The 110,811-nt window shown below is 41.5% G+C and overlaps 1 protein-coding gene and 1 long non-coding RNA gene across 2 annotated transcripts; one reads left to right on the top strand and one right to left on the bottom strand.

Moving 5' to 3' along the window:
* Positions 1-25,741: 25,741 nt before the first annotated feature.
* ST6GALNAC2 (ST6 N-acetylgalactosaminide alpha-2,6-sialyltransferase 2) lies at positions 25,742-57,981 on the top strand (the record flags this gene model as incomplete). Its single annotated transcript, XM_081319010.1, has 7 exons — positions 25,742-25,847; positions 52,006-52,171; positions 52,375-52,513; positions 53,001-53,104; positions 55,693-55,776; positions 56,277-56,376; positions 56,719-57,981. 7 exons carry the CDS (start codon positions 25,742-25,744, stop codon positions 56,884-56,886), a joined length of 867 nt encoding a protein of 288 aa, XP_081175136.1. The 3' UTR covers positions 56,887-57,981.
* Positions 57,982-62,852: 4,871 nt separating this feature from the next.
* Positions 62,853-69,195, bottom strand: LOC308662329. Its single transcript, XR_014025166.1, has 4 exons — positions 69,172-69,195; positions 68,814-68,936; positions 66,801-66,909; positions 62,853-64,385 (listed from the first exon to the last, which is right to left on the bottom strand). It is a non-coding gene; the product is annotated as an uncharacterized lncRNA (long non-coding RNA).
* Between the last annotated feature and the right edge of the window lie 41,616 nt (positions 69,196-110,811).

Below are 110,811 nucleotides of genomic sequence, written 5' to 3'. Positions count from 1 at the left end.
GGCTGTGCCATCAGCAATTTAATTTCTGATTGAGGATAGAATGTTTAAGCTCAAATTTAAGATTCCACCCCTTAGGCACTATTAAGAACACCTCCAGACCACATCCTTGGCATGAGTTTGGAACCAACTTGATCTCTGTGCAATTGCACAGCAATTTTTGAAGAGTGGGGGATCTACTACAGTTTATTTGAAATAGTTCATTGGTGTTTTCTTTGTAATATGGTGGCTCTGCTGATCTTCTGTAATCAACAGCATTATCACCTAATAATCTGCAAATGCATGCAGAATCTCACATCTCCATTTATTTTATTTTATTTTATTATATTTGTATACCGCCCTTCTCCCGAAGGACTCAGGGCGGTGAACAGGGCATATATAAAAATACGGAATACAAAAATTAAAAAGGATTAAATAGTAGCCCAGCTAAAACAATCAATAATAATATAAAAATCCCCATTAAAACCCCAACACATCCCCCATCAGGCCAGGCCGGCTTGTTCAAATAGATGGGTCTTCAGACCGCGTCGGAAGGAGCGAAGGTCAGGTGCCATCCGGAGCTCGACCGGCAACTGATTCCATAAAGCCGGGGCGCCCACAGAGAAGGCCCTCCCCCTGGGGGCCACCAGCCGACATTCTCTGACCGGAGGCACCCTGAGGAGGCCCTCTCTGTGGGAACGCACAGGGCGGAGGGAAGTTGACGCCGGCAGCAGGTGATCCCCAAGGTACTCCGGACCCATGCCATGTAGGGCCTTAAAGACCATTACCAGAACCTTGAATCTCACCCGGAAGACAACTGGTAACCAATGCAGCTCGTGGAGCAAAGGTGTAACATGGGAGTACCGGGAGACTCCCAAGACAACTCTCGCGGCTGCATTCTGTACCAGCTGGAGCCTCCGAGTGGTCTTCAAGGGAAGCCCCATAAAAGTGTTTTGCACATCTCTCCTGTTTTCCCAGTTGGTGGGAACTCTTGGCTTCATTCTGCCTCTTGATCCTTGGATTTTAATCATTTAATTATTTATTGATTATATTTATACCCGTGATGTAGTGAATGTAGTGAGGAGATGTAGTAGAATGTAGTGAGGAGATGGATCCCCAAGAGAGAAGAGGTGCATTCCAGAGATGTAAGAGATAACCCAATCCATATATTATACATGAGAGTAAGAAGGTAATGGCAGTCCCTCTTTAATAGTTTACAGACTACATTGTAGATGCAGATTCTTTAGTCTGGGACAATTTTGTCCTCTGCCTCCTTCCACAGAGGTTCACCTCCCTGGCCTGCTGTTTACCTGTACAAGATATTCTTCCTCTCTACCAACTAAGAACGAAGCAACAATAGCTATTGCAAGTAGAGCATGCACCCATTGCAAAATGACTAATATGCCTTCAATTTCCTTGCAGATTGCAAACCGTTTATAAATGCACAAGGAAATATGGTTTTGCACCCATTTTCCACTCAAATCAACCTGGAATGGCATTTTGTTTTTGCAATCAACCAAATACACCCATGAATTAAAAACAGGGTTGGAAACGAGGACATAAGGGGAGGGGGGTGTTTGCTTGGGGAGGGGATTTTTCTTGCACCAAAACCGGTGACAGCTCCAACTGGAGCAAATTGTATGGTGTTCTTTGCACTCTCCTATTGATCAGCTGTATAAGGTACTGATTGATTCGTAGGGTGTTTAAGCATGTTGAAGGTTGGTAGAAGATTCCCTCAATTTCCCCGTTTAAAGTTAGGCCTTCCCTGTGTGGCCACCGTTTGCCGGTGGTTTCTAATGACTGCTCATTTGGGCAAGCCAAGCCAGCATTGCAGTATTGGTTCGTTCCCTAAATGACTGCCACTAACTAAGCAAACTATCAAAAGAAGTTCATCCACAGTCTTTTTTTCTCCCCCATCTCACTTTTATGCACTGTAGTAAAGAAGTTGGGTTAATTCACGGCGCAACTAGACGAGAGCCATCTTTTCCCTTCCGGATGCACCCTAGTCTTGTGTTTTGCACTGATCCGTGCAAAGTGTGGGTAAATTGTGACTCTAGAAAACCGCCCGGTTTATCTCCGTTAAATATGTTACTGTAGTCCTTTCCTTTCAAGGTCGACGTGAAAGCAGAGAAGGGACTTTGAAGGGAATGTATAGGAGCGTCGCCCCCCTCGCCATGCAAACAAGTCCGAACCAGTTAGTTACTCAGGCGCGGCGTTTCTTCTCCTCCCCACCCTCCGCCCCCCATTTTCTCGCTTTCTTAGCTACCAGCTGAAGGTGCATCAAGCAGCGAGCAACAGATGGAAAGGCCGGGAGAAACTAGGCGAGTCCAAAGTCTTTATTGCGGCGCGGCGTAACACCCGGGCTCCGGAAAACCTTTCTCGGCTGAGCTCCGTAACTTTTCCAAAGAGCGGGGAGGAGGAGGAGGAGGAGGAGGAAGAGGAAGGAGGAGATAAAGCCTCCGCTGTTTAAAGCGGGGAGGGGGAGGCGTCGCTGGAGAGTGGAGGTGACTTGATTTCTTCCGTAGTCAGAGTTAGGGTGCTCCAGCTTGCTAGACGAGTCCCCGCGGCGCAGGCGGCGCGTTTCTCCTCAGCGCGTCCTCCTTTCCTGAATGGGGTCTCCCCGGAGGAAGAGGCTCTGCCTTTTGTTCCTGATAGGATTAGTGCTCTCTGTCATTTTCCTCGGACACTACTACACGGCGGATTCTCCCCTCTGCGCCGGGACTGCGGCCAGGTAAGAAGACTTGGAGAGTCAAAAGGGAATGTTTCAAAATCAAAGGCTGAAAAAAGAAAAAGAAAAAACCACAACCAACCCACCTCTAACGCTGTTGGTGGATGGAATAGGAGACTTGCTCGGAAGCCAGGGCAGCCACCCTGTCTGATGAGTAAGATGAGTGATGGTGGGGAACAAGGTGTAATTCGGGGTTTGTTTTTTTGAAAACCCACAAATGCACAAGCGTGCCATTAAAGGAGCACTTTGCAACCCTATGCAGAACAAAGCGCTCAAGGCAGCCAGGAAGGCGGTCGGTATGGGACTACTACTTACGTTCTTCACCAGCTTCCAGTTTTCCAAAGGAAGATGTTAAAAGTTTCGAAGTAGTCAGACCCATAATTCAGAGGACCTATTTTGTGTTTTCCTTTTAAGCTTAAGGGTTTTGACGGTATTTGGCCTTCCCCTAAGCCTGCGTCCTGCAGATGTGTCTGGACTACAGCTCCCAGAATGCCCAGCCACCATGGCTAATAGCCCATAGTGGTGGGCAACTGTAATCCCAACATATTTGGGAGCAGCAGGTAAAGGAAAGTTGTGGTAAGTGTTAGAATTGTATGATCTCATATTTGTGGTCTAGCCCTGAGCAAAGTACTACATTCCATAATTTGTTTGCTTGTAATCAAGAATCTGTGTAGGTAGTTGCAAATGGGCTTAACACAATCCTTCACTTCAGTGTTGGGAAAAAGATGCAGAAATGTAATGGGATGTGGTTCATGATGTTTCAAAGAATAGGGTCAAGGAGAAGTTGCATAGTGTATATTATTATTGATTACTATAGACTGTGCTTTTTTGTTTTTTTTAAAAAGTGCCGGAACACTCACAGGTCATACAACCCACCTTGCCTACCCTGCAAGGTTTACCCTTGTAGTTTTTTAAAAAAAAACCTTCAATTTTTAGTGTATCTAAAAAACTAGGATTTTGTTCAAGGTAAGTTAATACTATTAATGTTACCATGCACTGTGTGGCTTTAAATTACAAGAAGGCATTTTATTAATCTTTTGGGACATTTACCACTAGCATACCCATTTAGTTTAATAAGTGGAAATGTCAACTTTCTATGTGGAGTGAAATTGGCCCAATTAAAAAAAAAGGTTGCTTGTAAAAGATTGAATTATTTTTAAGAAGTTGTCAAACAAGGTGGAAAAATTTACATTTGGAGTTTAATATGGATATTGACTTGAAACAAATTAAAGTTGAAACTTTGTCAGTGAACAGATTACTTTTAATTTACCTTTAAGTTAAACCCAGTTTAATAAATAGATCTGATTAAACCTCATACTGTAGGTCTACTTTTACATCTGACCAATACATAATATATGTTGTTATTAATAATACCTACAAATCACAAGACATTGGCTTTATTCTTATTCTTCCTCTCTGCAGTTTGAATATAAAGTATAAAAGACTAAAAAGAGATTTTCGTAGACCTCCCAGCCTTTGAACTACCCAAGGAACCGAAACAGCAAAGTTTCACTGTCGGGCAAGCTTCCATGCCAACCGCCTTTCGTTTCTCTCACTTTGCCTCTTTTTAACCTCACACCCCACCTTCTGTAAGGGAAGGCAAAAGGCTCGCTCACCCTCACATGAAAGATGGCCTCCATGTTTATGTGTCTCCCACCGCCACCTTCGGCTTCCACACCCAGGGCTTTTTTTTCTCAGAACGGCGTTCCGGCACCTATTTTTTTGATGGATTTTTTTTTCAACTTTTGCACAAGCTGTGCTGCTCCCTCTATTGGCTGCTTTTGAAAGCCAATAGGAATTGCTGCTGAGCGCACCAAAAGACCTGGGCGGCAAACGTTGCACATGCAAGTTGTCTGCAATGAAGGCCAGTTGGCAGGAACTTTGCACCCCTCCCTGCTACCCACCTAGGACCAGGAGTGGGAGGTGGGGAGCAGCACTCAATTCTGCCCTGCAGAAAAAGCAGAATCCATGTGCACTCCTGCCTCGTGCTCACCTGTGTCAGCCAGGCTCTCCATGCCGCACTGCAGCATGGAGAGCCTGGCACCGAAACACGGAAAAAAAAACCTGCCTCGTGCTCAACTCGTGTCAGCCAGGCTGACCACAAGTCAGAAGGAGAAAATGCAGTGGCAAAGACATCCCCTCCTCAAATAACTTTGTCAAGTCCACCCTGCCCTCTGTGAGACCCTTGGCCCAATGGGGAGGTGAGGTCTGGTGGACACAATTTCCCTCTCCACCTCTTTTTAACTCCTGAAAATACTGGAGGAGATGGGAGTGGCGACGCCATGGTGCTGTGGGAGCCATGGGGCCCGCTCTACATGGCGGGGTGGGCAGCGGGGCGGAGGCAGCGCTGGGGTGGGCGTGGGTGCGGAGGTGGTGCGCGTGGGGTGCGGCGGGCAGCTGACCTTCCACGGGGTGGGCCAGCTGTGGCCTATCCGGTGCTGGACCTGCGCCACCACTGCCTCACCCTGTGCGCCTACGTGGCTGCCCTGGAGCACCTGGTCCATGACGCCTGCCAATGCCTCCGACGCCCACCCCATGCAGCCCCACCGTGTAGAGCGGGCCCTGCGGCTCCCACAGCACCAGCCATTCTGGCTCTGGCCCTGGGGGGCAGCCCGCTGCCAACATCCCTCGTGCCCACGACCACAGCAGTGCCGCTGCCCCTGCCTCCTGCGCCCACCAAGATGAGAGTTCCGGCACCTTTTTTTTTTAGAAAAAAAGCACCGTCCACACCACATGGTCCGACCCAGTCAATCAAGCCATGCTCATGGCTCCTCCTAGAGGAGGCAGACAGCACCGGAGGGGATCCCACTCGCACCGTACCACCAACGGGGCATTTTCAAAAACGAGGATAGGAAGGGAAACAATAGGAAAAGAACGCAACTCTGGATTATCAGTTGAAAAAAAGATGCCGGAACTCTGACAAAAAAAGCCCAGACTTTAGACATTTTGGGAGTGTGGGGAGCTATTTTATTACCAAAGACAGCTTAAACATTTAGATCAGTGCTTCCCAAAACTTGGGTAAATTATCCAAAATTGGATAAAAGTGGTATGTTCTTTTGGGTAATGACGCACAACCCCATTAACCAATCACAACAGGGATATTTAAATAGCCTTAAAGTGTTTTACCTACATTGGATAAAAAGGGCTTTCTGATAAGCGGTTTTGGGTAATGAAGGAAAACATTCGGGAAAGACCCCTTTTCTCTTAAATTATTGTATTGTGTATTTTGTTATATGTGCCTAACTAGAGTTTGAACTTTTGGAATTTTAAAATGAATGAAATAGATGGTCCAGCATACAGTATTTGGAGATCACTTAGAAAAAATGGCCTGAATGGTCTGTGGAGGTTCCTTGTGGACAAGATAGTTGGTTTTGTTTAACTCTGTAAATGGCAGTGGCTATTTCTTTACCCATTCTCCATATCACACACACACACACAATACATTTTTATGAAATTAAGAAATGATTAAAATGTTACATCCACATGAAGATGTATGAACTAATCTTTCCTTATTTCCTGCAAAGGCAGCATTTGGGAGCAGTATCCAGTCTGATTCTAAACCACATTTCAAAGCAAGATATAATTCCGAAGAGCGTTATTTTTAAAAATGAAAAGTTCTTGCTTGCTCTGAGAGACAGACAGACAGACACTATATACTTAAAAGAATAAAACCACAAGTAAAACTTCGTTGAGCCTTTTATTTCCTAGATGTCAGAAAAGCTTTCTGTACCTTTTTGCTAGCTCCTGAAAATACATTCGGAGAGGGAAGAATATTCTCATTCTTACAAAATATGCCTACAGCATGACCTGTCTCAGATCCATCCTGGCTGTACTCCAGTTGTGCAATTGCTTATAACCTTGGTTTCAACTTATCTAATGGAGGGGAATAACTACAAAAACCACAACAGCACAAAATGGTCTGATCCTAGATAAAATTTCAAAACAGTATCTCTTGAGTGGGTTCCGAACGAAAAATACGTGAGCTGTATGGGAGAAAATCAGTTAATGTAGATTTATGTAGGCCTAAAGATAGGCTGGGAAACAACTATCTTTGAGAGCAATTAAACTTTCAGACTTTGTCATGCTTATCATCAGTCTTCCATTGGCCCAGATACTTGTCATAGAATAACAGAATTGGAAGGGACCTTGGAGGTCTTCTAGTCCAACCCCCTATTCAAGCAGGAGATTCTGTACTATTCCAGACAAATAGCTGTCCAATTTCTTTTTAAAAATCTCCAGTGATGTAGCACCTACAACTTCTGGAGGCAAGCCATTCCAGTGGTTAATTGTTCTCTCAGGAAATTTCTCCTTAGTTCTAGGTTGTATCTATCTCTCCTTGATAAATTTCCATCATAGAGTCTTTTGTCCTGAAGAGCACAGTTGTCCCCTTACTTGAATAAACTGTGGTTCAGGAGAAACTGAAATCATGTAGTGTTGTAATGTACTGTGGACCAGTACTGGGCTGCGGCATGCCAGCAACCGGTCCACACAAACAAGCAAAGCCCCATCCATGGGCTGCAGGCAGCACACAAAACCACGGCCCCTCTGGTCCGCAGAAAAACCTCTCTCCATGGAACTGGTCCCTGGTGCCCAAAAGGTTGGGGACTTCTGTTGTAAGGAACCCATTTATTTTAGCTATCTTGTAACAACATCCAGGTAGATCTTTGGCACACATCTTTTCTATGTTCTGATTCTAATGATAGCATCTGTAATTGTCAGATTTTCTGGGGTAGCAATCAAGACGTCATCAAATAATATGACCCTGGTTATCATAAATGTAACTTTTTATATTCTTGTATATGCTGATGGGTATGGATTACCGATTTTAATAAGAATGTAAAATGAAGTGCAGGACTTCAAAAGAATTTTGGAGATTTACTGGCTGTTCAGTTACATCTAGGAAAGATGTGTGTATTCTATCAAAAGCCAAAACCTTATTCCATTAATATTTTGATAATGTTTGTATATAGAATCTGCAGTATTGGGGAAAAATACTTTACAATCCTGTCTTTTAACTGTACTATAAGCTCCCTGTGAAACTGAAGGGAATGAAGAAACTGTTCCTTTATCCTGGTCATCATAGTTTAACAGAACCAAAAGGAATTCATGATTCTTTTTTCAATGTAAAATGAATTTTATATTTTAAAAGGTCATATAAGCTCACAATATATTGGAAGCTTTGGTTTACTCTTCTACCATTCCATTTTTTAAAAACTGCTAACTTTTAGTAATAAACAAACTATTGAGCAGATATAGGATTTCAAGGCTGTAGTGTATTGCATAATCTCTATCGAAAAGTTACAGAGAATCCTCGTCACATGTCTCAGAAGAGTGGTGAAGTCAGATACATTAGTACCGTATTTGTGAGCAACCTTGCTTTTATTAAGCTTAAAGCATGCTTTTTAAATGTAGGAAAATGAGAGAAAACGGTATTTTCCAGATCTCTGTTAGGATTTGCTGCGGGACTAATGCTTGTTTATTTTCTCCAGGAAAATGAAAGAGTTGAAGCTAAGAGCAAGACTGGCCCAATATCTAAAGTGGGAATATTACATATGAAATGCAGGTTGCTCAGGCGGGTTCTGTTATAGGGCTGAAATGGTGCTAAATATTCATGCTCATGTTTAATTTAGTTGTCTTCTCATTTTATTAGTGGTCATAGTAATTGTCATTTTTGGATTACAATCTTAATTCCACTAAAACAATTTGCAAAATAAGTCAGGCTGAATGATAGTGACTGGCTTAAACTCGCCGCTGACTTTCCCTATTTAAGTATGGACTTGGACCTGCCTCACCTTATTCCCAATCCTACATGGCACAGGGCCTGGATATATTTACCAGGTCCATCTGTCTCCAATTATCTCGCCCATCCTACAAGATCTGGCTGGGTTGGTGTGTTCCAGATTCATCAGTTTAACAGTGTCACCTAATGGGACTTATTTTAAATAAGCAGGTTAATAGATAAGCAGATGCTGACAGGGCAAGCCACTGTATATAAATAGGGAGCAAATCCCATACTTACTAGTACTGATAATGTTGCTTAGTTGAGTATTCAAATGTCTGCAAGGAAACAACCAAGCTCAGAGAGCACCAAGGACTCCATCTTTTAAGCCTTTCTTATAACTTCCTAGAGTTGTTTGGCGAGTGGCAACCATGTCATTTGAATTAATAATTAAAGTAATAAAAATAAATTACTCTCATCACCTCAGTTTCATATTTAAAAAAATGGATTGCTGGATAGGTCACAGTAAAAGAATATATTTGACTTCTGTTGGGTTATGTTATATTGAAGTTTAAGAGTTTATAGTGAAGTTAAGAATAGGGAGAAAAACAAAGTGAACTGTTTTCTGTTATTTTTTTAGTCTGAACTTTTAAACTGAAGAAACCATACAGATTTTGTTAGGTCTTTCAGAGCTTTCCTATTAAAGCCTTCTGACTTTTTTTTTTACCATAAACAATTCATGATGGATGAAGTAAATTTGGCTCAGAATTGCAGAATTGCCAGAGATCTGCTAAGAAGTGACTTATTAGTAATTCTTCACTTTGTTGACAAAAGACCTGTTTTTCATCTTAGTTCCAAAAAAAAGTGTTTTTTGTTGTACAACCCTAACCCTAACCCAGAAAAACAAGCACAAGGCGTGCCATTCCTTATCTAGTGCTTTTGTAGTCTCCCTGAGGTATTGCAGCCCTATCTTGGTCTCCCAGCTTCCATTTTCCGTTCCCTCAGGTCATCCCCATCTCTTTCTGCTTGCCTCACTGCCATTCTCAAAACCTTTCCTTATTAAGTAGCGATAATGAGATCTGCCTGTCCAGCTTTTCCTTTCTTTTTTGCATGTCTGAAAATGCTTCAGAACAAAGCCCTGCCTCCAGATGCCTACCATCTTTGCTTCCAAAATGGCCTTCTGATCCATCTGGGGAATAAAATAACCGGTGGCTAGATGCCAACCTTTCACTTTGAAGCATTCCTGCCACCATTCTTTAAAAGAAAGTGTGTATAATGCTTAATGAATTCACAAATTATGCTTAGTGGAAAAGGTGAAGGAGGTATATAGTTTTGTTTCCTTTGGCTCAACTGTCAGTAAAGACTGATAAGAGTGCTGGAGAAGTGAGGAAGACAACAAACTTAAACAAAAAGGTAATATTTCTGTTAAAGATAATACTTTTTTGACAGCAAGAATCAGAATTGTAAACATAATGCTTTTTCCAGTGAAAATGTAGGTCTATGAATGGTGGTCATTGAGAGAGAAGGAGGGAAAGGAGATGAAAGACTTTCAAGTTTTGGATTTAGAGTTGATGGGTTCATTGGCTGTAGAAGGACTGTAGACTGCGAGATGAAACAGCCAGTCCCTCCTAGATGAAATATGTTTTCTGAGGTGATGATCAGTAAACAGATTTCATCGGTTAAAGAGTTTTGACTGGCGGGGCCCAGGAAGAGGGATTTCTCTACCATTGGCTCTGTCCTCAGGTATATGAGGTAAGGCTGGTCCCCATCCCCTGGCATTTCAGATGATTTTGAAGCCTGGCTCTGCCAACTCGCATGGGGCTCACTGAGCTACTACATCCAAAACCCTGAGATGGTGCCTTGTTGACCCTATTCCTGACCTAACTTTTAAATTATTTTAGTCCCGTGCTTTATCTGGCTCTTTTATTGATGTATTGTATTTTTATGTAGTTTTTAGAGGTTTTTGTTTTTAATTGTATATACACTCTCCGAGGGAGATGAGCAGTAACTAAATTGGATAAACAATTAAATAAATATGTGAACTTTGGGCATCTGATCTGAGCCAGAAGAAGATGATGACATGGATGGGATCAGTTATCAAGGAGAACATATGAATATCTTTGTAATGAACTATGGATTATTGTCATGGACAGGTCAATATGGTAGACATTTGTCCATAAAACCATTAATGGTAAAACCTGGCTTCACAGAGATAACAGGTAGTCTTTAACTTAAGAATGGTTGCTTAGTGTCAGTTTGAAATTACAATAAACTTCCCCAGGAGTACTTTTGACCTGGTTCAGAAGTTCTGATGGCCATGTACTTCCCGGTCATGTGACCACATTTTGGGTACGTGGTCAACATTTATGATTGTTTGCAGCATCCCATGGGCATGTGATTGCTTTACAACAGGGCTTTTTAACCTTTTCACCCATTGTACCACTTTTAGGATATGGCAACATCCGAGTACTCCCAATCACCTAACAAGGTGTCAAAAACTTGATGACCAAAAAAAAAAAAGGAAAAAAGTGATGAAGTACAGCTAGTCCTTGACTTACAACAGTTTGCTTAGTGACTGTTTGAAATTACAGTGGCACTGAAAAAAGTGCCCCCCAAGCCACAGCCGAGCAAGACACCTGCCTGCCTGCCTGTCGGTGCTCTTCCTCCTGTCCGAGGTTTTCATTGTTGTGAGCATTTCTGTTGAGGATTGGCAGTGGGGGTGGGGTGGGAGGGTATTTGGTTTCAGCAGGGTTTGGTCACTTCACATGACCCTGGGACACTGTGACCATCATAAATATGAGTCAGTTGCTAAGCATCTGAATGTAAATCACAAGACCCTGGAGATGCTGCAACATTCCAGCTGATTGGTGCTTCTTCTGGGCTCAGAAGTGCCAGGATCAGTGCCGAGCTCCAGCTGCAGCCTGGTGCTGATCCTGGCGCTTCCACTGAGCCCTGACAGCCCTGCAACTCTAGCCATCTCTCGCTCAGGCTTGTGCGGTGCTGCGTTTCCCCTCCCCCGCTACCACTTTTCTAGGATGATCACGTACCACCCGCCAGGTGCCAATGCACCACTGGTTGAAAAGCCCTGCTTTACACCATTATTTTTTTTGCTGAAAACTGGCATTTACTTCCACAGACAGTTGATTTACTTAACGACCACAGTGTTTGCTTATTAATCATTGTAAAAAAAGTTTTAAAATCAGGTAGTCACTTGATTTACGACTTTCAACCCTAATGGGCAGGCTTTATTACAGTTGTAAATAGATGATTACCTGTATTGGCTAAGCACTTTGAGAGGACAGTAGCAGTTACCTGTCAGCATCCACATTACCCTGAACATTTTTTTCTGTGCTGAGGATATCCACAAGTCCTTAGTAGGAAGCAAGAGGAATACAGGATTTTGCTGAAGAAACATGGCAGGAACTACCTAACTAACTTGCAGACTTCATGTAGCGTTATCTGAACTAACTCACCATGTTGCAACTGTTCAGGAATGGGTTGTACTTCAAGTAACAAAGTGAGATCTGTCTGTGTCTCATTACTAGAGGCACATTTGGAACTCAGGGACACTTCCTGACCCTTTAAATATTAAATCAGGGATTTTTCTCAGCTACTATATTTTGTGGAGAATAATAGGCAATATCTCTAGCATATCATCTAGTTTGCAAATTTATTTCACGACCTTCATTTTATTATCTGGCATCACCAAAAATTAATTTCTACCTGCTTGTAGTGATACAGTCAGTTCTGAAGAAAAATGACAGTTATTTAGACTGAACTTTAAAGATGCAAAACTCTCTCTCTCTCTCTCTCTCTCTCTCTCTCTCTCTCTCTCTCTCTCTCTCTCTCTGTGTGTGTGTGTGTGTGTGTGTGTGTGTATACATATGCTAAGTGTATGAATGAGGTAGTTTGTTTTTGTTTCTATGTCTCATGGCTTCTTATGAAGAGAGCTTCCCCCAACCATTTTTAATAATTGAAGTGCACACTTTAGGGCTATGCTGACTCAGGAATTCTGGGAGTTGAAGTCCATGAGTCATAAAAGAGCCGAGGTTGCCTACCCCTGCTTTAGGGCAATCTTTTGATCTGAGGTACATAAGGTGCCTGGAGGGAATTCAAACTAAAATAGGGTAGTATTAAAACATCCACAAATATGCTTCTGATGTCTTGTGATGGAGACTAGAATATTTCTTAAAACTTTTATATGCCTTTGATGTGGCTTTGGTATTTCTTATCTTCTTATGAGTCATTTACATGTGTCTCTGAAACTTTGACAGCCAAAATGAAGAGTGTAAGAACTGTAGAATCCCCATTGCCCATGGTATCCGAGAACCTTTAGACTCTTGCAGCAAAATAATAAAAACCCTGTAGTGCTTAGAGCAGACATGTCAAACACAAGGCCCGGGGGCCAGATCCGGCCCGCGAAGTGGTTTCATGTGGCCCGCGAAGCCATCCTGGAAACAGTGAGGGAACGGCCCCCACTGCCTTGGCCCTGGCCCAGAGACCCTCCTTCTGCCAGAGACCCTCAGATCTGTCCCACTCCTGCCCAGGCCCCCATAGGCACCCTTGATGCCAACGATGTAGAGCTGGCCATGCCCACCCAGTAGGCCATACGCACTCTAGCCACGCCCACCCAGTAGGCCACGCCCACCCTGGCCATACCCACCCGGCCCCCTGAGGGCAACTGCAATGCTGATGCGGCCCTCAATGAAATTGAGTTTGACACCCCTGGCTTAGAGCAGGGGTCTTCAAACTTGGCCCTTTTATGACTTGTGGACTTCAACTCCCAGAATTCCTCAGCCAGGCACGTTGGCTGAGGAATTCTGGGAGTTGAAGTCCATAAGTTGTAAAAGGGCCAAGTTTGAAGACCCCTGGCTTAGAGAGTTAAAAAATTTTCATGGTGCTGTAACTTATACCAGCGTTCTTCATCCTGAGGTCCTAAGATAATTTGGACTACAAATTGCCCTTCACTGATCTTTCCTTCACATTCCAACATCTTTTCCACAGTCTAGATTACCCAAAATGTGGAGCAACCATTTTTGAAAATGGTCTTCCTCTAATCCAATCATTAGAATATGTAGATAGGTTCCACAGCCTAATTTAAATAGATCTCTTATTCTGTCACTATAAGAGGTGCATTTAAATTGGGAATGGAACGTTTGTCCCTAATCTGGGAATCACATGTCTACACTTTGTAATCTGGGAATCACATGTCTACACTTCCTAATGTGGGAACTTAATTCAATTAGGTAAAGGTAAAGGTTCCCCCGCACATGCGTGCTAGTCGTTTCCAACTCTAGGGGCCAGTGCTCATCTCCGTTTCAAAGCCGAAGAGCCAGCGCTTGTCCAAGAATGTCTCCGTGGTCATGTGGCCGGCATGACTAAACGCCAAATGTGCACGGAACGCTGTTACCTTCCCACCGTAGTGGTCCCTATTTTTCTACTTGCATTTTTACGTGCTTTCGAACTGCTAGGTTGCCAGAAGCTGGGACGAGTAACAGGCGCTCACTCTGTTACGCGGCACTCGGGATTCGACCCGCCATCTGATCGACCAGCTCAGCGTCCTAACCCACTGAGCCACCACGTCCCTTTAATTCAATTACTGCAAGCCAAACTGTTAGTTTTCAAATTGCTCTTTCTTCAAACCATATTTTATGCATTTTGATGATTATCAATTTCTCTCTCTGTATGTCATGCTGCATTTATATATTTCACCAGCAATTACTGAAGTTTCCACATTGGTTCTATTTGGCTATCATGCTTATCTGTTGGACAGCTTCAGCACATTGCAGAAGATTTGATTACATGCTGCATGGCAGAGATGAAGAGTTTTAATGTGCCCTGAAGTGCATCATTTCATGGCTCAAGTCCATCCCTCATAGTAGGTAGAGCTCAATCAACTTCATTCACTTACAGACCATTCAGGCTCACCTTGCAGTACATGTAGGCATGGGGCTCTTCTTTGAAGAATACAGAAAGAATCCAATCTGTGTTGGTCACCGGGACCAGGGGCTTTGTCTTCCAAGCTTTGGGACTCTTGCTGGAGCCCATCCCCAAGGAACCTCTCTCTAAGAGCCGTGGTGGCACAGTGGTTAGAATGCAGTATTGCAGGCTAACTCTGCATTCCACTGCCAAGAGTTCGATCCTGACCAGCTCAGGGTTGACTCAGACTTCCATCCTTCTGACATTGGTAAAATGAGGACCCAGATAGTTGGAGCAATACGCTGACTCTGTAAACCGCTTAGAGAGTGCTATAAAAGCACTGTGAAGCATTATATAGGTGTAAGTGCTATTGCTATAGTTCCCTAAAATGGGCAGACAATGGGAAGACAAAACCTCTGGTCCCAGTGACCGACTCAGATTGGATCCTGCAACATTATCCTGGGACATGTATATTTGCCTTCATTCATACAGAAGGAAATCCAGGAAGATGAAGTCATGGAGGAAGAGAGATGATATCTTTCTCCCCTGCTTGCATTATAAATAGTCCTTGACTTATCGCCACAGTTGAGACCAGAATATCTGTTACTAAGCAAGGCAGGCAATGGTTAAATGAGTGGTACCGCCACCGTTGTTAAGTGAATCACAGATTTGTTAAGCAAAACTTTCCCCATTGACTTTGCTTTTCAGAAGCTGGCTGGGAAGATTGCAAATGGTGATTGCATGACCCCCAGGACATAGCAATCATTGTAAATTAATGCTGGTTGCCAAGTGCCCAAATTTTGATCATGTGACTGTGGATGCTATAATAGCTGTACATGCAAAGTGCATTTACAAAGTGTAAATGCAAGGACTATTTCCAAGTCGATTTTTTTCACTGCCATTGTATCTTTGGCCACTAAACAAATGGATGTAAGTCCTGTAATACGTTTTCTCTGTGCTTACAGGAAGAAATAGCTATGTTCCCTGGAGCATACAAATAATCTAGTGAGGGAGAAAACCAAATCTTTCTATAGATTCCACTCTCAGGTTTTGGGAGTAGTAGTTTAAGATTTCTATCTTCAATGGAGCAGATGGGGGAGTAAGAGATTAACAGAATAATAAAATTGGAACCATGGAGGTCTTCTAGTCCAACCCTCTACTCAGGCAGGAAACTCTATATCATTTCAGACAAATGGTTGTCCAATCTCTTCTTAAAAACTTTCAATGTTGGAACATTCACAACTTAAGAAGGCAAGTCGTTCCACTGATTAATTGTTCTAACTGTCAGGAACTTTCTCCTTAGTTTTAGGTTGCTTGATTAGTTTCCAGTTGCTTTATGTCCTGCCCTTAGGTGTTTTGGAAAACAGGTTGAACCCATTTCTTTGTCTTCATGGGCTGGAAATTATTCATTCCTCAATAATTCTTGCCTGAGTGTTTTGGGTTTTATTTTACTGTCCTATTAAACTGATGTGATTTACAATACAAATGACTCTCTTTTTTTTGTGCCACACTGCAGAGGAAAAGCTTCCATATACTGGCTGAAAATCCAGATTACTTGGGGAGTACCATATTGTGAAATGCTGCCCTGCTATAATTAACTAATTAGCTTACCATTCTTCCCCATCCTCATTTTAAAAGCTGTTAAGCCTGTTTCTGTTCACAAAAAAATATGAAAATGTTGATAGATTTCAGATATACTATATATCACCAATCTTTTTATCCTTGGTCTGTACTTGCTGTGCGATTCTAAGAATGGTTGTGATGGAGCAAACCTAGTTAGGAACACTAACCTTCCATTTGCCCCAGACTCTGATCTCTCTTTACAATAAACATTGATCTAAGCATTTATATCCAAATTTAGCAGTTCATTCATAGAGTGATTTTTGCAAATGTGCTCATTAAAATCAGTCAGCAGCTTAAAGTAGAATGTATGTCTCATTAAATACTGTATTAATTCAAAGCATATATTTTTGGGAAAAACAACGTATGCACTCAAGAGATATGTCTAAGCCAAATTTTAACAGTATATAAGACATCAGTGGACATTTTTTCTTAATGGAAATTCTGCTAAAATCTTATATTTTAGTTCTCATTAGTTTTAAGTTCCCTCTAAAAGCATGGAAATGGTATGGAAGATGCTTGAGCAAGTCAAATTATTTTAAATTCTGTTTGCTAGCCTAAATAAATTTCTCAGACATTCCCTTCTGCAGTGATACTTTCTTCGCTTTTTTTCCCCTCCAGGAAAAAGAACTTGATCAACTCTGAGAATCATTGGCAACACATAATATCCAGAGGCTGTGCTCCAATTTGTATATTTCAACTAGTTGTAATTGCCATTCTTTCTACATTTTCATAAAAATGATGCATGCCATTGAAGCAGATGAAAATACTGCTGTGTTTCAAGAATATTTAACTTATTAAGTCCAAATATGAAATCCTTCTTGGATGTTATTGGTGACAAACCAGGGTTGTGTATACAGTACATTTTCTACAATGCCACATGTTGCTTTTATTCAATCTGGCGTTTGGGACCTAAATTCTTCAGATCCAAGCCACCATTGTTATTGGCCATACTTAAAACTATCTGGAAAATATTTGATATCAAATATTTAAATAATATACACCTTGTAATAACTACTGCAGACTAAACTTTCCATGACAATGAGTGAGAATACTGTGGGGTTCTTTATGTTCACAAGAAACAGGAACAAGGCAAATATACATCATGGAACAACCATTCTTTACTTTGGCTGGCTTTCTCTCTATCATGAAATAACCATAGCAAGAAGCTGGAGTGTCATTCATCACCTTTGAATAACTCGGCATGAAATATGTGCTTGGAGTAGCTAGTTCTCAAAAATAAGGTATTTTGGAAATAAGAGGAAATCCACAATTTTCTTTAATATTGATTGGGAGCCAACCAGAGTGGATTGCAAGATAGCAACTACCTATATACTTGAGTATAAGCCGACTCGAGTATAAGCCGAGACCCCTAATTTTCACCCCAAAAAACGGGAAAAAGTTATTGACTCGAGTATAAGCCGAGTATAAGTATAAGCTTGGCCCCTTCTTAGCAACATATCTATATTCTGTGCCACGACGAGCCGCTCGTTGACTCTGGCAGCATCCCGGAGCTGGCTCGGCCGCGGTTTGCAGGGTCCACTCATCAGGCTGCCAGGCTTCCTGGCAGCACATCCCGCAGGGAAGGTCTGCTAGGGAGGCGGCAGTCAAGCGTTGTTTCCCTCCTCGTGCGTGTGTGTGTGTGTGTGTGTGTGTGTGAGACCTGCGGGAACGGCTGGTAGAGGTGGCGGCAGTCCGGCGTTTCCCCCCCTCATGCATGCGTGCATGTGTCAGACCCGCGTGAATGGCTGGTAAGGAAGCGGCGTCCCCCCCCTCCTGTGTGTCGGGCCCACGGGGCTTGACACACAGAGAAACGCAAATGCCGGACTGCCGCCACCTTTACTAGCCATTCCTGCGGGTCTGACACACACACACACACACACACACGCACGAGGGGGAGAAACAACGCTGGACTGCCGCCACCTCTGCCAGCCCTGCAAGCCTCTGCCGCAGAGGCTTGCAGGGCTGGCAGAGGTGGCAGTCCAGCGTTGTTTCTCCCCCTCGTGCGTGTGTGTGTCAGACCCACGGGAATGGCTGGTAGGGAAGCGGCATTCCGGCATTCCCCCCCTTCCTGTGTGTCGGTGGCTGCAGGGCAAGCTGCAGGGCTGGCAGAGGTGGCAGTCCAGCGTTGTTTCTCCCCCTCGTGTGTGTGTGTGTGTGTGTCAGACCCGCAGGAATGGCTAGTAAAGGTGGCGGCAGTCTGGCATTTGCGTTTCTCTGTGTGTCAAGCCCCGTGGGCCCAACACACAGGAAGGGGGGGAATGCCGGAATGCCGCTTCCCTACCAGCCATTCCCGTGGGTCTGACACACACACGCACGCACGAGGGGGAGAAACAACGCTGGACTGCCGCCACCTCTGCCAGCCCTGCAAGCCTCTGCCGCCGCGGCAGAGGCTTGCAGGGCTGGCAGAGGTGGCGGCAGTCCAGCGTTGTTTCTCCCCCTCGTGCGTGTGTGTGTGTGTGTGTGTGTGTGTCAGACCCGCAGGAATGGCTAGTAAAGGTGGCGGCAGTCTGGATTTGCGTTTCTCTGTGTGTCAAGCCCCGTGGGCTCGACACACAGGAAGGGGGGGAATGCCGGAATGCCGCTTCCCTACCAGCCATTCCCGTGGGTCTGACACACACATGCACGCACGAGGGGGAGAAACAACGCTGGACTGCCGCCACCTCTACCAGCTCTGCAAGGCTCTGCCGCTCCCTTCTCTCAGCAGCCTGGCCCGAACGAAGGGACAGTTCTTTTTTTTGTTCACTGGAGTATAAGCCGAAGTGGATTTTTTCAGCCCAAAAAGTGGGCTGAAAAATTCGGCTTATACTCAAGTATATACGGTATATAAATATTTTAAATAAGCAAGCAAGCAAGTAACAGAAGGGCTAAGCAATATCTGGCCTCTCAGATGTTGAACTCCAAACTTCCAATAGGCCCAGGTTTTATGGGCACATATTACTGACCAATAGCTGCAGGTTACTTACCTAAAATCTAGAGAGTATTTTTGTGCTAATGCATAGAGTTGGAGTTTTGAAGGTATATTATATTTCAGTGGTGGCGAACCTTTTAGAGACCGAGTGCCCAAATTGCAACCCAAAACCCACTTATGCATCGCCAGGTGCCAGGTGGGCATGGCCCACGGAGTGGGCGTGGCTATGGTAGTCATGGCAGCATGGGTGAGCGTGGCCACCTCAATGTTGCTCTTGAGGAGGGATGCCTATGGGGGGTCGGGCAGGGTTGGAGATCCAGGGGTCTCTGGTGGGTGGGACAGTGAGCAGGAGGCTCGTCATCTTCTTTTGGCAATAAGCCAATCAGATCACAGTAGGATTCAATTATTGTTGTCATGTGTGGACGCTGAGAGGAGGACATTTGTCAGTGTGTTATGTGATCACTATCAAGTTGGTTGTGTTTTTTTGTGTTGTTTCATTGAGTTTGTAAAATGTAATAAAATTAAAGTAAAGGTGCAAACAGTTGACTGGTTGCCCAGAAAGCGATGTAAATACCGTAATAAAATAATATTATTAAGTGAACAAGGCTACAGTTATAAAGAAATCACAAGAAAAATTGGTGGAAACTTAACCAAAGGTGGCATTTCTACTGTACACTTTTCCCAAAAGGTTTCCACAATTTTGGCTGCTACTGTATGAGGGGGGAATTAAACAATGAAAGCACAGTATCTTGGATTTTACAGGTTGTTGGAAAAGTACTCGTTCATTTTACCAGATGCTGAAAATAACAGAAATCTGAAGCAGAATGCCTGTACTAGCAGATGCAACTGATATAAAATCTGGACGAAGAATGGTCAATAAAGCATTCTTGGTTGTCTATTTTATCTTTCCTAATAAGCTATAACCAAGTTCCTCACTTAACTTTGCAAAACCTGTGGGTCCCACGCCATTTCACATACCTGCAAGAAAGCAGCTGCAGTCCTAGTACTTTAACACAGGGCTTTTCCAGTCGCCTAGCAAAGTGTCAAAAACTTGATGACACCCCCCCCAAAAAAAGAAGGGAAAAAAGTGATAAAGTACAGTAGTCCTTGACTTACAACAGTGACTGTTTGAAGTTACAAAGGCACTGAATAAAGTGGATTATGACCCCAGCATTACAAGCTGTGGGGGTAGGGTGAGCACTGGGCCACAGAGCCCGGACGGCCAGCAGCGATGAGGGGAAGCCGGGCCGTCTCCTCGGCACCACCCGGTGGCTGTCCGGGGGTTCCTGGCATGACCCACAACGTGGTGAGTAGCTGCCTGCCATGGCAGGGGGAGGGAAGATTGTTGCCCCCAAGCCGCCGCACAGATTGCCATGCCACCGCTGTTCCCCCCCACCCGCTGCACGGATCTTCTTTTCCCTGCCGCCATTTCCCCCCCCGACACAAATCACTGCTACCGCCACCATTCCCCCTGCCGCACAGATCTCCTTTCCCCTGCCATTCCCCCCCCCACGAATCACTGTGCCACCGCCGCTGTTCCTCCCCACTGCACGGATCTCCTTACTGCCGCTACCATTTCTTTCCCCCGCACCGATCACCGTGCCACTGCTGCCATTTTCTCACACCCAGCCCCTGCACCGATCGCCCTGCCTTCCTTCCCGAGCTCAAATCCACAGCCACGGCGTGATTTTGCAGCACCCCAGCGGCCCAATCTGAGCTCCAGAGGCTTGGAAAGGGCCTCTGTGGCCCGGATTGGCCATGGGCCCCCCCCCGCAAAATCACTCTGCAGGCTTACCTGGACTCAACACTGGCAGCTGTCTCCACCATCCAGCTCTGATCTGCCCAGCTCTTGCACCTGCTCCGACTTAGAGTGCAGAGAGAGAAAGAGAACGCAGGCGCACATAGAGAGGCGGAGGGGAGGAGCCTGGCCCCGCCACCTTCCGGGGTGATGGCACGCATTCCCACATGGACGGTTCCGCGTGCCACCTGTGGCATGCGTGCCATAGGTTTGCTACCCCTGTTATAGTCTCTGAAGATGGCTGCCAGAGTGGGTGCAATTAATCTGAAAAAAAAATGCCCAATTTCCCAGACAGGAAACTGAAGTTGTTTCTGCAGCCACCACCATTATTATTTTATGATCAAGTTTAAGGGTGTGTGTTGAACTTCAAGATGATCTTGGAATTAAAGTAACCATGAGGCCAATGTTTTGTTTTGTGGTGTATTATGGTCCCATTTGATTTTTAACACATTCAAAATACATATTTACAACAATGAAGTGAAATAGGGCTGCCAGGCTTCAAAGAAGATAGTTATGGTCATTCATAGAAGCTCTGTTAGATTTCCATTGCTTGGAAATTCAGACTATATCATTGTTTATCAGATATCTCTAACAATCACTCCTCTGATTCTAATAATTTATCCAGTTTTGTATTGGTTATGTGAATTATATTAAGAATAGGCCTATTGCATTAATGTAGTATAAATAAACCCTTATATTATTCTAGCATTTTATTTATCTGGGGGGGGGGAATCTCATGTCTTTGAAGAGCTTTCAAGCAGGAGATAGAGACATACCCTTAACTTGAATTGGGAGACTCCATTGATTCCAAGTTTGGCAGATATTGATCGACCTGACCCCAGTGAATTTATTTAGTCCCCTTTATAAGTCCTCCAAGATTTTGGGACCATCACTGTATCTCATACTAATGAATTGCACAACTTAATTAAGGCTATTGTCCTTCTGCAATCAAATGCCATTCAGCTGCATTGGCCAGCATGTCTTTGAATTCCCAGGATCTGCAGAAATCCAGATGACTGCTAAATGGCAACAAGGGGATGGTTTTCCTATACGTCTTTGCTTTCTTCTAATTACGATCAGGATTTTTGCAGCCCAGATCTGTTAGTCATAGCTGTAGTTCAATATACTTGGTGAGTACCATAATGAAAAGCTTAATAGGAATAAATGAATTTTCAGCTCTGACAAAATTATCATAAAATTAAATGAATGCCAATGTTATAAAATGTGCCAGCATCTAGGAAAAGATTTATTATATCTTATATATAGAACAATGCATTTTTATAACTGTCTACTCTGTACCAGTTAGGTACTTCTGGATCTAAAATAGTATGATAAACTGTCTTGAAGGACAAAAACAGGCTGTTGCTACTTAGGGAGACAGCCAATTTTGGACAATTGCCAAGGTCATCTTGGCCTAGACATGTTTCTAATGGTCTATTTTATCCCTGTGAAAGTCATGGAAGCCTGTTTATCATCACAACACAAGCGCAGTGATGATGATTATTACTTTTTTTTACTTTTGGCTCATTACCTGTTTACTGTCAGCTTCAGTCTCTGAAATTAAAAAAAGAAAAAGAAAGGACTGAGTGACTGAAAGGAGATATAGGTCTAAGTTATAATTACCAGGGCTTTTTTTCTCATAGAACGCTCAGAATGGAGTTCCGGCACCTTTTTTGGATGGAACCTTGTAGGGTAGGCAAGGCAGGTTGTATGACATGTGTGAGTTCCGGCACCTTTTTCTTTTACAAAAAAACACTGATAAGTTAGTTAAAAATAAGGTTTATTGGTGGGAATGGGTGTATGTTTCACTTTTAGCATATTGACAATAATGCCACGGTCTCTGGGGATTGGGAAATGGCTACCCCCCTTTTTATTTTTAAAGGGACAGTGTTCAGCATTAGATATATAGACCCATTAATCTCTTGGACATAAGTATTTAGCTCTGTGCTAGATAACTAAGTTGGAATTTCCAGGATTGAATCAGGAAGATAGATTAGAAGAGAAGCAAGTTGGGATTAGAATTGATCAATCCACTACCATTGATTGGGGAATTGCATATGGGTAAAAACATTCCATGAAGCCCAGAATTTCATAGACTTTGTTGATTGTCAGTGACAACTGTAGATTTGATCTGAAGAGAGATCCTATGAGAAAAATTTACTTCTTCGTGTATGAAATATATAAAAATACAATTCTGATGTGACCCACAAAACCATCTACATAATCAGTTTTCAACATAGAAGAAAGCTAAATAGGTTAGTCTATTAGCTCTCTCACTTTTTCAGGTACTTTATTAGGCATCTTTAAAGATTTGGACTTTACAGACCCTCAGTTAGATGGGAAATGCCTGTCCACCCCATTGAGGTTAGGACCTCTCCCAGTATCTTCCACGCCTTAGAAACACCTTAAGGTCTCTTAATCAATATTGTGCCGCTACTCACCTTTGAATTAGTTATCGAAAGGCAAAAATGAATGGTCTTTGCTAAAAGACCAAGGATATGCAAATGCAGTATCGATGGTAATGTTATTGATCTGGTTAGATGTTTAAACCCCTAGGTGCAATATTTCATAGTGCAGGAAGCAAGAAAGCTCAAGCCAATTAAGTGACCTTGTTGGCCAAAGAGAAAGCAGCTGTTCTGCACTTTTTCCACTTGAAAGGAGTTGATTTTGTACCAGCAGCTATAAAGTTGTTTGTGACTAAATCACTAGCTCAAGTTTCTTTCGGGAGTCTAGCTACAGCAGTTTTCCTCTTTTGCCAACTTTAAGATAGTTCAATTTAAATTTCGTAGGGCTCCTTCAAAGTCCCAGATCTGTATCTGATGCAGTCCTTGCTTGAAGCTGAAGTGCTGAACCTGCCTGTCCAACATTAGCTGGCTGGTTAAATTTATATCAAATGCTGTCTACCTTTTAAGTATTTGGATTTTTAAATAATAATAATAATAATAATAAGGCTGTTTTCATAGCAGTATTTATTCAGACTTTGGGATATTGTGACTTTATAATTACTCCTTTCTTTCCCTCTATATGTCAACAGATTTAACAAGCCTAGGGCCTAGATTTATGTTATTCATTTCCTGACCCCAACAGTTGTCTTCAGTCCATTCTCTTCAAACCCATGATGACTAATTTTTGTACCACATTATTAATCCTGTGTTTATATAGTTACATTTGAAAATTGTATTGTTGGCTCTATATTATTACTAGCCAATGTTGTTGAAAATAAAGATTTGTTGGAAAAATACTGCAGTAAAAATAGTATTTTGTAAAGTCTAAGAAATTAAAATAGTGTGTCCATCCCTCCCCCCTCCCCCATTTGTCCTTCTTTCCAGTTGCTTATTTGGCAACCCTAAGTTGGTCTGCTTTTTTTTAGTATTTACTGGTAATAACTTGAGTGAAACTGCATGTGTGGTTGTTCTCCAGAGCTGCTCCTATGATTTTTGCAGAGCTCCCTCCTCCAAATTCAGAATTTGGGAGGACCAAACCCATTTGAGAATCAGCCTTTTGCCTGTTTTGAAGGGAGCCAGTGTAGTCTAATAGTTAGTTAGGATACCAAGCTAGAAATGGGGCCACTCATTGTCTCTGAGTCCTAGGAAGCAGGCTAGGACAAACAATTTCTTAAATCTTGTCAGGAAAACTACAGGGAGACAACGCTGACTTGAAAACCTATACATAGATACTAGAAAATCTTCGTAGGGGGCATGTTTTAATATACCGCCATTTACTTTCTTTATTTAATTGCCAATTACTTAACTATATTCAATAATAGATTTAATTATTCCCTTCTTAATGAACCCATTTCCCCTTGTGATTTTGGAATCCTTGAAATGGTTGGCTGTATTGTCTTAAGCTGTGATTTTTTTAAAAAAAATATACAGATAGAAACAGTGGCTTGATGTTGCCTTTTTGTCTCTTTCTGGATATTCATATGAGTTTTTTGCTTTATTTTCTCTCAGTTAAGCAGCCTGTTGTTATATACAAGATAGCCGGATTCTCTAGTAAACAAGCCAACTAAAAATTATTTTAGGTTCACCCATTATCTGCTAATAGGTCTCAAACCTCGTCCGGAGAGCAGGAGATTCAAGCAACCGAGACGAAAGCTGAGTTTCCAAAACGGTTTAATAAGCAAAAGCAAACGATCTTCAAACGGAACAAAGCCAGCGTTGGCTGCTACCCGCATCCAACGCTGTTAAATACACACTGCATGTATACACCCACGCCCCACCCAGCCGCACCCACTTCCGCCCATTCCCTACTTAGCTCCCGTTTCTCCCAACCACCTTCTTTTGCGACACGTCCCACCACCCGGCACCCTCCACCTCCCAGGTGAGTCCTCTCGCAAACGCCAGTCTCCACCCCCACCCCCGTCCCTGATCCCGCCACCTTCCCTCCTGTTGCGGACACACCTCTGCCCTGCTGTCCGGCCCCCCCTCAGAAGGCTGGCAAGCCCCCAGTCCGTTCTTGATGTAACCGAGCTTCGCTGCCGAGGGCCCCGCCCGCCAACGCCGCAAGGCCCGAATTACTATCCGACCTGGGCCCATGGTCCTGCGAGGCCACCATAGCCGGCAGGGCGAAACTGAGTCCAGGATCCTTGGAGGCCTCCGTAGCCGGCAGGGCGGGGCCGGGTTGCACAACGCGCGTGCGCGCAGTCGGGGCGTCAGCCGGCTCGGCGGCCGTGTGTGGAGGCCGTTGTCGCTGCCGCAGCTGTTGAGCACTTTCCCGACCCGAGCCGGCCCAAGCAGAAGAAGCTGGAGCGGAAAAGACCAGCGCTGGTGAGTGTCGCGCCCGTGGTGCCGCTGGGCGTCGAGCCCGCGGGGCGCGACATGCCGCCCCTCCTACCAGGGCCCCTCCTGCAGGGGAAGACACAAAAGGTAAGCAAACGTCCACCCTGTCCGCGGTGTTCCCCTGACCTCTCCTCGGCTTGCCAGGGTGCAACCGGTGAAATGCTCGCACCAACCGAGGAGCATGAACATCTGCATCCCCCACCCACGTCGCTTCCTCCACAGGATATCCCTTCCACTTGATGAGGTACTGGACGCCCCCCCTACGAACCCTGGAGTCATGGGTTCGCGTATGCCCTCAAACTGTGGCATACGCGACAGTGCGTCCGCCAGGAAGTTCTTCCCCCCCGGAACATATTTCAATGTGAAGCGGAACCGACGGAAGTACAGTGCCCACCGTACATGCTTGGGGGACAGCCGTCGGGGTGTCTGCAATGCCATCAGATTCTTATGATCCGTCCACACCTCAAACGGGTGGACAGCCCCCTCCAAATGATGTCGCCACAGTTCCAGTGCCCAGCGTACTGCAAAAGCCTCCTTCTCCCATATTGCCCAGGCACGTTCTGCAGGAGACAATTTGCACGTCTGATTTGTGTTTATCTCCTGGATAAATTTTTGCTGCTTTCTGAGGTTGTAATTACCATCTAAGTGATAATAGAGTGTATTCCAGAGCTAAAACCCTATTTAATATTCCCTCCAGCTGAGATCAACTTCTAGTGGGCTACATGGATATGTTTGTGTTCTTAGCAAAAGTATGAAGATGATTTGGCACTGCCTTTCTGTAGGATATTTTTAACTTCACAGCCTAGTTTATAGTCTTGATTCCTCCATTTTTTCATCCACCTTGCTTAAGTCTAAGGGAATCTACCAAATTTTAATGTATCCTTAACTTGAAATTATTCTTATTTTTTATATATTTATAGTCTAGGTCTGTGGAGATGGATTTCTTAAAATCCATTCTAATTCTTACAGTTTAAGGACCCGACTTATTGTCAGCGTTTGTGTGGTTAAGAGCTATACCAAGTTGTCTAGAAAACCTTTGTGATAGCCAGATGCAAATTGGTACATTATTGTACATAATTGTACATTAAGGAACAAATATATATATATATATTGGCATAGGCTTCTGCACTGAAGGCTTGAAATGCTAACTTAACCATATTTGAAATTTTATATGAAGACTCCATGCAGTTACCCAACTAGGTATGGCTTATTTTCTAAAGAACAGTATTTTTGATGGAAGTTTTTTGTATGAAAGGCAGCTGCCAGATCACTGAGGTCAAAGCACAAAAGCAGTTAACTAGGACATACAGGTTTATAAACTAGCTCAGTTGTGTTAGGATGTAGAAATTTTTCTCTTAGAACCTGTGGGAAGTTAGCTCCCCAGAGAAGGAAATATTAAAAGGGTGGAAAAATATATTTCCTCAAAAGAAGAGACAGAAAAGCATGCCCAGTTTTCTTAATAGCCCCAAGTCTCCCTCCCCCAAGCAGAAACCAGCTCTGTAGAAATGCAAATGTATACCATCCAGGAAGGTTGGAGGCCCCCAGCTAGAAGCTTAGGAAGACAAAGACTCCTAAAATCTACATACCCCACCCAAACTCTAAGACAGGACATAATACCAGACTCAGGTCAGAATACATGACACAGGAAATACAAAGCCTCAAACAGGAACAGGAAGCAACTCCAAACAAAAGGCTCCAGAGGGTATAAAAACCCATTCCCTACATGTGTTCACCCTCTTTCTTCCAGAGCCATCTTTCTGTCTGGCTGCCCTCTTCAATAAACTGCAACCTTCTTTCTAAAGCAGTCACCATGTTGTTTATTCCTGGCTTGGACTGAACCATGATGAAGACTTTTCCTTCAACAAACATTTACTGTTGGCTTCTGCTTATGGCACAAATACTTGCTAGCAACATTTTAAAAATTTTGTCACCATGATGTTGCTTCAGTTATTAAGCAACACAACCTTTGCGTTGCGTAGCTTAACTCAGCTTCGCTCAATATTTTTCAAACTTGGCAATTTCAAGATGTGTGGACTTCAACTCCCAGAATTCCCCAGCCAGCATGCCACATTTCAGAAACCCTGACTTAGCTGTACCATTGATAAAATGGTATTTTCCTCCTTAAACTGATAGCTGTTCTTTATGTTGAAGATCAAGACAGAGGACTGTTGGTGAATGGGATCATAGCAGTATTGACTATTTCAGGCTGATGCAGGGCATCTACCCCTATCTGGTTCCCAGTGAGCCTCATTTGCAAATGCCATGATTCTGATCTTGTCTCCCTAAAAGTTGGACACAGTAATATTGTGTTGGTTCTGTGCTGGAGTTGCACAATAATGCTTCATTGCTCAGCTGATGTTATACATGCTTTCACTATACAGTCAGTGGAATACTGCTTCCCTACTCAGCCTCCCAAATAGAGCAAGGAGGAATTGGGAATATGCAACAGAAAAAAGGAGAAAAATTCAAAGTATTCTTGTGGTTCGACTCCCTTTTGTGAGCAATTTCCCCCCCCCCCAATTTTAATTGTTGAATTACAACAGAAAGGTAGATGTTGATTCATTATTAGAAAAAGCTTTCCAACCATAAAAGTGGTGGAATCTTAATTCTTTTATTATTCCAATTAAACAAATATTGGACTGTGCGGAAATGGATAGACTTACATTGAGAATCAAAGGAAAAGAAGATACAGTATACTTTCAAACATGGAACTTATTTTATCAATGGTTGGAAAAGCGAGATAGAGAGTAAGACTTAACCTTTATGACTAGGCAAAAAATAACCCAGACAACACGTTGTTCAGTAAGCACAAATGAATTGTAATGATAGAAACTAATAAAAGTGATGGAATCAATCACTAGGGGAAATGGTGGCTTCTCCTTCATACTATATGTATTCCAATGGGGCTTTGGCCTGAGTTGTTTAATAGGGATTGCTGCACTGAACAGAGAGATGATCTCAGTGGCCCAGATAGGCTTTTCCAGCTTTATACAGGTAATCCTTGTTTAGTGACCACAATTGGGACCAGCAATTCAGTTGTTAAGCAAAGCGGATGTTAAGTGAAACTGCAGCTGTGCAGTTTATATAAGCTTACTTCAACTTTCCTTTGCTTAGCAGACTTGCAAAGGTCATAAATACAAGGATTGGTCATAAGGTTATTTTTTAATTGGCACCATTAAAACTGTGAACAATGGCTACTTGTAATTCCTTAGAATGGACTGCCTATCTACTCAATTTCAGCTGCAGCCACCTGGATTTGGTGGATTTTTCCAGACCAACATGACCTGTACTGTAGACGAAGGAGAACAGCAAAACTCAACGGCTCAGTTTGCTTATCACACGTAAACATATTACAAGGAGGGCACTGTTTGACTGGTAGAGGACAGGAAGGCCTGGAGGAACATTGTCCATAGGGTCGCGATGGGTCGGACACGACTTCGCAACTAACAACAACTGTTTGACGGTCAGAAAAGATGCAGTGGGGCCATGAATCAGCAAATGTCATGCTGGTGTACTTTTCTGCTGACTCAGGGATTGGTCAGTAGCTCTATAACTCACAAGTGGAGAAGAAGCTTTAAGGCACAAGCTGCTTCAAACCATGCATATTTTTGTTCAGGTCAGTGGGTAAATAAGAAATGCAAGATAGCTTTCCTTGTTTTCAAAGCCAATCCAAAAACATGAGATTTTATACTACGTGGAGACTGTTCAGATACGATAATGTAAATTCTTATTTTAGGTTCCCTGTAGTTTGGTTGCTCCTATTTGATCAAGCATCTATAATACTTTCATGTTGTTAATCTTTAAACAAGAATTTTTACACAGAGGATTAAATAATGTCAAAGATGCCAAGCTCTCCATTCAAGATAGACTACAAAAGAAGAGTTTGTTTTTGTTTTTGCAGAATTAAACCCACATTCAAGCCAAAGTAAATTCCACAAATAAAAGTTGGGAAAGCAGAAAACAAACCAACCAAAAATACCCATAAAGACTTGTCTGGGAATAAGAAGTAAAGACATTCTCCAAACAAACAAACTCATCTCCTGATGACTATGGATAGATCCGTGTGGTTCTCTTGGCAGCAATACTGAGATAGAAATCTGGATTATTATTTTTTTACTTCCCAGTCTACAACCCTACAATTGCCTAGTCTAGTGCTCACTATCCAAGTACTAATCAGGTCCCATCTGGTTTGTTTTTTGTGGGAGAATTTTGTTGGTTAGCTGCTGATATCTGCTATAGACTCTGGAGGGTTAACCCTATTGGAGAAAAAACTCCCGACTTAAATCTGATTAAACCTCTGCATAATTGCAGGGTTGGTATCATAGATGAAGCCAACTCTCACTGGTCAGTGTTTTGAAAGATGGAAGCTTCTATCTGCCTACCAAGTGGAATATTATTTTCATTATTCATTAATTTTATGATTCTGTAATAGTATAAAATATTTGTGGAAAAATATTTTAAAAATGCCCTTTTTATTATTAATATCCAATCTTTCAAGCACAATGATTTTACAGCTTTCATCTGGCAATACGTGAATGTCTATATGGATTGTAGACTTTGTTCCTGGCCCACTGATACCAGTAAGCTCTGATCAGGGGTATCAGCGAGGGTGGGGGTAATCAATGGAGACAAACTGGTGGGCATTCTTGGGGTTATCAAAGCCTCACCTCTTTGTATGATACGTGTGCAACACACATTCAAAAGGAGCAGGGCTTTGATCACTTGATTCTACCAATCACTTTGACACTGTTGTTTTTCTCTACTGATGCCCCTGACTCTGATGTCAGTAATCAGGGAATGGGCTATTGAATAATAAATTAAAATTGTTATTAGCAATCAAGTCTCACCAAAGCTGAAAAGGACTTGAATGCTAAAACACACTACTTCAAACTAATATTATAGAGCGAGAAATGCTGTGCAGCTGGACATAAGAATTCTGTTCACATGCATTGTGGTTTAATATTTCTGCTAAATGCAAAATCTCAGATTGAGAGAACCTGATTTGCTTCTCAAGTGTTGTGTTTGTGTGTCACAATAGTGCTGCCGCACAGAGTTATCAGCTTTGCCAGTTCTGTGTCTAAGGTCGGTGTTCTTCTCCTACAGGCAATCAGTGATGCCTGAACTGAGAATATTAATTATTTGGGTGCTGGAGAAGAGTGGGATAGCTTCAAGCACAGTTGCAAGCCTGTAACCAGTGGGGTGCAAGATTTCCTGAATCGGAATCAACATGTCCCCTTCATTTCTAGCCTTTTCAACATGACGAAGAGTGAAATGTTGGGCAAGGCTTTTCATTCTACAACTTCTAAGTAGTATCCCATATTAGTAGGTGATTGTGCAGGACAGAAAGCTTGGTTAACTCTTGTTTGATAGACATGGCTTGCAAATTTGACTTGGAGCTGATGGCATGACTTTTTGTGGTGACAGCGATAGACTCGATCACTGACATTCTATATCTCTCTTGTAAGTTAGCCTCCCACTGTAATTCTCCTAAGATAGGCTTTTAAAGAGATGGATTGACTTATCTTTTTACTCCACAGTATTGCTGTATAAACTGCTTCAGGAATGTGAGTTACTGTGTGGTAAGATGGGCAGCCAATAAGATGGATGGATGGATAGATAGATAGATAGATAGATAGATAGATAGATAGATAGATAAGATGGTTGATCCCTTCATTTCGCAGAAAACTGCCCTGTAGTCTGTTCACAAGGAGCAGCTGAAGTACTTGTGGGCAATCTTCTGTCCTCTCCATTTCTGGAGAAATTCAGAAATATGATTGTAGAAACTGGGTATGTCTAGCGAGTCTAACACAGAGAAGGACTACAGATAGTCCTCAACTTACGACCACAAATGAACCCAAATTTTCTGTTCCTAAGCAAGACAGTTGTTAAATGACTTTTATAACCTTTTTTGCCACAGTTGTTAAATGAATCACTGCAATTATTAAGTGAATCTGACTTCCCCCATTGTTTGTTGGAAGCCAGCTGGGAAGATTACAAATGGCGATCACATGACCCCGGGACAGTGCAATTGTCATAAATGCAAGACAATGGGCTAGCACCCGTATTTTGATCACATGCCCATGGGGATGCCGCAACAGTTATAAGTGTGAAAAACAGTCCTAAGTTACTTTTTCACTGCTGTTGTAACTTCAAATGGTCACTAAATGAATAGTTATAAGTTGAAAACTATCTGTAGGCCAGCAACAACAGTCAGTGGCCTCTTTCCAGCTCACCAATAGGATACTACAGTAAATGTTAATCAGTGAATGTCTCATCCCAAGCTGTTCAGTTTTTGGAGCTACAAAAATTCAATCCCTTTTTCCCTGCTTCATTTAGAAAGAAAATTAAATAGGTTAGCTGCACTTATATGTCCAAAATTTACTATGTGCATTTGAATAGAATAGAATAGAATAGAATAGAATAGAATAGAATAGAATAGAATAGAATAGAATAGAATAGAATAGAATAGAATAGAATAGAATAGAATAGAATAGAATGGGACCTTGGAGGTCTTCTAGTCCAGTCCCCTCCTCAAGCAGAAGAACCTATACTGTCTCAGACAGGTGAATGTCCAGTCTCTTCTTTAAAATCTCCAGTGATGGAGCGCCCATGATTTCTGGAGGCAAGCTGTTCCACTGGTTGATTGTCCTCACTGTCAGGAAGTTTCTCCTGAATTCCAGGTTGCTTCTCTCTTTGATGAGTTTCCAACCATGGTTACTCATCCTTCCCTCTGGTGCTTTGGCGAACAACCTGGCCCCCTCTGCCTTGTGGCAGCCCCTCAGATACTGGAATACTGCTCTCATGTCTCCCCTATTTCTTCTTTTCTTTAGACTAGCCAAAGCCAAGTCCTGTAGCCGTTTTTTGTATGTTTTAGTCTCCAGGCCTTTGATCACCTTAGTCTATGTTCACTTGTTATAAATGAGTGGCCATCAAGCTTCCATTCCTTTGTTACACTTAAAAGCTTCCTGGAAGTTGTGATGATGAACGAGAGCATGCTGGTAATTGTACAATTAAATGTTTTCCCCAGTGACAGTAATAGGGGTTGCATTTTTTTTTATAGTGGAGATAAGAGTCTAAATAAGGGAAGTGCAACCTTTTGGCTTGCCTGGGCCACATTGAGTGAAGAGGAATTGTCTTGGGCCACATATAAAATATATAGTTAATGTATATAAATCACATATTAATGTTAAAAGTTTACATTCTTGTGGGGTGCATTACTGGCTGTCCACGACCACATGTGGTGAGCCGTGGGTTGGACACACTTGATCTAAATAATGCCGACAGGCAGGATGCCAAATATTGCCAGGGAAAGGGAGAGACAGTCTAGGAGGGACTAAAATTCCCTCCATACAGAAGGAATTGTTCATACACACATCCCATATGTGAGGCAGTTTTGTGCTTTTTTGCTTTTAAAAGTAACTTGGGACTGTGCAATCATCCTGTCCCTGGCAAGAGAGAAGAGAGAATAAAAAGACCCCATGCAAAATTCACTTCACCTTTATATATTGAGGAACAGTTGAAAGGATCATCAAAGAATCAAGCATCCAAAATCAATCCTGGCTGCATTTTGAGATACTCAACAGAATGGTCCACACTTGCCTGGTTCTTTCCAAAGTAAAATTTTAGAAATTAATATGAAGGGAGACTTGTGAAGCTATCAAGCAACCTTTTCCCTCTACAGAGCCTTCTGCAGGAGGCTGCACCTGTTGGCGCTGAGGAAATGGGGTGGGGGAAGAGTTCTTGCCAATGGAAACCACAAAGGGTTCACAAATTCTGCAGAGCTGCATCGTTACAAATGGAAAGGTGTGTCCATCAGAGAGAGATGCTGTAAGGAAATTGTTGTGCAGAGGTCTCCTTGCGTTACCAAGGAGTTGCACAGACAAGGAAGAGTACTGAGAGCAGTAAGAGTTACACAGTAACCACAAGAATACACTGAGTTGTGAAAACAAAAAGTATTTTACTTTGAGGTGGTGTAAAAACAAAAATGCACGGTCAAAAATAAACAGTCCAGGTCATACACAATAGCAACAGTCCGAGGAGTATTCCAAATACAAAGTTTTCTTACCGGTCCAGAGGTCAATACACAGTTGTTCAGGTTTATCACAGTAGTAAACCAACAGTACAGCAAAACAGTAATAGAGAGAGCAGTGAATTCAGAGAGAGAGAAGCTACGTTCCTAGCTTCCTCTTATGGCCATGAGAACACTTACACACCCATCAGCCAATTAACATCTTAAAGTCACAACATCATAGTTTATATATTTTCAACCCAACTATGTAGGCTATCACCATATGCCTAACAGATGCTTTCAGCTGCACCATAGCTGAGCCAAAATTAATTAGCTTGGCTGCTGAAGAGAAATAGTAGCATGGAAACACAGCTCTGGAACAGAGGATTTGAAGAATTGCAAGAAGAGCTGGCATGGAAATGCCTTGCACTTTGTTTTGATCCCATCAATTCAATTCCCTCTTAGTCAAATCACTTCATAGACAGCATCAACAATCTTTAGGGAGCCACACTGAAGGTGAAATTGACAAAGTGTGGTAAATGCTAAGGAAATGTTTTTTTTAAGTCTAGTAAATAGGTTTTAGTATATTTTCATGGGCTACTAGCCACTTTCAGATTAATTGTTATTCTAAGTTATATTTGAACATAGTTTGGGGAAAGGAGATACAGAAACATCATTTGAGAAGAGCGTTGTAAAGTGTAAGGTCAGAAATGAATGCAGCCACATACTATTTTTCTAGAAATTTAAACAGTATGCTTATCCAATGTTTATTTTAATGTTACTGTCTCTAATCATTTAATCCATGCACTAGTTGCAAGAGGTGCAACTATTCTCCATTGTTCTTTGCTGTGTTGTTGTTGTTGTTGTTAGTTGCGAAGTCGTGTCCGACCCATCGCGACCCTATGGACAATGTTCCTCCAGGCCTTCCTGTCCTCTACCATCTTCTGGAGTCCATTTAAGCTCACGCCTACTGCTTCAGTGACTCCATCCAGCCACCTCATTCTCTGTCGTCCCCTTCTTCTATTGCCCTCAATCTTTCCCAGCATTAGGCTCTTCTCCAGTGAGTCCTTCCTTCTCATCAGGTGGCCAAAGTATTTGAGTTTTAGCTTCAGGATCTGGCCTTCTAAAGAGCAGTCAGGGTTGATCTCCTCTAGGACTGACCGGTTTGATCGCCTTGCAGTCCAAGGGACTCGCAGGAGTCTTCTCCAGCACCATAGTTCAAAGGCTTCAATTCTTTGGCGCTCAGCCTTTCTTATGGTCCAGATTTCACTGCCATACATTGCAACTGGGAAGACCATAGCCTTGACTATACGTACTTTTGTTGACAGGGTGATGTCTCTGCTTTTTAGTGTGCTGTCTAGATTTGCCATGGCTTTCCTCCCCAGGAGCACGTGTCTTTTAATTTCTTGGCTACAGTCCCCATCTGCAGTGATCTTGGAGCCCAGGAAAATAAAATCTGTCACTACCTCCATTTCTTCCCCATCTATTTGCCAGGAATTGAGAGGGCCAGATGCCATGATCTTGGTTTTCTTAATGTTTAGTTTCAACCCAAGTTTTGCACTCTCCTTCTTCACTCGCAACAAGAGGTTCTTTAGTTCCTCTTCACTTTCTGCCATTAGAGTGGTATCATCTGCATATCTTAGGTTGTTGATGTTTCTTCCGGCAATCTTAATTCCAACTTTTGATTCATCTAGCCCTGCCTTTCTCATGATGTGCTCTGCATATAAGTTAAATAGGCAAGGCGACAGTATACAGCCTTGCCGGACTCCTTTCCCAATTTTGAACCAATCAGTGGTTCCGTGTCCAGTTCTCACTGTTGCTTCTTGACCCGCATATAGGTTTCTCAAGAGACAAATAAGATGGTCTGGTACTCCCATCTCTTTAAGAACTTGCCACAGTTTGTTATGATCCACACAATCAAAGGCTTTAGCATAGTCAATGAAGCAGAAGTAGATGTTTTTCTGGAACTCCCTAGCTTTCTCCATGATCCAGCGTATGTTGGCAATTTGATCTCTAGTCCCTCTGCCTCTTCGAAATCCTGCCTGTACTTCTGGTAGTTCTCGATCCACATACTGCTGGAGTCTAGTTTGTAGGATTTTAAGCATAACTTTACTAGCATGAGAAATGAGTGCAATGGTGCGATAGTTTGAACATTCTTTGGCACTGCCTTTCTTTGGAATTGGAATGTAAACTGATCTTTTCCAATCCTGTGGCCACTGTTGAGTTTTCCAAATTTGCTGGCAAATTGAGTGTAGCACTTTTACTGCATCGTCTTTTAAGATTTTGAATAGCTCAGTTGGAATACTGTCACCTCCACTAGCTTTGTTGTTGCTCAGCTTTTCTAAGGCCCACTTCACTTCACATTCTAGGATGTCTGGCTCGAGGTCAGTGACCAACTCATTGTGATTATCAGGGATGTTAAGCTCATTCTTGTATAGTTCCTCTGTGTAATTTTGCCACCTCTTCTTAATCTCTTCTGCCTCTGTTAGGTCCCTGCCATTTTGGTCCGTTATCATGCCCATTTTTGCATGAAATGTTCCCTTCATCTCTCCAATTTTCTTGAAAAGATCTCTGGTCCTCCCTATTCTATTGTTTTCTTCTATTTCTTTGCATTGTTCATTTAAGAAGGCATTCTTATCTCTTCTAGCTATTCTTTGGAATTCTGCATTTAATTGGGCATATCTTTCTTTTTCTCCCTTGCCTTTCGCTTCCCTCCTTTCCTCAGCTATTTGCAAAGCTTCCTCAGACAGCCATTTTGCTTTCTTGCATTTCTTTTTCTTTGGGATGGTTTTGGTTGCTACCTGTTGTACAATGTTGCAAACCTCTGTCCATAGTTCTTCAGGCACTCTGTCTATCAGATCTAATTCCTTAAATCTATTTGTCACCTCTACTGTATATTGAACAGGGATATGATTTAATTCATACCTGACTGGCCTAGCGCTTTTCCCTACTTTCTTTAATTTAAGCCTAAACTTTGCAACAAGAAGCTCATGGTCTGAGCCACAGTCAGCTCCTGGTCTTGTTTTTACTGACTGTATAGAGCTTCTCCATCTTTGGCTGCAGAGCATATAGTCAATCTGATTTCTGTGTTGACCGTCTGGTGATGTCCATGTGTAAAGCCGTCTCTTGGGTTGTTGGAAAAGAGTGTTTGCTATGACCATCGTATTCTCTTGACAAAATTCTATCAGCCTGTGCCCTGCTTCATTTTGTACTCCAAGGCCAAACTTGCCTGTTATTCCAGTTATCTTTTGGTTATCAATCTCCCATGATGATAAGGACATCATTTTTGGGTGTTAGTTCTATAAGGTGCTGTAGGGCTTCATAGAACCGGTCAATTTCATCCTCTTCAGCACTGGTGGTTGGGGCATAGACTTGGACTACTGTGATATTGAATGGTTTGCCTTGGATTTGAACTGAGATCATTCTGTCATTTTGAGGGTTGTATCCCAGTATTGCTTTTCCTACTTTTTTATTGACTATGAAGGCTACTCCATTTCTTCTGAGGGATTCTTGCCCACAGTAGTATACCTGATGGTCATCTGAATTAAATTCACCCATTCCTGTCCATTTTAGTTCGCTGATACCTAAGATGTCGATGTTTAGTTTTGTCATCTCTTGTTTGACCACGTCCAGCTTTCCTTGATTCATGGATCTTACATTCCAGGTTCCTATGGAGAAAGAATCTTTACAGCATCGGACTTTCCTTTCACCACCAGACATATCCACAGCTGAGCGTCCTTTCGGCTTTGGCCCAGTCGCTTCATTCTTTCTGGCGCTACTAGTACTAGCCCTCTGCTCTTCCCCAGTAGCATATTGGACGCCTTCCGACCTGAGGGGCTCATCTTCCAGCGTCATATCATTTTGCCTTTTGGTACTGTCCATAGGGTTTTCATGGCAAAGATACTGGAGTGGTTTGCCATTTCCTTCTCCAGTGGATCACGTTTTGTCAGAACTCTCTGCTATGACCTTTCCATCTTGGGTGGCCCTGCATGGCATAGCTCATAGCTTCATTGAATTACGCAAGCCCCTTCGCCACGACAAGGCAGTAATCCATGAAGGGGCTTTGCTGTGTAGTAGCAACTAATATCATACAAGCCATTGTGTATTTATTTATTTACATTTCCCGCTTGCCTAATATTTTCCAGAACACAGCAACAAGAAACATGGGACCTAGAAGATACAGAAATATTGCAAGATGTAAGAAATCGTGACTTGATCAGAAGAGCCATCACGAAAAGGTTAGGCTTCTCATAGAAATGTGTTTTTCTTCTGATAAAATACCTTGGTGTTTCAAACATATTCCAAAATAGCAAGTGCCTGCAACTAACTGACTTTGTTAGCTAAAATCAGCATTGCATGTTAAATTTAATCCTTTTGTGACCTTCCTCCACAATTAACTGCTACTGTTCCTGTTGCCAAGAGCGACCCAGGTTTGTCCTTAGAAAATGGTGATCAACAATTGCTTCTGCTGGACTGAATATACAAAACATTTTATGGAGGCAAGGCATGTTTTCGGTGTCCCCTAGCTGACGTGATACAAATCTACAGTATTAGGCTAAATTATCCAATTGCATTTCATATTCATTCTCAAGAAAGCTGTGAATCTTTTTTTAAAGACTGAAGCCACTGACCAGTTTCCAATTTTAACTAAACAAACTAACAAACTAAAACTGGAGGGGGAGGGAAGCCAATTTTTAGGACCTAATCCAAAACATAAACCTCATGGCAATCAACCAACTGGTAAGAAAGAAGGGGAACAAAGCAGGAGAAGTAGGGATGCAAACACAGGGTCAGTCAAAAAGGACTTAGATGCCTATACACCAATGAACAGAATATGAGGAATAAATAGGGTGAATTAGCAATTCAGGTAAACGAGGACATATATGACATTGTTGCCATTAGCAAACAATGGAGGGGTGAAACCCATGTTTGGAACATACTGCTAGAACAGGGGTGTCAAACTCAATTTCATTGAGGGCCGCATCAGCATTGCGGTTGCCCTCGGGGCCAGGGTGGGCGTGGCCTACTGGGTGGGTGTGGCTAGAGTGCGTATGGCCTACTGGGTGGGATGGCCAGCTCTACATCGTTCGCATCAAGGGTGCCTATGGGGGCCTGGGCAGGAGTGGGACAGATCTGAGGGTCTCTGGCAGAAGGAGGGTCTCTGGGCCAGGGCCAAGGCAGTGGGGGCCGTTCCCTCACTGTTTCCAGGATGGCTTCGCGGGCCACATGAAACCACTTCGCGGGCCGGATCCGGCCCCTGGGCCTTGTGTTTGACATGTCTGTGCTAGAAGGATTTAAAATTGTTCAAAAGAAACAGACCTAATAAAAGAGGAGGTGAAATTGAATTAAATGTAAGAAATAACTACACCTCTACCAAAATGCCAAAAAACAAGGATGAAAACCTTGAATGCATTTGGGTTAATACAAAAGGAACGATATTGCCATAAGTGTGTAACACAAACCACCAAAAAAGATAAAATAGATGAAATTTTTGCTGATCAATCAGTTAGGTGTTCAGGATGCATACCACAATAATAAAGGGGGACTCTTAACTATCCTGACATCAACAGGGAGACAAATTCTGCACCAAGTGGGAGATCAAACAGATTCCTGATGAATCTAGTAGACAACTTTGCCACCCAAAAGGTAGAGGAGGGAAGTAGAGGGAGAGCTATACTGGACTTAATTCTTAAATAATTAAATGTTCTGGTCATTCACCTCAGTTTGAGATTACCACAGGTTTCATCTTCTCAAGCATAATGCAAGCAAATGCTGAATTTATTTGTCTACTTAAAAATTACCCATGGGCGGAGGGAGAGAAGGAACAAAATGTACCAGTGTGATGGATTTTCATATTGTCTGCCTATAGCCAATGCTTGTAACAGGGCTGAGAGTTAGTTCTAGTATTGCTATTTACATGCAGGTTTTTTTTAATTTGAACTGTAGCAAGTAGAAGTTCCTCAGAAAATGTTGTTGTGTCTGTGAATACGGAATCCATAGTTTTTGAGCAATGAAATGCAAATTTTACTCCTTGTTCTTGTTACTTTATTTTCAGGAGAAATTCAACCAAAGATGTGTCTAGCCCTAAGGAGAAGGTAACAAGCATATCATGCATATTAAATAGCTTATTTGTCAGTCTGTCATTTCAGTGATAATGCTCAAGTGACTATTTATGCATTAAGAACCCTTTTTTGGATTCTCTGCTATACCTCCTTTAGTAAGTATCTCCAGCACTTACTGAAGAAATGACGCACTTAGGTCCTCTCAGGCCCCTTGCATATAGGGCTGCATACAGATGTAATTGCACTTAAAAAAAAAACTTAAAATCTTTAGGACTTCAGTGAATCTTGATTTATTTAAATCTTATTGATTTCACTAAGTTAGTCACTAACCCAATTTAGTCACTAACCCAAGTCTGACTAAATTTGGATACAGTTCTTTCTTAATCACCTATAACAACTCTCCTATTCACAACATGCTTTAATATAGCTCATTTACGAACCTACTCTTCCACCCTATCTCTTGGGGAAAAAATCAAATAAGCAAGGATGGGTTACTCCCATTTCTGTATCTTATAGAGAATTAGAAGGGAAAAAATGACCTGGTATAGGAATGCACAAGGAAGAGAGCAATGATTAAAAGCGTATGAGAAAGTTCATTCATTGTATTATTTAACCAATTTGCAATTAAAATGAAATCAGATTAGGTGGTTTCTTTGTCCCAAGCCCCATGTAGTTTTTGAAGGATGGCTCCCTGATGGGGGATCAAATTTTTTGACCTCAAAGAAGAGACTTTCCAGCCTTTCGGTGGGTGCAGTAGGTCTTGAGCCTAGACCTTACATTTTTCCCACTGGTTCAGTCTTAGAAAATATTGTTTAGGAACAGACAGGTAAGTGACAGAATTTCTGTATGCTACCCTTCAAGACAAATCCTTCATAAGGTAGCTGTAGAAAGAAGGTTACCTTGATGAAGATATGCAAGATTATGTTATAGCCTATTTCAATAAAAATAATTTGAGCATTCTTCTAGAATTGATTTCTTGATCTAGCAGTGCTGATATCATTCTTGTCAGTCTGATTGTGGTGTACCACTTCCTCCTTATAGTACAGTCAAGGTGTTTGCCAGAGCAGCTTCTAAATGTAATCTACCTGCTGTGGACTTTAAAAAAGTGTTTAATTCTTATGATGGATCTTTTTATCAAGATTATGTTCCTCACTTTCCATAGTAGCTTATGAACATAAACTTTAAAAGATATTTAAGTGTGTACAAAATATTTCGTCTGGAAACCAAAACAACAGGAGCACGACATTTTTTAGCAAAGTGCAGATGGAATATTAAATGCTTTTCTCTGGGAGAGAATTTTAAAGCTATGAAATTAGTATTGAAAAGGCTTAAAGTCTTTTATACATGCTCTCACCCATCAACTTATTACCACCTCAAGCTTGCAGTGAGAAAGTGTATGTCACAAATCTACTACCCAGTGAGTTTTGTGGTTGAACAAGGATTTGAACACCAGGGTTTGTAGTCCCGGTTTGACATGCAATGATTATGGTTCTTACTGGTTGACATTTCAAGTCACCATTCCAGCCCATAATCAGTATTCTTTGGGTGTCTTACAAAGAAAGATTGAAAGCTGCATAACTGTTTATACTATCCCCACAAATGGCAATGTCCTCGTCCTCATATAGTGAACATAAGCCTTGGTTGAGATTCTGTGATCACAGAATTTAAATTTTATTTATGAAAAACATTTATATGGCTCCCCATCTTTCAGACAACTCTGGGTGGCTCCCAATAAAATCATTTTAAAAACTATAAAGGTAAAGGTAAAGGTTCCCCCGCATGTACGTGCTAGTCGTTTCCAACTCTAGGGGCCGGTGCTCATCTCCGTTTCAAAGCCAAAGAGCCAGCGCTTGTCCGAGGACGTCTCCATGGTCATGTGGCCTCCATGACTAGACGCCAAAGGCGCACGGAGCACTGTTACCTTCCCACCATAGTGGTCCCTATTTTTCTACTTGCATTTTTACGTGCTTTCGAACTGCTAGGTTGGCAGAAGCTGGGACGAGTAACAGGCGCTCACTCTGTTACGTGGCACTTGGGATTCGACCCGCCAAACTGCCGACCTTCTGATCGACAAGCTCAGCGTCCTAACCCACTGAGCCACCGCGTCCCTTTTAAAAAACTGTAAAACATACTAAATTAAAACATAAAACTTTAAAAAAACAGCAAAAATAGAAACCTGGCACCAATCCATGCAAACATATGTCTAATCTCTCAGTGCTTGGGGGAAAAGTGAAGTCTTTCAGACTTTATGAAAGGCTAGAAGGGTGGGGGCCTTCCAAACTTCAGGGGGCAAAATGTTTTATAGGGCAGGGGCTGCCATGAAAAAGTCATGTGTCCTAGCTCCCATTAATTGAAATATTTTGGGAAGGGAACCAAGAGTGTGCCCACCCAATCTGAGCTGATAGGATGGATCCCATAGGTAGTCTGGTTGTGGCTGCTTTTCATGCAGTTTGGCAGGGAGTAAAAGTTTCCCACTGGCTTTCTAAGAATGAAATAAACTCTTGTCTGTGTTTGTGTACTTTGCAATATATACATTGTTTTTATTCTTGTTTTAAGAAGATGATTTTTGGCAGAGAAGAAGCAAAGAAAATCATCAGGATTTGCTTATTGTCTCACATTGTCAAGTGCTGCTTATAGGAATATAGTATCAAAAGCCTCATTTAGAAGATGCTTATAGTCAGTCTGCTGATGGGTGTCCTGAGGATTGCTTTAGATAATCTCTGGGAGAGAGAGAGAGAGAGAGGGAGGGAGGGAGGGAGGGAGAGAGAGAGAGAGAGAGAGAGAGAGAGAGAGAGAGAGAGAGAGAGGGAGGGAGGGAGGGAGGGAGGGAGACAGAGAGAGAGGGAGGGAGGGAGGGAGACAGAGAGAGAGGGAGGGAGGGAGGGAGGGAGGGAGAGAGAGAGAGAGAGAGAGAGAGAGAGAGAGAGAGAGAGAGAGAGAGAGAGAGATGTTAAACATTCAAAGATACTTGCCCAGGTATTAAAAAGTGTTTGAAAATCAGATCTTGTATGATTTGCTTATGTTGCACTGAGAATGAGCAGAAGGGGAAGCTAATAAGATTCCTTCTGAAGGATGAATTCCTCATGAAAAAAGCACTAAAACTTTTGAATTCAGCATCCAAATCTTGTTTATTTGTTTTATTTGAGATGTGAATAGAGTAAATAGGATTTGTTTGGTTAAATTCAGTTAACAAATTTCTTGTCCAACATAAAATTGATTTTCAGCTTTGAGAGTTTAGGCAAAGTCTAGCACCAATTGTTCTATTATCTTTTTAGTTTCTTTTGCCCATTTTGTTTTTTTTTTCCTCCCTCAAAAAGTTTTGGGTTAAATTCCAACATGGTTAGGATGCTAGGACAATTTAATTATCTTCAGAGAACACCAAAGTGGCTAGGTAGGCCCTACTTTAAACACTATAATCTTTCCTTGCCAATAAGATAGCACCCTAATCATTATGACCACCCATTTTTGCATCTTTCCAATCTGCAATACTCTCTTTCAGTTGTAATGACCGAAACTTGTTTAGTTTTTTTAGTTTCCTTCCTAATGATCCTAAAGCCATCTTTTCAGTAAGTTACTCCATCATTCTTAAGGTCCTTTTCTTGATTAGTCACCGCAAACCCATTTACTGGTATTTATGAATATAGAGACTGCTCAGTGCAGCATTGTGAATCCTTTTTTAGCTATTTTCAGTTAACTGCATTTACCTTTTATCTCAGCTGTTTTGTGTCCATTCCCAGACCAGGAGACCTTGCTCATAGTTACTCAAGGCCCCAATCACTTCCCAGGTGAATTACTGCAGTGCACTCTACTTGAGGCTACTCTTGAGAAACACCCAGAATCACAGCTGGTTCAGAGTATGGTAGTGCACCCAGTTCTAGAGATTTCACATTTTGCATATATTACATCACATCTGTATGAGCTACCCAGGTTTCCCATTTCTTTCTGAGTGCAAGTGCAATTTAGGGTGCTATTTTAAACCTTTAAAGGTGATGAAACAAGATTATTTGTGAAACAACTTCCCACTGAGAATATCTGCCCATTTCACCAGATCAAATAGGTTATGCGCACTCCAGTTCCCTTCCTTTAAATGTTGTCATGTACAAGGGTCTACAAATTGTTCTGTTGTATTTCCTGCCAGTGGGACACCCTTCTCCCTGAGTTTCACTCTTCTCCTCGTAGAAGTCCTTGAAGAATTGGGTGTTCCTACAAGGACTGGGGCAGTATGTATCTTCCTACTGCTTAGTTTATTCAGGATTCCTGCATAAGAGAATTAGTCATGGAGATATTTATTTTTAATATACATAGTTTAATGAGACAATATTTTAAGGCAAGAGTTGATTTTCAGCTAGCTTTTTCTTAAGTTCTTTAACAATACTCTTCTCCATTTTACATGGATGAGATGCTTAATGACCTATATGGTTCCATTAACTGCTATCCCTTTTCAAAAATCAAAGTCACATTGGTTAATTCCCAGTTCTTGGGAATAAGTGGCAAGCTTGAAAAAGGTTTCCTGTTTTTTGCCAGTTAATTCAATAATTTCAAGATTGAAGGAACTGGGATTAAGATTATTGTTTGCATTTGAATAATATCAGTTTTAACTATGTGTTAATTAAGCAGATTAATTAACTTTAATATGGTACGGCCTAGCCTTGACAACTACGGCCCTTGTAGATTTTAACAAACAGTAAAGTCCAGTAATTACTTCCCACATATAAGAAGACTTTCCAAGCAGCAGTCTACCTTCTTACTTCATACTAAAGTGAAATGGTTTATTGGGTGATGACTCAATATGTTGCATGACCTTTCCAATGTGATTTATTCAAAGTGTAGTTCGACACAACTAAAGCACAATAAGTCTAGATAAACAGTGCTACTCTTAACAATTAATATAAACCAGTGCTACTGTTTCTGTACATTTTTACATGATTTAAGAACATTCAGAATATTCTAGCACCTGGTACTGCTTCGGTATACCCTTCTTTGAGGCCAGTAAGAGAGTTCCAGAGATTAAAAACCAAACTTGTGGACAATCTCACTCTGAATGTGTCAATGTAGAATCTATGTTTTAAAAATTAGATTATTTTATTCTGAATCAAGAGTTGGATTTTCTACGAATTACAACAGAAATTACACTTGGGCTGTTTTGCGACTTATAATCTAGGTAAGCTGTGCTACATTTGGCCCTGTTGGATGCACATTGCTCTGAATGGCTAGTGAAAGTAGCGTTTCCAAAAACCTATAGATTGTAATGTTTCCTGCCTTTGAGATTTACTCTTTCTAATCTTTCTCAGTCTAGATCATGCCTCTCGTCATTAAAATCCAGAGTGAAGCAGAATCCAACATTTGAGAAGCAGTTTGATTTTGATATCCCTGTGTTTATGTGGGAACAGCACTTCACTCCTGAGACTTGGGGGAGGCTGAAGGATCGCAGCGTTCCATATGGTTGGCGTGATGTGCCATATCCAGGTATAGAACCATACAGAGCTTTAGTGGTGGCAGATGGGGCTTTGATGAAAGTTGTGTCTTGTTGGATGCATGCAGTTGTGCACCATACAGAGCTTTAGTGGTGGCAGATGGGGCTTTGATGAAAGTTGTGTCTTGTTGGATGCATGCAGTTGTGCACCAAATTGTTTTACTGCTGATCTTGACTTCATTGCTGCAACGAATGTCAAAATGATTAGCAGACAAACCAGTCTTCATGATTCCTATAAAGTTTCCAAGACTTTAAACTTTTCAAATTTAGAAGACACAGGGCCAGGAATTGCATATTATGTATTTTCTTTTTTAAAATATATTTTATTATTTTTTTACAATAACAATCTTTAGTGTTTACTGAACAGTGTGTTGTCCGGGTTCATATATTTAAAAACAATAATAATTAATTTCTATAATTGATCAATATGTTGGTTGATAATATATTTCATTGATCCTCTCTTCTTCCAGTAATATTCTCCTTTTGTCTACATTAAACAAATATAATTCTTAATACTTTCAATACATACAGAGTTGGGTATAAATATTTTTCTAGTATCTGTACATATAACGATAACATCAATTTATAACATCTTTTCTAATCAGCTTATGTTTCAATTGTAATTATAGGTCATCTTACTAAGTCCTGTTTTCAAGATTCTTATTTAAGCTTAATTTCCCCTCAGTATTGAAACCATTCTTATCAGTCATAATTTTCTCAAAATTCATTACCTTTGAATATCCAAACTTTTCACCAAATATACTGTCTCAATATTTTTACATTTTATATATTATAAAAGTATTATACTACTTATATATCTTATCCCTCTTACTATAGTGCCCCTTTATGTCTAAGCTTTGTCTATTCTTTTAACCATCTTCAAACAAGTATTTAATCATATAGCATACCATCTAGCAATTTTACTATAGGACCTTTTTATATCCAAACTTTATTTTTTTTAACTGTATTCAAACAGATGTTCATATAGTATTCTATCTGGTAAGTTGAATCACATCTCTTAAATCTAAGTCTAATCTTCTTCTTTTGCCATGTCGCTTTCCAAATCAGTAAGTTTAGCTTGCCAGGTTGTATTTTTGCAGATATTGTTGGGAATAAAAAAGACAAATTATTTGTTTTCTGTCTCCTAATGATTCTCCTGACAGCTCTTTAATCCATTTTATTAAATCTTCTTTTTTTCCCCTCAAGTTTGTTTTGAAGTCCTGGAAAGTAAAACATCTTTTTTATTTCCTTTGTTATAGCAAATTTTTGTGGATTTTCTTTTGTTTTTATTAAATTGTAGTTCTCTTCATTTGTAGCTTCCATATTTAAGTCATTTTCCTCTGATTTGTATTCTATTGTCTGATTTATTTATTCTTTATCATTTTTTGAGTGTTGTTTAATTGTGAGTTTAGGTTAGAGATATGTTCATTTATGTCATCAAAGTTGTTTTTAATTTCATCATGTTTTAAGACAATTGTCATTTGAATGTTGCAGCATTGCGTATATTTTCTTCTGGAATGTATTTGCTTTGTCTTGAGTCATTGTTCCTGCAGATCTCTGATGTTCTACACTGGGGTCTTCAGCAGGAGGTGTTAGGTGTGGTTTTCTGTCTCTTTTAGATAAATATACAACATCCATTTTGTCTCCCTCCTATAAGTAGTTTTTCACCAGTACCATAGTCTCTTTAATTAGCTTTATCAAACCAGCCCATCTTAAAATCCAAACAACCAAATCTTGTGAAGTTATCTTTAGATATGGCTTCTGTAATCAAATATGATTCCAATTATCAAAACATCACTGAAAACAGTATTTTGTAACAGTTCTTTTCAGGGGTCTTATGATTATCAGCCAGCCAAGATTTCAGTCCAAAGTGTTTACCTGAAAGCTTTCCAGTAACTTCCACTTTAGAAGATTAACCAAAGGCCAAGGTTTTATTTTCTCTGCAAACAGTTCTTAAACTTAGAAATGCAGCTCAGTGTGTTTATAATCCCAGAAGGTCAGCAGTTTCTAAACATATATAGTTTGACTCTGTAGTAGATAGCCCAATGCTTTCTTCCCAGCTGTTTTTTGCTATTTCTGGGCGTCTTGCAGAGTCAATGCAGCTATAGTTTTCTCTAATCCTCCACTAGGTGTCAGTAGCTGTTCATTTTCCAGCTTTTAAAGCAAAGAGTTATAATTATTTTTATAATTTCATCAATACTTTTTGAGGTATGAAATTTTAACAGTTTTCTTAGTTTTCAAAGTTATCCACACAGTCATTTCAATAAATTTTGTTCCCCATACGTTTAATTCATTGCTTCTGTCTGTGGGAGGGTGGGGGTATAGTCTCCTCCCTTCTCACTTTGGGAGGATTTTTGCTTCTTGAGAATCTTTTCCTGGAAATCAGATACAAAATAGGAGAGAGAAGATTGAATTCCTCACCCAGTTTCAAGCACGCTGTTCACCATTGTTCTGGTTAGTGTCTTTGGACTTCGGCTGCAAGTAGCTTGGTGTAGCCAGCCTTTCTCCTGTTGGGTTAGAGGGCTTTCCCCCGCATTGAGTTGGACGACCGCCATCATTTCACAATCATCGGGGCACCTCTTTTTCTTCATTGCCTCTCTGGGACGACTTTAGACCCTTTAAGGTCCCCTGGCAGGATGAAACTAGCCATAGGGTGTGGAGCTGCGCTACAGCACAAAACCGGAAGTCCATATTATACGGTATATTTTCTTCAGGGCACCTTCATTCCCTTTTAAAGATTTTGACACTTGTTACTGAAGAAATTTACCTTATTGAAAAACTATGTATTTTTTTAAAAAAAATAAATTGATATTTTCATTTGAAATTACAGAGATCACAGATGACTTCCATCCCTAATGTGCATCAGATATTATATTAAAGAGTTAAACTGCTCTTTGTATTAATCAGGAAGTCTGTCATCATCTGTGTTTGCATATGGATGTAGTTTTCTCTTAAAATAGAAGCCATAAGGGCTGTATTTCTCAATCTTGGCAAGTTTAAGGTGTGTGGATGACAATTCCCAGAATTTCCCAGCCAAGATTAATCAAATCTCAAAGTTGTCAAGAAACACCCCGTAGGGGGTCCATGATTAGGACAGCAGGAAAAGGTAGTTAACACTTGCCCTTCTGCCTTAACCAAAAATCTCTCAAGAAAAGTTGCAGCTTTAGTCCATAAGGACCACAATATAAAGGATAAGGTTCAGCATCCTGCTGTGGACAAAATTCAGATTCAATCACCTCGCAACTTTTTAAAATGTGCAAAGAGTGAGTTATATATTCAGTAGAACTTTTAGATTAAGTGGCAGTGGGGCAAAGTAGATTTGTGTTCATATTAGTTGTAGCTCTGTGCCCCAACAGAGGATCAAAAGAATGTGGCAAGTGTATCTTGACCTGATTGGCCATTGGATTCTGGGAATTGTAGAATAGGAGACAGCGGTGTCTGGGACGGGTGAGTGTGGCTTGTCAGATCAGATGGCTGATGGCTGGTTGTAACATACAGTTTGAACCCCTGCACCCTTTGTACACATGTTGATGTGTTGATGGGTAGTGTTTTGATCACATTGCTATGAGCATCTTCTTACTTGTTTTAATCCTGCCGTGGATGCTGCTACTCATAGATCCATAGACAAGAAATATGGGGAATTCTCAAAGTCTTTGTTTATGATTCCCTAAAATGAAAAAAATAATGTGTTAACAACTCTCTTGTGTGAATAAAGTTTGTTATTAAGCTCAGGCAAGAAATAAACACACTGCCTTCAATACATTTTAATCTATATATCATAGAGGGATTACAGTACCTCAGCAGCCCATTGTGAAGATGCACAAATAAAGTTCCCAGCAAGCAAATCTTGCAACTGCTATTTTCTCACGTTCTGATGTGCCAACTTAACCCAGAATAGAAAAAGGGAACACTACTTATGGTTAGGAGTACACCATACTTTTGGAATGTGATCAGTGTAGTTTCTGTGCCCTGGAGGGAAAGTACTTGCCTTATAACATTACTTTTTATGAGTTCATTTGGCTGGAAAAACCTCTTTCTCTACGTATTTGCAGCATCCAAAAGTTTTAACATATTGGATTGCTTAGCACCCTTTTTATAATGTTCATGCAATCCGTTGTTTTTCTTTAAAGGCTGAGATCTGGGAGGGGAGAAATCATAATTGGAAATGCTGGTACTATCCATGTGTGGTGACATTTGCCTGTATCAAAGGTCCCAGTGTCTTTCTGATGACTAACTTGAAGAAAAAGGCTTTGACACAACCCACTCTATTGTTGCTTTTTACCCAGTGGCTTCTGGGAATTTTTTGCTTCCTGCCCCATGCCCATTCTTAGTTTCTTGCCAAATATCTCTGGCTGATGCCCTAAATCTCTAAGAGGGGAGTGAGCAAGGGGGGGACACACTTTGAATGGAAGGAGAAGTGAAGCAGCATAGGATTAAACTGGCCGTAAAAAACTTTAGGAAGAACATGTGAAAATCCCCAGTGTGTCCGGACCTAGAACTTGGTAAAGGATCATTTGCAAGGTTGCTACTTTTCCTGACATTTCTTGTATAAAAGTTATTTGTGACTGATGTACAAGAAAAAGAGTGCCAAGAAAGAGTAAGAAAGAACAAAGAAATACTTTTCATCACCACTCCTTGCAGGATCTCATGCTAATTCAAAGGGAATTATTAAAGTAGTAAAGCTGAAGTTCACTGTCTGATATTTTAGAAGTAAGACTGAAACCATTAATCATTTTTGAGACATATGATTCATCAAAGATTGTTACCTACTCAGTCTTAAAACATTTCTGACACAAAAAGACTGTTCATAGTGGATATATATTTTGTTTAGAAGAAATAGTGTTACTTCATTAAATATGCTCAAACTGTATTGTTCAGTATACAACATAGATATATCTATATAGTATAGATTCATGGATGTCTTGTAGGGTCACATAGGAATTAAGTGTTCATTTCAACTATGACTCAAACCATCATTCCTAAACTACTTCAATATAACAGAATAACGAAGTTGGGAGGGACCTTAAAGGTCTTCTAGTCCAACCCTGCTCGAGCAGCAGACCCTATGCTCTTTCAGACAAATGGCAGTCCAATCTCTTCTTAAAAATCTCCAGTTATGGGGCACCCATAACTTCTAGAGGCAAGCTGTTCCACTGATTGTTCTGTCAGGAAATTTCTCCTTATTTGTAGGTTGGTTCTCTCCTTAATTAGTTTCCATCCATTGCTTCTTGTCTTGCCTTCTGGTGCTTTGGAGAATAGGTTGTTTCCCCCACCTCCCCACCCTTCTTGTGGAAGCTCTTCAGATATTGGAACATTCCTATCATGTCACCTCTAATCCTTCTTTTCACTAGACTAGACATACCCAACTCCTTCTTCATATGTTTTAGCCTCCAGCCCCCTAATCATCTCTGTTGTTCTTCTCTGCATTGTCTCAACACCTTTTTTTGTATTGTGGTCATCAAAACTGGATGCAATATTCCAAGTGTGGTTTTACCAAGGCCTTATGAAGTGGTATTAACACCTCCTGTGGTCTTGATTCTGTCTCTCTGTTAATGCGGCTAAAACTCTGTTGGCTTTATTGGCAGCTGCAGCACACTGCTGGCTCATTTTTAAGTGATTGTTCACTAGGACTCCTAGATCCCTTTCATAGTTACTGCTATTGAGCAAGGTACCACCTATTCTGTATCTAGATTGTTTATGAAGATATTGAAGAGTATTGGGGTTAAAATGGAACCTTGGGGTACCCCACTGCATACTTCCCTCCATGTAGTGTGGTTCCATTGAGGACTACATGTTGAATGTGGTTTGTCAGCCAGTTGTGAATCCATCTGGTTGTAATGCTATCTATTCCACATATTTCTCTTACCAAGAAGTAGGTTGTGGTCTACTTTGTTGATTGCCTTACTGAAGTCTGAGTATACTATGTCCACAGCATTTCACTGGTCCACTAATTTAGTCACTTTGTCAAAGAATGCAATAAGATTGCAATGATCTGTTTTTGACAAACCCTTGTTAGCTTCTTGTTATAACTTTATATGAGGTTGAAAACAACTCCACTTTTGCAATTGATGCAAAATGCAACAATCTCATCTACAAAGAGGGATAGTGCTAGGTGCATTATTAACATATCTTGCAGATGCTGCATTGGTTGCAAATGACTTCAGGGCTCAATTCAGGGTTCTGGTTTTAACCTACAAGTAGTCCTCAACTTATAATGGTAATTGGGACTTCAGTTAACAAATACACAAAAATATTTATTCAGTTCCTAGAAGGATGACAGCAAGTTTGGCCAACTTGCTACCCTCTATGAAGATTACACTATAAATTAATTCCCACCTAATTAGCAGAATAAATAAAAAGTAGCCTAAAATAACCTTCCCCAATGCGTTATATCCCAAATATGTTAGTTTAGCTCCCATAATTCTTTCTCCTAAGGAGGGTATTTGATCTTGCTGTTCATCTTGGTTGCCTTATTTATATCTCCATCGTGTCCTTTTCCCAATGTGGTGCCTAGAAACTTGTAAGGACACTATATAAGGTAAAGGTAAAGGTTTCCCCGCACATGCGTGCTAGTCGTTTACAACTCTAGGGGCCGGTGCTCATCTCCGTTTCAAAGCCGAAGAGCCAGTGTTTGTCTGAGGACGACTCCGTGGTCATGTGGCCGGCATGACTAGACGCCAAAGGCGCACGGAATGCTGTTACCTTCCCACCGTAAGGACACTATATAGTACTATACAAATTAGTAGGAAGAAAGAGAAGGGAAGGGACTCTTTTTACCCTGGAACTTTATGAGTTCCTAAAAGTGGAATTGCAAACAGTTGACAATAGGTTTAGCCCATTGTGTGCTAGAAATGGAGTGTTCTGCTCATCTCATGATAATTAATCTTAATGTAGCTCCCTCTGCTTATTTCTCATTGCCTTGAATCTATAGCTAGTGTTTTCATTCTCTCGCTGCAGTTGTTGCTAGAACTTTTTCCTAACTTGCATCATTGCATTGTTTTAATCTGCAGTTGTTGCATCCACGGTGCAGCTTCTCACTGAGTCTATCCAGAGTCAGCTAGTCGATGAAACCAGGTTCCTTAACTGTTGCATCTGCTGTGCCGTGGTTGGGAATGGAGGAATTTTGAATGGGTCTCGCCAAGGGAAGAAGATAGATGCTCATGACTTTGTCTTCAGGTACAAGGAAGTTAGCAATCCTCTTCCTTTGAAAAGGGCAAAGGCCCCATTTCTGAGTGGTTATGGAGATATTAAAAAACCCACAAGATCCATGCTCTTAAACTTTCAGAACAAAATCTCAGATATTTGAGTCATTTACTTAGTTGTGCTTTGCTGATGACAACATTAAATTCCTCAGGCTTTGCTTCTATTGTTCCTTATAGGCTTAATGGGGCAGTCACCAAAGGTTTTGAGGAAGATGTTGGGACTAAGACTTCCTTCTATGGCTTTACAGTGAACACTATGAAGAATTCCCTTGTTGCTTATGCAGAATATGGCTTCACACAGATCCCACAGGGAAAGGTAAAAGCACAGCTATGTTCTTCTTTTCAACTGCAAGGTTGGGCTAAAATACTACTAACTTTAGTCACATTTGCTTTAATTGGGGTGGCTGGTTTTGCAGATTGTTGCCAGCAGAATACTTTTCAATCCAGGAAAATTGAAGGCAGAAGAAAATGCTTTATTAAAGTCTTTCCAGCTTCACTTTTTAAAAACCTTGTATGATCTTCAGGTGGTGGGCTTGATGCTAAAATAGCATCAATACAAAGATTCCCTGAATTAAGTTAACTATTTAAGCATTGGCGAAGGCTTTCAAAAGCAGTCAAGTTATGGCTGCACAATGCCCACTAAGTGATTATTGTAGAAGGAGTAAAAAAACGGGACAGAAATACAAAATGGTTTACTTGGGAAAAGGTATACATAATTGACTGGAATTATATACACGCTTCACTGCAACAATATTTTCCCTTGTCAAACCTCATGCTTACATTTCCTTTTATGTTGGTTGTAGGATGTACAGTACATTTTCATTCCATCAAACGTACGAGACTACATCATGCTTCGATCTGCCATATTGGGCAGTCAAGTCCCAGAGGGCTATGACAAGGGTGATACGTAAGTAATTCTGCTTGAACAATTCTTGTTCCTTTGCTTTGTGGTTATGAACCACATACAATGTTATTTTTAATTTTTTTAAACTTCTGGTTCATAGTGAGGCAGCTCATTGTATAGTCTTTTGAGGAAAAATGTTCATACAGCCAATCTCTGTTAAAAATTAACAATTGATATTATCAAAACATTACATTTCTAGTGCTGTTAGATTTATGTCATATTGCGTCATGCAGCTATGGTTGTTCTTAACCATTAATAGCAACTACAAGTAGTATTGTTATTGTTGAGAGGAACTCCATCCAATCAGTCTTGTCGGGCAAAATTTGTTCCTCTTCTATAATATACTTTAAACATAGTCTGTCTACAGAGCAAAATTAATTTCTGGGTCAGTTGTTCAAAAATTCAGTATGTTGAAATATTTTGCTTCATTCTGCATTTAAGTCAAATGATTTATTTTATTTATTTATTAGATTTTTATCTTACCTTCAATACTTTATAACTAACACAAGACAGTGAATGTATATTCCTCTTCCTGTTTTCCCCACAACAATTCTTGTGAGGTGGTTAGGCTGAGAGAGAGTGACTAGCTCAAACTCAGCCAGCTGGCTTTCATGTCCAAGGTGGGACAAGGAACTCACAATCTCCTGGTTTCTAAGCCAAGCACGTTAATCACTACACCAAACTGTCTCTTAATTTAGGTGTTCTTGTTTAATTGTAATCTTTGTTCCTTCTAGACCCCACTAGTGTTCAACCTTCAAAGTCCCATCCCATCAATTTTTAAAAAATAATTCAAAACAGCATTTTCCCACAAGAAGGATTCTTAAAACTTAATTCCAAATCTTATTTCTAATCCATCTGGTCCCTTAGACCATTTGTAACTTTCCAAAGTCTAAATTCCAATCACCGTTTGTTGTTTATTAAAAAAAAATTAACTCCTTAAACTTTATATAAAACTTATTTTGCTAGGGATTGAAGAAAACTCATCAATTGTTTTCAGATTTCTAATAGTTGAAAAGCAGTTAACAATCTCCAAAAGTGATTCAAAAATATGCAAATCTATTGTCCTTTTAAAGGCGCCAACTGTGGTTTGAATAAGATGGCTATTCCCTCATCTCCCAGAGCTCTATGTTTGCCAGAGACTGCTGTCTTGCTGTCTTCTCACAAGGAGCAACTGTCGGGAACATTTGTGGGTGATCTGAAGTCCTCTCCTTATCCAGAGAGGAATTACAAAGGGCTGGTCTACTCGCTGGCTCTTCATTCCACTATGATGGTCTGCTCTGCTTTTAGCAGAACTTGCTTGAATTTGACATTTCTTCCCCAGAAGTCACCTGAAACAGATGGCTTGTACTTCTGTTTCCTTGGCTTATCCCATTTCTAGGAGATTCTAAACATTGATAAACACCCTGTTTCTAATACTGTTTATGTGACAACACCCTCTCTCACTTTTGGCGATTGGATTGTGCATCCTCATCTCCATCTTGCATTATGTTCCTTTCCCTTTACAGAAATGTCCACTATATTAAAAAGCTTCTGCCTACAAAGCAGATAAATCTGTGGGCAACCCAATAGATTTCTTTAGATAGAATGTTTTCTGTATCACAGAGTCACATATGGTAACATAACTAGAAAGTGCACCAGAGAGACTGTTGCTGGAATGGAATGTCCACCGTTCGCTGTTCAGGCCAGGCCTGGAATAGATCACGGTCGGACGGGGCTTGGGCGGGTTGCCTCCGGGCCCCCGGAGCGGGGTGTGGGAATACCTACCTCCTTAGGGTGCCGTCGGTCAAAGAGTGTCGACTGGCGGCCCCCAGGGGGAGGGCGTTCTCTGTGGGCGCGCCAGACCTTTGGAACCGTTTACCGGTGGAGCTCCGGACAGCTCCCGACCTTCGCTCCTTCCGACGTGACCTAAAAACATATTCATTTGAACAAGCCGGCCTGGTCTGATGGGTTTAGGGGTATTTTAACATTTTGTATTAATCTATTTAATTGGGCTACTGTATTTAATATTTCTTTTAATTTTTATATATTGTATTTTATTGTATTGCCCTGTACACCGCCCTGAGTCCTTCGGGAGAAGGGCGGTATAAAAATTAAATTATTATTATTATTTCTGTCTCACATTTCCATAACAATAACACAACATATGCCTATGTTCACGCACAACTCCCCACATCCCTTATAAATCCTCCTCCTGTTGGTAGCACAATTTATAGAAAGGTATGGCGCAAGAGGATACCTCTCTTTGCATGCTATGCTATCCCCCCTCTTATGCCTCTCTCTCTTGAGCTGGAAAAAGTATAATTATTGAAGATGTGGCAAAAATTAGCTGAATCAAGAGGGCTTAGTATCCTGATGGGTCAGAATGAAGGACTCCATGGGTGGCATCGGAGGTCTCCTTTGACTTCTTGATACTAAGCTCCAAACCATGTGTCAAGCTTGAATAGCTGGAATCACATAGATTTTTTGTTTTTTTTACCATGAACACGTTTCAGATCTTACCAAGAGTGCCATTGTTCGGTTGCTCAAATTTTTTTCCAGTCATTGAATTGCTTAACCACAGAAGTGTTACTTCCTTTTGTTTCTTTCCACAGCCCTTGGAAATATTTTGGATCTGAGACATCTGCAGGGAAATTCAAGTTGCTGCACCCAGAATTCATGCATTATCTAAAAGAAAGGTGATGTTTCTGAGCTTTTTATTGCTGCAACAAAACTTGAAGTTAAGAACAGTTTGATTGCTCACTGAGTAGCATTTATGTATGAATGGCAGCCTGCACTTTACTTTTCACATACCCAAGGCAGGGGCAAAGCTGAGAAAGGGATCTGGATATTTTGTTGACTGGTGTGAACAATAACATAGAAGCAAACAGCAGCATAGAAGCATGTATTATATACCAGTTTGTCCTCTGGGCCTCTAATATTTGGGTTTTGTTCAAAACTCCTACTCTTTGATCTGGAAACCCTAATGACATTTAAAAGATCTTTGAAGAATAATACAAACATGAAAGCAGGAATTTGAAAACACCCCAGATCAGATTTTGTCAGTTTGGAAACCCAGCATGTCAGGGAGACATCTGAAGCCTTTCTATTTGCCAGATTCTTAACCAAGGAAAGATAACATTATCCCAATTTTTCCCCAGTAACATTTTCTGCTGAATTTGCCTCTTTCTGTTCCCAGGTTTTTAAAATCAGAAATTATTAATTCTCAGTTTGGTCATCTCTACATACCCAGCACTGGAGCACTTATGCTTTTAACGGCTCTACATACTTGCGATCAGGTAATAGTTCCCATAGTGTCACCTTTTCTAATTTTTAGTTGCTCACTAACAGACAATGGAGATTTAAAACTACTGGTGATGGTGAAAAACAGTGAAAGGAGGGAGGCATCAGATGGCAGACCAAGATGCATAAAATATACTTGTATTCTTTGGAGGAAATGGGAAAGTTGCTTTTTTGTTGTTGTTATTCCAAACCATGTGGCATTTAGACATCTGCCTCATGCTGGCTAGCCTTCCATCGGATGCAGCTTTGTTTCTCCAAGGGAATTCCTGCATGAAAGACTGTATTTCTTGGTCCAGGTCTGTCCCTCGCTCATCTTTTCACTTCCTCTCCTTCGATAGGTCAGTGCCTATGGATTCATCACAGAGAATTATAAATTGTTTTCAGATCATTACTATGAGCAGGAGAAAAAGCCCCTGGTCTTCTATGCCAATCATGATATGTTACTAGAAGCCGAGCTATGGAAGAACTTGCACCGAGTTGGCATCATGAAGCTCTATCGGCGATGAAGATAAGTAATTCTGTGGGGGAAAAACAAAGGTGCATTTTCCCTTGACTCTTTGTGCGAGAGCATTTCTCATGAAGAGGAACCCTTTTTTTGTCTCCAGAAATGAAATTGATCAGCAGCACACTCCAAGCATACTGGACAGCCGAGGACTCTAAGAACCGTTCCCACTGGATTTGGTAAAGACAGACCCATCTGCTGTTACAACAGTGTAGCCCGGAGATGCAGCAACATTACTGCTGTACAGGAGAAACTCAAATACAGTTTCATTGTATTTATTTATAGGCAAATATTCTCCTAGGCTTGCATACATTATGCAGAGGTGGGCATCAGTCCATTACCCTCCATTTAGGACACATCCATCTAATTGGTGCTGAGGACCATAGAACTGTGCTCACAAGTATCATTATACAGTCTAAATGCAGAAGGCCACAACCATCAGAACTCCTATTCACAAACTCTGCATGGCCTGCATCCAGTGAAAATGGCTTTACTGAAGGTGAATAAGTTCCAGTAAAGTGAATATTATTACAATACTATGGAATAGTTGTTTCTAGTAAGAAGGGATATCTTTGCCAGAATTTAAATCTGTCCTGGACTATATAGATCTCTCATGCACCCACGCTCCACAAACGTGAACTCAGGGATCCTTTGAGGTGTACAAATGTTGACCCACTTCTGTTTTCACAATCAGCTGCAATGGTACTGAGTAATTCTTCCATCTCCACAGTGGGAGAGATCAGCCTTCTAACTGGATGTTGTAAGGCTACTGAATGCTACAACATTCAAAATAAATCACTGCTAAGGAAGTTGCGGGCAATACCTCTAAAAATGTTTCAGTAGCCTGAATTTCTCTGAAGGAGAACTATGGTTTGGGAAAAGGGATAGTTGCAGATGAAATGTTACGTGCAGAATACCTAACAAATTCAAGTGTTCTTATTAAATGTATTTATATATAAAGTAGCAATAAATTTGAAGGTGTTACTGCTACTCAAATGATTCAGTTTTCTTTAAGGGATGGAGAACACATGGTTTGGCACCTATGAAATATCAAAAAGCAAAATAGCCCTCCAAACAATAAATAGAAACAGCCAGTTTAATCTAGTGATTAAGGCACCGAGGTAAAATGAGAAGGCTGTGAGTTCTAGTCCCAACCTTAATCATGAAAGTCACCTGGGTGATCTTGGGCCAGTCATTCTTTCAGCCCACAATATCAGACTCAGGCAACAAACTGGTCAGTCAATTCCCATCACAACCAATGGATCAACACTTGGTCACCTGAAAAAAAAAGTAGACCCTGCATTTGTGGGAAAACACTAGGAAGAAAAAACAAACAGAAGAGGGATGAACAAGAGGCTAAAGGATCAGGAGGCAGACTATTAAGGCAAAGGATGTGGGATTGTGGCACATGATTATTCTCACAATATAGCCTTTCAGTTATCCTTAGCTCCAAACAACATACTCCCCTTTTTAGATGGCAGCACAAGAGTAGGGCTACTTTAGTCAGTCTGATAGTGGCCATATAACTAGCCATATCAGGTATTGTAAAGGAAGTTGGAAGTTTTTCCCTTTTCTGGTCTTTTTAATTTTTCTCCCATTGGAGGTTGGCATCTATCTGCCCTTCAGGATAAATCAGACTAGAACAGGGGTGTCAAACTAAATTTCATTGAGGGCCGCATCAGCATTGAGGTTGCCCTCAGGGGGCTGGGTGGGTATGGCCAGGATGGGCGTGGCCTACTGGGTGGGCATGGCTAGAGTGCGTATGGCCTACTTGGGTGGGCGTGGCCAGCTCTACATCATTGGCATCAAGGGTGCCTATGGGGGCCTGGGCAGGAGTGGGTCAGATCTGAGCGTCTCTGGCAGTAGGAGGGACTCTGGGCCAGGGCCAAGGCAGTGGGGGCCATTCCCTCACTGTTTCCAGGATGGCTTTGTGGGCCACATGAAACCACTTCCCGGGCCGGATCCGGCCCCTGGGCCTTGTGTTTGACATGTCTGGACTAGAACATCAACACCTGTATCACTATAAGGTTACAGTAATAGAACCTTGCAAGTCTGAATGTGCCTCCCCTCTCCCTTCCGTTATCTTCAAAGAGAACCAGGGAAGATTATGTCTGAAATGCTTTCTCAAATTATTTTTCTGCCCCAGACTCAAGATTTCATTTATCTGACTGTGGCCTTGGCTGTGACTTTTTCTTGTATTCCTCAGTATTATTCCTACTCCCCATAAAGCACCACAAATTCCAGAATTATCACTTTTACTTGATTCCACTTCTTGCACCCATAGGGGTGAAAATAAGACCTCTCTAGGACTCCATCTCAGATGGAAGTCTTTGAAAGTTCAATAGAAACCCTCAAAGAAGAGAGCTCACAATAGGAAGGAGCCGACTGACTAGTGGATTTACTTTCCCAGAAGACCAGGGCTGATAGGGTCAGTTGGCTGGGTCAACTAGCTGAGATCTGGAATACTATAAATGCAGCAGTTCCCAACCTTTTTGGCTCCACGGACTGCCAGCAGTAGTGGCAGCAGGGGGAATGGTTTCGCACACGTAATATGCTACCCATGTGCATATGAAGCTTCACATGCTCCCCCGCCGCTGGCACGGCCAATTCCCAACGGCGGGGGTGGGGAATCCTTGCTCATAATGCATTTAACCACCTTATGAGAATTAAGCACGTTCTCTGCATAGAATTTGCTAACGAGATTAGGGTTTACATTTTCTTCTGTAAATTTTTGGCAGGAGTTTTGGCTTTGTCTTCTGCCTATAGTAGTATTCCTTGCCATGAAATGGCAGTAAATACTGTTGCCAATTTCACACAATCTCAGTTGGAGCCCCAAGGTTGCCTGAGAGTGGACTGGGAGGCTAGGGTTGCAAATTGCCAACCATTGTGATACAGTAACATCTGTAATCCTTCATTTGTTCCCATTGTTCTGAATCCAGTTATTCCAGTCTAAGAATTCTAGAAAGTTTGTTAAAGCATTTGTATAATTTATAATATAGGTAGGTCATGCTAGACATGTGCCACTCCACTGGATCTCCTCCCTCCTTTTTGGAAGCAAATGGGGGGGGGGAGGGTTGGGGTTTTTTGTTTTGTTTTGCTGTTGGCATCAGGGTCCTGTTTGGTTACTTTTTGTATAATTGTCTTTTCACCAAAGAACTCACATATACCTTCCCACTGACTCTTGGGAGCTCAGAGACCTCCATTTGTAACCTTGCCTGCTTTACAATTGTATTGAGACATGAAACAAAAAGTCTTTCCCTAAGAACCCTTTCTTCTGCTATATAATTTTCTCATTGTTATTGTATGTAGAATATTCAGAAGTGACCCTTTCCCTGCAATGTAAAAAGGTAAGGAGCCAGCGCTTGTCCGAGGACGTCTCCGTGGTCATGTGGCCGGCATGACTAGACGCCAAAGGCGCACGGAACGCTGTTACCTTCCCACCGGAGTGGTCCCTATTTTTCTACTTGCATTTTTACGTGCTTTCGAACTGCTAGGTTGGCAGAAGCTGGGGCGAGTAACAGGCGCTCACTCTGTTACGCGGCACTCGGGATTCGACCCGCCAAACTGCCGACCTTCCGATCGACAAGCTCAGCGTCCTAACCCACTGAGCCACCGCGTCCCCCTTCCCTGCAATGTAGCACAGCACAATTTACAATTATAGGATGCTGGGACCAGATCTTTTTCTATGGTGTGTAGAACTGGCTGCAGATTCTGAATTCCAAACTTTTAAATTCTTACAGAAGACGGTGGGGAAACAATCTAGAGTAATTCAAGGTTTCATGTTAGGGTTTGTGTTTTATATTTAACAAGAGGCTACCAGATGTATTTAAATTGCAAATTGGCAGTAGTGGAATCTTCCTCCCTTTATGGTGTTTTCCTTTAATGCTTTCTCATAGCCTTTCTCTCTTCTCCTTTCCCTATTGGTATTTTAAATCTCTAGAAAATTGGAATGACTCCTATTACATGCCCTCTTTATGTCAGGTTTGAACCTTTAATTGATTTCACAATGTGTCTTCAGTTACTTTAACCCACTTATTGCTTTAATCAAAACTCTAGAGAAAAGTCATGTTTACATGTTTATATATGTTTAAGGGGTCAAAGCCAACAATATTTTTTATATCAGGAAGGAACAACTTTTTTTTCTAGGATGTAGCTTCAGGGCCTTTGAATAACAAGTTGGAGTTGATCTCATCCAAACTAAGTGGAAATGGAATCCTCCCAAATGGGCAGAGCCAAGATAATTTTAATTTTTTTCAAGCTTGCCTGCTTAACAGCTGTATTGAGACATGAAACAAATATTATTAAAATTGACTTAAGTCTTAACAATTTCCTATATGTAATCATTTTCACTTGCTCTCAGGTTAAAAAATAAAATTTCAGTTGCTACTTACAGAAAAGTCTCAGACATCTGCCCACAGTTGCTGAAAAGCAGTGATGCCATAACAGAATTCATGGTAAGAAACAGAGTCACCAAATAATTTATTTTAAAAATTCTCAGCAAAATTGGAGAAGGGGAAAAAAAATCTAGCACTATCCAGATACACCCAAGCTATACGATGTCATCCCTCTGCTCTTTCCAAAGGGGGCACGCTTTGTTTCATAGGGTGTACCTCATCAGTAAATGCAGCCGTATTAAATGAGCAAGACAGCATTGCAAAGTGCCTAGGGGGGAAAAAGTACCTAAAGTGAGAGGGGAGGAGTAACTCTAACTTTGGTCCACATGGGCCAAAATTCCCTCTCAAACTAATTAAGCCACTAGATTCCAAAAAGCAACAGAAAGGGTAACCTTGTGAACACCTCACACAAGTAACCTTGCGAACACCTCACATTAGTGTTTCTAAGATAATTAAGTGTAAATAGCAACGAGATCAGAATCACGTCTTTGTTCTGCTGAAAAGTAATGGCTAGTGACAAGAGGGTTGCAAGCACATAAGGGGAATAGATGGATGTAACCTGAAACATTTCCCCACTTTGTATAATTGCATAAATGTTGAATGATCTTTGTGCTTTTCTTTTCATGGGGTGGAGGGTGGGTAGGGGTAAGAGTAGAAAATTGTCCCTCTGACTGAATAAATTAAATCCAAAAGAAGGCCTAGCTGAAGAAAAGGAGGAAAGCAGGAGAAAGAGAAGAAAAACTTGTGTTTTCCGCTCATTATTGTAAAAAGAGTGAACAGACCTACTCAGAAAAGGCATTCAGTCCTGCCTATTAGCTGTTTTCTGTGAGTTCTGCTGAGATAAAAGGAAGCAAGCAATAAGGGAGCATTTTCAATCCAGCAGATAATACCACAGCCACTGTCCTCATTATTACAAGTACCAGCGTCCTCATAAGCTTGGCCTGGAGACACTCAGGCATTAGAGACTGAGCCTTTAGTGAGGAAATTACTGGTTCCAACCTTGGTTCATGGATGTAATGATCCATTTCCCCAGACATGTCAAACTCGGGACATGTTGTGCACCGTATCGGGACTGTTTTGCCATTGCCAATGGGGTGGGCGCGGCTTTTTTGTGATGCATCTGGCCCGTGGGCCGGCAGTTTGACACCCCTGCGTTACCCTCTCCTGTCTGCAATACAGATACTCAACTTGCAGAAAGCTTAGGTAGAATAGCAAACACATCCAGAGGCAATCCTTTTGTGGAAGACTGCTCTGTAAACGGTAACATCAACATAGCTAATGCCCAGTATGCTCCAGAATTGCACTGCAAAATAGGGTCCAGACTATTTCTGCCTGTTCTGTACACATAACACAGGACAAAAATTGAGTAATTATTGAAAGAATGGACATCTCACACAATTATGTAAAACACTAAATGGGATGCCACATTAATCCATATGGCTACCTCACCTCCAGATCAGGGGTAGCACATCTCTTGAATCCTAGTTATGAGAACATGAAGAGGCAGAGCGACAATAAAGCTTGAGTGCTTCTTTGATGGACCTGATTGGTAACAAACTACAGGACAAGAGAAGTCTTCAGTAGAATTATTTAATGGCCTCCAGCTAGCTTAAAAGACTTGAAACATTCTTTCTTCAACAGAGAAAGTCAGCCATCTAAAAACCAACAAATATTGCTGAAATGTGTCCAGCTGTATATTGACTATACCTTTTTTTAAAAAAAGTTAATGTACATAAAATTTTATTAAAACCTTCCCCAAACCCTTTAATAAACATATTAAAACCTGAGGATAAAGGTTGGCTCTCCAAGCTTGTGGGTTGGTTTCCAAATGTTTTGTTACCAGGCCAGGTAACGTCTCCAGTGACATTTAGGATGTCAATGCTCTTCTGTTTATAGAGGCTTCAGATGTGGATGTGTCAAGTGAGGGGCTTGTGATGGGCAGCTTACTTCAGATCAGGGTCATTATTGAGTCATCAGTAAGAGGCTTGTGATGGGAAGGTTACATCAGGTCAGTTGAACTGAGGGGGAGGGGGGCTTGCGTGGATTGGTTAAGGGTCAGTGCTGACTCTGATTGGTCGTGCTGTTAAATTTGAATTCTGAAGGGTTTATAGGCTGGTTGTAGGTCAATGTCTGTTGAGGGAATTGCTTGTGGAGTGCCAGGCTTCAATGAACAAGAGCATGGCAGGTGGTGGGGTGGCTGATGATTTTAGTATTGCTCGAAATTGCTATTTTTTGGTCTGTGTGAGTAGAGATTAAGGATTTGGGATTCTGGCATTTTGACAGCCAGCTGGTGTTTGTAGAACCTGGTTTTTAATTGATGTGATGTTTGTCCCAAGTTATAGCTGACTGTATAGATTACATTGTTTCTTTCAGACTTCTGTGTCTTGTCTTTGGTTCTGGATAAATCCTGGAAGAGTGTGGCTGTGGGCTATTGCTATTCCTAGGGTTTGGAGAATTCTGGCTATTTCCAACACCCCAAGTGTCTACGGAAAGGATAGTTTTTGCATGGTGGTTGTGTGTATAGCGTGGTTTGTGCGCTGTGTGTCAGAATTTGAAGTTTTTTGGATAGCAGTTACAGAGAAAGACATCAAGTAGCCATTTCTCTTCTGCTTTTCTTATTGTTGTACTGAAGTGTGTCCTGGCCCTTCTGAAGAGGATCTGAAAACACTGGGGTGGTTGCTTGTGAAGGTGAGGATCTGGTCCGACTGGCTAGGTTTGCAGTAGACGCAGGTTGTTTAAAACCTTATAGATCTGTTGATAATGTTATCCATTCAATGATTCTTGGCAATTCTATGGGCCAGGTCTCTTCACATCATCCAATCCTGTGCTGCTTCCTTGAGCTGTTTTACGTTCTGGCTAGTGTCGGCCTTGATGGTATCCAGCTGGTACTTTTTTGGCGGTCTGATTTCCTTTTACCTCTAATTCTTCCAAACATATCTAGCTATCATAACGTTGACAACTACTTTCTCCAGTGAATTCCCCCATGACATGGCCAAAACAAGTGAAACACAGTTTCGTGATTTTTCCTTCCACATAATGTCTGGTGTTATCCACTCCAAACTCATATTCACCGTGCTGTTTCTTTAAACAGGAGCATTTTATGCCTAAGCTGTGAGAAATTAAGGGGAAAAAATACCGTTAACAGTTTCCCTCCAACTATTCACATGAATTTCAGTCAATCGCCCACTTTTTAGCAACAAAGAACAGGGTACCAACTCAATGTAGGGGGATGCTCTGCAACACTACCTAGCTACCCCTTGCTAACTGTATACAAATGCAAAGTGAGACTGCAGTCCTGGAATATAAAACCAAGGCAAGTGCTGCTGATAAAATCTTGAAAGCCAGCAGTCTGGGGACAGTCTTAGTCCTCCAGTTTCCCTTTTGTGTAATCTTGCAGACCTCAAAAGCTCATCATCTTCAGAGGGTCCCCAAACCTCACAATCACAAATTAAGAGCCTACACTGAAGAAAAGTTCAGCTGTATTCGCTGGCATAATGCTTACATTCTTCTTTATTTTGAAAAATGCCATGACATTTAAAACACCTACAGATAATGCAACAAAAGCAATGATGGTTCCTGCAAAATATGTGTATGAAACATGGAATTTTCATACAGAACATTTGCTGTGAAAATGTATACATTTAGGCACATACTCTGGGAAGCAGGCTTCTATACACCCACCCACCCACCCACTTTTTCTAACACTCGATACGAAGCTTGAGGAAATGTCTTTTTGATTTTTGGGGGGGGGGGAAAAGTGACCATGCCTTCTTTTCCTAACATTTTGTAAAGTAGGGAAGACGTGGAACATTCTTAAAACATTCCTTTTAAAAATAACTCCTCACTCTAGAAAACCCTAGATAGTTAACTTCATTCCTTAGTTGTCTGTTTTTAGTTTCAACCTTTCCTCTTTGGAAAGTGTAGAAAAGAAAGCTGTGGTGGCAGAAGGGCGTTCCACACCCTTTTTTTCCCACTTGTTCACCATGGCTGTAAAAGTTCAGCTGGGAAAAAAGACATCAACAAAAGAATCTGAATCGCAAGGAACCAAATGTGTCTTGGTATATATCACTTCCTGGTGATAGCAAACACCATCCTTGCAGTCCTGAACCCAGTAGTTCTGCTTTGGTTTTGAGAAATCTGTTCTCTGACCAGATCATTTAATTCTGACGGGTATGAGATGAGGAACATCAGACACACCCAGTTCAAAATCTGCATCATTATCATTGTCTGCAGCACCTCCGTCTGTTTCATCTAAGCTTCATTTCTCGGGGGCGGGGGGCAAGCTTTGAAAGACCCTTTACAACCGGGGTTATCAAACTGGCAGCCTGCGGGCTGGATGGGTCACATGCAGGTCATGCCCACCTCAGCTCCACAAAGGCAAAAAACATCCCGATAAGTCACGTGACACCATCCAGTTTGACACCTCTGCTTTACAACATTTATTTCCTATGTCCCATTAGGATGGAAAGAATTACAAGGTAGGAAAAAGCATGGAGAGCTTCTATGGACAAGTAGTCCTCAACTTACGACCACAATTGAACCCAAAATTTATGCTGCTAAGTGAGACATGTGTTTAGTGAGTTTTGTCCCATTTTACTACTTTTATTGCCACATTTGTTAAGTGAATCTAGTTTCCCTGCTGACTTTGCTTGTCAGGTCACAAAAGGTGATCACATGACCCCGGGATGCTGCAACCGTCATAAATGGGAACCAGATGCCAAGCATCTCAATTTTGATCCAGGTTACCTTGTGGATGCTACAATGGTCCTGTGAAAAACGGTCCCAAGTCACTTTTTTCAGTGTCGTAACTTCGAAAGGTCACTAAGTGAACTGTAGTAAATCGAGGACTACCTGTAATCAAATAACGTGTGCACAAACAGATGCGCTGGGAAACATGTGTTCCACTCTGGGTCACATGACCAAGATGGGAAAGGCTTAGAACGGAAGAGTTGACAACATTCCAAGCTGCTGCTTCCAATGACTTCTTCCATCAGGATGCATTTGGTTTTCTCCATAGCCCCTAGCTCAGGTGTAGGCAGCCTTGGCTTTTATGACTCGTGGACTTCAACTCCCAGAATTCCTGAGCCAGCCATGCTGGCTGAGGAATTCTGGGAGTTGAAGTCCACGAGTCATAAAAGAGCCAAGGTTGCCTACCCCTGCCCTAGCTGGACTGGATCTATTGTTAAAGCCAATTTTTCTTTTGCCTGCTACTTCACAGACACCAAATATGGCTTGGCTCTGGTTTTAGAGAAGTTATCCTGCTCACACACAGATAATTGCAGCCTTCCTTACTGATTTTAATGCCACATTAGGTAGAACGAAGGGCCCTAAGCATAAATGTCTTCCTTTACTTCAATGACTGGTAATGTAGAATCACATGACACTATTGCTGTGTCACCATCACATGCTAACCCATGAACCAGATTATTCAATTGTCTGAATTCTCGTAAGATCTCAAAGTAGCCAACCACAATTTAGTGTAGTGAATCTTTGAAACCCAGACCGTGTTAAAAGTGCTACTCACATCCAGGTGTCTGTCCCATTCCCAGCAGGCGTACATGGAATTCTGCTTCCAGGAAAAGTTTCAGAGACGGGTTGGGCTGCTTTTGTTACCATCAAACGCTGACATTCTTCTAAAAGAAAAATACAATTGCTGCATTTAAGTTGTAGCTAGCTCGTGAAGTCAATTTAATCGTTTGCAAAGCAATTGCTACAGAAGACCACTCCATGATGGATAGCCTCAGTTCATGGAGATTTTCCCTCACTGTTGATTTTTCAGACAGGGATAACATCACATCACAGGCTTGAGTGAATGAGCGCCAACAGAAACGAAAAAGCAGTTAAGATCCAGCTGAAGAAATAAGAACTCTTATGAGCTGTGGTGGCGCAATGGTTAGAATGCAGTACCGCAAGCTAATTCTGCTGACTACCGGCTGCCAGCAGTTTAGCAGTTCGAGTCTCACTGGCTCAAGGTTGACTCGGCCTTCCATCCTTCTGAGGTCAGTTAAAATGAGGACCCAGATTGTTGGGAGCAATACGTTGACTCTGTAAACCATTTAGAGAGGACTGTAAAGCACTGCGAAGCGGCATATAAGTCTAAGTGCTATTGCTATCTCAAAAAACTAAGGCAGGGTGGACTTAGTACAAATAAGTGAGGACATTTACCAACAGTACCTGAGATCAAGAACTTCGCTAAGGCATATAGTCGTAAAGCAGGATGTCACATGGCCACAGACTTACAATAACCATTCCAACAGTCCAGCTGCTGCTATTAGGTGAATTCTCAGTTTCATGATTACTATTTCTGAACTCCTTCCAGCTTCCTCTTTGACTTTGCTTGTTGGAAGCTGGCAGTGAAGGTTAAAAATGGTGATCACGTGCAAGTAGTATCATTTAATTGCAAAGCCAGTTGCCAAATACCTGAATCACAATCACGCCGATACTGGAATGGCTGCAACTATGAGCATGGGTTGTAAGTCCCACTCGTTCAGCACATCACTAACTTTGAACAGTCACTGAACAAGTGGTTGTTAAATGAGGACTACCTGCATTTGCATGAGGGACCGGAAAATCGAAAAGTGGTTATGCCATTTGTTTTGTCGCAATGCAATGTTTAAATCCAACCACTTGGTTTACAAATCATATTATAAGGATTGTGTAAACTTACCACAATCTGATTTGATTAACTAATTTGATTAACAATATTAACAATTATAACAGCCTTGGTGGAGCAGTGGGCTAATGCCTCCTTAAGTAACACCAGCTGCCTGCAATTAGTGCAGGTTCGAGTCCCACCAGGCTCAAGGTTGACTCAGCCTTCCATCCTTCCGAGGTAGGTAAAATGAGGACCCAGATTGTTGGGGGAAATAAGCTGACTTTGTAATAATGCCGCTTGCGGGGGGCTGAAAGCCCTAATAAGCAGGCATATACATAGAATGAAGGCTATTGCTAAGCACATTGATTTGTGCTTTAGATTGTAAGCCGCCCTGAGTCTTCGGAGAAGGGCGGGATATAAATGGGATTTTAAAAAAAACCATGGCCCTGAACAAGCCACCAGCAAGCTACCAACAATTCATTCAATATCATCCAAGTGTGATTCAAGAGCAAGTTAGAGTTCTTAATCCTCATCCAGCACAGTAATATGTACACCTTACTGACTCTCCACACAAAAAGAATGCATTGTACTGGATGTGTTTAATGAATATTCCAGCAGGTTTGCTGACATGAAGCACTGTTTCTTGCTTCTGATGAATACTTCAAAATTTGTTATCTTCAGAATGACTACAAAGTTTTACAAATGAAAAGGTTACTTGGCAATTGACTAAGTGGAAAAGTTCAAAAGTTCTCTTGACCAGGGTCAAGTCCACTGTGCTCAGACCAGACTTCTACATGTCAGGCCAAAAAAGAAAATTTGTTTGGAGCAAGCATGGAGCATCATTCACACATTCACAAATATTTTGGCAATGGCAATTTTCTGTGTTAACAGTGTCCGACTTTCGTAACTGCAGCCCTTAAGAGCATTCAAGAACACACATACCTTGGAATGTGGATCAGAAGAGATGCATTATTACGAACACCCTCTCCTCCAAAAAGGGATTTTCTTTGGATTAGAGTTTACAATGAAGATATGTGACATCTGCATCCCTGCCTGGGTTGACTCCTGTGGCAAATAAAAGCAACTTTACATATTATCAGAGAAAGCTTTATATTTACAACATTTACTTTTAAATTTCCAGGACTGAGCTTCAGTATCCACAATTCCACAAAAAGAATAACTTTCTCTTTTCAGACAGGGATAACTCTGTATCATCAATAGCTCAGTTCTTTATAACTTTGATGAAAGTTACTAAACTAAGCAATCCTTATGCTGATCCCTAGGGAAATTTTAAACATACCTTATGCATGCATGCAAGGTGACGGTGAATTGTGTCTTCCAATTTACAGAGACTTGAGATGTTTCCATGCTGTATTATATGCTTTAATATTAGGAAATAAATGATATATTATTCATACTTGTGAATAGATACCCAAGACAACGAGGCTTTTCCAAATTTAACACCTTTCAGATACATAAAAATTATGGAATTGCAGTCTTATCACACAAGGAGGTGGACTGAAGAGTCCACATATCTGTACCAAAGTGTACAAATTATCAAACTATTCCTAAGATGAACAAAAGCCGGTCACCTGTTGTTCTGTGTAATCCCTCTCCCTTTTTCCTTCATCTTTGCGGAATGATAGCTTTCCCAAAATACTGGTCTCAATTAAAGGAAGGTCCATAGTTACAGAATAAAAAAGATAATCGGTGGATTTTCCAAATTACAGAAACAATTAAGTTTGCGCTTTACTAATAGAAAAGTCTGCCCTCAATTTCGCTTTTGGAGACCAGTGGGCTACTAGATCGGGCCTCCACGAGCCAGGGAGACCACAAAGCAGCAGCAGCAGCAGCAGCAGCAGCAAAGAGCATTTTACTTTTGGCTACTGCCGTCTAACGATCGTCGGGATCTTTGCAATCTAGCTCTGTTACCCTGACCGCATCATCAGCAAACGCCCGCGTGCCCAAGTTTCCCAGCTGCTAGAAACAAAACCTTAAAATACCAAAGCGGCGGACGGCGCAACTCAACTAATTCATCCCCTCCGCGTTCCCTCCCCATCGCCCATCTTTACGGGACAAGAACCTCGGCTCCGCACCCTCTTAGAAACAAGACTCCGCGAAGGATTACACCGGATCCCGCAAGAAGTCAACGGCTTACCCGCATTGCGAAGCGCAGCAAAAGCAGGAGGAATCGCCTCACGCATGCGCAAAATGGATCTCTACTTCCGCGTGGGATGGAAGTCTCGTTTTCTCTCGCGCGACTCCAAAAAAAAAACAACTCCTGGCATGCGCCTGGCTCATTCAGTTACTAAGATCGTGGCGGGATGGGTTTCTGACTAAGAGTGCCCTTTAGTCGTCTGCAAACCTAGAAGGCAGACCTTGTAAAGCAGGGGTCTTCAAACTTGGCCCTTTTATGACTTGTGGACTTCAACTCCCAGAATTCCTCAGCCAGCATGCCTGGCTGAGGAATTCTGGGAGTTGAAGTCCACAAGTCATAAAAGGGCCAAGTTTGAAGACCCCTGTTGTAAAGGAAGAGCTTGCTGCAGGAATATGGTTACTTCATTTTCGGCAGACATTTCTCTTTTTTAGAGTAGGGCATGTTCTTTAAGATTGACACGGCGGGTTGGAAAAATAGCTCATACGTTGCAAACCCCCCCCCCACACACACACACAAAGTATTGACTGGATGGTGGGGAATGGAAGGATTTATATTCTTCGCAGACAGCTGGTCATTTGCAATTCTTTTTTAAGAGTCGCCGAGGCCACTTGGAGGTTTGTCCTCAGGGTCATCTGAGTACTGCAAATGGGTTTGCAATAGTTGTGAATGTCTGTAGCTTGAATGTAAGATAAGGGTGAAGATTTTCTCCAAGCTTGTGGGTTGGTTTCCAAATGTTTTGTTTCCAGGATAGGAAATATCTTCAGCAGAGTTTAGGGCAGGGGTAGGCAACCTTGGCTCTTTTATGACTCGTGGACTTCAACTCCCAGAATTCTGGGAGTTGGAAGTCCACAAGTTGTTGTTGTTGTTGTTGTTGTTGTTGTTGTTGTTGTTGTTGTTGTTGTTATTATTATTATTATTATTATTATTATTATTATTATTATTATTATTAATTTTATTTGTATACCGCCCTTCTCCCGAAGGACTCAGGGCAGTGAACAGGGCAGTACATATTAAAAGACAAAATACAAAAATTAAAAGAGATTAAACAAAATGCCCACATCTCTTACAATAAGTTAAAACACATTAAAAGTAATAAAACCCAACCCCATCCCATCAGGCCAGGCCAGCTTGTTCGAAGAGATAAGTCTTTAGATCGCGCTGGAAGGAGCGCAGGTCGGGTTATAAAAGAGCCAAGGTTGCCTACCCCTGGTTTAGGGGATGTCACTGTCAGTGTTCTTCTGTTTATAAGGGCTTCAGGTGTGGGTGTGTTGTGAGGGTCTTGTGATAGGTCAAGTGTGAGTCATCAGTGAGAGGCTTGGGATGGGTCTTGTGATGGGTCTTGACACACCAACACCTGAAGCCCTTATAAACAGAAGAACACTCTGACATCTCCTAAATGCCACTGAAAATGTTACCTAGCCTGGTAATGAAACGTTTGGAAACCAACCCACAAGCTTGGAGAATGAACCTTCACCTTCATTGCAAATGGGTGTGGAGCCTTTTTGGAATTGCTGAAAGGACTGTTGTGGAGCTGTGCTTTCTGCAGGATGTTTGCTGCCCTGTGTCTCTTCACTGTTAAAGACAGGTGCAGGCTGTTGGGGATAAGTCTGTGTTGCCTCCATCTCAAACTGAAGTGTAAATGGTTCCTGTGGTCTGCAATGTTTTCTGGAAATCCGTTCACATTCCTGCATCATGCAAAGATGTTCATTCCAAAGTGCATAGCTAAATGTACATGGAGATTCTCAGTAATCTGGGTCATGGATGTCCCAAAGGTGCTTTTTCAAGAGGCAACTGGACTTCTTTTTTTTTTCTTTGAAGACATTGAAGAATGCAAATGACCAGCTATCTGCAAGGAATATAAATCCTTCCATTCCCCACCATCCAGTCAGAACTGAAGAGGCTTGGATGAGAAGTGAAACGTCTTCAAAGAAAAACAAGGTCCAGTTGCCTCGGGAAACAGCACCTTTGGGACAGCCATGACCTGGATGACATAATCTCCATAGACCCCCACAAAGAATGTGGAGATATCATAAAGCTGGTTTATTGTGACATCAAAGTTTTTCTGGATTGTGGTTTATTTAATCCTGAAAGGCACTCTGCATTAGAATAAGATCCAAGTATATTTTTAAATAAATGTTATTTTTACATTTTATATCCAGCATATTCTTCAGGATCTCAGAGCAGATTATTAAACACTTCTAGTTCCGATTTTCCCCCTGATCTAAGTATGAACATGTCATGCATTCACATCTGAATCTGGGGAACAGTTTTGATCCCATTGCCAATGAACCCTAGTGAGAAAATCATTTTTTTTCATAGCTGCGACAAACTCGCTTGACATTTTCACAAGAATCCATGCAGTTCTCAAGGCCTCTATTTACTCTGATCTCAGCAGTTTACATGAATCTTAGGGTTGCCTTTCCACAATGCACATCTTTTACACCTGCTTTGATAGAGCTATATTTTTCATTGTATTGCACATTTTTCCACTCTACAGATCTTCTGGAATTCTTTCTAACCCCTATTTTTAAATACCCTAAATAGGATGTAGTCATCAGCAAACTTTTAACCCATCTCAAACTTAAAATTTCAGATAGTTTATAAATATGTCCATAATTATTCTCAATGAAGATTCTTGAAAGGCTCTGTGTTTACAGCTTCATTACAAGAGTTGTCCATTTATTCCTATTTTCTGCTTCAAATTCTTTAAAGTGATCCAGTGGGGATGATCTCAATATCCAGGCAAATTCACATGTAAATAGAGACAAAGTGGAAACGCAGTTGTGACTAAAAGTTAAGATCTAGCTCTAACTGAGCCCTCTATGGGAAATAGGCTTACCACAGGGGTGTCAAACTCAATTTCATTGGCCATATCAGCATTGCGGTTGCCCTCGGGGGGCCGGGTGGGTATGGCCAGGGTGGGCGTGGCCTACTGGGTGGGCGTGGCTAGAGTGCGTATGGCCTACTGGGTGGGCGTGGCCAGCTCTACAACGTTCGCATCAAGGTTGCCTATGGGGGCCTGGGCAGGAGTGAGACAGATCGGAGGGTCTCTGGCACGAGGAGGGTCTCTGGGCCAGGGCCAAGGCAGTGGGGGCTATTCCCTCACTGTTTCCAGGATGGCTTCGCGGGCCACATGAAACCACTTCGCGGGCCGGATCTGGCCCCCGGGCCTTGTGTTTGACATGTCTGGCTTACCAGTATTATGTTTAGAGAAGTTTCTCAGCAAGAGCGACCAATTCCAAAATATATGAAATTTGGACGTACAGGATGCATACAGTGAGGGACGTTTCATGTCCAAGTGTATTCTTGTAACATTCTTGAAGGCCAGAAAATAGATGGATTTGGGGATCTAGTTAAGTATTCAGGGTTGTTTTTTTCCTGAAAAGCATATTGTAGGTTGTACTATAGTTTTCATGTTGTTCCCTCCTAATTGCAGAACTGCCTTTCTTCTAGGCAGTTTTTGCCTGCCTCACCAAATTCTAGCAGAGAAGTCATGCCCTGGATGTGGGAGGATGTGTATGTTTTTAATATAAATCACCCAGAGTCATTCCATCGCAAATGAAAATTATTTGCCTGCTTATGTTGAAAAATAATACAATATTAAAATCCCATCAAGCAATCCCATTGAGAAATGCTAGTGGCACTGAGTGTGTCAATTTTTATTTTTAATATAGTAAATATTGATACGTATAACCCATAAAAACCTCTTTGAGGGTTGTTCGTAGTTTATAAACATGGGAAGAGTCCTGAGGGAAAAACATGGCCATGGATTATTATTACTGTAGAATACTCACATTTTGCTGTTTGCATTTTGGAAACATTTTACCACTAGGGTGCACTGCTGCCATACTCATATTTCTAACAATTTCATGTTATTGTTTCTGATGGCTTTTGCATTATATCATAGAAATTAGCAGGTTTCTCCTGTTACAACATAAACCCCCAAATCAGTTATATATTTGTTTTTAAATAAAGCTGCAGGCAGGATTCCTTAACAGCTCATTAGTATTTGCCAAATAGGAAAAAGCTAATAAATGTTGCATGTTGTATAACATACTGACATGGGTTTAGCATAATTATCTTCAAAATGCATATGCAAAAAATTGAAGAACAATCTGTTTCACTTTTATCTGACACTTATCTGACAATTATTTTGTGAATAACAAAACAGAAAATTCTCTACAAATGAGGACATGTTGTTGTTGTTAGTTGCGAAGTCGTGTCCGACCCATCGCGACCCTATGGACAATGTTCCTCTAGGCTTTCCTGTCCTCTACCATCTTCTGGAGTCCATTTAAGCTCACGCCTACTGCTTCAGTGACTCCATCCAGCCACCTCATTCTCTGTCGTCCCCTTCTTCTATTGCCCTCAATCTTTCCCAGCATTAGGCTCTTCTCCAGTGAGTCCTTCCTCCTCATTAGGTGGCCAAAGTATTTGAGTTTTAGCTTCAGGATCTGGCCTTCTAAAGAGCAGTCAGGGTTGATCTCCTCTAGGACTGACCGGTTTGATCGCCTTGCAGTCCAAGGGACTCGCAGGAGTCTTCTCCAGCACCATAGTTCAAAGGCCTCAATTCTTTTGCGCTCAGCCTTTCTTATGGTCCAACTTTCACTGCCATACATTGCAACTGGGAAGACCATAGCCTTGACTATACGCACTTTTGTTGACAGGGTGATGTCTCTGCTTTTTAGTGTGCTGTCTAGATTTGCCATGGCTTTCCTCCCGAGGAGCAAGCGTCTTTTAATTTCTTGACTACAGTCCCCATCTGCAGTGATCTTGGAGCCCAGGAAAATAAAATCTGTCACTACCTCCATTTCTTCCCCATCTATTTGCCAGGAATTAAGAGGGCCGGATGCCATGATCTTGGTTTTCTTAATGTTTAGTTTCAACCCAACTTTTGCACTCTCCTTCTTCACTCGCAACAAGAGACTCTTCAGTTCCTCTTCACTTTCTGCCATTAGAGTGGTATCATCTGCATATCTTAGGTTGTTGATATTTCTTCCAGCAATCTTAATTCCAACTTTTGATTCATCTAGCCCTGCCTTTCTCATGATGTGCTCTGCATATAAGTTAAATAGGCAAGGCGACAGTATACAGCCTTGCCGGACTCCTTTCCCAATTTTGAACCAATCAGTGGTTCCGTGTCCAGTTCTCACTGTTGCTTCTTGGCCCGCATATAGGTTTCTCAAGAGACAAATAAGATGTTCTGGTACTCTCATCTCTTTAAGAACTTGCCACAGTTTGTTATGATCCACACAATCAAAGGCTTTAGCATAGTCAATGAAGCAGAAGTAGATGTTTTTCTGGAACTCTCTAGCTTTCTCCATGATCCAGCGTATGTTGGCAATTTGATCTCTAGTTCCTCTGCCTCTTCGAAATCCTGCCTGTACTTCTGGTAGTTCTCGATCCACATACTGCTGGAGTCTAGCTTGTAGGATTTTAAGCATAACTTTACTAGCGTGAGAAATGAGTGCAATGGTGCGATAGTTTGAACATTGTTTGGCACTGCCTTTCTTTGGAATTGGAATGTAAACTGATCTTTTCCAATCCTGTGGCCACTGTTGAGTTTTCCAAATTTGCTGGCAAATTGAGTGTAGCACTTTTACTGCATCGTCTTTTAAGATTTTGAATAGCTCAGCTGGAATACTGTCACCTCCACTAGCTTTGTTGTTGCTCAGCTTTTCTAAGGCCCACTTCACTTCACATTCTAGGATGTCTGGCTCGAGGTCAGTGACCACCTCATTGTGATTATCAGGGACATTAAGCTCATTCTTGTATAGTTCTTCTGTGTAATTTTGCCATCTCTTCTTAATCTCTTCTGCCTCTGTTAGGTCCCTGCCATTTTGGTCCTTTATCATGCCCATTTTTGCATTGAACGTTCCCTTCATCTCTCCAATTTTCTTGAAAAGATCTCTGGTCCTCCCTATTTTATTGTTTTCTTCTATTTCTTTGCACTTAAGAAGGCATTCTTATCTCTTCTAGCTATTCTCTGGAATTCTGCATTCAATTGGGCGTATCTTTCTTTTTCTCCCTTGCCTTTCGCTTCCCTCCTTTCCTCAGCTATTTGCAAAGCTTCCTCAGACAGCCATTTTGCTTTCTTGCATTTCTTTTTCTTTGTGATGGTTTTAGCTGCTACCTTTTATTGACTATGAAGGCTACTCCATTTCTTCTGAGGGATTCTTGCCCGCAGTAGTATACCTGATGGTCATCTGAATTAAATCCACCCATTCCTGTCCATTTTAGTTCGCTGATACCTAAGATGTCGATGTTCAGTCTTGTCATCTCTTGTTTGACCACGTCCAGCTTGCCTTGATTCATGGATCTTACATTCCAGGTTCCTATGGAGAAAAAATCTTTACAGCATCGGACTTTCCTTTCACCACCAGACATATCCACAGCTGAGCGTCCTTTCGGCTTTGGCCCAGTCGCTTCATTCTTTCTGGCGCTACTAGTACTAGCCCTCTGCTCTTCCTCAGTAGCATATTGGACGCCTTCCGACCTGAGGGGCTCATCTTCCAGCGTCATATCGTTTTGCCTTTTGGTACTGTCCATAGGGTTTTCATGGCAAAGATACTGGAGTGGGTTGCCATTTCCTTCTCCAGTGGATCACGTTTTGTCAGAACTCTCTGCTATGACCTGTCCGTCTTGGGTGGCCCTGCACGGCATAGCTCATAGCTTCATTGAATTACGCAAGCCCCTTCGCCACGACAAGGCAGTAATCCATGAAGGGGGAGGACATGTACGAATTAGTAATAGCATTAAGCATTGGATTGAAATGTGATGGACAAGGGTAATTAAAGAATTTGTAAACAAAAAGAATCCAATGATTTGTTTTGCATATCAGAAGAACGGAAAGAAACATATGATAGCTCCTTTGTGAAAAATGTGATGCACTGTGAAAATTTGTACTGCCATAAAGTAAAGCTAATTAGCTATTTCAAAATCAAAAACGAAAGAGAAAAATCCAAATAAAATTCTATAATTGAAAATAACGGGAAAGATACTGGCCATTCATTTGAAGACTTGGATAGATCATTAGTATATATGGAAGTTCTATGTTCTCTGTAAGCACCTGTGTGCGTATGGTGTGCATTGGTGGCTTCCATGAATTCAGAACTGGAAATGAACTTCACAAGAAAAATTCGTAGTGGCACACTGTGCTTAGGAGAGCTCATACAAATACATTTCCCCTTAGGGTTAGTCTTCTGTGAATTCAGAGAGGAAAACAAATATCACCAATGTGTTCGGAGACACTCGTTATGGTTAGGAGGTTCTTAACATTTCCAGGCCCCCTTATTTTCATTTCTTGCATAAATAAATGGGAAAGTCCCACTGGGATGGAAGTCCTAGGGTTAGGGCTAGGCTTCCATGAATTTGGTGTGGAAAACTGATATCAATAATTGATTCAGAGAAACTTGGTTCTCTTGGGTTTATGTGTTTGTGTCTCTCTGTGTTGGCATATATATATCTCAGAAATTTAATTTAATTTAATTTAATTTAATTTAATTTGTATACTGCCCTTCTCCTGAAGGACTCAGGGCGGTGAACAGGGCAATAAATACCAAAAATACAAAATACAAAAATTAAAAACAGATTAAACCATAGTGCCCAAATACAATAAATAAAGTACTTAAAAACAATAATTTAAACCCCAAACCCATCAGACCAGGCCGGCTTGTTCAAACAAATAGGTTTTTAGATCACGTCAGAAGGAGCGAAGGTCGGGAGCCATCCGGAGCTCAACCGGTAAACGGTTCCAAAGGTCAGGCGCACCCACAGAGAACGCCCTCCCCCTGGGGGCCATCAGTCGGCATTCTCAGACCGGTGGCACCCTGAGGAGGCCCTCTCTGTGGGAGCGCACCGGACGGAGGGAAGTTGACGCCGGCCGCAGGTGCTCCCTAAGGTACTCCGGACCCATGCCATGTACGGCTTTGTAGGTCATTACCAGCACCTAGAATCTCACCCGGAAGGTGAGATTATATATAGCTGATATTTTCCAACTGAGAGAAGATATCTCCTTGCCATATTATTTCGTGTTTATATACAGAAAGACAAAGATAAGAAAATAATAGAAAATAGTATGGCATTTATAAATCTCCTGTAGTTCTGAAAATACCCTTCACATTCTCTTTTCTGCTCCTGATAGCTAGTCTGAATTCCTTGCACAGTGGCTCACTGACACAGCTGCTGCTCCCCATGTCCTCTTGAGGCCTGGATTTTCAATCAGAAGCACTGCTCTGAATGCCGTTGGCATCTCACTGTCCTGATTTGCACTGTTTTTGTCCCTCCCATTTGTTCCCTATGGGCTCCTGTAGCCTAAGCAATGGAATTATTGCAGGAGCCAAGAACACTTCAGAGCTCACATTCATGGCAGCGCGTGGCTCTCTTCAGAGGTTAAATCTCCCTTTCTTCCATGCATCTCCCATGCAGGGGGATCTGAATTGGAGCTTTGGTCACCTTTTGGTCACCGAAAGCAAATCCTGTTCCCTTTTGTCGCTTTAGGGCAACGCAAAGCTGGGGAAGGTGCTGCACTTTGAACTCGCCCCTTTGGAAGCTGCTTTTTGAAGCAAGATGGCCCTGACTTTTAAAAGCAAAGGAGTTGCACTACTTTGCGGGGCTTCCTCTTGCTTCTGAGGCCTCCAGCAGAGGCTCCTGTGCTTGTACTGCACAAAGGCAGAAAACCTAATGGTTGTAATTGGTTGCTGAATGTGAAGACGTTTTGAATGACAAAAGTCATACATGTCACATTGCCTCTATCTCTCAGTGAAGAGCAGCATCATCATGGCGTGAATTGCCTCAAACCTTGCCCCCTCTCTGTGGAACATCATTCCCTAGAGATGAAGCTGGCCCTACGCCTACTGTAGTCACCTTGAAGGCCTTCAAAACAGGGTTTTGCCAACAAACCTGGCGAATCCCATGATAGAGCGCAGCCCATTTGGTGGTTGTATGGTAGGTCACTGAGGCACTCTCTGCATACGTTGTTGCCATTCTTTTCTCTGGCTTTTTACTTTAAATTGTAGCTTTAAGGGGTTTTATGCATTTTGTTTTGTTGTCTATTCTATGCTACCCAAAACCACTAGGTGAGATGGATGATTATGCAAATGTGATATATAATAAATACAATAGAATATAGGCAAATTATAGCAATTCTCACACCATTTTTCAAGTGACTGACGGCTTAAAGCTTAGGTACTCAAATTTTTAGAGAACATATACTTTTTAATTGGATTGTCTTGTGTCTTCATCCAAGATATTGTGGGATGAGACAGCTGAGACATTTTCTAGACTTGATATATTTGGGCTGAGGCAAGCAATTTTTGCCTGGAGGATGGCTATTGTTTTAAAGCAAGAAAGGCTTCTTCCAAACATCTCCTCCCTTCCCCCAGTGGACTCTCATGGCAGATTAACCTCCCCCTGTACTCTTTTGTGCACAAAAATGCCCTCATCATCATCATCATCATCATCATAATAATAATAATAATAATAATAATAATAATAATAATAATAATAATAATAATTAGTAGTAGTAGTAGTAGTAGTAGTAGTAGTAGTAGTAGTAGTAGTAGTTGGAAAGAACCTTTGGAGGTCATCTATTCCACCCCCCTGCTCAGGCAGGAAACCCTATACCATTTCAGACAAATGGCTGTCCAATTTCTTCTTAAAAACTTCCAGTGTTGGAGCATTCACAACTTCTGGAGGCAGGTTGTTCCACTGGTTAATTGTTCTGTCAGGAAGTTTCTCTTTAGTTCTAGGTTGCTTCTCTCTTTGATTAGTTTCCATCCATTGCTTCTTGTCCTGCCTTCAGGCGCTTTGGAAAATAGCTTGACTCCCTCTTCTTTGTGGCAGCCCCTGAGATATTGGAACACTGCTATCATCTCACCCCTTGATCTTCTCTTCATTAAACTACACATACCCAATTCCAGCAGCCATTCCTTATATGTTTCACCCTCCAGTCCCCTAATCATTTTGTTGCTCTTCTCTGTACTCTTTCTAGAGTCTCAACATCTTTTTTACCTCGTGGTGACCAAAACTGGATGCAGTATTCCAGGTGTGGCCTTACCAAAGCATTGTAAAGTGGTGTTAATACTTCACGTGATCTTGATTCTATCCCTCTGTTAATGCAGCCTAGCGCTGTGTTGGCTTTTTTGGCAGCTGCAGCACACTGCTGGCTCATATTTAAGTGATTGTCTACTAGGACTCTGAGATCCCTCTCACAGTTACTACTATTGAGCAAGGTACCCCCTATACCAGGGGTGTCAAACTCAATTTCATTGAGGGCCACATCAGCATTGCAGTTGCCCTCAGGGGGCCGGGTGGGCATGGCCTGGGTGGGCGTGGCCTACTGGGTGGGCGTGGCTAGAGTGCGTATGGCCTACTGGGTGGGCGTGGCCAGCTCTACATGGTTTGCATCAAGGGTGCCTATGGGGGCCTGGGCAGGAGTGGGACAGATCTGAGGGTCTCTGGCAGGAGGAGGGTCTCTGGGCCAGGGCCAAGGCAGCGGGGGCCGTTCCCTCAGTTTCCAGGATGGCTTCGTGGGCCGCATGAAACCACTTCGCGGGCCGCATCCGGCCCCCGGGCCTTGTGTTTGACATGTCTGCCCTATACTATACCTGTACATTTGGTTTTTCTTGCCTAAATGTAGAACCTTACTTTTTTCACCACTTAATTTCATTTTGTTAGATAGTGCCCAGTGTTCAAGTCTGTCCAGATCCTCCTGTATATAATAATAATAATAATAATAATAATAATAATAATAATAATAATAATAATAATAATAATAATAAGAAGAAGAAGAAGAAGAAGAAGAAGAAGAAGAAGAAGAAGAAGTTGGAAGGGATCTTGGAGGTCATCTAGTCCAACCCCCTGCTCAGGCAGGAAACCCTATACCATTTCAGGCAAATGGTTGTCCAGTCTCTTCTTAAAAACTTCCAGTGTTGGAGCATTCACCACTTCTGGAGGCAGGTTGTTCCACTAGTTAATTGTTCTAACTGTCAGGAAATTTCTCCTTAGTTCTAGGTTGCTTCTCTCCTTGACTAGTTTCCATCCATTGCTTCTTGTCCTGCTTTCAGGTGCTTTGGAGAATAGCTTGACTCCCTCTTCTTTGTGGCAGCCCCTGAGATATTGGAACACTGCTATCATGTCACCCCTCAACCTTCTCTTCGTTAAACTACACATACCCAATTCGAGCAACCGTTCCCTATATATTTTAGCCTCCAGTCCCCCAATCATCTTTGTTGCTCTTCTCTGTACCCTGTACCCTTAAGCCTGTCTTCTGGAGTGTTACTTATTCCTGTCAGCTTGGTGTTGTCTGCAAATTTGATGAGTTCCCCATCTATCCCCTCATCCAAATCATTGATGAAGATGTTGACGAGCACTGGGCCCAGAACAGAGCCCTGGGGCACCCCACTACACACTTCCCTCCATGTAGATGCGGTTACATTGAGGACCACATGCTGAGTTCAGCCGGTCAGCCAGCTACGAATCCATCTGTTGGTGCTGTCTAACCCACATTTTTCTATCTTATCAAGTAGTACGTTGTGATCTACTTTATCAAATACCTTACTGAAGTCCAAGTAAATTATATCCACAGCATTCCTCTGGTCCACTAATTTTGTCACTTGGTCAAAGAATCCAGTAAGATTTGTCTGGCATGATCTGTTTTTGACAAACCCATCTTGGCTTTTAGTAATGACTTTGTTTGCCTCTAGGTGCTCGCTGATTTGTTTATTTAATTTATTTTATTTATTTATTTATTTTTATTACATTTATATCCCGCCCTTCTCCGAAGACTCAGGGCGGCTTACAAGCTTAGCAGTAGCCTTCATTCTATGTATATGCCTGCTTGTTAGGGCTTTCACACACCCCCCCAAGTGGCATTATTACAAAGTCAGCTTATTGCCCCCAACAATCTGGGTCCTCATTTTACCTACCTCGGAAGGATGGAAGGCTGAGTCAACCTTGAGCCTGGTGGGATGCGAACCTGCACTAATTGCAGGCAGCTGGTGTTACTTAAGGAGGCATTAGCCCACTGCTCCACCAAGGCTCCCCTGTTGTTTGATTTGCTGAAGTCCAGTAGATACCTACTGGCAGGTGACACTGGTGAGGCAAATGTAATAATGTTTGGAAAGCCCATGGCAAATTAGAAGTTGTAGGTTGGCCAAAAACCAAAGTACAAACATCAAAACAAGCATAGTGTAGAGCTTTTGGAGACAGAATAAAGTTTCTATATGAAACATATTTCTGGTGGATGTGTTAATATGCATTTCAGTTGTTTCCAACTGTATTTAGTGAGCTGTAACCAATATGAAATAAACTGCCAATCATACAACATGTATTTTCATCAGTCTTTCCTGCTCCATATATACCCAATTTTGCTCCATGGAATACACCCCAGTTCAACTTAATTAGGTCCCCCATTCCTCCAAATGTGGAAGGCGAGGTAGGGAATCACATAGCTGTTTAACTGAATGAATGTTTTATTATTATGTCTTAAACTGGTACTGCACATCCTTTGGGCAACAGTTACTAAAAAGCAACATATAAATATGATATCTAAGAAAAAAAGAAGTATTTTGTGTGTAAATGCAATAAAATGCCTAATTGAATAGGGAAGCAATGGTCCCTGGTTATTTAAAGTAGTTTTATTTATTAGTAAATAAATAAATCTGGGTGTGTTTTCAACGTTAGTAATCTAACTGAGGGATTAACTATCTTCTTTTTTGTTAGGTTTTTGTTAGGTTTAAGATTTTTGTAAGTTTCTTTGGCAGACCTACTCAACTGTTGCATTTTCAAGAATTTTGTTTAAAACAAAGACAGGGAAGGAAGATAACTAAGTTTGGAAACACAAATATTTACTGCTTGTATCATAATTTGTCTGCAGCCCTTACTTTTTCTGAGAAAAACACCCACATATCAGTCTTATGGTGTTACAGTACCATGAAGACTGAAAATAGCTTCACAGTTGGAGGTTAATCCTACTTTTAACCTCAAACTGATTAGCAATAGAAATACAGGTAATCCTCAACTTGTGACCACATTTGAGCCCAAAATGTATGTTGCTAAGTGAGAATTTTTTTTTATAAATAAATCTTTATTTACATTTCGTGTTAAAAACACACCATACACCAACAAAGACAAAAAACATTTACAACATACAGAAAAGGAAGAAATCAAAAAATTGAAAACCATTTCAAAAATTTCAAATTATATCTACTTCTAAACTACCGTATTTTCCGGCATATAAGACGACTTTTTAACCCATGAAAATCTTCTCAAAAGTTGGGGGGTCGTCTTATACGCCGGGTCGTCTTATACGCCAGAGAAAAAAAAACAAATCAGTCGAGCGTCCCCGTTCTTGCAAAGCCGGGCCACCCCGCGCAACCAAGCTATCTCCGGCGCGGCTCTGGGACATGGCTGCGCGTGGGGCTGCTGGCCGTCCTGCAGGCGCTGGGCCGTCCTGCCGCTGCCGCTCAACGCCGTGCTCACGGCGGCTGCCTGCTGGCTCGTCTCGGCCAGCAATGCCCGGCGGAAGCGCATCCCCGTGGGGGGGAGAGCGGTGCTGGTGACAGGTGAATCCGGCGGGCACGAGGCCCTCCCCTCGGGCAGTGGTAGGACGGCCCAGCGCCTGCAGGACGGCCAGCAGCAGCCGCCGGCTCAGCAACAGGTCCGAGCGCAGGAGCCGCAGGAAAAGCAGCCACACCGAGAGGCTGCACGCCCAGTCCAGCTCCATGAGGGGCAGGGCAGGAAGCCGGCCGGGAAGAGGGACCGGGAGCCCGGGCCGAACGCGCCTCGGCCGACGGTGAGAGGGAAGCGGCACATGAAAAAGAGGCTGCGGGCGGAGCTGCCCCGCCCTGCGCCGAATGGGAGAGGTTCAAGGCCTGGGGGGGAAGCAGGAGGGGCGCTGGCCGTGGCGGGGTGGTGGCTGCCCTCCGGCGCTGCCTGCCACCCGGGAAACGCTGCGCCTCGGGGGCCGGCAGAAGCGCGGGAGCAGCGGGAGGGCCGGCAGGGCCAGTTGGGCCTTCGCCTCCTCTGCGACGGACAGGGAGGGCAGTGCATGTAAGTATTTTCCGGCATATAAGGCAAAAAACCTTGAAAAACTTCTTAAAAGTAGGGGGTCGTCTTATACGCCGGTCGTCTTATACGCCGGAAAATACGGTAACAATTATATTCCACTCATTAAATCTCTTATAACTATCCAGCTCCAAAGCCTATTCATTAACAAAAACTATATCACTTCATTTTTGACCAACCTCCAAGCCACCCTCATTTCTTTAATCTTTTATCCATCCAAATATACCATTTATTCCATGATAGAAATGCTGGTGTCTCTTCTTTGCCCTTCAACTTCTTGGTCAATGTGTCTGCTTCTGCACAATCAAGTATTCTCCTAATTATAGCTTCATCCGGCGGGGTATGATTTGCCTTCCAAAATTGAGCATACTTCATCTCGCCGCCGTTAAGATATGTAAAACTAAATACCATATTCCCCTCTTAATATTTCCAGGTCTGAAGCCAAGCAGATACGTCTCTGGTTTAAGATCAACTAAACACCCTGTAATTTCCTCTATCCATTTTTGAATCCTCATCCAATATCTAACCACTTCCGGACATGTCCACCATAAGTGATAATACGTACCAATCCCTTTACCACACTTCCAACAATCGGCCGACAATCCGGGAAACATTTTGGAAAGTCTAGCCAGAGGGAGATGCCATCTATAAAGCATTTTGTATATGTTCTCCTTATATGACGTGGAAACCACCAGCCTCATATTAATCCACCAAATCTCTTCCCATTTCTCAAGTGGAAGTGCATAACCAAAATTCTTCCCCCAGGCAATCATCGTGTCTTTTACCACCTCCTCCTCTACTACCCTAGTTAGCAACAATTTATAGCACTTAGATATCATCCCTTTCTCTGTACCCAGCAGAATCTTATCTAATTCCTGCAGATTCAGATAAATACCCCTTCCTTCCTTATCCTTCTTATACCTTGACTGGATCTGCAGGTAGGCCCACCACTCCAGTTGAAACCCTTGCTGAGCCAGATCTTGTTGCATTTTGAGTTCTCCCCCGCTATCTAAAAGTTCTTTGTAAGTTGGTCTTCTTCCCTTCTTGAGTAGGGTCGGATGGGTCAAGGCTTCCAAGGTTGATAACCAACACAGAATTTGCACATAGTACTTGACCCTTATCTTATCCTAATTCCGAATCAGTATATCCCTTATGTAATGACAAGTAAACTGTTTGTTTGGAGAAGTACCTTCCCGCCAAAGAGCAGCATGCCATCCCTGCAACAAATCGAATCCTTCCAAACTCAACAATCGATTATTCCTTAAACTTATCCATTCCTTGCCCCAAACTAAAAGGGCAGCCTGATAGTAAAGTTCCCAATTCGGCAGGTCAAGGCCCCCTCTTTCCTTAATTTCTTGCATCATTTTTTTCCCAATCCTGGGTCGTTTCCCCTGCCATACGAATCTAGAAACTACCCCCTCTAACTCTTTTAAAAATTTCATCGAAAGTTTAACCAGTACTGTCTGGAAAAGAAAATTCCATTTCAGCAAAATATAAGACTTCACCGTGGCTACCCTTTCTAATAATGACAACTGTATCCTACCCCATTTTCCCAAGTCCATTTTTGTTTGTATCAGTAATTTAGAATAATTATCCTCCCTAATACTTGAACATCTTCCCGTCAACCAAATTCCTAAATATTTCACCTTCTTCATGATTTTAAACCCTGTAATGTCCTCTAACATCTGTTTACTTCTATTCGAAAGGTTTTTCGTTAATATATTCATCTTATCTTTATTTACTTGTAGACTGGCCACATTTCCAAATTCCTCAATCCTTTTTAGTAATTCCGTGCTGGATTCCAGAGGGTTTTCCAAAACAAAGACCATATCATCCGCAAACGCCTGCAGTTTATAAATTTGGTCTCTTATCTGAAGCTCGGTAATCTCCCATCTTTCTTTATTATTCTCAATAGGGGTTCTAAGGTTAAAATAAATAAAAATGGGGAGAGTGGACAACCCTGCCTAGTGCCCTTATAGATATCAAATTTGTCAGTTAAATTCCCATTTATCAACAGTCTTGCTTCCTGCTTAGTATAGATTGCTTTAATCATATTACAGAATTTAGCCCCAAACTCCATATGTTCCAACTGACACATTAGGAAATCCCAATTAACCCTATCAAATGCTTTTAGAGCATCGATAAATATTAAAGCTAATTGTTTATCTGGTGGGCTTTCATAATACTCCAGAACATTTAATATAATTCTGAGATTATCCTTTATTTGTCTAGTGGGAAGGAACCCATTCTGGTCTGTATGTATGAATTGGTTTAAGTAAATTTTTAATCTATCAGCAATTATTGTCACAAATATTTTATAATCTGAATTAAGAAGGGATATTGGCCTATAATTTTTAATATGCTTCGAAGGGGAGTCATCCTTAGGGATCAAACTAATATTTGCCTCCAAACAAGTTTGCAGGACTATAGCCTTATCCAAAATTTCATTAAATAGATCTTTCATATGTTTTCCCAGTGCTTCCACTAATACCTTACACAATTCTGCAGGAATTCCGTCAGTGTCTGGAATTTTTTGACATTTCTGTTGTCTTACCGCTTTTTCAATTTCTGCTATTGTTATCTCCTGATCTAAGGCCTCTTTCTCATTAGGAAATAACTTAGGAAGGTCTGACTCCGTCAGGTATTGTTTAATCCTCTCCTCAGGAACCTTTTCTTTCTGATATAATTCTGTAAAAAACTCAATCGCTATCTTTTCTTCCCTTTCTTTATCCCCTATCAGTGTCCCCCTCTTATCCTCTAACTGATCAATTCTTCTACTTTCCTTCTCTTTCCTTATTCTATAGCTAAGCCATCTCCCTGGCTTATTGGCATATTCAAAATAGTTCTGCCTCGCCACCCTAATTTGACGTGCTATTTTCTCTTGATCCACAAGGTTAAGTTTATGCCTCCAAAAATCCACCTGCTCCTTCCCATACACTTTCTGTGGGTTTACCTGGAGAGCTTTCTCTGCCTTAGTAAGTTGCTCAGCAATTTCCCTCCTACTTTCCTCCTCCTTCCTACGTTTAACTGCCATCTATTTTATTATCAAGCCTCTCAGATAAGCTTTAGCCGTATCCCAAACTATTCGTAGGGGCATCCCTTCCGTCCTATTTTCTAAAAAAAACAGGCTCATCTCTTGTTTAATTTTTTGTACAAAAACTGTATCCTTTAGAGTCTCCAGACTCATCATCCATGTACTCCTCACTCTACTCCCCCTTATCAACATAATAGCCACCGGGTTGTGATCCGCCCATTCATTCGTCAAAATCATGGCATCTTTCGCATAAGATATCAGTCAATCCGACAACCATACCATATCCAACCTAGACCACGAGTTATGCCTGGGGGAATAGTACGTATAACGTTGAGAGGCCGGGTTAATCTCACGCCATATATCCCTAAGGCCAAATTCTTCACACATATCCCTAAATACTTTGGGCAAGACCCTCCTATCTTTTCCTTTTTTCTTCTTCAAATCAACCCTCCCTGTTTTGTAATCCTTAGCCCTATCTACCACCGCATTAAAGTCCCCCAAGAGACACATCTGCTCATACTCCAGGTCTAATATTTTCCGATATATTTTCTGGAAAAAGTCTCCCTGATTATTATTAGGTGCATATATGCCTACCAGTAACACTTTGCTTCCCGCCATTTCTATCTCCAACATCAGGCTTCTCCCCTCCGGGTCCGCCCATAATTCTTTAGGACACAAGTACTCCTTAACATACATTGCTACACCTAAGGCTAAGTGAGAAATTTGTTAACTGAGCTTTGCTCCATTTTACGACTTTTCTTGCCGCGGTTGTTAAGTGAATCACTGAAGCTGTTAAATCAATAAAACAGCTGTTAAGTGAATCTGGTTTCCCCATTGACTTTGCAGGTCAGAAGGTTGCAAAAACTGATCACATGACCCCAGAACACAAAGAGACTAGACCAGGGGTCAGCAACCTGAAACAGTGAAAGAGCCACTCGGAACCGGTTCCCTCACAAAAGGAAAAACTGGGAGCCGCAAAAAAATGTGTGCACATGCACATACATGCACGCATGCGCAGAACAGGTTTTGACTGGAGAGTGGAGCCAAGGCTGGAGAGTGGAGCCAAGGCGAGATATACACCTACCCTGCATATTTGAATTCATTGGTTGAACTTTTTTAGTCCCACTTTTTTTTTTTTTGGACTGCACATGGCAGAGGACTGGGAGCCGCAGGAGACGGCTGAAAGAGCCGCATGCGGCTCCGGAGCCGTGGGTTGCAGACCTGTGGACTAGACAGTCACTTGTCTGAAATGGTATAAGTTCTCCTGCTCGAGCAGGGAGCTGGACTAGAAGTCCTCTAAGGTCCCTTCCAGCTCTATTCTATTCTAACTGTCATAAATGTGAGTCAGTTGTCAAGCATCCAAATGTAAATCATGTGACCACGGGGATGCTGCATTGGTCGTAAGTGTGAAAAACGGTCATAGGTCACTTTTTTCAGTGCTGTTGTAACTTCAAACAGTCACTAAGCGAAACGTTGTAAGTTGAGGACTACCTGTATGTCTGCAAATGCTCCCACATAAGGATTCTGTCTCAGTTTGGAACAGCTCAATACACCAATGTTTCTTGACATCTGGAGCGTTGAGAGGTTGAGCTCAGTTATTTTGGCTGTAGTTAGTAGCAAAGCTGAGTTAGTTCGTTCATTTGCTTTTGGTGTTGCCGTATCTCCCTTTTTTCTCTTCATGAGGAATTCTTCCTTGGGTCCTCCTGGCTCCTGAGCTGCAAGTCTGGCTTTTCACATTACATCTCATCTGTGTAAACTGAAGATGTCAGGGACCGAAACTGAGATCTTCCTGTATGAAAGAAGCCTACATGGCTTCCACAGAAGTGCCTGCCTGCCTTGGTGGAGCAGTGGGCTAATGCCTCCTTAAGTAACACCAGCTGCCTGCAATTAGTGCAGGTTCGCATCCCACCAGGCTCAAGGTTGACTCAGCCTTCCATCCTTCCGAGGTAGGTAAAATGAGGACCCAGATTGTTGGGGGCAATAAGCTGACTTTGTAATAATGCCGCTTGGGGTGTGTGTGAAAGCCCTAATAAGCAGGCATATACATAGAATGAAGGCTACTGCTAAGCTTGTAAGCCGCCCTGAGTCTTCGGAGAAGGGCAGGATATAAATGGAATTAAAATAATAATAATAATAATAATAATAATAATAATAATAATAATAATAATAATAATAATAATAATAATAATAATAATAATAATAATAATAATAATAATGTCAGACTGATGCTTTCCAAGGCAGCCATCAAGTCTCTTACACAGCTTCCATGTAAACATGACTTTTGTGCTCTTTTGAAAGAGCTGCATGGGAAGTTGAATTAAACAGCAACTGTGGGCTTGCCAGCTCCGTGTGATTTGTTCTTTTTATTACAGTTTTGTATTTTGCTTACAAGGAGTTTTCTGTGACTATTTTGTTTTAAAACTGTTTTATTATTGGGGAGGAAATACTGTTTTGTGTGCTTGATTTTAATTCCATAGCCACCCATAGGCTACTTCTGGTATGGCCAGCCACAAAGATAACATTAAATTCACAGTGTTGCCATTCTTTTTTAGCTTTGTCAAGGACAGAACAGCTGCTCCCTTCTTACTCCACCCTGTGTCCCTCCTCTACGCTTGTCACCTCTCAGCCATGCCATTTCTGGAGAAGGGTTTAGCACTCTTTTGATAACAATGTTGGATTCATGCTCAGAAATTGCTTGGTATGGAGTGCCTCCATGTCTACACTCTGTTAGTGAGGCAATAGGCAGCTAAACCTGCTATTCTGAGCCCTTGTCTGCATTTGCCACTACTCCCATCAATTGAAGAGACAAGTTGATAGTAGTATTGCCCTTGCCAAAATAGGAAATGAAATCAGGCAAAACAACCTATACAATGGTACCTGGGTACTCAACTGCTTTGAAACTCATTGAATATGATACTCAAATAATGCATTCTGACACAAATTTTTATCCTGGTACTCATCATTTTTTTGGTACTTGATGCATAAGCTAAAATTTGTCACTGTTGACTGCCTTGTGACTTACTATATAATTGGTTATAGGAAAAATTAATTTGGTACTCATCACACCTGCTGGAACCAATTAATGATGAGTATCGAGGTACTTAAGTACCTGTACTTAAATTGCAGGCCAACATCAGTCATTGGTCTTGTAACTGTGACCAAAGGAGGAGTGAATTGTATATATTTTTTGCTGGTTCAAGGATGGACAGATAACATTTAAAGGCATCTGACTATGCCTTGGCGACATTTCGACGAGGTCCCACTCGTCATCTTCAGGCTGGTGTCTTCGGTTTCGTGCTTGTGTGAGCACAAGGTCATAGCAGAGAGTTCTGACAAAACGTGATCCACTGGAGAAGGAAATGGCAACCCACTCCAGTATCTTTGCCATGAAAACCCTATGGACAGTACCAAAAGGCAAAACAATATGATGCTGGAAGATGAGCCCCTCAGGTCGGAAGGCGTCCAATATGCTACTGGGGAAGAGCAGAGGGCTAGTACTAGTAGCGCCAGAAAGAATGAAGCGACTGGGCCAAAGCCGAAAGGACGCTCAGCTGTGGATGTGTCTGGTGGTGAAAGGAAAGTCCGATGCTGTAAAGACTTTTTCTCCATAGGAACCTGGAATGTAAGATCGATGAATCAAGGAAAGCTGGATGTGGTCAAACAAGAGATGACAAGACTGAACATCGACATCTTAGGTATCAGCGAACTAAAATGGACAGGAATGGGTGAATTTAATTCAGATGACCATCAGGTATACTACTGCGGGCAAGAATCCCTCAGAAGAAATGGAGTAGCCTTCATAGTCAATAAAAGGTAGCAGCTAAAACCATCACAAAGAAAAAGAAATGCAAGAAAGCAAAATGGCTGTCTGAGGAAGCTTTGCAAATAGCTGAGGAAAGGAGGGAAGCGAAAGGCAAGGGAGAAAAACATAGATATGCCCAATTGAATGCAGAATTCCAGAGAATAGCTAGAAGAGATAAGAATGCTTTCTTTTTTTTATTGAAAAGTTTTAAAATACAATTTTCCTTAAAAAAAAAAACCCCCTTCCCCCTCCCTCCTCCCCCCCTATCTCCCCCCCTCCCTCCCTCCCTCCTCCCCCCCCTACCTCCCCCCCTCCCCCCCCGACCTCCCAGAGCTGAATACAAGGTATATATATAAAAAGAAAAAGAAAAAAAAAGAAAGGCAAACATAGGCAACCATATACTAACAACTATAAATTCTAAAATCCATCACTCTCTAGCTTATATAAGATAAACCAACCCTTGGCAATATTAAATATATATAAAAACCTAAGATAAACAAGAAACACTTTCTAGCTTATATAGAATAAAACAAACCTTAATAATATTAAATATACATTAAAAACAAGAAGAAAAAAAACCCAAAATAAAAAGAGATAAAAAAAAAACAGAAAAAAAGGAAAGAGGAATTATTCAAATACTATATAATACTTCTCAGCCTATACTTGTCCTAAATAGACCCCATTCAATTTGTCCATTCCATGATATAACGTTCTTACAAATAATCTTTCAAATTAACCAAAATCTTCGCCACCTCAACCAAATCAGAAAACTTTAAAGTCCACTCTTCTGTAATCAGCCGTTCCTCTTCCAGCACATCTATAATTATTCCAGACAATAAAAAAATAAAAAAATTGCGAACAAAACTTTAACCTCCATTTGGAAATCTTCTATATATTCCACCAAACTTTAATCCAAAAAAAAAAAAACCTCACCCTTTCCACAAAACCACCACATATAAAAAATATATTGCGTCTACACCCAAATCTTTTCCCCCCTCCCATACTTGACTATGAATACGTCGTAGAAATTCCATAGACTTCTGCAAATCCTGCTATTTTCTCTTCTTAGATCGTTTTGCAGCAGCACGCGTCACCCTCTGTTCTATAGAATCATCCGACGAAGTTGTATCTTGATCTCTTCCAACACCGTTGTCTTCTATCTGACCACCTTCGACCTCTTTATGCACTCCTTCTCCAGATCCCTTTTCAGCTTCCAAAGGTGTTAATGGCGTTGCATTTAAAACATTATTGTAGAAATCACGCGCTTGTATCACAGTAACCAGACGGTACCTTTTACCTTCGTGCGTCACCATCAACCCAGCTGGGATCTCCCATCTGAACCTTATATCTCGTTGCTTTAGCTCTTGCACAAGAAATGTAAAATCCTTCCTTCTCCTTAAAATCTTTGGAGGAATTTCTTTTAAGACCAAGACTTCTTGATTAGCAATCACAACTTTAGTATCATAAGCAGCTCGTATAACTTCATCTCTAGTTTCCCTTTTTGCAAAGTAAACCACCACATCTCTAGGCAACTTTCTCTGTCTAGCAATCCATGAATTCACACGAAACACTTTATCCATGCCTCCTTTTATTTCAGATGCTGGCTGTTTCAACACTACTTCAAAAGCCTCAGAAACCAGCTGCTTTAGATCTTCCTTGGTATTCTCCTTTAAGCCTCTAACTCTAATGGCAAACTGCATCTGGTAATATTGAGCAAGACTCAGTTCCTTTTCCACTTTATCTTCATTCTCCAATACTTTTGCTTCTAATATAGCATTCTTTTGAGTCAAATCTTTTAGCTTTTCCTCCAATTCTTCCACACAGCGAGCCACTTTACACACTGAAGACAAAATGTCTGCCTTCATCACTCTGAACTTCTGTTCCATCCTCTCCTCCATTCTCTCCTCCAATTTCTCCAATTTCTCCTCCATCTGTACAAATCTATGATTAATTGATTCCAAAATTACCTGGGCGTGTTTTTCAAGAGCATCTTGTAAGTCCTTTGATGTCAATACATCAGGAGGATGCAGCGCCTGCAGTAATGATTGTTGCACAGGAGAAGTTCCAGCACTCCGAAGAGTTTTAGGGGGTGGTTTAGTCGCCATCTTTTACCAAATGTGACGCACTTTCACTTCAGATTTATAATTCAAAAAAGTCCATCAAGCTGGAGAGTAAAATATACCTTTTCCTCTTGTATCGCTCTGCCTGCTCCTTTAATCCATAGTCATTCCTTCAGGCAGGGGTGGTCGCAGACGCCTGGCTCTGCTCCAAGAAATCAGGAGCAGAGGCGCCGGCCAGCTGGGAGCAGCCCAGGCTACGGGGGAGTTCAATCCTTCAGCCGCCCAAGCCATAAGCTCAGGCGGCCCTGGAGAACTCTACCCCTACCTGGGAGCTCGCCCCCTCCTCTTCTCCCGAGGAGGGGGCTTCAAATTCGCCCGAACAGCTGATCGGCGCTGTTTCGGGCGAAAAAAACAACAGCTGAGCCGCGGGCAGCCCGGGAAGGCTGTCTCCGTCGCCGCGGAGCCACCGGAAGTCCGATAAGAATGCTTTCTTAAATGAACAGTGCAAAGAAATAGAAGAAAACAATAGAATAGGGAGGACCAGAGATCTTTTCAAGAAAATTGGAGAGATGAAGGGAATGTTTAATGCAAAAATGGGCATGATAAAGGACCAAAATGGCAGGGACCTAACAGAGGCAGAAGAGATTAAGAAGAGGTGGCAAAATTACACAGAAGAACTATACAAGAATGAGCTTAATGTCCCTGATAATCACAATGAGGTGGTCACTGACCTTGAGCCAGACATCTTGGAATGTGAAGTGAAGAGGGCCTTAGAAAAGCTGAGCAACAACAAAGCTAGTGGAGGTAACAGTATTCCAGCTGAGCTATTCAAAATCTTAAAAGACGATGCAGTAAAAGTGCTACCCTCAATTTGCCAGCAAATTTGGAAAACTCAACAGTGGCCACAGGATTGGAAAAGATCAGTTTACATTCCAATTCCAAAGAAAGGCAGTGCCAAAGAATGTTCAAACTATCACACCATTGCACTCATTTCTCATGCTAGTAAAGTTATGCTTAAAATCCTACAAGCTAGACTCCAGCAGTATGTGGATCGAGAACTACCAGAAGTACAGGCAGGATTTCAAAGAGGCAGAGGAACTAGAGATCAAATTGCCAACATACGCTGGATCATGGAGAAAGCTAGAGAGTTCCAGAAAAACATCTACTTCTGCTTCATTGACTATGCTAAAGCCTTTGATTGTGTGGATCACAACAAACTGTGGCAAGTTCTTAAAGAGATGGGAGTACCAGACCATCTTATTTGTCTCTTGAGAAACCTATATGCAGGCCAAGAAGCAACAGTGAGAACTGGACATGGAACCACTGATTGGTTCAAAATTGGGAAAGGAGTCCAGCAAGGCTGTATACTGTCACCCTGCCTATTTAACTTATATGCAGAGCACATCATGAGAAAGGCAGGGCTAGATGAATCAAAAGTTGGAATTAAGATTGCCGGGAGAAATATCAACAGCATAAGATATGCAGATGATACCACTCTAATGGCAGAAAGTGAAGAAGAACTAAAGAGCCTCTTGTTGTGGGTGAAGAAGGAGAGTGCAAAGGTTGGGTTGAAACTTAACATTAAGAAAACCAAGATCATGGCATCCGGCCCTCTCAATTCCTGGCAAATAGATGGGGAAGAAATGGAGGTAGTGACAGATTTTATTTTCCTGGGCTCCAAGATCACTGCAGATGGGGACTGTAGCCAAGAAATTAAAAGACGCTTGCTCCTCGGGAGGAAAGCCATGGCAAATCTAGACAGCACACTAAAAAGCAGAGACATCACCCTGTCAACAAACGTGTGTATAGTCAAGGCTATGGTCTTTCCAGTTTCAATGTATGGCAGTGAAAGTTGGACCATAAGAAAGGCTGAGCGCCAAAGAATTGAGGCCTTTGAACTATGGTGTTGGAGAAGACTCCTGCGAATCTCTTGGACTGCAAGGCGATCAAACCGGTCAGTCCTAGAGGAAATCAACCCTGACTGCTCTTTAGAAGGCCAGATCCTGAAGCTAAAACTCAAATACTTTGGCCACCTAATGAGAAGGAAGGACTCACTGGAGAAGAGCATAATGCTGGGAAAGATTGAGGGCAATAGAAGAAGGGGACGACAGAGAATGAGGTGGCTGGATGGAGTCACTGAAGCAGTAGGCGTGAGCTTAAATGGACTCCAGAAGATGGTAGAGGATAGGAAGGCCTGGAGGAACGTTGTCCATAGGGTCGCGATGGGTCGGACACGACTTCGCAGCTAACAACAACAATATATATATATTATATATGTATTTCTTTTCAGGGACTTTTACTGTTACACTAAACTGAGTCAGTGGGTCAGTGTGGGACCTGGATATTGCAAAGCAACATTTCAGAACAGTTCTCCTGCTGTGACAGTCATCTCCTGAAACACAAGACCAAAGGATAGGTGACATGTGATGAATTCGGTGGCCTGGTGGCAATAGAACCTTCAGACATCAATGCACACAGGCGAAAACAGACCGAAGGGTCAGGGAAACAGAAGCACTGGAGCATGACAGCTACATAGCCTACAGCTGAGGTGAACAGCTAGATGTTCAGCTAGAGCTCAGTGGTCCAGGCTCTTGGTTCAGAAGGGGAAGAAGAAAAAACAAGATAATTCAGTTCACCCTTTTAAATTCTTTTCCCAGCAAAGCAACAACAAAATCTTGTCATATATTTTTGTTGCCCCCTTTTCTGCTAGTTTTTTTTTTTAAATGAGGTGATTCTGGGACTGTGGACCCTGATGAGAACTCGAAGGAACAGAAATTTGAATTGGTCTGCCACAGCTTTGATCCTAAATGATTACTATAACTCTGTTGGACAATTGGGCAAAGCAGCTACAGATTTTGGAGCTTCCTCATTCATACACAACTTCCAATTTTCCTCTTTGGTGGTTTTGACAAGTACACCAGTTTTGAAAGGATAGCCTACATGAGCCTTCCTTACTCTGGGTTAAACAGCTCCCATCAGATGGGGACAGGGTTAGTCACAGCCCTTAACTTCTAACACATTGGGACAAAAGTAGGGTGTTCTTTACTATGTCACACTTTTCACTGCATGGCTGAAAACAATGGGTTGCTCAATTACAGCTGGAGAGGGGCTCCAGCAATTCAAACAACATGTGACAGGGAGAGTAGCAATGAGGCCAAAATGGGGTCATTTTGGTTTACCAGCTGGATTATTTCTAGTCGAATCCAACTATTTTAGCATTCCAAGCAATTTTATCTCACTAGTGCACAAATCATCTTTGTGTCCAAGATTAGGAAAGGCAAAAAGAAAGCAAACAAACCAATAGGATTCAGAATGCAGCCAATTAAATAATTTGTTTAACTTCTGGGAACAGTGTGAAGTTGTAGGATTCTATCCAGATGGCAATCTAAAATGAACCATTTATGTGAAGGCAGCAATCAAGGCATTGTGTACACCACCAGGACTATAGACCACAAGAGGTCCCAAGGTGTGCATTTCATCAAGTAGTACAGTTGTTTCGTTAAAATTCTGGAATCTGTGTAATATTTTCTTTTGATGTGGTCTGAAGGCTATTTAGAATTTCCTGAATAAAGACTCCCAAGATTGATTGGGAATTTGCAAGCCATGTGGATGAGTCCCAGTAAGCCTTTGCCAAATATTCTGCTGCTGTGTCCAATAAATGAATGAATGAGTGAGTGAATTAATTAATATGCCATAACGTCACTGAAGAATCAGCTTCGTGAAAATAATTATTTGGAATGAATGCCTCTCTTACCATCCAAAGTTCTGTCTGTCCTTGACAAAGGATCTGGACAAAATACGATGTGGATCTTTCAGGGTCACTGTTTAACTTTGTTTTGTAAAGTTTTGTTTGCTTTACCTGGACGTTATTTTTTAAAGACAGAAGAAAACATTTTAATATACTAAGGCAAAACTATTAAGTGTTTGGGGATAGAAAGAGATCCCACCCAATTATTCTTTATAGTGATTGGCTGTACAGGGCATCTGAAGTATCCCAAGAAGTGGCATATAAGAGGCTAAGAGTTCTCCATTAAAAAGCTCCTGGAGTCCCGTAGGAAAGACTACATAGCTCAAAATCCGTGAGATATTACAGGTAGCCCTTGACTTATGTCCACAATGGAGTCCAGAATTTATGTTGCTAAGTGAGAAATTTGTTAAGTGAGTTTTGTCCCATTTTACAACTTTTCTTGCCACATTTGTTAAGTGAATCACTGCAATTGGTAAATTAGAAACACGATTGTTAAGTGAATCGGGCTTCCCCATTGACGTTGCTTATCAGAAGGTCACAAAAGGTGATCATATGACCCCGGGACACTGCAACCGTCATAAATATGAACAAATTGTCAAGCATTTGAATATAAATCACATGATCATGGGGATGCTGCGAAGGTCATAAGTGTGAAAAATGGACAAAACTCACATTTTTTTCAGTGCTGTTGTAACTTCGAACAGTCACTAAATGAACTGTTGTAAATCGAGGACTACCTGTATAGGTTTATTATAATAGACGACTGGTCCACATGATCCACCAGGCTGCCCCAGTGAAAGTGTGGACCATTTTTCAGTTGTAGAAACACACAATGTCACCCTCTATGTACCACAGGGAAGGCAGTATCCACCCATACTTTTCTACCACACAACGCTTTTTGATATCCATCTCGAGAGCATTATTTGGTTTATTTGTTGTGTTTCACAACACTGTAAGCAAATAACTCCACTCTAATTGGCTACTGGGCACTGTGGCAAGAATGCCTCTTCCCCTCCACCACTGACATCGTAATTTCCTGCAGGGCTACTCTGTGCATGAAATAAGGAACCCTTGGGGGGAAAAATTAGTTTACTGATTGAAAGTGAAAGACTGGGCAGGTTTGGTGAAGGGAGGATGAAACCAGTGGATCTTTTTTTTATTTCCCAGATGAAATCGACAAGAATACTGACATTTCCCCCTAAAGTGCAAGTGAGAGAAATAAAGGTACAATTGTGTTTTAGAAAGAATCTTTCTTTCTTGTTCAGATTCACCAATGGAGCAATAAAATGGTGAGCTGTGCCTGTACCCCAGAAATATGGGATAGGGTGGGGGGTGAGAACATAATAGAAGATAAAAGTGGAAATTGGTAAAGTCTTTTTTCTTTTACCATCTTGCACTTGACAGAGGAAAATTGATCCACTGATTATATTTTATGAGGATATTGTTTAAAGGAGTAGCAGCAAACAAGCCATGAATGAACTGGTTTGGCAAGGTTTGTTGTGAAAAAGCAATACAAACCCTATTCTTATTGAGCATGTTGAACTGGAGGATGACCTTTCCAAACCAGTTAAACATTCGCTTCCTAAATTCCATCAGCATGGCCTTTTTTGGAAATTCTTAGAGTTGACACAATGCACGGTGGGAGAAACTGCTGTGTTCTGTACATCAATGAAAAGGGAAGGCTTAAACCAAAGATTCTCAAATATTGTCATATCACAATTCCCCCACACCCAATAACCTTTGTGGTCTCCGTGAATAAATTAAATAGTTTCACTGGAGTTAGGTTTGGACAAGTAATAAATATAACGCTTTTATTAAATATATTTTGGGGGAAAATATAGATTAAAAATGAATTTAAATCTATATGTCAAATAAGACAATGCTAGTGCAGCGACTGTTTAGCATCTGTCGAAATAGCAAAAATATTTCCCTTCACTAACATTTAGACAGATATGCCAAAGATTGTGGATAGATTGCTATGTGCCACAGGGATTTAAATTGTTTAAAATAAACAGACCTAATAAAAGAGGTGGAGTTGCACTAGATATAAGAAATAACTGCATCTCTACAGAAATACAGCAGAACAATGATGAAAACCATATTGAACACATTTGGATTAATAAAAGGAAAAAAGAATTACATTGTCATAGGTGTATACTATGGGCCACCCAAACACAGAAAATAGATGAACTTTTTGCTAGTTGGTTAACCAATGTATATAGGAAGAAGACCACAGTAGTGATGGGGGATTTTAATTACCCTGACATCAACTGGGAGACAAGTTCTATACCTAATAGAAGATCAAACATTGCTAAAGACGCCAGAGACATATAAATACATGCATCCTTGAGAAGCTCTTACATCGTTTTGTGCTGTTTTGCTCCTCCCCAATTTGTTTTCTTTTGCAATTGTTTTATTTTTCTTTTCCTTGTTCTTTTTAATTTAAGGCCCCCTTCCAAAATAAATAACAATGTAACAGCCTCCATTTAATCTTGTTGTTGGTTCACAGAAACCCCCCTGCCAACCTCTACTAAGAAAAAAGATGGAAAACTAATTTACAAGCTTAGCAACATTTTTTTAAAAACTGAGTTTAAATTATCATAACAAATGTTTAAAAATCTATTACAATCCTCCTGAATGCTGCTCATGAACCTTCACTCTCTGGGCTAAGCAGAATTCAGAAGTTAAAGGCCCTACCCAGACAGTTCAGTAGCACTCATAGAAGCCACTGACTAGGGCAGGGGTAGGCAACCTCGGCTCTTTTATGACTCATGGACTTCAACTCCCAGAATTCTTGAGTCAGCATACCTGACAGCATAGCATAGCTGACTCAGGAATTCTGGGAGTTGAAGTCCATGAGTCATAAAAGAGTCGAGGTTGCCTACTCCTGGACTAGGGAAAGACATCTAGTTTGCTTTATTTTTATGTCAGTCAAGTCATATAATTTCAAGCATTCCTGCCAACAGATGTCTGCTTTACCATATCCTCCTCTTATTTTTTTTCCCTGCAAAATCAGACCCAGCCACAGAAAGTACACTGCAGCTTAACAATCTGTGGTGTCTTCAGCTGCTCCTGCCCTTCCACATTTGAAAGCATTTTCCTTTTTCCCCACAGCTGTCATCTCAAAGAGACTCCCTGCCAAAGACAGAGTGGGAGGGAGGGGAAGGCAGGCTTCATGCAAGATGGCTGATCTTTTCTGGCATATGCGTTTGTGTAGGAGACAGAGGAATAACTCTCCTCTCCTTCCCCACCCCCAATACTTATCCAGGAGATAATGCCCTGAAATCATCCTGCAGCATAGCCATTTGGGGATAACAGCCCTGCTCAGCTGTGCTGTTTGTATCAAGGAACACTCTTGAGGACTTTGCATGAGACTTCTGCCTCTGCTTAAGTTTTGGAAAACCCATTGTTTCCTCCTCTGTTGTCTGTTGTCCTCTGTTTCCTGTCATTAAACGTCTTCATAAATAGTGACCGTTGAGCCATGGACATATTTGCAAATGGAGAAATGTTCTTCCCAAAATGGAGATTGGGACCATTTTCAGCAATAGGAGTTAGGGAGGTGTTGGTAATGAGTTGAATAGGTGACATAAAGACACAAATAGTCTTACACTTGTTACAGGACCATCTAGTAATAAAATATTTGCACACAGAACCATAATACTGTATCCCAATGACAGATGGTTGCAAGCTACCTTCTTTAAAAGGTGGACTACAGCATCATCAAAATCATCCCACAATAACAGAATAACAAGATTTGGAAGGGACATTGGAGTCCTTTTGCACAACCCACTGCTCAAGCAGGAAACCCTATACCATTTCAGACAAATGGTTGTCCACTTTTTTCTTAAAAACCTCCAGTGTTGGAGCACCCACAACATCTGCTGACTCACATTTAAATGATTGTCTACTAGGACTCCAAGATCCCTCTCACACTTATTGCTATTGAGCCAAGTATCACCTGTTCTATACCTGTGCATTTGATTTTTCTTACCTAAATGTAGAACTTTACATTTCTCTCCGCTGAATTACATTTTTTTAGATAGGGCCCAGTGTTCAATTCTGATGAAATCCTTTGGTATCTTGAGTCTATCTTCTGGGGTGTTGGCTATTCCTGCCAGCTTGGTGTCATCTGCAAATTTGATGAGTTCCCCTTCTATCCCCTCATCTAAATCATTGATGAAGATATTGAAGAGTACTGGGCCTAAGACAGAGCCTTGGGGTACCCGACTACATATTTTCCTCCATGTAGATGCAGGTTGAGTGCAGTTGATCATGCTGGTGATGATGCTGTCTATCCCATAAGCAGCACTGTGATAGTCTGCCCTTGAATTCACAAAGCATCAATTATCTTGCTTGGTGCTCAGGTACCTGCAGAAGCACCTGCTTCAGATGAAACCTATATGTGAGGTTCATGCACCCTGTTGAGGATGATAGTATTTTCCTCATGGGGAGATCCAGGGGGAGGAGCCAGAAGTCAATCTTACCTGGGGTGGTCAGTTTGGAAGACCCACTCTCAAAATTCCACATGATACCATCCCTCCCAATATTCACCTTGTTAATGACAAGTTCTATATTAGTATACTGTCAGATGATAATGTACAATTTTTGTTATCTGTTTTATTCTGTGTCAGTGTTTTTCAAACCTGTCAACTTTTAGATTTCATGGGAATTCTGGGAGTTGAAGTCCATGCATTGTCAGAAAACCACTGGGAGTTTGTTGGTATAAGAAAGTAGATGAATTATTTTTTCTGAGATGAAAACTTGATTGAAAATATTTATGGCCATTGAATAACTTGTCTTTGTTATTAAAACAAGGGATGTGTGCCAAGAAGCAACAGGAACATATCAATGATATGATTTCCAGTGACTAAACCCACCCCACAGATTCCCCTTTCTTTTCTAAGGGAATGCCATAGATGCCACCAAACAAAGAAATGCTGAAAAAGTACTGAGATTATTGGTGAAAGTACCGTTCCATGCGAAGGAAAATGATTGCTAGATGGTGCCCACAACATGCCTCATGGTCACTCCAAGGAGCTCCTTATAGAATTGGAACAGGAGCAACTAAATGAAAAAATGGAAAGGAAACATGTGCATTCCACCTGCATGTCACATATCTACTTTTTTAAAATCAAGCTGTGGATAATAACCCAAATTTAGTATTTGTTGTTATGGCACATTTAATGATTGTTGTCTATATATTACTTGCAAGCCATAAACTTTGTTATTGTTAGGTTTATACTCTACTATCCAGTTTATGTAAGTAGTCAAGTGGCTTTTTAAAAGAAATGACTCACAAACCCCATGTTATTGTGGCCCAGTGATTCCACACTCTCACGCCAAATACTTTGGGACAATATCAGGAGCTGAGAGATGGGTGGGTGTATTTATGTGTTTGATTTATATGACTTCCTAACTTACTACTACAACTCTGGGCAGCTGCCAGTAAATGAAAACGAAAAACAGCAGCAACCCAAAACAATTAAAAAGGAAATTCTGGCCATGTAGCAAAATTACAAATACTGCAGATCTCTTCATCTTGCAAATTGATAAATAAACAAGCTTGGTTTGGGTTATATGCAAAGGCCCTTTTAGCCATGGCTGCCACCAGCTTCTTGAGTAGGAGCCCTAATTCCAAGAGAACTGCCACATTGTGTACTACCTCTGTCTGGAGGAGTGTAAATCCCTTTCAGAATTAAAAATGGAATGTATCCATAGCTGGGATGTCACAACTCCACCACCCCACCCCACCCCAAGCTTTTTATCTTGCCAGTGTGGATTTGAAGCCTGTTCTTCCCCTTCTAGTTTCAAACTAAGAAAGAACCCTGACAACATTACTTGGTCTACCCAGGGCAGAGATGTACAGCTGGGGTATGACCTTCAGACTCATTATATCTCATCTCAAGTCAATTAAAGTCAACTTGCCCAGTGGCTTCATATAGATACTAAATAGAGACTTGAAACAACCAAGATAATTGGAGTCTAGATCTAGATTCTCCCTCTCCCCAATATCAGTTGGAACTATCCCTGGAGAAAGGAAAGAACCATTGTAACAACATGCATTCCATACTTAATCCTCTAAGCCAGTCCAAGAGAATGCTATGATAGATGGTACTTATGGCCACCATGAAATGAAGGAGAGCCAGATGGATGTCCAACCACCATCCTACTCTTATCAAAGTTTATCAACAAGCACTGATCATTCCTCCAAGGATTTTAAGGGGAAGAAAGGACTATACATTTCTTGTGCAAGAGCTCAAGCAAAGAGATATAAGGTTCAGATGGGAGATTCCAGAGGGGCTGATGGTGATGTATGAAGGTAAAAGGTATAGGCTGATTACTGTGAATCAAGCACGTGATTTCTACAATAATGTCTTAAAAGCAACCCCATTAACGCTCCTGGAAGCTGGAAAGGGATCTGGAGAAGAAGAACAACAAGAGGAGGAAACAGAGGAAAATGGTGCTGGAGGAGATCAAGCTACAATCTCTTTGGATGATCCTAGAGAGCAAAGAGTGACGCGTGCTGCTTTAAAACGAGCAAAGAAAATAAAAGAACAAGATCAGCAAAAGTCTTCAGATTCTTCACAACGCATTCATAGCCAAGCTGTGGGAGGAGCACGGCCTAAAGTAACCAGTCCTATCAAAGCTGTGGTCCAAGAGCTTCTCGAGGATATACATGGCAACTAAATTTTTAACCTGGAATGTTAATGGACTAAACTCACCGCAGAAGAGGAAGAAAGTTTTTCAATATTTAAAACAATTTAAGATAGATGTTATATGCCTGCAAGAAACGCATATTAGAGTTTTGGATCAAAAGTATTTATTGAACTCGAGGCTGGGTACGCAATTTGTTGCTTCTGCAGAGAATAAGAAAAATGGAGTGGTTGTTTATGTTAAAAGTGCTTTAACAGCGGACCTAATTGAAGCAGATAAGCATGGAAGATATGTTATGATCGAGCTGTTGTTTGAAGGTAAAAAGACGCTTTTAGTTGGATTATATGCTCCAAATCAACAACAAGCTGACTTTTTTAGTTTACTTCATACAAAGCTTACCCAGTTGGATTATAAATCCTTTATTTTTATGGGGGACTGGAATGGAGTTATGGATGTACAGTTGGATAAGGCTGGAGCCTTTAAACGCATTCCAAGTCACGCTAGACTGCCTAAATCTTTTTTTGAAATGAAGGATGACCTGGAATTGCGAGATATTTGGCGTGAGAGACATTTGCGGGAGAAGGATTATACATTTTATTCTGATAGACACCAATCTTTTTCGAGGATTGATTTTATTTTGTTGACTAATGATCTTCTTTTGAGAACTAAAAAGGTGAAAATCTGCGCAAGAATTATCTCTGATCACAGTCCAGTGTGGTTGGAGATTGATAAGGAAAGAGGAGATAGACGCTCATGGCGCGTAAATGAGAATTTGTTTAGAAATCAGAGAAATGTGGAAGAATGCAAACAGCGGATGAAGGATTTTTTTGAGATGAATATGAATAAGGGTACCTCTATGGATATGGTTTGGGATGCTAGCAAGGCCTATATGAGAGGGGTGTTGATATATATGAATAATAGACATAGACGTGCAGTGGAAACTAGAAGGAAAGAACTGGAGAATGAAATAAAGGAAAAAGAAAAGGCTTTGATTTTGAACCCAGAGGAGGTGAAGATCAAGGAGGCTATTAGACTGTTACGAGGACAATTTGATAAATTAATGGCTGATCAAGTGGCGACCAATCTGCGGTTTGCTAGGCATAATACTTTTTGCAATGCTAATAAGCCAGGCAGATGGTTGGCTTATAGACTGAGGAAAAAACAAAGGGCATCTAATATAGATAAGATTGAGCATAAAGGAAGGGTTGTGTATCAACAGAATCTTATTAAGGATGCCTTTGTGGATTTTTATTCGAAATTATATACTAAAGAGGACATTAATGCAAAAGATATTGATACGTATTTGGAGAAGGCTAGCATCCCGGTTCTTACGCAAGTACAAAAAGAGGGGATTAACCAACTGATTACAGAAGAAGAAATTTTTACAGCTATTAAGGAACTGAAGGTGGATAAAGCACCAGGCACTGATGGCTTGACTGCGGCCTATTATAAAAACTTACAATTAGAGATGATAAAACCGTTAAAGGAACTGTTCCAGACAATCCAGAGGGGGGGAAAGGTGCCCCCGTCTTGGAGAACAGCTTTTATCTCTTTGATTCCGAAGGAAGACCAGGATGCTACTTTAGTTAAAAATTACAGACCGATATTGCTTTTAAATACAGATTATAAGATATTTGCTAAGGTTTTGGCTAATAGACTGATGAGGGTTCTGCAACAGGTGATTCATGGGGACCAAACGGGGTTTATTAGTGGAAGACAAATGAAAACTAATGTGAGACATATAGTTGATGTGTTAGAGTTTTTGGAAAGGCACAACCAGATCTCTGCTGCGCTAATCTTTTTAGATGCTGAAAAGGCTTTTGATCAATTGAACTGGCAATTTTTGTTGAAAGTTTTAGACAAAATGGATTTTGGGGAAAAATTTTTACAACCGATTAGGGCATTATACCAAAAACAAACTGCCCGAATTATAGTTAACAATAGTTTGACAACAGTATGTAATATTGAGAAGGGCACAAGGCAAGGCTGTCCGCTATCGCCCTTGTTATTTATATTAACATTAGAGATATTATTGGTTAAGATTCGGAATTCGGAAAAAATTAAGGGGATACAAGTTGGAGATCAGGATTACAGATTGAGAGCATTTGCAGATGATCTGGTTGTTACAGTGACCCAGCCAGAGAACTCTGTTGTGGACCTGATGGAGATAATAACACAATATGGGAAGGTTTCTGGATTTAAAGTAAATATACAGAAAACTAAAATTTTGGCTAGAAATATGACAGTTTCGCAGAAGGCTCTCCTAGAAGGATTAACTGGATTTGAGATTGTTAAAAGGGTTAAATATTTGGGGGTGATTTTGTCGCCCTCTAATACAAAGCTATATAAAAATAATTATGAAAAGTTATGGGGGAAAATTCAAAAAGAACTGGAGAGTTGGGAAAAATTGCAATTGTCTTTGTTGGGACGGATTGCAGCAGTGAAAATGAATGTCCTGCCCAAATTTTTATTCTTATTTCAAATGATACCGATTCTTAAGAAAGACTCTAACTTGGAGGAATGGCAGCGTGGTATCAATAAATTTGTGTGGGCAGGGAAAAAGCCACGAGTTAAACTTAAGATTATGCAGGATACTCGTGAGAGAGGTGGCCTTAAAATGCCTAATTTTAAATTATATTATGAAGCTGCTGCACTAGTAGGAATAAGTGATTGGATTAATTTGACACAATCGAGGTTATTAAATCTTGAGGGCCATGATCTGTTGTTTGGCTGGCATGCATATTTGGTGTATGATAAGAAGGTAGATACTGTGTTTAGGATGCATATTTTAAGACAGGCATTGCTGAGAGTTTGGAAGAAGTATAGACATAAGTTAAGCAGCAAGATACCATTGTGGGCAATCCCAAAACACGCAATAGAAAATATACATGCTGGTTTCAAACATGATGAGACTACTTACAAGGAAATTTTAAGTTTGGAAAGGAATATTTGGTGCTTGAAATCATATAGTTTCTTGCGAGAAGAGAAGGTTGTTCAGACTTGGTTTCAATATATTCAGTTACAGGCCAGGTGGAAAGAAGACCAAAAAAATGGATTTGCAACGACTGATGAAAATTTGATAAAGCAAATTAGAAATCAAGGACCAGCACATATTAAACGGATATATCTTGCATTGATAGAGATCGATTCAGAAACAGAGCTTGTTAAGGATTGTATGATAAAATGGGCCCAAAACATTCAGGAAGTTATTACAATGGACACGTGGGAAAAGATCTGGGTGAGGAATGTAAAATTCACTCAAGCTCAAAGTTTAAGAGAGAACTTTTACAAAATGTTTTATAGATGGCATCTAGATCCTAAAAAGCTTGCAAGTATGTATCCGAATTATCAGCCTAAATGTTGGAGGTGTGGTGATGAAGAGGCAACATATTTTCACATATGGTGGACATGTAAAAAGGTCAAGGCTTTTTGGATAAAAGTCTGGTGGAATATGCAGAAGATTTTTAAACGGAGGATAAAGTTTTGTCCGCAATTTTTTTTGTTGGGAATAATTGTTGACGCTACAGTTGTGGACTCTAAGTTGATGTTGAATTTAGTTACGGCAGCAAGACTTTTGATAGGTCAATATTGGAAGAAAGAGGAACTGCCGACTATACAAGAGTGGATTTTAAAGGTTTCCGACTTGGCAGAGATGGCGAAGATTTCGGCCTATTTGAAAGATTACTCGCAAGAACATTATATTATGGAATGGAGAAAATGGATTGAGTTTATCCAGAATAAGTATAGGGTCAAGAAGTTTTATCTAGCATTTGAATAAGTCTTCTTTCGTTTTCTTTTTTCTTTTTTTATTTTTTTTTTTTGTCTTCTATATATATTTAATAATGCTAAGTTTTGTTTGATCCTATATAAGTTAGAGAGTGAGGGATTTTAGAATTTATAGTTGTTAGTATATGGTTGTTTATGATTGCTTTTTTATATATATATATACCTTGTATTTAGCTCTGGGAAGTCCGGGGGGGGGAGGGGGGTTAGGGGGAGGTGGGGGGGAGGAGGGAGGGGGGGAGGGGGGGGAAGGGGGGAGGTAGGGAGGGGAGGAGGGAGGGGGAAGGGGGTTTTTTAAAGGAAAACTGTATTTTTAAAACTTTTCAATTAAAAAAAAAAAAACAAGCACTGATCAATACAATCTCAGTACTAAAGCCAGATATTAAACCCAACTGAAAAGAGTTCAGGTAATCCATCCCTTCAGGCTCTTTGGAGTTGCACACCAACCTCAACAACCTTCTCTAAAAAGGAAAGGTTGGAGACTAAATGAAAATCAGTTCTGTTATATTCTTGAGAAGATGGAAGAGCACTACCTTTCAAAGCAGGCAGAACCAAATCCTCTCTCAAAGAAATATTACCCACAACGATCCAATTGCAAGTCACCTCCTGGAAGGCCTTGACCAGCCAGGAGGAACATGGATCTAAAACACATATGGGCAAATCCAGAGCTCTATATACCTTTATCAAAATTAGAAAATTCAAGCTCTTTCCAGACGAAGAGGCAGCTACTTTAGACATGTATATTTAGGCTTCAGTCTTTAACAACTCTGGGTGATTTTATCCAACAGCTGCTTAAACTAGTTCTCACAGTGGTCCTGTAAATATTGATGTCTGTTTTAAGGGACCAAGTTACTGGGGTTTATGACAATTTGCCACGGCCAACTCGCCATGGTCAACCCATCACAGACAACTCACTGCAGCCAACTCACCACAGCCAACTCACCATGGCCAACTCGTTGCAGGGCAACTTGCTGTGGAATAAAAGTTACACTAATATCAAAGACATGGTGGAATAGAATCATTAAAGAAAGGATGCAGAAAGAGGGACAGAATGAAATGTGAATGACAAAAAATAAAATTATTTTTATTTATTTAAATAATGAAATTGAATTGTTAAACTGTTCTGTGGCAAGTTGTCCTGTGGCATGTTGCCCATGGCAAGTTTTCCCACAGTGATTTGGACATGACAAGTTGGCCACAGCGAGTTGACTGCAGCAAGTTGTCCCATTCTGAGATTATTGAAACATAGTCACTCTCCAGCATTCCATAGATGTGGTAAGAATAGAAAAATATTTTTTTGCAATCCTTATTACAGCAATGTAATTCTTAGGAGGGATGCAGTGGCTCAGTGGGTTAGGACGCTGAGCTTGTCGATCAGATGGTCGGCAGTTTGGCAGGTGAAATCCTGAGTGCCGCGTAACAGAGTGAGCACCTGTTACTCGTCCCAGCTTCTGCCAACCTAGCAGTTTGAAAGCACGTAAAAATGCAAGTAGAAAAATAGGGACCACTACGGTGGGAAGGTAACAGCGTTCCGTGCGCCTTTGGCTTCTAGTCATGCCGGCCACATGACCATGGAGACATCCTCAGACAAGCGCTGGCTCTATGGCTTTGAAACGGAGATGAGCACCGGCCCCTAGAGTTGGAAACGACTAGCATGCATGTGCGGGGGAACCTTTACCTTTACCTTTAATCCTTAGGAAATGTTTTGCTTGATCAGATTCTTCTTTATTTTCCTCTAGTGTTGCATTAGGCATCTCTTATGCCTATGTTCTTCTGAAAAAAACAGGTGGCCTTCCACAATCAAGAGACATAAAGAGTCCATGCAGGTACAATCCAATCTACGTCTCTCAGCCATTTCACTCCAAGTGTCCTGTAAGGCTAGGTTGAACTGTGCAGCAGAGCCCCAGAGACAACAACAAGCTCCCTCTAAAGTTTGAAGAGTCCACCAGGTCCCTGGGTTGACCAGATGAATAGTCCTACCTCCATGCAGCAGCGTGCAACTGCAAACAATTCCAAGGCCAAACAGAAATGACTTGCCTATAATAGGAAACAAACCATCAGATCCCCAATTCCAGATCACACAATCTCTTCTCCAAGATAAAGAAACAGATTTAATATGTGAGCCCCACTGTGGGTCAGGGCCATGACTGCCATTAGGTCCTGAGCAGCCTCCACATCCCCACCCAAGGAAGGAAAATGGAAATCCCACCCCTCCACACACACCTAGTATCATAAGGCTAGACCATTCCATTGCCAACACAACCATAGCTTTAAACAGCTCAGGTAGAAATGTTGCTATGAGGTAGAGAAGCTGGTACACTATCAAAATCCCTTCTGATCTGTATAGCCCAACTTCAGAGTCCCCCAGCCAGCTATCTCCAGAGCAGTGCCTCTAGAAGCCCTCAGGATTTCTTGGATAACCATAGCTACATTCACATCCACAGCCTCACAGCTCCCTGGAAGTACAGCTGATACCACAGAAGCCAGCTGGGCATATTTTTAAGAGAAGAAATCTTCCCACTGCACCAAGTCAGGTTTTACCAATGCATACAAGGTTGGCTCTCTCATCCATAATTAAGTTGTAGAGTTTTATTACAGGCTAACCAAACATGGAAACCAGGACATTGGGGGAGAGCACAAGGGACTGGAAGTTGGTGCTAAAACGCTGCAACCCCCAAAGGCAGAAGTGAACAGTTAACACAAACCCACAAATTCCTCCTCCCAAAAAACTTCCAATCCACAGATCTAAAATCCATCAGAGTTATTCTATTACTTCACTAGTAATAGAGATTAAAAAAATCTCAGAGCCAGAACAAGAGATGTAGCAGTCCAACAGGCTCCAGTCCATTTAAGTGTATGATGCAAGATGGGTGCAATTGACACAATGGCCACTGTTCCAAATAGCTGATCTGACAGCAATCAGAGGTCATGGGCTGGTCCTCTCGAGAGCTTGCTGGTCTGCTCCCACTGATAACAATACTGTGCGCTGACTCACAATCCAGGCTGGCCTTACCTGCCCACCTGTACTGTCACTCTGCAAACAAAAAAACATCCTAGAGTGTAACCAATTTTTTTGCTGGTTCACATTATTTCTGAGATTTCATACTGCCTTTCTGTCAAAGCCTTTGTTGTGGTTCACAGTTTAATATTAGAGCAAATAGACAAGTTACAAAAGACAAGAACAGTCCCTTCAAGAGCTGATAATTCTACTGCTTTCTCACAAGACATGTGGGTCCTGAGGAGTCCCAGGGAAAGGGGAGAAAGGGCTACCCCTCGTTTGAAAATGTGTTTGGAGGGAAAGCTGTCTTGCCTAGAGGTAGCTTCTCCTGGCCTCACATTAAAACAGCATATTGTTTGGTCTACATGTGGTATGAACATGAACAAGGAAAATAGAATCAGTCCAATACTTCCAATTTTTTTAAAAAAAAAATCAGTAGGGCTGCTGTTTGGCAAACGCAGCCAAAAAAAAAAGTCATAGGCTGACTTGAATATTACACAAGAAAAATGAAGAGATGGAAAGGAAAGGCTACTACACAGCATGTGCACATAAAATTAGTTCAGCCAGGATACAAGGGTCAACAGAGACACTGCATAGGACTTAAGAAACAGAAGTGCTGCCATCAGCCCACACAAG

The sequence above is a fragment of the Vipera berus genome (assembly GCF_964194415.1).
Source record: "Vipera berus genome assembly, chromosome: 2".
Classification (NCBI taxonomy): Eukaryota; Metazoa; Chordata; class Lepidosauria; order Squamata; family Viperidae; genus Vipera; species Vipera berus.
Note: the sequence above shows the minus strand (reverse complement) of the source record. Positions and strands in the feature narration are given on the sequence as shown.